The sequence below is a fragment of the Panthera leo genome, chromosome B3 (assembly GCF_018350215.1).
Source record: "Panthera leo isolate Ple1 chromosome B3, P.leo_Ple1_pat1.1, whole genome shotgun sequence".
NCBI lineage: Eukaryota > Metazoa > Chordata > Mammalia > Carnivora > Felidae > Panthera > Panthera leo.
In genome coordinates this window covers 98,114,138-98,253,090 of record NC_056684.1, presented here as the reverse complement: position 1 = coordinate 98,253,090, position 138,953 = coordinate 98,114,138, and the positions used below count along the sequence as shown (strand labels likewise).

Genomic DNA, 138,953 nt, shown 5'->3' with positions numbered 1-138,953 from the left:
TACCATACTGTCTTGATGATTACCGCTTTGTAAATACAGCTTGAAGTTCATAATTGTATGCCTCCAGCTTTGGTTTTCTTTTTCAACATTACCCTGGCTATTCAGGTCTTTTCTAGTTTCATACAAATTTTAGAATTGTTTAATCTAGCTCTGTGAAAGATGTTGGTGTTATTTTGGTAGGGATTGCATTGAATGTGTAGATTGCTTTGGGTAGTATAGACATTTTGACAATATTCTTCCAATCCATGAACATGGAATATTTTTCCACTTATTTGTGTCCTCTTCAATTTCTTTCACATGTTTTCTATAGTTTTCAGAATACAGATCTTTTACCTCTTTGGTTAGGTTTATTCCTAGGTATTCCTAAGTATCTTTTGGTACAATTGTAAATGGAATCGATTCCTTGATTTCTCTTTCTGCTGCTGCATTATTGGTGTATAGAAATGCAACCGATCTCTCTATGTTGATTTTATATTCTGCAACTTTGCTGAATTCATGTATCAGTTCTAGCTGTTTTTTGGTAGAATCTTTCAGGTTTTCCATGTAGGTTATCATGTTGTCTACGAAGAATGAAAGTTTGACTTCTTCCTTGCCTGTTCTGATTCCTTTTATTTCTTTTTGTTGTCTGATTGCTGAGGCTAGGATTTCTGGTACTATGTTGAATGACTGGTGAGAGTGGACATCCCTGTCAAGTTCCTGACCTTAGAGGGAAAGTTCTCAGTTTTTCCACATTTAGGATATTAGCTGTGGGTCTTTCATATATGGCTTTTAAGATGTTGAGGAATGTTCCTTCTATCCATACTTTATTGAGGGTTTTCATCAAGAAAAGATGCTGTGTTTTGTCAAATGTTTTTTCTGCATCTATTGACAGGATCATGTGGTTCTTACCCTTTTTTTTTTAATTAATGTGATGTATCACATTGATTGATTTGCAGATATTGAACCATCCCCACAGCCCAGGAATAAATCCCACTTGATTGTAGTAAATAATTATTTTAATGTATTGTTGGATTCGATTTGCTAGTACTTCATTTAGAATTTTTGCAGAGTCAAGATTACAATTCAAACAGCCTGACTCCAGGGCCTGTGCTCTTAACCACTTGGTTGATTATAGGACACTGTGATTGCTCTGCCTAGGGTGCACCACATACAACACACTCATTCATTCAATAAATATTTAATGAGGATCTATTAAGCACTAAACACTGTTAAATACTAGGTATACCAGTGAACAAAATAGACAAAGTCTCCATATTCTTAGACCCAATATTCTAATTGGGAAATGCAAATAATAAATAAGTAAATAAATAAATCTCAAGATAATTTTATTTTTTTTAACATTTATTTATTTTTGAGAGACAGATCATGAGCGGGGGAGAGGTGGAGAGAGAGGGAGACACAGAATCCAAAGCAGGCTCCAGGCCTTGAGCTGTCAGCACAGAGCCCGAGGTGGGGCTCGAACTCAAGAATCACGAGATCATGACCTAGGCCGAAGTCAGACGCTTAACTGACTGAGCCAGCCAGGTGCCCAAGCTCGAGATAATTTTAAATACTAAGACCAGAAATTGAACCGGCTCATGAGATAGAAAGTTTTGGAGTGGTCAGTACTTGTCTGAGGAGATGGTATTTGGGCTGCAGAGCCATGGGCAATGGCAGAGGGCCTTGGGTCTAAGGAGCTAGAAAGCAATGCAGTACAGCTGACCTGCAGTGAGATGGAAAGCAGCGCCAGGTGAGGCCAGGAGGTGGGCAGGGCCAAACCAGGGAGGCTCCCGCAGGCCAGAAACAGCAGGTAAGAGTCTGGTTACAAAAACTGGAACTTGGGCTGACCTAAAGGCACGGACAGAAGATATTACAATGGTAGCTCCGAAAGATGGGAACCAGAGCAGCTCTAAATATCGAGCAGAAACTGATGAGCCATTGGCCTTCTCCAGGCCCCACAAATGCTGCTCAAACGCTCCTGCTCTTTCCCATCTTTTTCTCTCTGCTCAAGATTTGATTCCAAAAAGATAGTGTGATTTTGCTTGGGTCCTGTGTCTGACGCTTGGCTGAGGGATGGCAGGACATCATGACTTAGAACTCAAACCACGGCATTCAATCTGAGTGCTGTTTCTAGAAAAGTGGGGATGGGTGCTAGCAGCAAAAAGAGCAAATGAAAGTGACAGGTTATATCTATGCAGTGATTTGAGTGAATGAATGTTGTTTACGTCTGTGCCTTTAAATACTGCAGTGGTTTTTTTGTTGTTTGTTTGTTTACAAAAACAAATGTTTTAGAAATGACAGGAAGCAAGGTGGCTCAATTTCAATCTCTGCAGAGAATAAACAGGGAAGGGGGACATTCTCTTCAGTATTGATGTTATGTCTCAGAATACTAAATGCTCAACTGATTTAGCTCAAAAAACAACAGAGCTTCCACAACTCGGCTGAATCTGGGGCCAGAGCCAATTTTACCTTCTACATCTTTTCTGAGCAATGAACACAAGAAGTCCCTGCCTCTAAGTTACTCAAAACTGAACTGGGAATTTTTTCTCACGACATAAAGATCCACATAGTTGATAAAAAAAATTTTTTTAATCATTCTTTGGGTCTTGCTGATCTGAAAATCTGTCTCAACAGAGTCATGAGTCACAAAAATCAGGTTCCCAGCACACATCAACCTCTTTATCACATATGAACTTAGACAAGGTAATTAACCTCAGTAAGCCTTAGTTTGTCATAAACCGGAGATAATACCTACACGAAAGGGTGCTTGTAAGGATTAAGTGAAAAAATAATATATATGGCCTAATGTAACACTTCCTTGGAATTCCTCTTGGTTAAGCTCTTGTCCACCCTGGCAATGCAGAATGGTCAGTATATAATTAAATATGCATTGCTCTTAGGTTTATAACGTGGATAGGGAAGGGGAAAAAAATTTGCAAGGGATTTTGGCCTTGAATAACTTCACAAGATTTTCATTCTTTGAGTATCGTTCACACCCATGTGTCTTAGGGCAAGTAACAATAGTCATTGTTACTGTGCTCACAGGGTACTGAGCACTATTCTAAACACTTGACAGCTACTAGCTCACTTAATCTATAGAACAAACCTATGAGGTTGGCATTACTGTTAATCCCCATTTTAAAAATGAGGAAACCTGGGGTGCCTGGGTGGCTCAGTTGGTTAAGCATCTGACTTCAGCTCAGGTCATGATCTCACGGTTTGTGAGTTCGAGCCCCCCATCAGGCTCTGTGCTGACAGCTCGGAGCCTGGAGCCTGCTTCGAATTCTGTGTCTCCCTCTTCCTTTGCCCCTCCCATGCTCATGCTCTGTCTCTCAATAATAAATACATGTTTAAAAAAATTTTTAAATAAAAGTGAGGAAATTAAAGCAAATACAGTTTGTGTAATTTGCCCAAGGTCACGCAGCTGGTAAGTGATAGAGCTGGGCTTGGAAGGAAACCCCCACATGTCAGTTCTGGGGCCTTCACTCCTAACCATCTGTTCCATTTTCTGAATAGGAAAGAAGCACTAATCTATATGTACCCCCAGTGGGATGCCCAGCTTCCTCCCTTGCATACAGTTGTTCTGCTCAGGGTGTGGCCTAACAAATTACAACTCCAGTTTTAAAATTACATGTGTTTTGTGGATCCTCAAAAGTAGATTTTAAAGAGTTATCAAGTTTTTAGTTTGTTGGAAAAATACTTTATGTGAATGAATTCTTTGAGGACAGGGACCGTGCCTTCTTTAGCATCCTTCCAGTAGGAAACAACTGAATATGCTATTCTTTACCTGCGTGAATCAGCCACAACAACCTATGGACACTCCTTTAATGCTTGATCTTGGTCAAGCTTCTCAGCTCCCTCCATTCATGAGAATGGCACACAAGACGTGGAGGAAGTGTTGGCAATTGGAATCAGACACTGGTGGAGGATTAGAGGGACTTAGGTCTTCTTTTCCTGGAATAGATTAAAGCGGTTTCTGTCCAAATATTTCATTATTTTAGATACTGATGTAAGTGAACCATGTAGCGTTGTCTCTTCTGAGACTGGCATATTTCATTCAGCATAATGTACCCAAAGTTCATCCGTGTTGCCTCACATTACAAAATGTGCTTCTTTTGGGGCGCCTGGGTGGCTCAGTCGGTTGAGCGTCTGACTTTGGCTCAGGTCATGATCTCACAGTCTGTGGGTTCGAGCCCCGCGTTGGGCTCTGTGCTGACAGCTCAGTGCCTGGAGCCTGTTTCCAATCCTGTGTCTCCCTCTCTCTCTTTCCCTCCCCCAGTCTCACTTTGTCTCGTTCTGTCTCTCAAAAATAAATAAATATAAAAAAATTCAAAATGTGCTTCTTTTAAGGTCGAACAATATTCCATTGTGTGTGTACGCCATATTTTCTTTATCCATTCATCAGCAAATGGACATTTAGGTTGTTTCCATATCTTAGCTATTATGAATAATGCTGCAATGAATATGGGGATGCAAAAATACAGAGTCAAGGAGCAGAATGGCGGTTGCCAGAGGCCAGGGGATAGGGGAATGGGGAGCTGCAAATCAGTGGACATTAAGTCTCAGTTAAGAGACATGAATGAATTCTAGAGATCTGCTACGTAACACTGTACTTATAGTTAACAATACTGTGTTATACACTTAATTTGTCAACAGAATAGATCTCACACTAAATGTCCTTACCACAATAAAACAAAATTTAATTTTAAAAAGGTTTATGTCCAGGACCTGGAGAAATTCTGATAGAAATCTGGTCTCCCTAGACCCTGGCCCTTGGCCTTGGCCCTCTCAGAGGATCACCAAGCTGGTGTAAAAAGGTTCTCTTCTTTAGACTTTATTTCCCATCTAGTATCCACAAGGATTGAGACCAAAGCCAACACCAGGCAAAATTCCAAAGCAAACAAGGTATCGCTCTGGTAACCTCTCACTTTCCTCTCCTGTTCGGCCCTCCTCACCAGGAATACAGGACCCAAAGTAGGACAGCTTCCAACAACTGCAACTTACCCCATCACTGCCTCAGGGGCCGTACTCAGCTCAATGTCTCCTCCACTTCCCTCGTTAATCAAATCTCCCAACCTACAATTTCCAGGTTACTGCTGCATCAGGGTAATAATCTCCAATAGTTTCTTACAACTTCCCACTAAGATATCCATATAAGCTTCTTAAAATACAAAAGTTTCAACAGCATTAGAAACCCTGTCAACCAGTGGCTCAGTCGGTCAAGCGTCCAACTTCAGCCCAGGTCATGATCTCACAGTCCGTGAGTTCGAGTCCCGCATCAGCTCTGTGCTGACAGCTCAGAGCCTGGAGCCTGCTTCGGATTCTGCGTCTCCCTCTCTCTCTCTGCCCCTCCCCTGCTCATGTTCTGTCTCTCCCTGTCTCAAAAATAAATAAAAACATTTTTTAAAAAATTAAAAAATAAAAAAAAGAAACCCTGTCAACCATTTGACAGGACCCAAAAGGAATCTAGACCCATATGCCAGCACAAAGGATACTGGCCTGTGAAACATAATTGTGGCCAAGACACAAAGAGAATGCAGTGAACTAAACAGGCTCCAGCCCTTAAGACAGAGCCACATGGGCGCTTGGGAAGAACAGAAAAGGAGCACGAGTCATCCCACTATCAGCACCCAGCTCAGAAATGCAGGTCCTGCACAAAATAATACCCAGGAGCTATGCCCTGTTGCTCTCGATGGGGCCCCACCTCCTCTTTTTGCATCCATTCAGGACTGTACCTCTCAGAACACCCAGAGCTGGAGGCAGAGGGCGTCCCTGCCCTGGAGGTGATGCTGGCACGTAAGGGCTGAGGCAGGAAAATCTTCAGAGGCCAGCCACATTGAGGGTATTTGACTAATATTCTCGACAACAAAAATTCTCTTTCCTCGTGAAGCAGAACAAAAGGGAGGAAGTTAGGACTAGAATTTTTTAAGCTGCAGCCACCGTTGCATTGAGGACACTGGAGACAACTGCCTTGGGGGAAAACTGCTTTTTTTTCCCCATTTTTTTTGTGAAAATGCTTTAAGGGAGGCGTACCTGGGTGGCCCAGTCAGTTAAGCGTCCAACTCTTGGTTTCGGCTCAGGTCTTGATCTCACGGTTTCATGAGTTCGAGCCCCACATAGGGCACTGTACATCAATGCAGAGCCTGCTTGCGATTCTCTCTCTCTCTCTCTCTCTCTCTCTCTCTCTCCCTCTCCCTCTCCCTCGCTCTCTGCCCCTCCCCCACTTGTGCTGCCTCTGTCTCTCTCAAAATAAATAAATAAACTTAAAAATAAATAAATAAAATACTTTAAAGGAAACTCTGATTATGTAAAAGGAAATCTCTGGCCCAGCCCAGCCCAGAAAGGATGACTGAGAGGATATGGAACTAAGCTGTTCTGTGCACTAATGTGAGTCCTCATCTTTGTGCAGGTAGGTTTGGGTTTGCTTCTTGGTCTGTTGCATGTTAAGGGACTTGTTTTTTCCTGCTGGCATCCCAGAGATTGTAGTCAGGGGTCTCAAGGGAAAGAGGAGCTAGAAAAAGCCACTCTGATCTCTAAGGATGATGTCTAAGAGCATGGAAGCAGAATAGGACCCAAGGAAAGAAGCAGCCAGAAAGCAACTCCCTCTGACCGTCTCTGAGGGTCTGTGGGCACAATGATGTCTGACAACTGATTTCGAGATATTTCCTGTGTTGTGACATAATTCTCTTCTATTACCACCCTCTGTGCCAAGTCTTTAAAGACACTTCTTAGCTTCCATAAACTAGTGCCAGTTTTAAGTGAGAAGCGTCTCAGCACTTGAGACCAAGTGATTTGGGGATTGGAGAGTAAAGCAAAATCCCCAGGATTTATTGAGAATAATCCAGCAGCCAAGCAACACATTGCTTCTATCATGTACAGGGCTCTCAGTAAGGAGAACTGTATAAATAAAAATTTCTCAATTTTCTTATGTATTTGTACTTATTTTTAAGATTTCCTCTGCTTCCTGTATTAACTCTTTCTCTTTTGTGAGTCGGTTCCTCCTATTGAATCCATGCCTATCATACTATTGGTTTTCCTTAAATGTTTGGACATTATATTGGGCTGAGGGTATATTGAACTATGCTGATAGTTGCGATTTTTTTTTTTTTTTTTTAACCAGTGAGACTGTTCTCCAGCAAGAGGATTGTTCAGGGCAGAGGAGGATGTGGATTGAACAGATAGATAGTCCTCAGGTTCAGTCTCTCCAACCCTCCTGTAGCTATAAGTTACCTAGGACATTAAGCCGTTTATCTTGCCCAAATCTCTACCCCTGGAGCATGGCTTTTGAGGAGACCCACTCAAGGACTTATATCCTCAGCTTTATCCTAAGGTTCACCATGAAAGGAGAGGTAATGACTCATCTGGTAACTTAAGTTCCCAGTGGGTCACCGTATCAGGGGTCCCCCAAGACCAACTTTATGTTCAGTGATTTGCTACAAGGACTCACAGAATGTAGTTATACTCACAGGTACAGTTTATGGCAACAAAAGGATACAAAGCCAAATCAGCAAAGGAAAAAGATGCCTGGGGCAAAGTCCCAAAGAACCTAGAATCAGCTTCCAGATAACTCTCCAAGTGGAGTCATAGGATGTACTTAATTCTTCCAACAACCACATGTAGCAACCTATGCAAAGTGTTGTCTACCAGGGAACCTCACTAGACCCAGTATCCAAAGTTTTTATTGGAGGCTTCCCATGTAGGAACCTACCACGTGTCAAAATTCCAGACTCTCAGAAGAACAGGTGTTCACCAGAAACATATGTTTGCACAAACAGTCTAGGCTGGGTACAGTAAACCATCCTTATCAGTTAGAGAATGGTAAGAAAACTCCTGAAATCTAAGTTTCCATTGCTGGGCAAGGGCCAAACTTGCCAGTAAGTCATTCTTTTTTTTTTTAAGTTTATTTATTTATTTTGAGAGAGAAAGAGCGTGTGCAAGCAGAGGAGGGGCAGTGAGAGAGGGAGAGAGAGAATCTCAAGCAGGCTCCATGCTGTCAGCACAGAGCCTGACACAGGGCTCAATCCAACAAACCGTGAGATCATGACCTGAGCCAAAACCAAGAGTTGGACACTTAACTTACTGAGCCACCCAGGTGCCCCACCAGCAAACCTTTCTAAGGACAGCTGTCTCAGGCTGCTATGTTCACTTTCCTGCACCATTTCCTGGAGGTCATTCTTTCCAGCCCCATCATCTCTGGTCTTGGAGTTGTTCTGAATCCTGTTGGGTAAGCTCAAGTCTTGGAGAACCTATAAGAGGTTGCAGGACACCCGGTTCTATTCAGTTGTACCATCAGTACATAGGAAAATTTCAAAAACACGCACTGAATAAAATAACTATGGGAAAAAAATGGGGAACTTAAAAACTGAAAGCAAATATTCCAAAATATTAACAAAAGATGATGCTATTACATGAGATTTTTATGTGTTATATTTTTACACACCATCCAATTTTTCTAGAATAAACACATGCTAGTTTTATATTTAAAAAGTGAGTAGAAACAATATTAGTTTTCAACAAATCCAAGTGACAGTCTTAGAGACTAGATGCAGAATTTTCAGTGTTGGACCAAGAGCTACTGGGTAATTTTAACCCCAGGGATATTTTTCGCCACAGAGATTCTGAGTGAGGCTTACAGCACAAAACATTTGTCTCCTGGGACCCAAACTTAGTGCTATTTCCTTCCATCCAGTCTTCATAGCTTAAATTCATGAAACACAAAGGTCAACACGCAAAACAGATTAACTAAAAATAAAACAATTAGAAGATCCACTGATGTTTCTCAGCCTACAGGGGTAAATGCCACAATCCGTGCTGCCACCAACTTCTAGCCATCTCCACTGATGGACAGAAATGTTTTTTCGTAATTTTAATTAGTTTTCTAAGCTTATCTTCCTAAGGCTAATATGAAAAATGAGCTTCCAGGAGGAGATATTTTAGGTAGCAGTGGAAAGCTACCCAAATTGCTTTTTGTTTATTTTTTTGTTTAGAGAGACACAGAGAGAGAGTGGGGGAGAGGGGCAGAGGGAGAGAGAGAGAGAATCACAAGCAGACTCCAGTGCAGAGTCCGATGTAGGGCTCCATCCCACGACCCTGGGATCACGACCTGAGCTGAAACCAGGAGTTGGATGCTCAACTGACTGAGCCACCCAGGCACCCCTATCTTAATTATTTTTAAATTTGTCATGAGCAATGACATAGTTCACATTGTTGCTACTTTAACTTATGATAGCAAATGAGTATTCAAAAGTATCAGTACCCAGCTAGTCTAAGTAATGCCAGTGCTTTCTTCCTAGCCTTCTCTTCAAATTACTTTCATCTTTACTTCAATCCCTTTACTTCAGGAGAACTGCACATTTTCTACATCAGGAAATTACGTTTTCTACATCAGGAAGGAAAAAAATGCCATTAAAAATTATATATCAGATCCGGACAAATGAGGGCATGTGTGCAGGAAAAACAGGTTCTGATATCTCTATGGCAGCATTGTTCATAATATCCAAAAACTGGACACGACCCAAATGTCCACCAACAGTAAAATGGATAAATACAATTGTGCTACATTCATATAATGGAATATTGTACAGCAATGAAAACATGAAGTTTGGCAAGAACATAAATGAAACTTGCAGGCATAGTATTGAGTAAAACAGGTCAAACACAATATCGATGTTCTGTATGGTTCCGTTTATACAAAGTTTAAGAGAGGCCAAGAGGAGGGGTGCCTGGGTGGTTCAGTCAGTAAAGTGTCTGACTTTGGCTCAGGTCGTGATCTCACAGTCTGTGAGTTCGAGCCCCCCATCAGGCTCTCTGCTGTCAGCACAGAGTCCCCGTGGGATCCTCTGTCCCCCTCTCTCTCTGCCCCTCCCCACTTGTGCACTCTCTCCCAAAAATAAATAAACATTAAAAAAAAAAAAAAAAAGAGGCAAGAGTAATTTGCAATATTGGAAATCAGGGTGGTGATTACCCTTAGGGAGGGAGAGTGGAAGTATGCCCAGGGGGCACTTCTAAGCTGTTCATAATGTTCTGTAAATCAGTCTAGGTGGGTGTGCACACGTTTTTCATTTGTAAAATTTGTTGTGATATAAACTTAAGATTTATCCACCAGCATATGTTTTACTGCTATAAAAATATTACCCAAGGGGCGCCTGGGTGGCTCGGTCGGTTAAGCGTCCGACTTCAGCTCAGGTCATGATCTCACAGTCCGTGAGTTGGAGCCCTGCACCGGGCTCTGTGCTGACAGCTCAGAGCCCGGAGCCTGTTTCAGATTCTGTGTCTCCCTCTTTCTATCTCCTCCCCCACTCATGCTCTGTCTCTCTCTTCTCAAAAATAAACGTTAAAGAAAAAATTTAAAAATATTGCCCAAGAAATGGGGTTTTACAAAAAAAGCTTATACATCAAGAGAGACACAGTTATGAAGATTCTTTTAGTAGATGTTTTATCATTCTAAGAACTTGGCTAATAGTATATCTGTAATGCCTATTTCTCCAGTTTTTAACAAGCCTCTGAGTCAGAGGACATCCCATTAACTCCAACACAAATGTCCCTGGTTCTTGCTACCAAACCTCCAGCCCCTATATAACACGTCCTGTATTTCTGGAAGTCTCCAGAAGGTGTCTCCATGTGCTCCCAATTCTGCTGGCAACCGCCTCTGCCCCTTGAGCAAGCAGTTTTTCCAGACCCTCCTCCAAGCTGTGCAGGAGTGAAATGCAAGAAAATGACTCACCTGTTCAAGTTGGAAGGGAAAACAGTGTTTCTGGGATCTGAGTATTTTGTATAAAGCTTAATGCAAAAATTCATTCCGTTTTTACCATAGTCCTCTATGTCCCAATGAAGCACATGCTTCTCAGTAGCTAGACTACAGAATACAATCAAGAGATTGCTACAATGTCCCAGTCAGACACACTGCTCCCCTCTGACAACTAAGGTTTCCTCCTGGCTCAAGCTTATCACCAGATTCCTTTTGCCCTTAGGGTGAGTTCTCACCCAGGAAGCTCCTCAGACCTTACCAGCAACAGCTTGCCAGACATGCTCATATACACCTGAACCCCACAGTGGGCATGACTTGACTTCCTCCCAGATGACTTCAACCTCCCCTGGGCACTTGACTTCACTCAGGCCTGTTTTATCAGTTCAGACATGCCCAGATAGCCTTGAAAACCTCTCTAGTGGAGACCCCTCTGCTCTGCCATTCTAATCCTGTAAACTCGTAGTTGACTGGGAAGCCTACTAGCACACCCAACTTAGGTGTGTCTTAAATCTAGCATAAGAATGTTAAGATCCTGGGGCACCTGGGTGGCTCAGTCAGTTAAGCATCTGACTTCAGCTCAGGTCATGATCTCGTGGTTCGTGGGCTCGAGCCCTGCATGGGGCACTGTGCTGACAGCTCAGAGCCTGGAGCCTGCTTCAGATTCTGTGTCTCCCTGTCTCTCTGCCCCTCCCCTGCTTGCACTCTGTCTCTCTCTCTTTCTCAAAAGTAAACATAAAAATTAAAAAAAAAAAAAAAAAAAGAATGTTAAGATCCCATGCTTTCTTTTTTAATTTTAAGACTTTTCCAATATTCTGTCTCAGAATAAATTGTTTCTTTAGATTTCAATATTTTACATCTCCGATTTTGAAAGGGACAAACTTTATGCTCTGGCCCCAGTGACGAAAATAATCAATTTTGATTTATCTTCTTCAGAATATGGGTATTTTTTTCAGGGTACTTTGGTGCAGAAATATCTGGAACAAAGAAAGAGAACTAAGGCAGTAATTAAAATTGCAATCTCAACCTTTCCAGAACCACTGGGTAACCTGAGAGGTCAAGTTCAAACGGCACATTCCTCCACCTGCTGGTGTGAGCCTGTCTCTGCAGTTCTCGCACTAAATCTTATCCTCAAAAACGTGAAAGATGGTTTGTCATGAAAATTATGAGTGAGGTGAAACTTCATGTTTTCATCTTAAACTGGGAGTGTATTATGATTCCATGACTAAGATACTATCATTCAAGAGGGTGGAAGAGGAGATAGAACTTCCAGGAAGAAAGATAAAGAGCTGCTGTCATTTGACCTCAAGACAAAGACAAGTTGCTCTTTCCTTCCTGTGAACTTAGATAGCACTTAAGGTCCTGGCTATTTTTTTTTTCCTTTAGCATTGTTCCGCCTTGTATTTTCATGTGACTGTGGTAACTTAACATAGTTTAAAGTTCTTGGTAAGGCAGAGACTGTGGCCTCGATTTTTTGTACCATTAGCCGTGAACACCGTACCTTGTATACAGTGGGTGCTCATTCAATGATTACTTTGTTGACTTTCCAAGTTGGCCAATACTTGCAGGTCCTTCTTCACCTGGTACATGACCATAAGGGAGTCCTGTAGTCATGGTTGTACAACCTGGATCCAGTTGTACAATGACCACTCCCACAATAAGTATACAGACTTATTCTTAAATATAAAGGAGTGAGAAGGAGATCAAGAGAGGAAGGTAGTTCCCAGAAAACAGACTACCAGGGAAACAATGCATCTGGCTACTCTATAGTCAGTAGATGTATCTCAAGTGCCCAGCCCAGTGCTGGATACACAGTAGGCACTTAAATATTTTTCTAATAAAACAATAAATTAGAAATATTGAATTTGAAAAACAGAGATAGATTATGCTATGCAAAACTATGCTTTGTGAACTACAATCCGTAGAAGACAAGAAATGCAGAAAGAAAAGCCGTGCATTTGTGTATGAGAACAGCTTTCAATATAGCATCCCAACTCCCAGAACTCATCCTTGAAAATATCAAGTGAAAAGGAAACTATTTTTCTCTGTGTTACATGTTTTAAGCCCTCAGTATCTAAACACCTTACTGAGATTTAAAGGTTGGTAATTACACAGCTCAGAAATTGTTAAAGTATCTGGCATTTGAGAACCTGGTGTTGGTGATTCTCAGGTCAACCTCTAAAGAAACAAAATTCTAAAACCCAATAATATTTGTACAGGAGAACCAAGAGGTTTTCAGGGAACCACAGTTTCTTACGGTCTATGTTTTATTTGGTTAATGCTTACAATTAATCAATCACACACAAAGGGTAAGTCAAAATGTGAGCTCACCTAGGTGTGCACATGACAAAGGGCCTGAGCCAAGGTTACTGGGATGCTGTCCCCAGGGCATGCTGCATCATGATTATCTGCTGAAACCCTGTGCTTAGCCCATTTCTCACTTCCCTTCACTTGTCAGGATTTGTTCATATCTCTTTGCAAAATTTTCTCAGAATTAATCTTCTCATTCATTCCCATTACAAGGTAAAGCTTTCTCTGAAACATGCATTGTTGCATTAGGAATAATACCAGAGGCTAAAGCAAACACAGCAGTATATAAACTCAGTTAAATGAGAAATGCAGCTTTATTTTTCATCTATCAGCTTAATCTCTAATTTGAGCCCTCATTTCTCCTGGAAGGGGGAAAATGTGATCGCGGTCAATTGGTCCATTCATTTGGAGACCAAGGCACCAGTGGAAGGGGTGGGGGATGGAAGCCTCAGGCTTTGACATCCCCCTGCCCCCCTCCACTCCCCCTGCCCCCCCCCCCCCCCCCCCCCCCGCCCCGTATTCTCTGAGTCAGCTTCGCACAGGTCTCCAGCCTGGCTCCTGGTGGGTGGAGAGTCTTTGTGAACACATCTAAGCCTGGACCACTGAAAGCCTCCGAGCAGCCACATCCTCCCTGGGGCCCTGCTACCTCCCTGGATCTTCCAAGAAAGCAGAGCAACATCCCAGGCTGCTTTCACAGACTCAGACTACCTGGGTTTTCTGCTGTCTCCCCAGAAAAGCAGGCTCCAGGCTCCTTGCTGCAAGATCAGTTACGTCTCTACTCCCCCATACCCGATATGTCATCTTTTCACTCCTGCCCCAGTCTCCTCAGCCCTTAGCCCTTCCTCTTCATGCATCCCCCAAACCAGGAAGGCTCACGTCTTTCCTCAGAGCTTATAAGTACAGGTGCTAGAGCAGCTCCTCAAGGGAGATGGGGGAAAGGCAAACTACCAGGAGAAAATTGAAATATTGACGAATGTAGGGGCTCCTGGGTGGCTCAGTCAGTTAAGCATCTGACTTCGGTTCAGGTCATGATCTCACAGTCCGTGGGTTCGAGCCCCGCGTCGGGCTCTGTGCTGACAGCTCAGAGCCTGGAGCCTGCTTTGGATTCTGTGTCTCACTCTCTCTCTGCCCCTCCCCCACTCTCACTCTGTGTGCCTCTCTCTCTCAAAAGTAAACATTAAAAATAATTTTTTTAAATATTGATGAATAGGGGCGCCTGGGTGGCTCAGTCAGTTGAGCGACCAACTTCGGCTCAGGTCATGATCTCACAGTTCGTGAGTTCAAGCCCCACGTCGGGCTCTGTGCTGACAGCATAGAGCCTGGAGCCTACTTCAATTTCTGTGTCTCCCTCTCTCTCTGCTCCTCCCCCACTCATCCTCTGTCTCTCTCTCCTTCAAAAATAAATTTTAAAAAAACATTAAAAAATATATTGATGAATATTTCCAAACATAATCCCAAGTCCAAAGTTTACATCTTAAGAATGCTTTTAACATAGCCTAGTATCTCTCCATGCATACCTTTTTTGAGCTTAGCCATTTTGTGGAGTGAACAGGACAGAGAGCTTTAGTCTTATTTGGCAGAAGTCAAAATTGAGGCACTAAGTGATTCTCCAGTCTCAGCATATTCCACACCAGGCATATTAAGACCATCAGTGATTTGATGGATGGGGAGAAGACAGATTGTTAAATATTTCTGGCTTTTTGGGAACTCCCACTGGGCCACACCTAACAAGCCAAACTACCGTATTAATGAGCAAATCAAATATGACAGGATCTGAAAGTGCCAGAAACACTCACTTGCTTCAGGATAAGCCAAATATATTCAGGTAGCAAGTGAATGGTCACAGTCACAGACAATTACAGAGATGGCAATTCGGTCAGCCGTGCTGTCTACAGATTCTAAGGGAATTCAACAGTATAATAAGTCTGAGCTCTCAGTCATCTTACTAAATATTTAAAACAGCAGAGCCTAGGTAGTAGCCTTGGTTGACAGACTCATACATTAAATATACTGAGTGGAATGTACTTAAATAAGCTCAGTGAACATGAACCTCAGCTCACCTTTATCCTGCCCATCCCCAGAGTGCAAGTGACCTGTTGCAGGGTCACTTTGGACTTCTGACATATCCCTGAATTTCAAAACTGATTAGAAGTAGGTGAAAAGGCCAGAGAACAGTACTAAGCAAACCACATGGATGGGGTAAGTAGGTCAGCTGAAGGGCAGTCAGAATTCAGGTGTATAAAATAGATCTCAAACCCTGTTTCAGAAGAGGGAAAACAACATGCAAAGACCTGAAAACCTCTTCAGCCCCTTATTCAAGTGGTCTTGAGCAAGCTGCTTACTTTCCCTAAGCCTCGGTTTCCTCATCTGTAAAATGGGAAGAAAGCTACAACTTGCCCACAGAGCAGGTGAAAGGATTAAATGAGGGAATGCACATTAAGCACCTCGCCAGAGCCCTCAGGAAACGCCGGCTGCAGTTTTGATGAATCCGAAAGTGGAATGTCAACACAATCATCTCCACTTAGAAACATACTGACTGTTAATCTATGTCTATCTAAAATCTTTCTGTGGTGGCCCCCAGAATGGGCCTCAGAGACCTCCCACTGTAGAAAACATAACTGAGCAAGGGCCCCAGACCTCCTGGACAGCCTCGCTGTGCTTGTACAGGGGCCATGCCTCCGGGCATGCTCCCACCGATGACTCAGAGAGCACAGGGCCACCTCTGACAGTTGACTTTGGCCCCAGAACAGCCCTGTGGCCTTGCTGGTTCTTCCTAGGACTTCAGGGCAGCCTGGGATGTCCTTTCTCATTCTTCCCTCCCTCTCTCCTTCAGTGGTACAGAGTGGGGGGAGGTGGTCAAACTAGCCTCACAGTCTGATACTCTCCCAGGCTAACTTGGCTCCTTCTACGTTTTCTCTCCCACAGGCATTTGCCCTGATAAAATCTTTGCACGTTTAATCATGTCTTAGCATCTGCTTCTCTGAAGACGTGGATTAACTCACTTTCCCAACGTTTGTTTCTGACAATGGGCAACTTATACTTGTCCTGTGAGGTCCGGACAGTTTGTTCAGGTATTCACAAGTGCCATTTCATCATAGCACCCGCGGGGGACCGGTAGTTGAGCAGCAGGAATAGCACAAGTCATTGCTGGCAATTCTGGCAATGGACTGTTTCTGATAGAGTCTGATAGATTAACACCACCCTTTGTTGAAGAAGCAAAAGCCTCTGATGACATCCTAAAACAGCACGTGTTTGCCTTTTCCAAGGCTTACACACACACACACACACACACACACACACACACACACACACAAATAGCACCCAAGCTGGAGGCAAACAGTGTGCAAAGATCAGCCTGTACTACAGATTAACACAGACTGCTTTGTGGGCAACTTGTTAACACGGCAACTGGCTCAGTGAGTTATCCCTTCACTTTCCACACATAGACCCTTTTCTTTTCTCCCTACTGCACCCCACCTTCCTTTAAAAGGTAATTCAGGGGTGCCTGGGTGGCTCAGTCGATTAAGCTTCCAACTTCAGCTCAGGTCACGATCTCCAGGTTCCTGAGTTTCAGCCCTGCCTCAGGCTCTGTGCTGACAGCTCAGAGCCTGGAGCCTGCTTTGGATTCTGTGTCTCTCTCTCTCTCTCTCTCTCTCTCTCTAAAATAAAAAATTAAATAAAAAATTAAAAACTAAAAGGTAATTCAAACAAGAGGCCTAACGTAAAAGCTCCTGCCGCCTCATCAGCCCAAAGGTCCAACGCAGGACTTTCTGATTCTTACTAAGTTGTCTCTACAGATGAGCAGTAGGGGGCTTTTGCCAGGGCAAACGTGGGTCTGAGGAGTCAAGAAATTCGAATCCTTGAGTCCTTTTAGCTGAAAGCAAAAGAGGCACCCTGGGATTTCCTTCTGAAGTCTGGGATCCAAGGTGGGGCAATGCCACGGACTGACAAGTGGGACGGGACTGAAGTAAAGGCGTGCTGATCCCTTCAGATGCTTATTGGTGGCACCCCTTCCAGGTGAGAAATGACGACACAGCAGGTAAACTTCTGTAAAACAAAAGTTTGCCGACAACGTGCTTTCAGACGTCCTCCTAAAGCCGAGCATCTCCAGTGGGTTGACAGGACACCTGCCTTCCTCCCGGATTCCCGCATTCGGAAACGAGCCGCCGAGTGGCTACGTGACCAGCCGGAGGTCCCGCCCTGGACCGCCCAGAGGGCTCAGCCCAGCCCCGGCCCCACCCCGCCGCGGCCCCGGGCCCGGTCCCGGCCCCGCCCCCGGCCCCCCGCCCCGGCCCCGGCCCCACCCCGCCCCAGCCCGGTAGGGCTGGTGCGCACACTCCGGCCGGCAGGGGTCCCGCGCGCGCCCCGCCCCCGACGCCCCCGACGCGGAGGCCGCGGAGTCCAGGGCGGGCCAGGTCCTCCCTCCGCCCCGCGGCCGGCGGGCCGGACCCGGGGCGGCGCCGCGCCCAGGGGCGGACCCCAAACTTTCTTCAGACTCAAAAGCGGCGGCGCGCGGCGCGGAGCCCGCTCCGCCGGTCCTGCCTCCGGCGCCAGGCCGCTAGTCCCGCTAGCTGCTCAGCCCCCGCCGCCGCCGCCATGGCCAAGCCCCTGACGGACCAGGAGAAGCGGCGGCAGATCAGCATCCGCGGCATCGTGGGCGTGGAGAACGTGGCCGAGCTGAAGAAAGGCTTCAACCGGCACCTGCACTTCACGCTGGTCAAGGACCGCAACGTGGCCACCCCCCGCGACTACTTCTTCGCGCTGGCGCACACGGTGCGCGACCACCTGGTGGGGCGCTGGATCCGCACGCAGCAGTACTACTACGAGAAGTGCCCCAAGGTACCGGCCCGGCGGGAGGAGCCCCCGGAGTGACCCTCTTCACCCCGTTCTTGCCCCCGTCCCCCGCGGGGAAGTGCCCCCAGAAGCCCGGGCTTGACGTGTTCGGGAGGCAGGGGACGGCACTGCGCCACTCCACCAGAGCCCCACCCGGGTGCGGCGGCGCCGCGCACCAGCCCCACCCGAGCCGCCGCGCCCGTGGGCTCCGGCGACCGCCCAGTGGGCGACCGCCCAGGTTACCCTCGCTGCCCGCTTATTTCACTAACTTTTTTGGAACGTCTCTGCTCATCTGCGTTTAATAGGAGGTCTCGGGCGCCTCCTGCCTGCACGCCAGGCACAGTTCTGGGCCAGGCGGCCCCGAACAAAATGAACAAAAGCGCTGCCTTGGCTAAGTTTAATGTTTAGAGAGGGGAGACAAATTGGCCGTGAAAGGGGAATGTGAACTGGGAGAGTGGGGGGGCGTGGAGAGGAGGCAGAAAAGAGGAGATGAAGGAAGGTGCCTCGCTGCCCCTAGAGGCTTTGGAGGGGCTAGATTGGGGGATGCGTGGATGACCCGGGCTTCTCATCCCGTCTGAGGTGGGGAGGGAGGGGCAAGGGTGCCGCCCCCGCAGTCAGAGCTCTGCCCGCTGGCTCCCAGCAGTTCCTACCAGTGAGTGGGGTGTGGAGCTCCTGCACTTCCTTGTTTTCCTGCGGGCTGGAGGCAGAGGGCCAGGACGTGCTCTGGCCTCTGAGACCTACCGAGGAGCTGCTGGTGTTCACAGACTACCCCTGTCCACTGCGCGGGGGCTGGAATGCAGGGGTCCTTAGGGAGGTTTCGGGCGCACAGAGGGACAACCCAGGCCAACCTGGCCAACCTAGGAAGGTGGAGTGCCAAGGTTGGAAGGAACCTGGCAGGGAGAGGTGTTGTGTTGTACATAACGAGGTGGGTGTGAGTAAGTATTGGAGAGGAAACTGGAAAGACTGGCTGGAGGCATCTTGGAAAGGGTGAAAGTGGAATATACCCAGGAGGCAGTGGGAAATGCATATAAACATTTATTAGGACTATTTTCAATATGTAAAAGCATGAAAAGAAAGAATACTCCAAAGAACCAATGAGCAAAAGAAATTCTCATAGTAAGAAACTGCAGCTGTAACAAAGCTTTCAAATGCTTCTGTGCCCCAGAAGCCTAGGCCTCTACCCAAAGGTGGCAACTGCTAAAATATAATCTTAGAAAGCACTTTGTGTATTCTATTTATTGTATCTTTTTATTTGCATAGAAGGGACTGCAGCTTGGGACTTCCCATTAAAAATACTTTTATAAGTTTTTAAGCTGGAGAGTGAGGCAATGAGCCATATTTTAGAACCTTACCCCCACCCCCCACACACCCCTCCATAGCCTTTAGCACCATAGAATACACTGACCTTGTATGTTTCTCCTTCAGTGGCCTTATCTGGTACTTTATTGTTCTTCTGTCCTCTGGCTAGTTTCTTCACTGGCCCTGAGTGCAGGTATACACTGGGTATTCTGAGAATGATACACTGGGGATACAACAGCAAACAAGATTCATTCCACACGTGTTAATAAACTGTCTCCTCAGGGGTTCCCGGGTGGCTCGGTTGAGCATCTGACTCTTGATTTTGGCTCAGGTCATGATCCCAGAGTTGTGGGATCAAGCTCCTTGTCAGGCTCCGTGCTGAGTGTGGAACCTGCTTAAGATTCATCCTCTCTCCCTGTTCCTCTCTCCCTCCCTCCCTTCCTTTGCCCTTCTACCCAATCATGCTCACGCTCTCTCTCTAAAATAAAATGAACAAAAATAATAAAGTATCTCCTTTGTGACAGTTCCCCTAAACAGGAGATCCCTGGCCTCATTAGAGCAGAGAATGGAGCCAGTAAATGTGTCCAAGCTTCCCTCCCGTCTCCCCTGCTCTCTGGGAACCATGCAGATGAATCCCAAATCTGGACCTCTAGCCTGAGTTCCTTTTCAGACTCCATTCCTACTTTCTGAGTGCTCAGTGAACATACATACTTAAATCTCTTCCTATTTCCTCAAACTCAAATCATCACCCCCCCCACCCCCACCCAATCCTGACCTATCTTCTGTTTCTAATTTAATGGCATTGCCCTCCTGGCAGTCACCCAGACACAACGCTGTAGACTCACCTTTGATCTTCTCCTAGATTCTTCATTCAACAAGTTGCCAAATTCTGCTGATTCCCGTGGGTCCTCTTGAAATTACCCACTCCCCTGCATTCTCCCTTTTCTGAGCTTGAGGCCCAGGCTCCTGGTGTATGAAGTAGACTTCTGAGCGGTTACCTTGCTTTCCACTGAGTGGTAAAGCTGGCAGTGTGTGGCTGAATGTGGCTAGACACTGTGTTTTGTTTGGCCAGCGAGACAACTGTAAGCAGTTAAATTTTCAGTGCCTTCGAGCAGGACACACACACCCCAGTTCTTGGCCCAGGAGTCCTCATTGTTTCATGTGACTTCCATTACACATTTATTTTCCCTGCCTGGCTCCTGGAGGCATCTAGGTATGCAATCCCATCTCCCTCTGGGCACTGTAGCCCAATTAAGCTTCCTAAAGGAACACATGTTGCCCTCTGTTCAGATATCATGGCCCCCACTGCCTGTCACAGTCATGCATTTAAGGTCCTTCTCAGTCCAGATGAATCTGTCCCTCCTATCCTATCTCCCATTATTCTCCTGGACCTACCTTGCTTTCCCACCAAACCAATCTTCTGTCCCTGTCCCTGCCCTGTACTCCCCACTTCTGGGCCTCTGCCCACAGTGCACCTGTCATGTGCGATTGCCCTTCCCTCCACGTGTCTCCACGCTCAACTCTTACCTGTCCTGCAAGTCAGTTGTGTTGCCACCTGTTCATATGTCTTCCCAGAAGTACCCGGGTCCTCTGATTGATGCTAGAAATAAAAATAATATTATTTTTAAAATATTAGTTCTTGTGTCTTTTTATAAGCCTTTTGAAAATGTCCACTTTATGTAATATATACATAAAATGTCAGTAACAGTAGTGCATGTACCCAGTTTTTAAGGTGTGTTGGAGATGTTCAAATATTTTACTACCAGGAGTATGTTTTAAGTGTTCAGAGACCACTGACTCAGGTTGGAGAGAGTTCAATTTTTCAAGGTCTCATATATCCCCAAATAGGAGATGAGGTTTCCTCCCTGCCGAAAGTTATTTATGAGAAAACAGGAAATCACTTTAAATTCATGTGCTTGTAAAGTCTGTCATATAATGAGGTGCTTTTTCAATTACTTTAAGCAACAACATTTTTTTAGGAAGACCTTGAAATGTCTTGAAATGTCTTAAGTCCATGCTAATTCATTAAAAGGGAAGCAAAGAAAGTGAACACATGTAGTCATCTGCAGGTGTGACCTCACAATTGCAAACAAGCTTTTTATACATCACTAAAATGTGAAAAGCAATAATACATTGTGGTTTTATTGAAATAATGAATGTACAGGGAAGAATGGGGAAAACTGCACTGACATTATGCAAATGATACGTGTGGCTTGAGGCATTCTTTCCTGTGCTATACTAGCCTCATGGACATCCGTGGGCGTGAGTGACACCATGCACCTCTTTGGTGTGTGTCTGCCTCAGGAAAGATACCTTTTCCCAACTCACACAGAGGCATCTAATAAGCTAATAACAGCTTTATAGATATTCAGACCACTGGGATAAAAATAATGATGATATACTCTGGAAGATCGCATTATACTACCCACGAAGATATGGATATTGACTATCCGTGGGAACACTTAAAAGCCAATTGTTTCATTAAATGAAAGTGGCAAAAAGTGAAATTTCTAAGTTGAAATTTTCATATAGTATTTTATTCTAAATATATGTGTGTAACTAATGAGTTAAATATTATAATAAAAATCTGTTATGTTGAAGTATATTCTTTTTATGTTTTCAGGTTGACCAAATACTTTCTTTCTGCTTCTTCCTATCTGGAAATGAAAGAATTCCTAAAATTTGCAGTGCTTTATAGTGATGCATTTATAGATGTTTGTTGTTTTGCGTTTGGCCAAAAAGAAAAGGGGAACTGATATGGAAAGTAAGGCATCGTAAAAGGGGATGATGAAGTTATTCACTGATCTTCCTCTCTTTTTTTAATTAGTAAATTGCGCTTGTACTTTGAAAGGTTTCAGGCAACTCTGACCTTTGCACCTTTCACATTCAGCTCAAATAGTATTTACCTGGCTTTCTGTCAAAGGCCAACAGTTTCTAAGTCGCTAGAGAAATTCCCCACCTCATCAAGAACAAACCCCAATAAACCTGAGGTAATCTTTTGTTATTGCCAGATCATAGCCTTTCAAGAATAATTGTATCCTAAAATAATTAATCGCAGTGTTATTTGCAGTGGTCAAAGTGGCTATAGTCTAGCCTTTGGGTGTATCTTGAAGGAGTTTACGTTTCTTGGATGAGTCGAGATGATCACAGTCAACCCCACCTGACTCTCATCCTATAAGTATTTTACAAATGATTGATGAGCTGTGGCAGTCTGACTTCTGTCCAAAACATAGCTTAATTTATGAGGTTTATGAACAGGAAGGAAACACACACACACACACACACACACACACACACAAAACACTGAATCTGATTAGTTGGATGAGTTTGCTTTTTTTCTCCCTAGGCATAGAAACTACTTTGCCAAAAATAGGGTATAAAATGGTTTTTCTCAAAGCCAGTTGTCAGTTATGCTTTTATTTAGCGCTTCATACCTCTATAAGAGTCTCATTTGAATTTGTATTAAAGTAGTCTTGTCTGTTTGTTTCTTATTGGTGACCTTTTGTGCTTTTATGTTGACAAGTAAGGTTGGCCTTCTAGCATTAACATGACCTCTCTTTGTTTTCAGAGAGTTTATTACCTCTCTTTGGAATTTTATATGGGCCGAACATTACAGAACACCATGATCAACCTTGGCCTGCAAAATGCCTGTGATGAGGCCATTTACCAGGTACATTGTCTCCATATATCTTTGCTTCTCTCCCCTTAAATTTCAAGTTCAGTTCAGGAAACTTGGGAGCATAGCACCAAAAAAAAAAAAAAAAAGTGAAAAGTTGTTTCTTTATCTGTGGCTATTACAATTAGAAATATAAACTAGTGGAGATCTCTGGTTTAAGAGAAACAAAGAGAACTGGTTTTGCCTCATGAGAATTTTCTTTTGCAATCAGTTGACACATTACAAATTACATGTTAAGAATCAGCATCTGAACAAGCCTTTTAAAAGTACCTGAGCCCCTGCTATCAGAATCACAGGTTTTACTTTGGGCTCCTATCTACTTTTTTTTTTTTAAAGAATTTATTTTTGAGTAATCTCTACACCACTGTGGGGCTCAAACACACAACCCCGAGATCAAGCGTCACACACACGCTCCACCAACTGAGCCCTTCGTGTCTACTTTTAAAAATGATCAAAGTTTGCCTATTATTCATACATCAAGGCAACATGTATAAATAATAGGTTTTTAAAATTGCATTGACATACTTGCTTTATTGCTTAATGAGATGTAAAATACACTTCCTCCTTAAATGAAGAGCTTGAGGTCTGAAACGCAATATGCTAATTTGTTTTCATGAATGTATTTAACTGTTTCTCCCCAGAGCCTCAGGGATCTCCACGCTAAAAAACAAACAGTTTTTAATCCTTTTCATGTGATTGAAAGGAGAAATGTGTATTTGCAAAGACACGTTCTAAATGAGAGATTGTTCAAACCACTCCTTTTCCTTAGCATGGGATTGTCTCATGTGGCCAGCTGCTGTCACTAAGGACTGTTTTCCTTCACGTGCGAGAGGTATTTTCTATGAAAGAATCATTGCAGCTCCCCTGTTTTCCCTTTCTTTGCGTCCCCTGATAGCAGGCGAAAATAATATACCTCCCCGCCCTCGCATAAGCAGGTGGGTAAAGTAACCCCTGTCAAGCTACTCAAGGTTTACAGCCTACTTTAGATTTACATTTTGAGAATTGAAAACATCCTGAATGTTGACGTTAGCACCGAGAAAGGTTTTTTCCAAAGTGGCCTCTCCTTTATTTCACTGTTATTTGTTCACAGCTACTCAAGTCACATATTTGTGTGGTATTACCTGAGTTGCTTAACCATTGTGTTGTTGGCTTGCACAAGGACCCCAGTAAACTCTAGTCACCAGGGAGCAAATTTGAAAACCTCTTCAACAGTAAACAGACAAAGCCATTCTTGAATTCTGAGAAGATTTAGTTATTGACACTGGTGTGAGAAAGCCACTTTTGGGATAAAGGTGGGGATCCAAGTAGGTGGCTCCATGAAAACCTGGGCATCAACTTCATGCTTTTAATTTTTATGGATGTTTGTAAATATGTTTAATTATGTTTCCATTTTAAATAATTCTGGATTTTGTGGATTGCATCACTTTTAGCTAAGAATACAGTCCTTTTCACAACAAACCAGTATTAGCCAAGCATGGGCTAGGTTACTATCTAGTCAACATAGAAGAGGTCATTTAATTTATCTGTCAGTTTCCTCGTTGCAAGATAAACGGTCCAGAGTCATCTCCAGGGCTGCACAATTCTGACACGAGTCCATGCTGATGACAGTGGCCTCTGGCTGTGCACACCAAATGCTCTGGGTCAGGGAGCTGGTTGGGAACCAGTTCCATCTATCACCAGCGTCACAGAGGCTCATTGGCCTCCCATAGTCCCTTATGCACCACAGAAAGAAGTAGAGGATTTTGGCCCTTACCAGTTGGCCCACAGGGCTGTTTCCCTGACTGCTATCTGACCCCAGGTCTCCTGAGCAGTGACTCAGTAACTGGTTTTGGGTTAACAACCATTGACCCTACTGAGTAAATATATTCTGGTCACGAAAAGATGAACTTTAGTTCATCCCAGAAGGTCTGACCTCATACTTTTTGATAGTTTTCAAAGTCCTTCAGCCTAGTTAGTATCAGAGTGGCACTGGACCATTCCTGAGGTTTTACCTCTTAGCACACACAAAAAAATAATTTTAAAAATGAGGGGTAGCTAATATTTATTGAGAAATATCTGTTCAAGGTAATTCTAAATGCTTTGTATACTCCCATTTAATTCATGGCAGCCCTAAATGAGGCAGATACTATTATCCTCATTTTTTATTTTTTAAAATGTTTATTTATTTATTGCGTGAGAGAGAGAGGATGCATCCGCATGAGGGGCGAGGGGCAGAGAGAGAGGGAGAGAGAGAATCCCAAGCAGGCCCCACACTCAGTGCAGAGCCCAACGTGGAGCTCGATCTCACGCACCACAAGATGGTGACCTGAGCCAAAATCAAGAGTCAGACGCTTAACTGGCTGAGCCACCCGGGGGCCCTGTCCTCGTTTTTGAAATAAGAGAAGTATAAGGAGAGTTACTTTGCCCAGAGTCAGGTAGCTAAGAAGTAACAGAGCCAGAAATGGACATTTGGATCCTCCCCTCCTCCCCGAGCTGTTGCTGTGCCATCTTGTGTGGTATGCATCTGCGGTCGCCACCATCTGCAGCGGGCATCTGATGCCAGAATACTCTGTGAGGGTGCCCACAGAATGGAGTACACAGATGACCCAGGTGCCTGACCCAGAGCTTTAGGAAATGACTATGCTTTCTGAAATGGCCTGCATTTGTATCTGCATCCAGTGTGTTTTCCTTTCATCACTAGCTTGGATTGGATATGGAGGAGCTAGAAGAAATTGAAGAAGATGCCGGGCTTGGCAATGGTGGTCTTGGGAGGCTTGCTGGTAAGTGACGTGGTGAGTGTGTTCTGTTGTCTGGACAGTCAGTGGCTTCTCAGATGCTGCGTACCTTAGACCATGCTTACAGGAACCAGAAAGGCTCTGTAGGAGGAGTGCAAGGTGTGAGCTGGTTATAGATGGATTTGTTTTTGAGTTTGCACTATGGTTTGATCAGTTCTACACAAATAGTAGAGAAGGGAACTTGAACAAAAGAGACATTGCTTAAACCCCTTGGAGACATTGCTTAAAACCCCAAAGTTAACCAGCTCCTTCCTGTGCGCTGAAGGGTTTCCAAAGCGGACCCTTTACTTCACAGTTATTTGTCCATAGCTGCTCGAATCCCATACTTGGGAGGTATGACCTCAGTTGTTTAACCATCGTGGTGTTGTCTTATGCACCTGACAGTTCGCTTTTTGACTGACTAGTAGGCAGTGATACACTTGTTATATTTTTGGTATGATTTAGTTCATTAATATCTTTTTTTGTTGTTTGGACGCAATTTGAGTGCTTTATCTAGGAAATGCTTTTTCAACGAATGTAAAAGAAAACATTTAAAAAAATACTAACTCCATTAAATTAAAGATATGCTTCCCTATGACCAAGCAATTCAACTTCCTGATATTTACTCTAAAGATATGCTCAAACAGGTACACAAGGAGGCATGTGAAAAAATTATTACGGTATTGTTTATTAAGGCAAAATATTAGAAATAACCTAATGTCCATTGATATAAGAGTAAGTATTAGAACATGTACATTGCAGTAAAAAAAAAAAAACACACACACAGTAAAAATATTACAGTAAAAAATAAAAACAGTAAAATTGATCTGTATATACTTCTCTGGGTAGACCTCTCAGGGGGAAGGAAAAAAACCCCAAGTGACATTAAAAGTAACACAGTATGATACTATTTATGTTTTTTAAAAATTAAATATTTTCTGGGGCACCTGGGTGGCTTAGTTGGTTAAGCTCCTGACTCTTGATTTCAGCTCAGGTCATCTGATCTTAATGGTTCTTGAGTTCAAGCCCCTTATCTGGCTCTGTGTTGACAGTACAGAGACTGCTTGGGATTCTCTCTCTCTCTCTCTCTTTCTCAAAAATAAATAAACACTAAAAAAATAAATATTTTCTGTAAGTATATGTATAAATTCATAGGGAAAAAAGTCTGGAGTTTGAAATATTCCCTCTGATCTTTCCTAGAGAAGAGTGCAAAATAGAGGGTACTGATGCCATCTGTAATGTTTCAATGTTTTTTTACAATGAGGTTGTATTGTGAAATTTATTTTTTTATTTTTTTAATGTTTATTTATATTTGCAAGAGAAAGAGAGTCGAGGAGGGGCAGAGAGAGAGGGAGAGAGAGAATCCCAAACAGGCTCTACGCTGTCAGCGCAGAGCCTGACGCAGGGCTTGATCTCATGAACCATGTGATCATGACCTGAGCCAAAAACGAGAGTCGGATGCTTAACTGACTGAGCCACCCAGTCACTGCTTATTTTTTTATTTTAATTCTAGTATAATTAACATACAATGTACATGTGAAATTTAAATTGAGTAATAGAAATGTACCATCATACATGTATGTATCAGATTGTGCTCTATGAAAAATAATCCATTTCTTCTTTTTCGAAATGATTTTACTCTTAATTTTACACACACTTTCAAATTATGGGAAATCCATTTGTGTGTATTTTGCAGCATTTAATCCTTACTACATTAGTTGCAGTGTTCGTTAATACTGCTATTAGTATTAGAGATACTTACTACCTTATAAAGTCAACCATTGGACAATTTAGTAGGCTTTCCATGGGGCTATAGGAAGACCAGCAGAACCAGTGGCATATTCATCTAAGAATGACAACCAGCCTGCCTTTCATGTAAAGCCCCAGGCCTATTTGTTGGCTGAGTTAACCCCACTCTGTGCCTGACATTAATGACCTAGCTCCTGATAAGGATGTAAGGTCAAAGAATGAAGTGGTGAATGAGGCTTGAGTAATTCTCATTAGATAGCCTCATTTTTACCTGACTGAAAAGGTTGGGACCCCATTCTGGTCAAGCTCTAAGAATAATTTGAGAGTGACCCAGGAAAAGACAAGTGGCCACAGCTCTGAGAGAGCAGAAACTGGGGGAGAGTCAGGCTACATGAACATAGGGACTAGAAGACCACTGTGATGTTACAGTAACTTGAAGGCGTTGGCTGTTGGCTTTTGTGGATTCTCCATTTTAGGGCCCCACCATGACCCTAACTCAGTCCATTTCTGTTTGATCTACAAATGTTCTTTTCAAAAGGTTTTAGAGCCTATTGTACATTTCCTCATTCTCTGTATATTTCTCAGTTCAAATTCCTGAGAGGGACAATCAGATTAGTGTAACCCCCCAGGTTGCTCCTGGCCACAACATAGATCCCTACTCAGTCTTTTGATTGGCTGCTTTGGATCGGAGGTTCTGTCATTAATGTTCTTAGCCACAAGTAACAGAAAATCTAGCAAAAATTTGTTCAACCAACAAGGACATGTGTTGTCAGTAAACAAGGACTCCAGGAGTTGGGCCGTCCCAAGATTAGTTCAACAGCATGATTCTGTCAGATCTTTGTGGTTCTTTTGGCTTTCCTCTCATGGAAAAAAAAATAAAAAAAAAAAATGGCAGGGGCAAAGAAATCTTTCACTGCATCTTGCAGATTTCCTAGCACCTCTCCTTAGATTGTAGGTCATTGTGTGCCCATGATTGGCTTAGAAGCTTAGACCAAAGCAAGATTCATTTCCTGGCCCAGCCTCCCTGAAGCATATGGCCACCTGATATCTGAACAACATTGGAATTCCAGTAGCCAGAAAGAGAGGCTACCACAGATGTCCAGCTAGTTGTTTAGATGGTAACATGTAAATTATACTCTCCTAGGGCCGTCTTTTCAAGTAGGGGCCATAGAGACAGCTTCCCTTAGAAAGGGTAGTGTGAGTGACAGACACAATAATGGATATATCTAAGGCAGGCCATCTTCTTTATCTGTTCTAAAAAAAAATGCCAACAATTTTAAAATGTTATTTTTAAAAAATTGAATACCCACTCCACAGCTGTCTCTGTGCTTTTAAATACAAATGTGTTTTAGAGAAAATGTCTTTTGGCTGCCGTGTTTTTTAAAGAAAGATGAAATTTGGACTAACCTTGATGACTCTGTTTTTTGCCTGTGTTCTCTTTAATTTAGCCTGCTTCTTGGATTCCATGGCAACCTTGGGACTTGCAGCCTATGGATATGGCATCCGATACGAATATGGAATCTTTAATCAGAAGATCCGAGATGGATGGCAGGTATGTGAGCCATCTTTCAAAATTTTGTTATTAAAAATACTTCTCCTTCATAGTATTCTGGGTGATTTATAATGTACAGTTAATATAAAGCTTTACTAATTTCTCTGGCATTTAATTGACATCACTGAAAACTATCAGTCTTCCCCCTTTGGGATGTGAGTTCCCTAAGAGCAGAGAGCCTACCAATATCATTCAGCACCAGATCCATAAGCACCTCACATAGTACCTGACTCATGAGAATACTCTGAAAATATTTATCATTGACACCTGAGTGTGGACCACCTACAACGTACGATGTCTATTCTCTGCAGCATGCAAGATGGAGGAATACATTTTTTGACTTATGATCTTCCCCTATAATTCTTGATGGTAGGAAGCATGTTCCCATTTTATAGGTGAGGAAACAGACTTTTTTTTTTTTAATGTTTATTGATTTTGAGAGAGAGCGAGGTGGGGGGGGAGCAGAGGGGAGGGGCAGGGTGGGAGCAGAGAGAGAGAGAGAATCCCAAGCAGGCTCCTCATTGTCAGCACAGAGCCCCACACAGGATTCCAACTCACAAACCATGAGATCATGACCTGAGCCAAAATCAAGAGTCAGGTGCTTAACCGACTCAGCCACCCAGTTGCCCCGAGAAAACTGAGACTCTTAAGTAGCATTACCTCAGATCACACTGCTGGCAAACATGGGTCTGTATCCCCAGATTTTCTCTACACTCAGTCTTGCCCTCCTTAATATGTTTATCATATAAGATAGATGAGTTCATTGTTCTAATTTTTTATAAGATGCAAGCAGGCAATTTTATAACTATTAAATCAAATAAATCTGGCACATATTTAATACATATAATTATAGTGCTCCACAGATATTTGCACAAATAGTCCATACAAATGACTCTCATTTGATTTTTATATAACTAAACTGGATTCTTGGGTGCTAGTTTCTTTTATCTTTGGTAATTCTTTGAGCCTACAATCAGCCCTGGTGTGGACGGTCTTTCTGATGCCTAGTGTGATTTAGGCTTTCTCTCTCCCTATCTTTCCCCCCTACACGCACATCATTGACAAAATTCAAAAAGCCCACATTCTTGGAGCCCCTCCCACACTTCCATGAGTCAGTCTGAGGACGGAGTGCTCAGAGTTGGATGGGGGGACCTCAGCTGGAGCTAATCCCAGGGGAGAGGAAGGATGAGAATAAGCTTAGTGTCAGCACCATTCTCTCTCCCTCCCTCAGTATTTTGACACTCTGAGCCAAGGAAGAAGGAACTAAAAGGTTTGCATGTGAGGAGAGAATGCACCAAGGAAAAAGTCTCAGAAGGAGACTATTGGGAACATATTGAAAGACACACTTCCAAATTTTGTTAAGGACCAGTATATCTTAGCTGTCCCTAAATAATTTTTTCTAATGTTTTATTTATTTTCAAGAGAGAGAGAGACGGAGCACAAGCAGGATACACAGAATCTGAAGCAAGCTCCAGGCTCTGAGCTGTCAGTACAGAGCCCAATGAGGGGCTCAAACTCAAAAACCGTGAGATCACGACCTGAGCCAAGTCGGTCACTCAACCTACTGAGCTACCCAGGCGCCCCTTAGCTATCCCTAAAGGAATTAGGAGGCAGCATTGTGTAGAAAAAAACCATTAAGGCCATAACTGAGATCTAATTTCTAATCTGAGCCTAATTGCTACTCATTACACTTATGAGTTGTGTTGCTTTGATTAGGTTCCCTGACCTCTCTGATCCTCAGTTTTCTCACCTATAAAATGGAGATACCAGCTTCATGAAACTATTATGAAGATATCTACAATGTCTGGCACACAAATAGGCACTCAAAAAAGTGATAATTTTGCCTAAGAAAAAGAGGATAATTTAACAAATTGTGGTATTGTATAATATTAATATAGTTATTAATATATTTTGATTAATTTTAATAAAATGGGAGATTATTTATGTTAGTTGAAAAAAGGAGGTGTGGAATCATGGATTTTCAAAAGAAGCCAAAAAGATAAAGAAAAAATACTAGGAAAAAATACATCAAAGCTTCAACAGTGATTATCTCTGGGAGATACGATTACAGGTCACTTTTAGTATCCTACATTCGCTCTTCAATATGACTCATATTTCACAAGACGTGTGTATTTTATAATCATAAAAGTTAGAAAACAAAATAATAGGCTCCCTTCCACAGTGAAGTAATCTAGAGTTACACTGTGAGAAGCCTAGTTTAACAGGCATTTCTAGCGTGACCAACATTTTGATACAACCCCACCAAACAATACATAGTATCCAGTCTCAGTCTTTGAAAGTATGTGTGGCATGCATTATACCTCAGAATAAGGATTTCCTTTCTTACCTCTTTACTGTTCTGTGAACAATTTAAGAGAAACTCAGCACATCAGTCTCAATTTTTCTTCAAGTGCCTTTTCCCCAGGATTTTATGTAAGTTCACTGTTTTAAAACCATACCTACTACCTTTGCTACTTTTTTTTTAAAGTTTTTATTAGGTGTTCTTTTTTTTTTTTATTATATGAAATTTATTGTCAAATTAGTTTCCATACAACACCCAGTGCTCATCCCAAAAGATGCCCTTTTCAATGTACCTTTGCTACTTTTAAATGGCCTTTATTCTAGGACACGTTCCCTTTCTCTCCTGTCAGATCCAGGAAGCTTATATTTCTAGTGTTCATGAGAAAGAGACACTACATGACTTTTGCAAGTCTCCAAAGCTGACCTTGCTAGCCATCATCACTACTCTCACTATGACTTGAATCTGAGTCAGAAAAACTCATATTTACCATATCCATTGTTTACTGTGATGGGATTTTAAAGGGCAAACATAAAATACATCGTACCATTAAAAAAGAAGCTATTTCTATTAAAAAAAAAAGTATCTTCCAGGAAAGCCTATCTTTTGAAGGTATGGGCATGCCCCCACACACATCAGCTACATCATTGCTCCTGCAGTGGAGAAGGCTGAAGAAAATGGCACACACTGGGAAGATTTTTAAAGGTTAATGAACTTCTAGTTTTTGAAGTCTCTTCAAGGAACATTTGCAGTACTAAAGTGTTCATTGTGAATACCCTAAAGAAAATAATTTGATTTATTGATTTATTTTTATTTTAGAAAGAGAAAGAAAGTACAAGAGCAGGGGAGAGGAGCTGAGGGAGAGAGAGAGACAGACAGAGAAAGAAATCTTCAGCAGGCTCCATGCTCAGTGTGGAGACCCTAGAGGGACTGTCCCACAACCCTGGGATCATGACCTGAGCCAAAATCAAGAGTCAGACACGCTCAACCACCCAAGCCACCCAGAAACCCCAGGAAAGTAATTTTATTGCCAAAATTCTTGACTTACCTTAGACTCTAATGGGGATCATTGAAACTTTATCAGTAATAGTCTTGAATGAAAATAATTGGCCCCTGGGAGGAAGGAGGGAAAGACAATTGGAACAGCCTCACATTAAAGTTTAACAGTCCCATACCAAAGCTCAGAGTAGAAAGGTGCTCACAGTAGGTATCTCAGAGTTGAATCAACCCTTCTCTCTCTCGCACAATTCACATTGCCCAGCAAGATTCTAGTTACCACTGTTGAATTTGTGGTGCCCCCATAAACAGTTTTCAATTTGTTGTACCATCAGAAAACAAAGTTTGTTGGCTCACTAGTTCTTCATGTCCCATGTGTCCCAGTCGACCGGGAAAGCCTTTCTTACAGTTCAGTCACTAACAGAGCTCCCTGAGCTGACCTCTGCTCCCATGCTGGCTGGAACACAGAAGCCATTGCGCCATTCCTCTAGGAAGATGCCAAGTCGAGGCTGTGCCCCCTCCTCACCACCCCACCCCCTGACAGGAGCACCGCTCCTTCCTCCACAGACCCACACTTTCTTTGTCTCCGCTCTCTTTGATCCCACGTGTTCGGATCCAGCAGCCCACTTGGATGTAAATGAAAGCTCTTCTATCTTGCCCCTGCCCTTCACATGACTCAGCATGTCGGTGCATTCAGGGGTCACTGGCTACATGGAAGTCTAAATTTACAGACCAGTTTGTTGATTCATTGGAAGAAAGCAAGGTAGAGAAGAGGTTTATCACCATTCTGCAGCTTCTGAGGGTTTAGTGGGGGTGGTGGCCGCAGTTCCCCTTTTCTCCTCTGATCTGTTCAGACCAGCCTGTGCTTATGAAATGTTGGCCAATTTACCCTAAAAACAAGATTTGTGAAATTGAGGGAATAATTAACCGGTTCCTTACCAAATCAGGAAGAGGTTCGAGACAAAGAACAGCAAGCTAGGAGTTCTGTCTTCTTACATAACTTGTTAACCCAGTGGAGTTGAAATCAGCCATTATTCAGGGAAAAATTAAAAAGACCGACATTTGATGGCATTACGAGTAATCTGCTGACTGGTGCCTTGTCACCTCATATTCTCTCAAAAGAGCAAATGCAGCCTCTGACTTTCTCAGCAGTGGGCCAGTGGTGACGAGCCCAGAGTTCATCTGTTCCGAGAGCATTTCACGCTGCTTGAGGGCAAAACGATATGATCCTGCTGCATTTCTCAGCAGAAGATACATTGTCACCTCTCCTATACACAGATTTTTGAGGAAAGCTGTTTCTGCCTCATTGTCCCATTTTGTTTAATGCCTTCAGGTGGGTTTTACAACCGTCTCCAGTGCTGAAATGAGGTTTCTTCCTGTTACAGGAAGCAGTGTTCACACTGACCAGTGTTTGAAAACCCCCAGCCTGCCCTTGCCTAAATGCAGCATAAAGTGTTTTGTAAGTCAGGATGTTTTGATCCTTTGTGGATATGTTCATTTATTTGTGTAGCGTTTCTAGCTGTCAACACAAGCTAATGGACTCTAACTTAACCAGCTTATCAGCTGCTAAAATTCAGCTGTTTCCTTGTTAAATTTTTACTTCATTTTTTGATATTCTCTTCTGACTAGAATAAGCGGAAGTCTAAATTCTGAGTTGCAGTTACTGACTTTGTATCACCACATAGCTCCTGGTTGCACCATGGATGGAGCCCCAGGACACATGTTAAAAATGCAGAATTTCAGGGGCGCCTGGGTGGCTCATTCGGTTGAGTGTCCGACATCAGCTCAGGTCATGACCTCGAGGTCCGTGAGTTCGAGCCCGGGGGAGCTGACAGCTCAGAGCCTGGAGCCTGCTTCAGATTCTGTTCTCCCTCTCTCTCTGCCCCTCCCCCACTCATGCTCTGTTTCCCTCTCTGTCAAAAATAAATAAACATTAAAAACATTTTTTTTTAATGTAGAACTTCAGGGGCATCTGGGTGGCTCAGCCAGTTGAGCATCTGACTTTGGCTCAGGTCATGATCACAGTTCGTGGGTTCAAGCCCTGCATCGGGCTGTGTGCTGACAGCTCAGAGCCTGGACCCTGCTTCGGATTCTGTGTCTCTCTCTCTCTGCCCCTCCCCTGCTTGTGCTCTGTTTCTCTCTCTCTCTCTCTCTCTCTCTCTCTCTCTCTCTCTCTCTTTCTCTGTGCTCTGTTTCTCTCTCTCTCTCTCTCTCTCTCTTTCTCTCTCTCTCTCTCTCTCTCTCAAATATAAATGTTAAAAGTTTTAAAAAAAATTTAAGTGCAGAGTTTTATTTATCTTTTTTTAATTTTTTTAAACGTTTATTTTTGAGACAGAGAAAGACAGAGCATGAACGGGAGAGGGTCAGAGAGAGAGGGAGACACAGAATGTGAAGCAGGCTCCAGGCTCTGAGCTGTCAGCACAGAGCTTGACGCGGGGCTCGAACTCACGAACTATGAGATCATGACCCGAGCCGAAGTTGGATGCTTAACCGACTGAGCCACCCAGGTGCCCCCTAAGTGCAGAATTTTAGACCTCCTCCCAGACTGACTGAGAATTTGCATTTTAACAAGGTTTGATCAGCTGATTAGCTCAAACCCAGCTCCAGCCTTCTCTAGGCTTCACCCTACCTGTGGTGCATCTTGCCTCTAGCGTCTGTCTCACGCCCAGATCTACTACCTGCAGATGTTGTTTCTCTGAGTCCCCTTTTGATTCACCATTATGCATGTACTTAGTATTAATGGGTAGCTTACTGGCTTTCTTGATATAAAGTCATAGTCAATGTTTGAATAAATGAATGTGTATTTTCTCGTCTATCTGTTGACATCAGTGTTTTGTCTAATACCTGAAAGATACTGTATTTCTTTTTCTCTACAGTATGCCTGGGGTAGGCATTGAACTTGTATTTAGGTGAGAGTCATGAAACATCCAGCAGTCTGTCATAATTCATAAGCAAAATCTTCTTAAAATAAAGCTATATATTCTAAGAGGGGAAGGTGAGGAATCAAATAGGTAAAATATCAATATTTGGGGTAATCTCTTTGATGAGTACTTTACACTAAAATCCCTTACCCCTTCCTTTCTTGTGAAAACACAACTAAATTTTTTGATATATATATAGTATTTTAAAGGTTTCACTAATGATATCTTTACTTTAAAAATACATCCCCCCCTCTCCAATGTGTTTTTTCTTGTTTGGGCATGTGTGTTGCAAACCAAAATTAATTTGATGTGCATACATACATGTCCATACATGATTTAAAATCATACAAATTATGATTTTAAAATTTTTTATAAAAAATGTGTTGTTATAAATTAACATAAACACATGGGGAAATGTTGAAATTGCCAAAAAATTCTTTATGTATTAGTAGATGTTATTTTCAAAATGAACCATAATTAATAGTTCATTATCAGATCACAATTATGAAGGATTAAATTAAAGACTACAGAATGTAATAGTGTCTTATACTTATATTGAAATAAGCTTTCTTAAGAGAATTTTCTATTAGTAGTATTGTGTTTTTTTTTTATTTTATTGTATTTATTTTTGAGATCATGAGCAAGTGGCGGGGGGGAGGGGGGCAGAGAGCGAGAAGGAATCCCAAGCAGCCTCCTCAATGTCAGTGCAGAGCCCAGTGTGAGGCGTGAACTCACGAACCGTGAGATAATGACCTGAACCTAAATCAAGAGTCAGATGATTAACCAACTGAGCCACCCAGGCTTATACTACTCTATGAGTAGTATTTCTTAACTGATTCTGGGTATTCTAGGCAAAAGAATCTTGACAGAAACCATCATCTAGGACCCATCAGGTCCAGGTATCCAGTTATAAACATTCCTGGATGGCCTCCCTCTATCCCTCAAGCTGGACAATTATATTTACAGATATTAAGACACAGGCTCTGGAACCTGCAGACCTAAGGTCAAATCTCAGCTGTACCATTTACCATCTGTGTGACAGATGTTATAATTTCCTCCTCTTTAAAAAAGGAAACATAGGGGTGCCTGGGTGGCTCGTTTGGTTGGACGTCTGACTCAGGTCATGATCTCTCTGTGGGTTTGAGTCCCGCATTTGGGCTGTGCTGACAGCTCAGAGCCTGCAGGTGCTTCAGATTCTGTGTCTCCCTCTCTCTCTGCCCCTCCCCTGCTCATGCTCTGTCTCTGTCTCTCTCTCTTAAAAATAAATAAATATAAAAATAAAAAAGGAAACATCATAGTTCCATCCTATAGAGTTATGCTATGAGGATTAAATGTTATGTATTAACAAGTATTATTGTTGTTAATTTAGGTAATACATTATTGTAATGTATTGTAATGTATTACCTAAATTAGGTAATACATTATTGTAATGTATTACCTAAATTGTTGTAATGTATTACCTAAATTATTGTAATACATTAACAAAGGTGAATTGAGTTTCACAGTTCTTTCTTACGAAAAGTATTCTTGCATTGATTTAGTCAAAGATATTTTTGATTTGATATAAATGAAGGTCCACATCTCCTGAAAAATAAATTATTTTTCAATTTTTTTTAATGTTTACTTATTAAACATTAAATAATTGCCACCCAGGCATCCCTCCTGAAAAATAAATTCTAAGCCATGTCCTTTTTGCAGGTAGAAGAGGCAGATGATTGGCTCAGGCATGGAAACCCCTGGGAGAAAGCCCGTCCTGAATTCATGCTGCCTGTGCACTTCTATGGAAAAGTAGAGCACACCAAGACTGGCACCAAATGGATCGACACCCAGGTATTCAGAGTGTCCTCATGCTGAATATTTTGTACTGTATAGCACAGTGGATACATAGCATAAAATATAATGTGTATGTGATACTGATATAGTACATTGTGTTTTGAATAATTGAAGAGTATATTTTTACAAATAAATCCATTACTTATCTTATTGAACCCACTCATTTTGGAAACAAGGGAGCTGAGACCAAGAGAGAAGTGATTTCCTCAAGATCAAGTAACTTATCAGGGTCATTTTACAATCAGCTTCATCAGATTAATTGATTCTGTAATCCTAGCATGCCTAACTCTCCAGTTTTATAAAAAGTTTTTGATGCCAAGACTAAATAAATGTAAATGTCATTCCTCACCTCACTGCCATATATTTACTTGCTACTTCACAGGGGTAAATATTTTAAAACTAAAGTATTTATTAGGGGTGCCCGGGTGTCTCAGTCGGTTAAAGCATCCGACTTCAGCTCTGGTCATGATCTCATGGTTTGTGGGTTCAAGCCCCATGTCAAGCTCTATGCTGACAGCTCAGAGCCTGGAGCCTGCTTTGAATTCTCTGTCTCTCTCTCTCTCTCTGCCCCTCCCCTGCTCACACTCTGTCTCTTTCTCTCTCTCTCAAAATTAAATAAAACATTTAAAAATAATTTTTTTAAACTAAAGTATTTAGAGGAATGCCAACATTTATATGTTAAGAAAAATAATACAAAATTTTACAAATTGTTATTTTGTGCAAAATCACTTCTAGAAAAATAATGCTGGTGTCGATCCAAGCGTACTTAATTCATGGATGGATATGGAGCATTACCATGTTGCTGACCAGTTCACTTCTCAGCACCCCCAGTGATGGTTCGTGCTTTGCTGTCTTCTTACTTCCTGATAAATAACCCCTATTACGAGACTGCATTGTCTAATCTTTGGAGGCTCCATTTGAGATATTTGCTTAATAAATATGGTCTCAGGCTGGGAACGATGTGTCACTAGCCATTCTTTAAAAGCTTAAAGGAAATGGTAAAGACCAAGTAGATATTTTTATTTAGCAAAACTGTAAATGAAGTTCAGTATTGTAATGCTAAATTCAGATGGTTTGTGGATTATTCTCCATGAATAAAAGCTTCATTTTATTTTAGAAGAACCAACACCCATTTTATAGTTGACTTTTTAAACTGATAATTTATTCTGCTAATCCATGTAGAGCTATTTGCAGTTCAGAAAAATAAGACTATTTAAAAATGATTTTTCTATCTGAGGATGAATTTCTTCAACATATGAAATAGATTAGAAACTAAAATAGGTCATTATAGTATAATGGTATAAGGGATAAACTAATACTATAATTTCAAGATAAGTTTCTCTTTTTCTAAATTTAGTTGAACAATAGAATACAATCTAAATTGCAGTTGGTTACACATGTGATCAGGAGAGCTGTAAACAAATCAATCATTAATATGCCCAAAGAATTCACACACGTATTTGGTATTAAACTAGCAAGTATTTCGTATTCAACTAGCAAGTATTTGGTATACGTTTTGGTGTCTAAAAACTTCCAGTGACTTCTGACCTGTTCAAATGTATGTAGTTAACACAATCAGTCCTGAAGCATTCTGTTTACACCAGGTCCCACTGTTGAGCTACCTTGTATTTACAGAGCACCTCTAAGCATTTTCATAATATATCCAGACATTCAATTAGAAAGAATATATTTTTCTGTGCCCACAAAGGCAAGGTTATGGGGCAGGTGTCACATAAGGTGAGTTGGCCCAAACTGTGCAGCACTTTATGGATTTATGGAAGCCATCACCCAAATCAGCCGCAGGTCTGTAGCTGGTGAGGTCAGAGAGCATGAGGACAGGCGTGGTATACACATGCTGTGGGCAGCTTCCAGGAAACTGAGCAATCCATTTCACATGTGTGTCAGCACTGGTCCTCTGGGAAGCAGACACCAGAGAGAATTAGAAGTACAAGTGACATATTGGGGCAATTGCTAATAGTGACAGAGAGGAGGGGGCAGTTGGAGGAGGTGTGGCACCTGTGAAGAGAAAAGGGAAAAGAAGGAGGATCCTCGGGAAGAGCTCAGGTGGCTGTGTATTTCAGAGCAAGCAGCCAGGTTGGTGGGGCCTGAGATTAAAGATTGCTCTTGAGCCAAGTCCTAGCTCTCAAGCTCCGTCATGATGGAAGCATCCCTAGGAAAGCATGGCCTCAGCGGCTCAAGCTCCCTGGTGGCAAATTCTGCCTAAAGTTCTCTGAAGGGATATCTGAGTGTATTTCCACAGCTGCCTCAATTACACTTCAAGGATCAGAGGACAAATCCTGTTTCAACCCAGATTCACTCCCATTCTGTAACCACCTTTTCCTGATGGATCACAATGTACTTTAAAAATCTCCAGAGATCTGTCTTTCCTGGTAAAAGGTATTTAAAGGAGGGTGATTTATTACTTCGAGATCCTGGTATTCATGGAAGCATGATTAAATATATGTGATTGATACAGACTATATGGCTTCATTCACTCATAACTCGCATTAAAAGAGCTTTGTGTTTCGGTTTCACCCCTACCATTGACTGTGACTGTGGGCAAGTCACTTCTCTCTCAGCCTCATTCCTGTCATGTCCAAAAAGAGTGGGTTGCACTAAGTGATCTCTAGCACCCTTCAGTCCAGTCAGTCTGTCATTGCCTTTTTTTTTTTTTAATAAGAAATTAATTGTCAAATTGGTTTCCATACAACACCCAGTGCTCATCCCAACAGGTGCCCTCCTCAATGGCCATCACCCACTTTTCCCTCCCTCCCACCCCCCATCAACCCTCAGTTTATTCTGTTTTTAAGAGTCTCTTATGGTTTGCCCCCCTCCCTCTCTGTCATTGCCTTTCCTTAGAGCTTGACTGATGAGTCAGAATAGAAATGAGTCTTTTCCCACATAAATTTTAATTCATGTGAAACACAGTTACCTTCTTGTACTTCTCAGTCTCAATGACTGCCACAAAGACTGAGCTACCAATTTTCCAAAGCTCACCTCTTAACACCCATCTCAGCTGATCATCAGCTGATTGGTCTCATCACCAAAATAACTCTTCTCCATGCAACTTTGAAAAATCTAGCATAGTATTTTAAACGTCATCTATAATCTAGCTGCATATGTTTCTGTTCTGTTAATTTTCACCATATTTGAAATAAGACTATTGAATTACCTACACTAAAATTGCCCTATTCCTGTTTTTAGTGAATACAGATTCACTTTGTCACTTTGCACATCATATTTTATTATTTTTAGAGCAATGGCTTATTCTGAAACATGAAAGATCTGCATCCACATCAAGGCAAGGGACACAAAGGGAAGGCACCATTGGCATGATTCCGGGGACCATCAGTCTAGATGGTTCCAGCCACCCAGATTGCTCCAGTAGGAGGAAGCTCCACATGGTCCCTAATAACTTACCCTCCAGTCCTAGGACCCTCGTCTTGGTTTAGGCCCCTCACAGTCTGAGTTGGTGATGGAGCCAGGAACAGAAACCCAGTTGCTAACTTACATCCCATTGTTCAGCCAACGTCCCTACACATGGGAAACTGAGCAGCTGCTTTGGTTTAATCCCACAGGTGGTCCTGGCCCTGCCATATGACACCCCGGTGCCCGGCTATATGAACAACACCGTCAACACCATGCGCCTCTGGTCTGCTCGGGCGCCAAATGACTTTAACCTCAGAGACTGTGAGTACAGACTGGGCTCTCGTGTCTGTGTGTGTATGTTTAATATTTTGATCACAGAAGCAACCAAATCAGCACGAACTCTAAAAGATGGCACAAAACAAAGATATTGGGGAGTGGGGCATAAATGGTTTCTGTATATGTGTGTGTATGCCTGTGTAGTCTTTCTGATTAATAGTATCAAATTGAGCTTGAGAGAACAGTCTTGAGTTTCTGATAGAACTCTTAAGTGGCTGAGCAGCCATTTTATGGAGCACATGCAAGGACATTTTTAAAGCAGTCCTTCTGTCTGGCCCTCTTAGACTCTCATGCAAATCACAGCAGGGAGATCTATGGAATTCCTTTTGAACTTTCAGGAATTGTAGAATCCCTACATCCACATGGCATGCAGCAAGCATCAGGTGAGGTCAAGGGGCTTCGATAACAGTGGCTGGCTTATCTGTTTGTTCATTTTTCTAACCTTCCCCCCAGTTAACGTTGGAGACTACATTCAGGCTGTGCTGGACCGAAATCTGGCCGAGAACATCTCCCGAGTCCTCTATCCCAATGATAATGTGAGTGGTCAAGCTTGCTTTCCTGGTAGAAACAGAAGCAGCTTATTTCAGAAGTACCCCTTTATAGCCCATAAAGCACATCTTCAATACTGATTTTTTTTCTTCAGTGCACAGTAATCTCTGTCACCTCCTGAATTACTAGATTTCCCTTCCGCTCCCCGCCAAGTAAGGAAAACAAATTTGTACATTTCATGAAATCAGAATGGGTATTTTGCCCTTGACTAGTAACCTCATGACCAGTTGGGAGGTTATGTATGTGCATTTCAAAACCAAGCCTGGATATAAAAGATGAAGGGAGCACTGGTGAAATACTGCTTCAGTTCCAAACAGAAGTTTCTTCCACAGGGTCAGGAGACCCTGGAAGTTTCCTGCCTGGCCTCTTCCCCTTGCTGACAGGCTCGTCCCAGCCTTCTGCCCTCAGGCAAGGTGGGGTCTGGACCTGGGAGCAGACCCAGAAGCAAACATTTGTTTCTTATGCCACTTATTCATCCCTTGAAACTTTTTTTAATAGGTGATTATTCCTAATCTTACACTAAAAATAGCTAAAATTTTAAAAAAAAATCTTTTTTTAAAAAACTTGGAACTGGATCACAGAAGACCACTATGGATTCTCAGTTGATTTAAATATACTTAGCTCTACCTTATATACGGGTGAAATTGTTTTCTTGAAGCTGTAATGATTACTCTTTTATAATAAGTCTCAGGAACAACCAAATTACTACTGTGCTCTGAAAAGTGGCACAAAAGAAGGTTTGGAAGACTGGGATATAAATGGTCCTTAAGACCAGGTGTCCACTTGGTGTTGAACTATAGTCTCTACAGAGGATTAAGTTTGCCGTAGTATTTTCAGAAACTTTATAGTATAGTTTTTCCTTTGAGAGAAACATTGTGACTTCAGTGCATGTCAGAAAAATCACTGACCCAAAAGCAAAAAGTGGTCTTGTTTTGTGGTCAGTTAATATAAGAATCCTTCCAAGTACTACCTAGCTAAACCCAGCCTCCCAAATTATTTAACTGGAAGGGGCTTAAAATGCATCCTCCGGCTTCAGTAGGGGCCAAACCTAACTTTACTCGGAAGTAATTATCTCTAGCAGTTCACAGAGTATACTAAGTTAGCATGGGATGCAAAGTTAACTAAATTCATTGAGTAAAAGGTAGCTCTTGGGGTCGTGCCTATTTTTAAGTACAAGTTAATAAATCATTTTTGTACTGTAATTACAAGAGCAAACTCATTCTGTCTTCCCAACTTGGCCATAGCCCTCATCCAGACATTAGTCTCTCTTCCAGGAATCTTCCAACTGTCCTCCCTCTAGCTAGATTTTTTTCCCTTGCTTAAAGCTCTTTAAAGTCTTCTAATCACCTATAAGAAAAGTACAGAATCTTAGATATGCTCCCTAAGTTCCTCAATAATACAGTCATGAGGGGCTCCTGGGTGGCTCAGTCGGTTACGTGTCTGACTCTTGATCTCAGCTCAGGTCATGATCTCCTGGTTCAGGAGATTTAGCCCCACATCAGGCTCTGAGCTGACAGTGCAGAGACTTCTTGGGATTCTTCCTCATGTTCTCTCTCTGCGCCTCTCTCTCTCTCTCAAAATAAAGAAATAACCTTTAAAAAAAAATGACACGATCTTGAGTTCTGACGCATCCTCCATGGTCTTGCCCTGGTCTGAGGTCTGACCATGCAGGACTATTTGCTCTGATCTTTCTCACCTCCAAGAGAAGGCTCTTACAGCTTCTTTCCTCGCAGAATTAATGTTGGCTGCCTGTGTTCTGAAATTTGATTGGGAGAAGAAAACTTAGAGTCTCAACAATTCAGCCCATAAATTTTCACTTAACTCCCTTTCCCCCCATTTTCAGTACAGAGTGGTAACTCTGCTTTCGACTGTACCTGCTTCCCTCCAGCACAGAGAACCCTGTGTTTCCATCTCCAGAGAATGTCAGCTTCTGTCTGAGTTGGGGAAGGAGATTGCTCAGCTGAGGGAACTGGGGATGAAGTCTGAGGCCAGCTGCTTCCTAGGCTTGCAACTAACCATTTATTTTTAAATGTTTATTTATTTATTTTTGAGAGAAGGAGAAAGAGTGGAGGGAGGGGCAGAGATAGAGGGAGAGAGAATCCCAAGCAGGCTTCATGCTGTCGTTGTGGAACCTGACGTGGGATTGGATCTCACAAACCTGTGAGACCATGATCTGAGCCTAGATCAAGAGTTGGACACTTAACCAGCTGAGCCACCCAGGCACCCCCTCGCAACTAACCTTTTACCGCATCTTCACCCCCACTTCCAAATGCACCCACTGCTGCCAAGTCCGGAGCCTTTAGAGGATTTGGCACATAAATTTAGCTGCTTTTTGGCTCTTCTCCTCTACCAGGTAAAAATTCAGCTTTCCTGGGTCTTCTGGCCCAATTAACACTCATCCATCTATTTTTCAGCTTCAAAAAGTTTGTTACTGTTGTCTCCCATTCCTTTCATCCTTTATTTGTATGCCTTCTTTAAGCCCCTTTACTGTCATTTTAATAATGCTTCAGGAAAGAACAAAGTCTAATGCTTGACATTCAACCTGCCATCTTCCACTGTATGTCCTATGAGCTTTAGTCTTAAAGTTCTCTGGGCGGGAGATCCCCGTCATATTTTGGCCACGCCCACCGGGTGAGCTACTCTCACTCAGTCTCTCTGGCTTGAAGTTTTTTGAAGGGAAGGAGCTACGATTGAAGCAGGAGTACTTTGTGGTGGCTGCTACCTTGCAAGATGTCATCCGACGTTTCAAAGCCTCCAAGTTTGGCTCCACTGACAATGCCAAGACTACATTTGATGCCTTTCCAGACCAGGCAAGTATTTGGTCTGTGAACACAGAGAGGGACAACTGAGGGCTCAGGACTTCCTATTAGATTTACAACCCTTTCTCTGCTAAAACATTTGAGTAAGTATGGTAGGCTTAAAGCACCCCACAAAAGGTGGGCATTTTGCTTGGTGCTTTGCACAGACATGCATGAGGATAAAGAAGCAGACACTAGGCCATCTGTCACCTTCACACCGATGCCTTTTTTCCCCACACAGGTTGCCATCCAGCTGAATGACACACACCCCGCACTGGCCATCCCTGAGCTGATGAGGATTTTTGTGGATATTGAAAAATTGCCCTGGTGCAAGGTCTGGATAGTTTGGCTTCCTTTTCCCTCAATTAACGAGAATATCTGTGGTTCTGAGATTTTGCCAAAAGGTCCTTTTACGGTTTTTCAAAATAAGTTACTGTTGCTAACTCCCAGTGGTTAAAAATAAGTTTGCCCTGGTGCTAACATCTCTCTCTCCTTACTGCTTTACATGGAGTAAGATTAAGAAATAAATACATTCCTAATGGGGCACAGCTCGGTAGTTCAGACTTTTGTTGTGTTTACCCTTATTTCTGCATCTAAAATGATTCTAAATTAAACTCTGCAACCTCAGAACACAGCTAATTGAAAACATTACTTGTTTGTGTTCCTCAGATTTTGCTTATTTTATAAATAAAAGGCATGTTAGGATAGTAGAGAAACCTTATCAGTATATTGTCTTCAGTTTTATCAGACAGTTTTGCAAATAACTGCTTCCCACCTACCCCCCCTTACATATTCCCAGTCTCTGGACCATTCAGGAACCTGGTAGAATTGAGCGTGTCTTACTGTGTAGATGAACTGTCCCGTTGCAGACTGGCGGGAGCTTAGGGAATGTCTGGTTTTGTGTGATGGGCCACCTTTCTTGCAGAGGAAAGCTGCTAAGCCCCTCCTTTTCCTGCAGGCATGGGAGATCACCCAGAAGACCTTCGCATACACCAACCACACGGTGCTTCCAGAGGCCCTGGAGCGCTGGCCTGTAGACCTGGTGGAAAAGTTGCTTCCTCGACATTTGCAAATCATTTATGAGATAAATCAGAAGCATTTAGATGTAAGTCATTTTTAGAGATTCATAGCCCTTTTGACAACGAGGTCTTGAGATGTTAAGGGTAGCTACAGTGTTCCCTCTTACTGAACTGGAGGCCCAAACATCTTTCCGTCATTGATACATAAAAAGTATTCAAGTCTGGTGGGGCTTTGTTAAAAGCATCTTTTTGAAAAGACTAAAATGGAGGATGGCAACTCCCTAGGGATAACCCGACCCCTGTCTGTGGGAGTGAAGTTTTGTATTTGCTCCATCAAAGATTTTGTTTGGGAAGTGAACGACATTATCTCACTGTTGCTTTAAACCTGAGTGGCCAGCAAGGCCTTTCTCTTCCTTTGGCCAGAGAATTGCGGCCTTGTTTCCTAAAGATGTCGACCGTCTGAGAAGGATGTCTCTGATTGAAGAGGAAGGAGGCAAACGGATCAACATGGCTCACCTCTGCATTGTGGGCTCCCATGCTGTGAATGGCGTGGCCAAAATTCACTCAGACATCGTGAAGACCCAAGTGTGAGTGTCCATTCCTGTGGTGCTGGGTCTGAAGTTGCTCCGTCAGTGCACTGGTGCTAGTCGATGCTGGCTTGCATTTGGGGATAACAAAAGGCCCTATCAAGATGTGCAGAAGTATTTTCTTCTACATGAAGTAACATTCACTTAAAAAAGAAAAAATGCCTTCTTCTCTCAACCATCCTAGTTCTAGATTTAGGAGAAAAAAAAAAAAACCCACACAAAATTATTCTGCTGAAAAGTCTGGTCTATATGTCAGTGCCAGCCAGGAAATCATACGGAGCTGATTCGATGTGGAGTTTTTCTTGTAATTATTTGGAATTGCAAATGGATTTCTATTTCAAATAACAGCCTTAGCTGCTGCCAGCTCCTCCTTCCATCTTTTAATCTTGCGAAGCCTACACTTGGCTTCTTGAATGTAGCAGAAACACACTCTTGCAGCCAGATTCAGTGATGTGTCTCTTCTGTCTCCAGATTCAAGGACTTCAGCGAGCTAGAACCAGACAAGTTTCAGAATAAAACCAATGGGATCACTCCAAGGCGCTGGCTCTTACTCTGCAACCCGGGGCTTGCAGAGTTAATAGCAGAGGTAACCGGGAAGGGGTGCCCTTGCACTTTGTGAACCCAGTCTGCAGCAGGCGGCTACATCAGCCACCAGCATGTGACTTGTGCTGTCCCACAGGCTCTGTGCTTGACTTAATTTTCCACTGTAACCATCTTGAAATTCTTGATTTGTAAAGGAAGGGCCTGCAAATTACATACCTGGCTGACCGTACTCCTATGACACAAAGATGAAAGATGGTAATGCTATTTAGTAAAAGAGAATAACAAGGGCCATATAAATAACTAGTAGAACCTGGGTTCCGTGTTACCCCGTTTAGGTAGGTTTCCTGTTTTTAACACTTAACGCCACTGAAACTACATTTAAGATACTAGCAAAGTGTTCTTCCCACATGGCCTTGCCAGCCTCTTCTGTGAGTGTGGCCATTCTGCGTACTATGTGGTAGGTCAGCCATCCTGCTGTAGGCGAGCACAAGCACTCACCGGACTGACAGAAACTGCTCATTTGGGCTTGACTGCCATCCTGATTAATTAAATCACATCTTTAAACTGAAAGAAAATCGGGGAAGACTACGTGAAAGACTTGAGCCAGCTGACAAAGCTACATAGCTTCGTGGGTGATGACGTCTTTCTCCGAGAACTCTCCAACGTGAAGCAGGTGAGGCTTCCCAGTGTGGATTCTTTCCACGGCATTTGTTCTGCTCCAGTTTTTATTATGGTTTATTATTGCTCCAGTTTTTAAAAACAGACAACCTGATGCTTCTAAGTCAAAAGGGCTCTGGCATCATGCACTGTCTCCACAGGAGAACAAGCTGAAGTTTTCCCAGTTCTTGGAGAAGGAGTACAAAGTGAAAATCAACCCATCCTCCATGTTTGATGTGCATGTGAAGAGGATCCACGAGTACAAGCGGCAACTCTTGAACTGCCTGCACGTGGTCACCATGTACAACCGTGAGTCAGCCCTGTGGCCACCACGCCCCCTGGAAGTGGAAGTGACACTCTTGGCTGGCGCAGGTCTCGCCTCCCTAGCCATCAACTGCCCTCCGTTCCATCCGCTTCTCATTCTCTTTCAGGTATTAAGAAAGACCCTAAGAAGTTATTCGTGCCCAGAACAGTCATAATTGGTGGCAAAGTAAGTTGATTCTATTCACTGGGGATTTGGGGGCCCTGATCTCTCACCATTTCTCCACTTGATCATGGCTGCATTCTGTCAGTGTGTTTGACATTCTTCTCCAAGGCTGCCCCAGGATATCACATGGCCAAAATGATCATAAAGCTGATCACTTCAGTGGCAGATGTGGTGAACAATGACCCTATGGTTGGAAGCAAGTTGAAAGTCATCTTCTTGGAGAACTACAGAGTATCTCTTGCTGAAAAAGGTAGTTTCTTCATCACAAATCATGCGGGGCCAGGACAAATTCTAGAGAAAGATGACATGATATGGAAAAATGAAGTAGCTGGGCACAGGAAGCCAGTAACTTAGGATAGAAGAATAAGGGCCTAGGCTAAGAGCCTTTAAGGTGATCCAACTCACAATAAGATTGCTGTCCCTAAAGTCAGTATCACTGATTACATTTGCAAGTGCATTTTCCTGCCAGCTAGTCAGAGCTGGGTGCTGGAGGAAGTGACCCTGAGGTTTTGGCAAAGTGTAGACTGTGCTCTCCAAAGTAAAGGAAAGGTCTTCCATTCCCAGCTCCAGTTTTGCAATAGAACACCAGTTCCCCAGCCCCTGATAGTCCTCTGGTCACTTCGTGGAATGAAGAAGGGCTGTCATTTGTGTACATGACAACAAGGAGTAAGGACAGACATCAGGCTGCAAAGCATGAGGCTTACCTGTGCTTAGATGGGCACTGATCACGCATGGAGTTCCCACGTGGGGAAAGTCAGGCTGGCAGAAAGCCAACATCCCTTTCTCTACCACTGGGACCTTTGCTTATTTGCATCATGTGCTCACAAAGCACCATCCACCTGCAAATGCCAACTGTGCATTCACCCAAGTCCCAAACTGAAAACAGACCTTTCTCTTTTTGAGGTATTTCTGGGTCCTCTGAAGTTGCTGTTTAACATTGTATGCATAAAGAGAAAAGAGCCAGGTTCCTAGAGATGCAAATGAAGATATAGCTAATCCACAAAGAAGCCTTCAAAGTAAAACAGAGAATTCATCCTGACCTTTGAAGTCAAAATGGTCAAAAGGGACCTTCTGGCAATACTAATTTGTGTGTAAATTAGGCTGAAAGGTCAGAGGCTTGGTGTCTAGCCCCAGGCACACCACAGGTGCTCAGGGCTGAAAGAGGGAAGGAGGAGGTGAGAAGAGGAAGGAATGCAGACAATCCAATTTCCTCAGATTATAAAGGGAGAGTCAGGAGAGGCTGAAATTTCAAGTTCAATAAAGAAAAGTTTTAATATATTTTATAAAGTTATAAAGCAGAAGAAATAAAAATAAAACCATAACAAAAACTGGGAGGAAGAGAAGAGAGAAATGTAATGTCAACTTTTATAGCAGAGAGCAGTAGATACTCTTCAGAGTTTCCAGTCCAAGAAAGAGTAGTATAAGCATATAGTTATTTAGCACTGTGGCAATAACCACCCAGATAGCACATCAAAAATGGATAAAGGCAGTTGCCTGAGTCCAGGGGAAGAGTGAGATCCATCCTTCTGTATACCATAGGAATGTTTATTTTGATGTACGTGTAGTACTTTAATGATCAAAACAGGCCAGGTAGATAAATGCTCAGATACAATACAAGCAGGTCTAGAGAGACAGAATCCACTGATTTTAATACGCCTTGCTTGCAGTCATTCCAGCTACAGATCTGTCGGAGCAGATTTCCACCGCAGGCACTGAAGCCTCAGGGACAGGCAATATGAAATTCATGCTGAATGGGGCCCTGACCATCGGGACTATGGATGGGGCCAATGTGGAAATGGCAGAAGAAGCTGGGGAAGAGAACCTGTTCATCTTTGGCATGAGAGTAGATGATGTGGCTGCTTTGGACAAGAAAGGGTAAGAGAGCAGCTCCTCCTTACTGGGTGGGTGCCCTCCACCCCCAGGAGAGTGCCTGCCCACCCAGGTATCCTGTTGATGTTGGGTCACATGAAATGTGGCCACAGAAAATCTCCCATGCATCAGAGGAGCCTCCTGGCCACAGGTTAGTTTTATTAAACGTAGCAAGTGAACATGAAAGGAGCTAAGGCACAGGTACATGAGGTCCTTGCTATTAGTTATCAGCCACTGAAGATCTGGGCTTAGTGAGCTTTCATTTCTGCATCTATGATTTTGACTTTGATCAAAAGATGAGCCAGTTCCTAAAATTTTTGCCTATAATTTAAACCACTGAGTGCTCTTTTAAGATTTCAGGGAAATGGACTAAAATGTGGTAGAGGATAGGTATGGATATACAGAAGCACCCACGAATCAATCATACTAGTTTCACGTAATATCTAGATACGTTTTTTAATCTGAATTAAAACAAATAAGGAGCTCTGCCCAAAGAAATGAATAGGGATCCAAAAATTTGGAGGGTGTTGGATATACTTCCTGGCCCTTAAAAGTGAGTTTCCGCTAAAGAACAACAAATTTGGGGGATCTGTGGGTCCAAAAAGCAACTGGTCCTCTTAATACAATACTTGCTTAGAGCTGTAAAGTCCTTTTGAAATGAATCTTACTGTATTTTACCAGATTAGATTATATTTATTATTTACTATTTTTTGGGTCTCCAGTTATAAGAAACTAATCAAATTTAGGGGGGAAATTTTCAAGATCTAGTCAAATATTATTTATACCCGTGTTCAACTCCATAATGGCTTCTATAAGTGCTAATATTTCTGAGTGCATTTTTTACAGGTAATATAGTATCTAGTGTATCTTTTTTGTTATTGTTTGTTTTTTAATTCCAGTATAGTTAAGATACAGTGATATATTAGTTTCAGGTGTACTTTTCTTTTTCAAGAATGCTTTGGCTATTCAGAGTCTTTTCTGGTTTTCTACAAATTTTAGGATTATTCTAGTTATATGAAAAATGCTGTTGATATTTTGATAAAGATTGATTAAATGTGTAGATGGCTTTGGGTAGTATGGACAGTTTAATAATATTTGTTCTACCAATCCATGCCCATGGAATATCTTTTCAATGGCTTATATCATCTTCGGTTTCTTTCATCAGTGTCTTATAGTTTTCAGAGTACAGGTCTTTCACCTCCTTGGTTAAGTTTATTCCTAGGTATTTTATTATTTTTGGTGCAATTGTAAATGGGATTGTTTTCCTTAATTTCTTGTTCTGCTGCTTCATTATTAGTATAAAAAATGCAAGATTAAGGGTGCCTGGGTGGCTCAGTTGGTTAAGTATCCGACTCTTGGTTTCAACTCAGGTCATGATCTCATGATTTGTGGGATCGAGCCCCACATTGGGCTCTGTGCTGACAGAGCCTTCTCCTTCTCCCTCTGCCCTTCCCCTGCTCACACGCACACACACACTCTCTCTCAAAATAAATAAACTTTAAAAAAATGCAAGATTTACGTATATTGATTTTTGTATCCTGTGATCTTACTGGATTTATTTATCAGTTCTAGTAGTTTTTTAGTGGAGTTTTTAGGGATTTCTATATGTAATATCATGTCATCTGAATATAGTAAAAGTTTTGCTTCTTCCTTACCAATTTGGATGGCTTTTATTTCTTTTTTGTTGTCTGCTGTGGCTAGGACTTCCAGTACTGTGTTGAAGAAAAGTGGTGAGTGTCTTGTTTCTGATCTTAGGGGAAAAGCTCTCAGTTTTTCACCACTAAGTATGATGTTAGCTGTTGGTTTTTTGTATAAGGTCTTTATTATGTTGAGGTATGTTCCCTCTAAATCTACTTTGTTGAGGGTTTTTATCACGAATGGATGGTACACTTTGTCAAATGCTTTCTCTGAATCTATTGAAATGACTCTGTGGAGTTCTTATCCTTTCTCTTGTTGATGTGATGTATCCTGTTGGTTGATTTGTGAATATTGAACCATCTTTGCATCCCAGGAATAAATCCCACTTGATCGTGGTGACTGATTTTTTTTAACATAATGTTGGATTTGTTTTGCTAATAACTTTATTGAGGATTTTTGCATCTATTATGTTCACTAGATATACTAGTTCTCCTGTAGTTCTCCTTTTTTTGTAATGTCTTCATCTGGTTTTCATATTTGGGTAATGTTGACCTCATAGAATGAATTTGGAGGCTTTCCTTCATCTTCTATTTTTTTGGAATAGTTTGAGAAGAATAGGTATTAACTCTTCATTAAATGTTTGGTACAATTCACCTGTAAAGCCATCTGGTCCTGGACTTTTGTTTGTTCGGAGTCTTTTGATTACTGAATCAATTTCATTGTGTGTAATCAGTCTGTTCAAATTTTCTATTTCTGTCTGATTCACTTTTGGGAATTTGTACGTTTCTAGGAATTTATCCATTTCTTCTAGGTTGTCCAACTTGTTGCCATATAATTTTTCATAATATTCTCTTATAATCTTTTGTATTTCTGTGGTATTGGTTGGTATTTCTCCTCTTTCATTTCATTTCTGATTTTATTTAAGTCATCTGTCTCTCTCTCTCTCTCTCTCTCTCTTTTTGATGAGTCTGGATAAAGGTTATCAATTTTGTTGATACTTTCAAAGAACGATTCCCTGGTTTCATTGATCTGTTCTGTTGGGTTATTTTAGTTTCTACATTGTTTATTTCTGCTCTGATCTTTATTATGTCCTTCCTTCTAATAGTTTTGAGCTTTGCTTGCTCTTCTTTTTCTAGCTCCTTTAGATGTAAGGTTAGGTTGATTCTTTGAAATTTTTCTTATTTTTTGATATAGGCCTGTATTGCTCTAAACTTCCCTTTTAAAATAGTTTTGCTGCATCCCAAAGATTTTGGATTACTGTATTTTCATTTTCATTTGCCTCCATGTATTTTTTATTCTCTTTGATTTCTTGGTTGACCCATTCATTGTTTAGTAGCATGTTATTTAATCTCCTTGTATTTGTGCTTTTCCAGATATTTTCTTGTGGCTCATTTCTAGTTTCAAAGCATTATGGTCAGAAAAGATGCATGGTATGACTTTAATGTTTTTAAATTTATTGAGACTTATTTTGTGGCCTAACATGTGATCTAGTCTAGAGAATGTTCCATGTGCACTTGAAAAAATGTGTATTCTGCTGTTTTAGGAGGCAATGTTCTGAATATATCTGTTAGATCCATCTAGTCCAATGTGTCATTCAAAGCCATGGTTTCCTTGTTGATTTTCTGTTTGGATGCTCTATCCAGTGATTTAAGTGTGGTTTGAGAGTCTCCTACGATTATTGGATTACTGTTGTTTACTTCCTGTGTTTCTTAATAGCGACGTTATGTATTTGGGTATTCCCATGTTGGGCGCGTAAATCTTTACAATTGTTATATCTTCTTTGGATTGTTCCCTTTATGCTTATGTAGTATTTCTCTCTTTTTACAGACTTTGTTTTAAAGTCCATTTTGTCTGCTGTCAGTATTGCACCCTGCCTTTCTTTTCATTTCCACTTGCATGATAAATGTTCTTCCATGTCTTCACTTTCAATCTACATGTGTCTTTACGTGTAAAGTATGTCTCTTGTAGTGAGCATTTAGATAGGTCTTACTTTTTTGTCCATTCCATCATCTTGTGTCTTTTGATTAGAACAGTCTATTTACATTCAAAGTAATTATTGATAGGTATGTACTTATTGCCATTTTGTTTCTTGCTTTATGGTTGTTATTGTTTTTTTCAGGTTTATTTATTTTGAGAGAGAAAGCATGAGCAGGGATAGGGCAGAAAGGGGGAGAGAGAGAGAATCCCAAGCAGACTCTGCACTGTCAGCAGGGAGCCCAACATGGGGCTTGAACCCATGAACTATGAGATCACAACATGAGCTGAAACCAAGGGTCAGATGCTTACCAACTGAACCACCCAGGCGCCCCATGGTTGTTTTTATAGTTCTTCTCTGTTACTTTCTTCTCTTGTCCTCTTCTCTTGTGGTTTGTTGGCTTTCTTTAATGATATACTTGGGTTCCTTTTTATTTTTTGCATATCTATTACTGGTTTTTGATTTGTGGTTACCATTAGGTTTGTATATAACATCTTACACGTGTAGCCATCTCTATTAAGTTCAGTCACTTAAGTTTGAACCCATTCTTTACTCTTTCCACTCCCCCCCCTCCATTTTACGTATATGGTGTCATACTTTACATCCTTTCATTTTGTGGATCTTTTGACTGATTTTCATAGATATACTTTTTTTTACTGCTTTTGTGCTTCCTGCTTTTCTTACTCCTACTTATGGTCTTTCCTTTCCGCTCAAAGAATCCTTTTTAACATTACTTGTAGGGCTGGTTTAATGGTCATAAATTCCTTTAACCCCCTTTTGTTTGGGAAACTTTATCTCTCCTTCTATAATGAATGATAAAGTATTCTTGACTGTGTGTGTGTGTGTGTGTTTTTTTTTTTTTCTTTAAGCACTTGAGTATATCATGCCACTCCCTTCTGTCCTGCAAAGTTGCTGCTGAAGAGTCAGCAGATAGCCCTATGGGGTTTCCTTTGTATGTAACTGTTTTCTTTTCTCTTGCTGCCTTTAAAATTCTCTCTTTACTACTATTTTTTTGCCATTTTAATTACTATGTTTCTTGGTGTGGACCTCATTGGATTGATTTTGTTGGGTGCTCTCTGTGAATCCTGGATCTGGATTTCTGTTTCCTTGGCCAGATTCAGGAAGTTTTCAGCTATTTCGTCTTCAAATAAATTCTCTGTCCCATTTTCTTTCTCTTCTCCTCCTGGGATCCCTATAATGTGAATGTTATTACACTTGATAGAGTCACTAAGTTCCCTAAATCTATTTTCATTTTTTTTTTCTCTCATCTGTTCTACAAGATGCTTCTCATTACTCTGTCCTCCAAGAAGTTAATCCCTTCTTCTGCTTCCTCTAGTCTACTATTTATTCTATCTAGTATGCTTTTAATTTCAGTTATTAGGTTCTTCATCTCTGGCTGTTTTTTTTATGTTTTCTCTCTGTTAATGGTATCACTGAGGTCCTGCACTCTTCTCAACTCCCATGAGTATCTTAAGACCATTACTTTAGAATCTCTGTCAGGCATATTACTTATCTCCATTTTGCCTATGTCTCTTGCTGTGATTTTGTTCTGTTCTTTCATTAGGGACATATTCCTCTGTCCTTCGTTTTGTCTAACCTTCTGTGTCTGTTTCTATGTATTAGGAAAGTCACTTACATCTCCCACTCTTGATAGTAGTGGCCTTGTGAAAAAGAGGTCCAGTAGTGCCCTATAGTGCAGTGTCCCCTGTTCACCAGAACCTGGTACTTCAGGGGTATCTCCTGTGTGTATTGCATACACCCTTATGTTGTGGCTGAGCCACATTTTCCTCCAGTTCAGGTGTCTGCAAGGCTCTTTGCCTGTTGTGGGCAGGGTTTGGTCCCTGTGTCATTAGTGGGCCAGTCTGGGGCTGCCTTGAGCTTGAGTAGAGTCAGACCAGGTATTTTCCAGAGCTGTAGTCGCAGCTGCAGTGTACTCTCCCTCTGTTGTCCCCTGAGAAGCTTTTATTGATGGGTGGGGACTGTAGTCAGACCAGCTGTCTGCCCCCAGCCCTCTTGGGCCTGCAGTTGGATTGTTGTATGTGGTTCTCTTTCCCTCTCCCTGGGGCAAAAGTCACTTTGGAGTAGTGTTGACCCCCTTGGGGGCTGCTTGCACACTGCCCTGCCTGTGGCACCACTTTGGATGGGGTCCAGCCAAGAGCATACTGTAGGGAGCAGGACCACAGGAGAACACGGGGGCAAGGTGGGCAGTGCCAGCAAGGTTTGCACAGGTCTGCTGTGGGAGGGGACCTGGAGCAGAAGACTGGCTGGTGAGATGTATCTGCAGGGGAACATGGAGGCTGGGCACACTGTTAGCAAGTTAAGGAGCAAGTGTTGGCACAGCAGTTGTTCTTGTAGGTGTCCATGTGGCTAAGCTGGGGGACAGGAAAGGGAAATAGCACCTACCAGCTCCTTTGTTCCTAGAGAAGCCTCCCAAAGACCCCTGCCCCTCTAGTACATGCTCTCAAATTAGTAAACTGACATTCCTCCAGTTTACCTCAGGTGTTTTTCAAACTTCTGCTTCCATGCTGTATCTCCATAGAGCTGTTTACTGTACTATCTCTTTAAAGTCAGGGACTTGGTTTCCTATTGCTCTCCCAGAGCCAGCCTGCTGATTTTTAAAATCCCAGGTGGTAATCCCCGCTAATTATAAGAACTCACAAAATTCAACACTTCTGGTTTTCAAAGCCAAATGTTATGGGGATTTGTCTTCCTCATGTGGGTTCTTCTGTGTGAGAGTCTGTCTCTCTACCCTCTCCATGCCCACAGCATCCCTCCCTCCTAAAGACAGTCCCATGGGTCACTTTAGTTCCCAACCATGTCTCTGTTCTTCCCACCCTCTTTGGCGTGGCCTTTTCTCTACATTTAGCTGTGGAGAGTCTGTTCTGTCAGTTTTTGGGTCATTTTCTGGGTTATTTACACTAATGTGGGTGTTACCTAGCTGTATTTGTGGGACGAGGTGAGCTTAGGGTCCTCCTGTTGCATCATCTTCCCTGGAAGTCACCTGTCTAGGGTATTGTTAATCACATATACTAACTTAACCTTTTTCTTATCATCCCCACTCCCATCTCACAGGTATGATGCAAAAGAATATTATGAGGCACTTCCAGAGCTGAAGCTTGTGATTGATCAAATTGACAATGGCTTCTTTTCTCCCAAACAGCCGGACCTCTTCAAAGACTTAATCAACATGCTATTTTATCATGACAGGTGAGTTCCCACAAGAAGATGGTATTTCAGCCATGAAAAGTGGACAAGAATATCTTAAACCAGCTGTAACACACCCATGTAATTAGAATGCTCTGTGATCTGAGAAGCTAACCTACTCTTAGAAAGAAATATTAGATATTCTCTACTAACCAAGCTAGGAAGGTTTAAGAACAAGACCCACAAATCTGGTATTCTTTTTCTCTTTCTGCTGGTATACCCAGCTTTCACAAACATCCATATGTTGACATTCTTATCTGTGGAAAGAACCATATAAAGGTTGAAGCTGGTTAAAATTCTTGTGAATTGAAATGTAAGTTTGGTGAACCAGCCATACCTGACATTAAGTAAAACAGAATTTTAAGTAAAATCTTAGCACACATATTTTAATGAAGCTTTTTGTTGGTTTGTGTTTTCCTTCCAATCACAAAAAACAGGTTTAAAGTCTTTGCAGACTATGAGGCCTATGTCAAGTGTCAAGAAAAAGTCAGCCAGCTGTACACGGTAAGTACATTGATGAGACCTATAAAAGGACCCAGTTTACTATGGTTAAAATTTTTGTTTCTTTTTATTAAATCTAAATAATAGGGCCCCATTATCAATCCAAAAAGAGAAGTGAGACAACTATCTAGGTTATTCAAATCAAAACTTGGCTTTTGTCACATTCAGGCAGAGGCTGAGATTTGACATGTAAGTAGTAATTGTGAATGTTTTAATATTCAAGTAAAAATATCACAATTCAGTATTTATTGAACACCCACCATATAGCAGGCATGGCCTGGAAGCTAAGATTATAAAGCCAAGTTAAATATGCATTTTACCAACTCGTTGATTTGACAGAGAGGCTTTGGGGACTCCTTGGTGGCAGGCACTGGACTAGAGCTCACCACCAAAAGTGTACATCACAGTCACCGGGAGCAACTTCTCCAAAACACGGCTGCCAGCCCCATTCTGAGAGGTGGTGACCCAGTAGTGGGTGGGATCACCATCAGTGTCTGAAAACTTGTTAAGATGATTCTCAGGCTGAGCCTCAGTTAATTAGGTCAAGGACTGACCCCTAGTCCAGGAAAATTGCACAATAAGTACCTCTCCTGGACTACCCATGGAGTGGGGCTATCTGTACGATACAAATATGTAGAAAGAGGGGAGGTTTCATGTTTGAATTTTAAAAAGGAAAAGAAAGGAACAAGAAAGACTGGGCTTTATTAAAAAGAAAAAAAAAAAAAAGCTAGAGCCATGTGAGTAACCCTTCACATGCAAGGTTATACATCTTCAAATAGCCTAGCCCTCTAGGAGCATTTAGTAAATGCTAATAAAAATGGAAATTTAGTAAATATAGAGAGGTTGATCATCTCTGATAAGAAAGACTTTCAGTAATTGCTGGAACTACAGAAGAGTAGATACAGGAGACTGGCTCTGTGCCAGGACTCCAGGATGGTTTTCTTGAGGTTGATGCCCTTGAGCTTTCTGGGCATGGTTTCCCTCGCTCATATAGTCTCCATTTTTGCCCTTTAATTCAAAAGCCTTTATACAGCAGAACAGCAAGTTTCCATAGAATTTTCTCCTGCCCTTTGGACACATGACTGACTACTTCCAACAAAAACATGCTTCACTAACATTTCTTTCTATTCCTTTCCCAAAACAGGTGACAGGTAGTTCCTACAGTTATCCCATGGGTCCCATTGGGGTTTTAAAATAAGATCAAAGCCCATGCTGCTTTACAGACCTTATCTTCTGGTAGAATCATATCCAGTCCCCCAAAAATGTACAGACCACAGTAAATTCCAGCTAATGGCTCTAAGCAAGGAAGGGCAGTCCTTAAGCTGAGTGGCTCACTACCTGCCTCCAAGAACTCAAAACAGACGAAAGAAAGTGGCCAACTCAAGCTCTTTCCTCTTGATCTCAACTCATGCTATGTGTAGAATGGCTACAGAGGAAAAGAAATATAAATAGAGCAAGACAGGAAAATATGAACAAGGGCAAGGACAGATGTGAATGTCAGTTTTGCACAATGGATCTCTTTGCTAATGTTCTGGCCCATATCCAAAGATGCCTATCTCAAGGCCCTGCATTTGGTTCAGTCTTTCTTGTTCGTTTGTACAAATTGCAGTTTTTACTCTTAACAATAATCATATTGTTAGGCTTAGAAACATGTTGGGAAGTCTATTCATTATAAATTTAAATAGTTTAAAAAAGTGAAAAAAGGTTTTTATTTTCCTCTTATTTTAGTAAGTTTTCAAAGCCTGAATAAACTGATTTTAGACTCTGTTTTGCAGTACTTGTGGAATAATGGAAGTTTTAGTTTTTCTTCTAAATGCTTATGATACATTGCTAATGGCTTTGAATCATGCTCTGGTCATTTTTAATGAACTTTCAGAGTTCTTTACAATATCATGAGAGTGTAAAATAAATAGCTTCTTGTATTCTTTTGTATAAAAATTATAAAATTTGGATATTATATATTTTATTAAGGGTAAGGCCTTAACTGATCCTGTTTTGAAATCCCAATGGAACATTTGGGATTCAGTATAAATCTACTGGAGCATCTTCTTTCAGAAAGAACAAAAAAAGAGAAGTAGGTCAATACATTCTCCCATTAGATTATTTGCTGCATGATAGCTGTCATTCTAGAGTTTTTCAAACTATGATGTCAGCCACAGGTTAAATCTCTTGACATGGCATCTAGCAAACAATGAATGTTCTGTCTAAAGGGAGGTAAAATAAAAAATAAAAGCATGGGAAATATGGCTTGCATGCCAGAACACTATAACCATAGCAACAATTACCAATTAGGGAATTTATATCCATGATTTCTCTTAAAATGAAAAATACTTTTTTTTCACTCTTAAATACATTCTAAATAGGAGAAAAGCACAATCTGCCCTATCTAGCTCTCAGCCATGAAAGAAATATATTTATGATTCACTACAACTTACTCTTGTCATTTTCTCCATGAAATGTGCTTGGGTATACTTGGCCTAGCGTTTGTCATAAAGTTTGATGGGCACTCAGGCTGTGGGCCATATATATGTATGTGTTGTTTACAGAATCCAAAGGCCTGGAACACAATGGTACTCAAAAACATAGCTGCTGCAGGGAAATTCTCTAGTGACCGAACAATTAAGGAATATGCCAGGGACATTTGGAACATGGAGCCTTCAGATCTCAAGATTTCCCTATCCAGTGAATCTAGCAATGGGGTAAACAAAGCCAATGGAAAGTAAGTTGTAAAATGTCTCTAGAAAAAAAATAGCTTCTTACTGGATTTAAACACTTTTACAACATTCTTTGATTTTGTTTTGTTTTGTTAGCAAATAATCTAAGAATTTCTGGGCATTGGGAAGAAAGTATAAGACTGTATTAGGGCTAAAAATAAAGTGTCAATTTACAAGAGCTGCATGAGTGCCAAAACTTGTTATTTGATGGCAGATTGAGTAGCATGCTAGAACTTTTCCCAGTGCTATTCAAAAAGCTAGGAAATACTTGAAATGTTTTAATTCCATTTAAATTTACTAAACTAAAACAAGGTATTTAACTACATCGGAGCACCTTTCCTACACTTTTAAGTCCCAACCACAGACCACCTTATTCATAAATATCCCCAGGATGTTTAATAACTGCACATTTTTAGATGGGATCCAAATTTTACCAAATTCTGATTCTCTACAGTGAGGTTTCAGTTTGTTCCACAAAGTAAACTGAGATAAGGTAAATGAGAACTTTCAATAACACCTAGCATCCATGCTTTCCCTCCTTACTAAAATGGCAGGTGACTTGTAGAAATGTCAGTGACTTCAGCTCATCCAAGCAGCCCGGTGCAGTTTCCCATAAAAAATATATATCATCGGTGGTGTTCAGACCAAGTCTTCACTGTAGATTTCCATCCCTCTCAGCCCTCATGCCCACTGCTTGCTCAGGAAATCTCTGCAAAAAAAAAAAGGACCTAGGTCAGCTCACATGCCTTCTCTACTTCCTTGTCTAAGTAAGCCAGAGCAGCCCTAATTGCCTTGAAGGGAAAAATAATCACATTTAGTAAAGCAACTCTTACCTCACAGTTTTTAACAGCATGGGGCTTTTACAGAGCAAGTTGTGTTGGAAACCAGGAGGAAAGATCACCATCTTGACCCTCTCTTTGTTCCTGTATGCATTATGTGCAATTTCATAGAGCTGCACGGGACAGAAAGACCGAGACTCAAAGGCTGACAATCAAAGGTGGTGTTTTTCTAGTTTAATTTTCCTAAGAGGGTACAGAAGCAGCCATCTTGGGGAGGTAGTCCCATTAAGTCAGAGACGAGGGAGTCTCCACTCCCTCCCCCCAGCTGGTTGCCTCTACAACTGAGGAACTGAAAGCTGCACAGCTCACGCGAAACACTGACGGGTCGTCATCCTTCTCCGCCAACACCCTCCCTGCATGGGGACAGGAACTGCAACAGACCATCTCTGTTTATTGACATCCCATTTTTAGAGCTGCTGTGGGAGAGACTACATGGAGGTTCCCATAGCGGCCTGGGATCTTTCTATACCTGCAGATGCATGGATGAGGAACCAGGGTCCACCACAAACACACCTTCAGCTAAGTAGCACAGCACACTAATGCTTCTTGTATACGCCAGGCAGCATGGCTATTTAGGGGTGGAGAGAGTCCCTCATAATGTCAGAGACCCTCCTGTGGGCTCTAATCAGACTGTGGCTCGATGAGAGAATAGTGAAATAAGCATGGCATGTTTCAGTCAGCACTGGGCTTAGTTTACCTTTTTTCCAAACTCCAAAGGCACCGTGTTGTCATCCTCACCATGTATGATGAGAAGGGGAGAAGACAGGGATTTAACACTAGGGACAAGTAGAAGAAGAACAGTCTTGAGGTTTGCCTTAAAATACAGGATCTCTCTTTCCTTCTCTCCCAGGAACCACAACTTTGTACATAATAAACTTCATATAGTAACTGTTTCTTTCCAGGCAAGATTATCTCTCTTCTGTTTACTCAGACAATTTAATTAAGTATTTAATTAATTTAACTTATTTCTATGTGATTTTTTAAAATAATGAAGAAGAAAAATACTAAAAACACTGAATTTTTATACTTAAAAGGACCTAATCTTTTTCTTTATTCTACCTTATTTCATAATTTCTGGAATATTTTAATTAAAAGACCATATAAAAGAAAATAAAACAACTCAAAACCCAAAAATAACAAGAACCACCACAGGACTAAAGAGAACTCTTTGTAGCAATGTTTTACTTTCCCCCATAAATGTACAGATGGACACATGATCAACAAGTTTAATCAGCTTCCTGGTCAACCTCCTGATTTAGTAATTCAGAAAGGCTACAGCAGGAAGAAGACTTGTTCCTCACTCTAGCAACTTTCTCAAACAGTACTCCCCAAATTCTGATACTCATCTACCCCATCCCAGTGACTCACTGTTACTCCTGGGAAGGTTAGATCCCTCAGTTGTGCTGACATAGAGAAAGGACTGATAACAACGGCCCATTTGGAGGCACTCTTACCTTCTCCAGCTGCAAGAGCTAACCTGCCAAATTTTGGTCATTAGACCAAGTAATGTTAGGCTAGACCCCAGAGCTCCTTTTAAAAGGTCCTGATTTCTTTTTTTTTTTTTTTTTTTTTTTGGGGGGACAGAGAGAGACAGAGCATGAACGGGGGAGGGGCAGAGAGAGAGGGAGACATAGAATCGGAAACAGGCTCCAGGCTCCGAGCCATCAGCCCAGAGCCTGACGCGGGGCTCGAACTCACGGACCGCGAGATCGTGACCTGGCTGAAGTCGGACGCTTAACCGACTGCGCCACCCAGGCGCCCCTAAAAGGTCCTGATTTCTGATAGACCCTAAATCTACAACTCCCTTTACGACTTCAGAGAAAGTACTGAATTGGTGAAGTTATAAAATCAGACATGAGGAAAAATATCAAATACTAAATATTTGTGGACACGTTAGCCCATCTAAAAATTCTCATCTACCCATTCAGTAAGTCACATGATAGTTAACCCCCTCCCAGAATCCCACAGATATAGTAATGACATATTTTCATCATTAGCTTACTTTTCATCATTAGGGAAGACTATTTTGTCTTTTCTCAGGGCATCCATAAGCATGCGTAAAAATCCTGGAAGTTTCCGGTAAATCTATTTTTTTAAAGGAAAAAAAATTAAAACATGGCCTATATTTGTGTCATTTGTTAGTTTCCTACATGAATTTTAGTAATGTAGACAATAGCAACTTACTACATATAATAAACTTTAAAAAAAAAAAAAAACCTCATGAATTTAAAAGTAACTCGTGTCATTGTAGGAAAATTGGAATATACCAAAAGGAAGAAAGGAGAAACAAATCACACATAATCCCCACCATCCACAGATAATCACTGTTAACGTTTTGTTGTTTTTGCTTCCTATCTTTCTTTAAAATACAAATAGCACCCCTAACTCTTTTTCTTCACACTTGTAAAGAAGCAGTGATATGCATAATCTAAAAATTGCCTCTATGGTGAACATAATTTACTGGTTTAGGTGTGAAACAGAATATTCTGATTAGTCAAAAATTCTGATGAAAGTATACAATACATAGATAATTTTTTAAAGGATTTAAACATTAGAAACTGTTGAATAAAATTTAATGTTGCAGTGCTTTAAAAGGGCAATTTAGGTTTTAACAATGACCACAGGACTCCAAATATAAAAATTATCATTCTAAACATACTGAATTTCCTCTTCAGTGGCAAATTATAGTAAATAGAAGGCTAGCCTAATTAGCTTTTACCACATTGTTATTAAATCAATAAGTAAATTCGTTTACATGTCCTAAAAAACATCCATCTCAACTGAATATGAGGAAAAGACAGGAACCCTGAGCAATATTGTACCTTTGTCACAAAATTCTAACCCTACCCCCAAACTGTATCCCCAATGCATTCATTTCTCTCCATTCCCACTGTCACCCAGCATAATCTACCCTCCTCTTGTTTGGATTGTGCCAGCAGTCTGTTGTGGCTCCCTGCTTCTAGCCTCAGGCTGCTATAATCCACTTCCCATGGGGAAGCCAAGGTGGTAGTTTTGATGTGCAGTTTGTGTCATATCACTCTTTTGTTTCACATTTTCGAAAGGCACTACCTTGGCCTTCGAGGCTTTACAGAATGTGGCTGCTGTGTCTCTGCCCTCTCACTAAGCCCACTCCTGTCCACCCTCAGGCCCTGCTGCCTTCCGTTCCTGGAATATATCAGGCTTGAGCCCATCTCAGGACCCCTGCCTATCTTTTCCCTCAACTCAAGACCTCCAGATTTTCCCATGACAGCCCCTTATCATGCAAGTCTCACGTCAGATGACAGTTAAGAGAGGTTTTCCCTACCCCCCGCTTCCCCACCACCCAGTCACTCCCTGTCACAGCACTACTCACTCCTGAGAATCAGCTTATTGTGTACTTGCCTTCTCTCTGTCTCTCCAGCAAGTATATATACTTCCTAGGAGGTCAGGCCACCATTTTCTTCCAACCGGTGCTATTCCCAGAACCTAGAAAAGTTCCCGGTACCTAGCAGACGCTCGGTACCTACTTGCTAAAGATGGAATGAATCTACTGTGCAAATATCCCTGGCGTAAACGGTAAGCTATTATCTGTCATTTTCATCTTAGTGTGACTTGAATTTCGTTCAGATTTTATTCCTTGGAATAGATTTGCTAAGAGAAAAGGCCAGAAAAGTATCACATGTATTCCTCCATTGTGCCTACGAGGGGAGTGGGGAGGAAAGAGCAATGTAATAAATGGGGCATTGCCAAAGGAAGGAGATGAGTACAGCATAGGGAGGCTGGGGCCAGGAAAGACAAACAACTGCTTCACAGTTTAAAAAAGAAAAGAAGGATATTCACTGTAGAAGCAATTTTTAGGTTATGCATATCACTGCCCCTTTATGGTATGGAGAAATTAGAGTTGCCAGCTAGCATAAATCATTTACTGTAGTCTCTTGCTATGAACTGTAGTGATAGAGAACAGCATCTTTCTAAATATAATGAACTTAAAAAAAATGTGGTTTCCTGATTTTAAAAAATAATTCCCGTCACTATAGAGAAAGTGGTACAGAAAAGGTACGCTGGGTCCAGTACAGACAAACGTCTGCTTCACAATTTTGGTGTAGGCCTGCTGTTTTCAGGAAACTTCCATGTTTTCATGGGATTTGTTTGGCTTGCATTTCTTGCATGGTCTCATGGCAAGTGATTTGCATTCAGGTGCAACCTGGAGATCCTAATACACCCTCTCATGTCCCTTCTTCCTTTTCCCTCCTCTTACCCATAACTAAGGGCAAGATTTCTTGTTTTGTTTTCTTTTCTTTTGTGTTTGTCGTCTGATTCTGCCACCCCTGGGATCAGGACTCCTCTGAGGGAAATTCAGTAAGAGAAGCCCTTCAGCAGTTCATCTCAAAGTCCAAAGGCATAAAAAGAAAGCAGGCCCAAGTCAATCTACTCCCACTATTCCTTACCAGCCAGAGGTAAGGAGACTTAGACTCTTGAGACTCAGCGGTCACACCATCCCCTCTAGCCCAGACTACAGTGATGGGCTCCTAATTGGTCTTCCTGCCTCCTGTCTTCTGGAATGCCACCAAATAAATATCCTTAAAAGACCAGTTATGCAAAACGTACTGTCACAAAGCTTTGGCATTACCACACAAGCTACTTAAAACAAGGAACTTCTATCTTGACTGCAAGCTCATCCACATCTGGCCACAATCTTTCATTCCAAAGGCTGCACAATTCCAGTCTGTCTGCCTAGAGTTAGAAGATGTAGGATTGAGTCCCATTTCCTCTTCTTATAGGGTGTGTGACAGCTGGGGAAGCCTCTGAGCCGCCATTTCACTCAGCTCCTAAGTAGAGGCAGTGATGCCAAACTCAGAGAGTTGCTATGAGGATTTAAAAGGATGACAAGTATGCAAGATATTTCATGGAAGCCTTATATGACTCTCAGGTATTTTATAACACACAGTTGCCCCATTCCACAACGTGCTTTGGTTCACATTCTCCCCTCTCCTCTGTGTTTGCTAACTGTTCTCCCTTACCTTCAAGAAAGGAACTTAGATCCTATCTTATGGCCTTCACTGACCATACCTGCACACGAAACCCTTCTCTTCCCTGAATTCTTCCTTCCCTGAAATTATTGTTCTGGATCCCACACTAGCACTTACCTTAATCTACTTTGCAATAGAAAACATGGGAAGGGGGGAACACACATTGGTTGAGTGCCCACCAGCAGCTGGGTACTTTGCAATGATTATCTTACTTAATTTAATCTTCTAAACAAGTATAGGCAGTATCAACCCCATTATATAAAAATGGGAAAACTCAGAGCAGGGAAATAACTTACCAAGGTCATAATTGGTTAGTGGCAGAAGCCAAATTTCAACCCAAATCTGTCTGGCTCCATAGCCCATGCTGTTTTTTCCACCGTGTCACGCTGCCTTCCTATTTTGAGTAATGAAATTGATTCCAAAGTGACATATGGAAATCCCTGTCATTGTTTTATACCCACTATTAATTTCCTGTCTCCCCAACTAGACAGGAAGTTCTTGCGAGTGAGGACCCATGCCTTTCACTCTATTTGTATGTCTCACGCCACCTACATGTTCTTATTTAACAGTCATATTCAGAGTAAAGGCACTCCACTGATACAAAAATAGTTAATGGTCACTCAGTGCTTACTTTGTCCTGGGAACTATTATATTATAGATGCTTTTCATATGTTAATTTATCTAGTTATCACAGTAATCTGGAATAGGTTATTATTACCCCCATTTTATAGATAAAGTGTTTAGTCCTTAAAAGCAATTAGTCCAAGATTATACAGCTGTTACACGACAGCCCTGGAAATCAAGCCAGCAAGTCTGACGCCAGAGCTGTGGTTCTTAAAGACAACGTGATACTACAGAACTCCTACATTTCTAAACCATAAATGTACCTATTAAACTAAGGTTATATGACATTTTTAATTAAATTCCAAACTTAAAAATATTAGGAGATTCCCCATTTCTAATAACAGAATTGTTACAAACCAAGCCTTTTGCCCAAGACAGCTAGAAAAGCTGGAAAAAAAATATTTTAAAAACCTTTCTGTGAAGATGTCAGAGACCTACCAAGGCAGTGAGGTCTTGAGTGGTCTAGATCCCAGAGAGGAGGGAATCTCAGAGAGGTGAAACTGACATTCAACACCACTTTTCCCCTGGAGACACAGCAGGCAAGTCAGGGAAAGCAAAACAGTAGAGACAAAAGAACACAAATAGAAACAGATGACACAAATAGAAAAGAACATAGTAAGAAAGTAGATTTAAACCTAAATATATCATAACCACATTAAGTTAACTAGACTACTACAATTAACAGACAAGGGTTGTGGTACTGGAAAAGAAATCAAAACCCCACTACATGCTGCTAATGAGATATATGTTAAATACAAGAATTCAGAAACGTTGAAGGTCAAGGAATAGAAAATGATACATCATGCAAACACTATTCAAAACAAAGGTGTATTAATATCGGACATGGACAAAATTGACTTTAAGTCAAGAAGCATTATTAATCAACAAAAGGGATATTTCATGATAAAAAAAAGGATCGATTTCACATGGAAGATATAAAATTAAATTATTACTAGATGTATGTTCCTAATAACATACCCTTAAAAAAGCTAAAGCAAAGATTGACAGAACTAGAATAGAAATAACTCCACAATGATGATGATGAGACATTGTAATACTCTTCCCTGGGTAACCAATAAAACAACCAGTGAGAAAAATCAGTGAGAATATAGAAGAATTGAGTAGCATGAGTAATCTTGACCTAATTGACATAAATAGAACACTATGCCAAAAACGGAACATATTCTTTACAAGCATATGGAACATATACCAAAATTGGCCATATGTTGGGACATAAAGCAAGTCTGAATAAATTTCAAAAACTGAAATCGTACAGAGAGAAACCTCAGATCATGATAGAATTAAGCTAGATATCAATGCCAAACATAACCAAATCCCCAAATGTATCAAAATTACAAAATATACTTGTGAATAACCCATAGGTCAAGAAAGTCACAATTTTTTTTTTTTTTTTTTTTTTTTTGAGACAGAGAGACAGAGCATGAGCAGGGGAGGGGCAGAGAAAGAGGGAGACAGAATCGGAAGCAGGCCCCAGGCTCTGAGCCATCAGCCCAGAGCCCGACACGGGGCTCGAACTCACCGACCGTGAGATCGTGACCTGAGCTGAAGTCGGACGCTTAACCGACTGAGCTACCCAGGCGCCCCAAAAGTCACAATATTATAAAATATTTTGAACTGAATAATAATTAAAATACATTTGAAAATGTGGGATGCAGCTGAAGGGTGGCTTCAGTGGAGTATGCCTTCATGAATAAATTAGAAAAGAGGAAATACTGAAATAAATTATTCAAGTACCATCTTAGAAACTTTTTAAATTTTGTTTAAAGTTTATTTGTTTTGAGTCTCTGCACTGGGTGGGCCTAACACAGGGCTTGATCCCATGACCATGAGATCATGAATGAGCAAAAATCAAAAGTTGTGTGCTTAAAACCGACTGAGCCACCCAGGCATCCCTAGAAACTTTTAAAATAATAAATTGAATCTAAAGAAAACAGAAGAAAGGGAATAATTCAGGTAAAACCAGAAATTAATAAAATAGAAAACATTCAGCATAGGTAATCAACAAAGTCTGAGTTGGTTCTTTGAAAAGACTAAAAAATAATTCTTGCTATAAACACTGGCTGTCTCCCTTCTCCTTAGCCTTGGATAACCAAAGCCATCACCCCTAGAAGGTTATGTCACCTTCCTCCAACCTATCCTCTGACCCTGGGGATAACAGAAACAACCACCCCTGTTAATTCGCAGCTTAGAGTCCCATGTGGATTAGACCAAAGCTACACTTTACCTGAAGTTACATCTTGTTCTGCTCTTTCCCCTTCCCTATCCTACAACCCTCATTCAAATGACCTTGCAGGCTTCTCCTTTATGGTACTCTCTCAATAAATCGTGACATCAAATCTCTGCCATAGGTTCTGCTTCTAGGAGAACCTGACCTAAAACTAAAATTAAGAAAACCTCAATCAGTCAACATAAATTTATAAATACCATGTTCATAAATTGGAAGATTCAATATTAGAAAAGTATCAATTCACCCATGTTATAGACCTAATGCAATTCCAGTCAAAATCCTGGGATGTTTTTTATAGAAATTGGTAAGCATATACCAAAATGTATGTCAAAATACAAAGGATCAAGAATAGTCAAGACAAATATTCAATAAGAAGGAAAAAGCTGAAGCAGTTACAAAAACCTATATTATACAGCCATAGTACATAAGAGATTGCAGTATTCATATAAGAATGGACAGATAGACAAGGGAGAAAAATGAGAATCTACCAACAGATCCATATATATTAAGCCCTGATATATGCAAACATTGGCTCTGTAGAGTTGGTAGGGAAGGTTTGTTTAGTAAATGATATGAAACCAAAACTGGATATCCACATGGACTGCCTCGTACATATACAAAACCAACCTGTAAATTATAGCTGTAAATGTAAAAGGTAAAACAGAATTTCTGTAAGATAGCATAGAAGAATATCTTCATAATCTTTGGTAACCAGAGTTTTATTAGGCAGGACACTTTTCTTAAAAATATTAACCGTAAAAAATAGTTGATAAACTGGTCTACATTAAATTTAGGAACATCTCTTCATCATAAGATATCATTCAGGGAGTAAAAAAGGCAAAATAAGCAAATATACTTGCAGTACAAATAATTTTCTAATGAGTTATCCTATAAAAAAAACTTATCTTACAAATAAAAAAAGACAATTTAAAAAGGAGCAAAGACATAAACAAGTATCTTACAAGAGATGATATCTAAATGACTAATAAACTTCAAAAAATGCCCACCTTCGTTAGTCATAAGGGAAATACAATGAGATATGCATACAAGGGCAAGGATATGAAGCAACTGGAATGCTCACACACAACAGGTGGGAGAGTAAAGTAGTAAAGTCACCTTAGAAAACTGTTTAGCACTGTAATTACTAAAGCTGAACATATGCATATCTTACTATCCAACAATTCTACTCCTAGGGTATATACTTCAGTGAAGCATATACACGTTTGCAGAATACATGTTCAAGAACATTCATAACAACTTTATTAATTACCCCAAAGAGAAAGCAACTCAAATGTCCATAAACAACAGGTCAATGAAGTATAGTATATTTATACGATGATATACTATTTGGTATTATGTTCAATGTTATACAAATTATATATTTATATAATATATAAGTTATAAATTAAATTATATAAAATTATATGGCTCAGAGAGGCACACATAGGCAATAACACTATAAAGAGAAGCTTGGATATGATGACCATAAAATTCAGTGTAAGGACTGTATATCTAAGGTGAGCCTTATTGGATTGGGAAATGTCATACAGGAGACTTCTGGGGTACTAGTGATACTAATTTCTAGACTTAAGTGTTAGTTACATGGATGTTCTGTTCATAATTATTTGTTAAATTGTGTGTTTCCCTATTAGATTTCAAAATTAGAATTTCAATAAAGAAACAAAAGTACATGGAAAGATTGTACCTGAATTATACTTGCAAGTTAGTGAATTTATTAGTAATTAGAGTAATATAATAAATGCTCATTAGTGGTTACCTTAAGATGAATATTTAATTGTCTAAAACCAATTGGAAGTGTTTTATTGTATCTTAAATTATTCAGCATTCAGTATCATCTATTAATGGGAAGATTCCTATATTGAGATGGAGTTTATAATACAGTTATTCTCAAGATTATGTGGTTCTGTGAACTAGCTGTCCCAGGAAGTAATGAGCTACCTTCTCCAGAAATAGTTAAGCAAATTCAGAAAGTTCTATGGTGATTTATTGTAAAAAAAAAAAAAAAAAAAAAAAAAAAAAAAATCCAAAAGTAGGCAGTTGAATTAAAGTACCCTTAAAATGCCTTCTGACATTAACCAACAATCTAAAAATTTGGATCATGTTGTCATGTATCCCCTCTGAGAATCCTACCACTCTCTTTCTCTGTCTCATTTACTAACATTTATATGGAGGCATGACTCTAAGCAATTGAACATTAGGCATGGAATTATGAAATTAATAATGAAAATATTAAATTAGGATAATCTACATGACAGGTTTAAAAATGACACTTTGTTGCCCAATTCTTTAAACTTTATCTTCTTGGGAAGTTTGTCTTCTCTACTTGGGATAGAAGTCTATCTTCTTGGGAAGTTTGTCTTCTCTACTTGGGATAAAACCATTTGGTAGTTTCCTTGAATTCTCTAAAGGCTTTTTTTTTTAATCATAAAATAATGAAAAATATATGGCTGACAATAATAGGGCTAAAAATGATGTATGAGAGGCATGTTATCACCTTAAAAAGAAAGTGTAATAAACTAACCTAAGTCAAGTCTATTTAAAAAACTACATGATAAAAGATACAGTTAGTGGAAGAGGAGGAAAAAAACTTTGGCCCTTAATAAGCCACTATCTCAATTTATTAGAAGAAAAGAAAAGAACTAGAAAATCCAAAAGCATTGTGCCCTCCTTCAATAGCAACTGGCTAATAACTTGTCTTAGGTTAGAATAACTTAGAAACATATAATACCAGAAAATGGTTAATAAGCATAAGTGTGTGGAAATAGCTTTGGAAACACTTTAACATCTTGTGAAGATGAATCAGAGACTCACCTTTAACAAGGGATAATTGATAGTTGCAACCCATATGTTGGTAAATGGAGCCTCCAGGATAATAGCATCAACTGGGAATCCTTGAAAATAATAAAAAAGAAGTAACTCCTCTATCATATATAAATACTACCTTTCTTAAATAAGGAGTTCTAAGGTCTTGTACATGAATTGCCTATGCCAAAATTATTTGTGAAGCTTATTAATAATGCAGATTCCTGGACTCCACACTAGACTTGAGTCAGTCAAAATCTCGAAGGAGAGGGGTGGAGAATGCACACTTTTTTAAGTAGGCTTCATACCCAGCATGGAGCCCAGGGCAGGGTTTGAACTCACAACCCTGAGATCAAGACCTGAGCTGAGATCAAGAGTTGGATGCTTAACTGACTGAGTCACCCAGGTGCCCCAAGAGTGCTCATTTATTTTTTATTGTTTATTCTTATTTTTATTTATTAATTTATTTTTTTTTTTTGAGAGAGAGAGGCAGAATGTGAGCTGGAAAGGGTCAGAGAGAGAGGAAGACACAGAATCTGAAGCAGGCTCCAGGCTTTGAGCTGTCAGAACAGAGCCCGATGCAGGGCTCAAACTCACAAACCATGAGATCATGACCTGAGCAGAAGTCAGGTGCCCAACCAACTGAGCCACCCAGGCACCCCCAAGAATGCTCATTTTTAACAAGCACCCCCACCCCAAGAGATTTCTATGCACATGATAATTGAAAACCATTACCTTCTTCTAAAACATAAAACCACATTTTCATGACTTAGATAATTTAAGAAAGCAAAGTACTATAGGAAGGGAGATTGTTCTGCAGCTCATTGTTTAGAAAGTACTAGATGCTTACTAGGTTGTTTTAGCCAACACTCCCTCTAAGAACAATGAGAAAATGTGTGTTAGACGGGGATATGAATTTGTATATGTACACAGTAGTCCCCCTTTATCCACAATTTCACTTTCTGCAGTTTCAGTTACCTGCAGTCAAGTATGGTCCAGAAGGAGATAATCCTGTTTCAGTCATATTATCAGAAGGTCAGTAGTAGCCTAACACTACACAATGCCTACATCATTTGCCTCACTTCATCGTGTAGGCATTTTATCACCTCACATCATCACAGGAACTGAATACAGTACAATGTTTTAAGAAAGACCATAGTCATATAACTTTTATTATAGTATACTGTTATATATGTTAGTGTGTTATTATTAATCTCTTACTGTGCCTAATTTATATTTTGAGAGAGAGAGAGTGCAAGTAGGATAGGGGCAGAGAATCCCATGTGGGGCTTAATCCCATGAACGAGGAGATCGTAACCTGAGCCAAAATCAAGACTCAGAAGTTCAACCAACTGGGGCACCCAGGTGTCCTGTGCCTAATTTATAAATTAAACTTTATCAGGGGCACCTGGGTGGCTCAGTCGGTTAAGCATCCAACTTTGGCTCAGGTCATGCTCTCACGGATCGTGGGTTCGAGCCCTGCCTCGGGCTCTGTGCTGACAGCTCAGACCCTGGAGCCTGCTTCGGATTCTGTGTCTCCATCTCTCTGCCCCTCCCCCATGTCCCACATACTCTGTGTGTCTCTCAAAAATAAACATTAAAAAAATTTTTTCAAAAAAGCTTATCATAAGTATATATATATACGAAAAACATAGTATATATAGGGTTTGGTATTATCTGTGGTTTCAGGCATCCATTGTAGGTCTTGGAACATACTCCCCATGGATAAGGGAGGGCTACTATATGTATATGTGTATGTTTGAAGGCATCTCAGAGCTACTAAATCAATGAGATTTTGAGAGCCAATAACAAAAGAAAAACAGCCACAAGATTTTGAGCTGCTTTTCCCCTCAAAGCAGTTGAAACTTTGAAAGCAACAGTGGTGGCTGCTCATAGAGGCTTAGATCTAGAGAGAACTTTCAGCATTCCCACAGGATCAAAAGGACAAAAATTAGAGTTCAGAATCTGACAAGAAGGAGGGCTCAAGAAATTTCTCAGACTTTTGTTGGGACTTCAAAGGACTACACCCTGGGAGTAATGGTGAACTAGAAACAGACCAGCTGTCATAAAGACTGAAGCCCAGCTTCAAATCAGCTCAATTTCTGATTGAATTAAGGTGATCTCCCCTCTATTTTAACTGCCTTTCAGAAGAAAAGTAACTTTGTCTGGAATATTATCCCTAGTCCCTCAAATCACCTTTACAATTTCCATAAACAATGTCTACATTTAATCAAAAATAATTAGGCATACAACAAATAAAAACAAAAACATAAAGAGACCAAAAATACAAAACAACAACAACAGATAACAGAAACAGATCAACAAAGGAACTAGATATTGGCATTATGATATATGGACTTTAAAATAACTTGTAAATAAACTGTAATATAGTAAAATATTTATTAAAATTTTAATATTTAATAAAATTTGGTATTACATAGTAAACAGTGTACTATGTCAAAAGAAAATATTTAAACTGGAGCACAGGAGCACCTAGGTGTCTCAGTCAGTTGTGTCTGACTTTGGCTCACGTCATGATCTTGAGGTTTGTGAGTTTGAGGCCCGCATCAGGGTCTGTGCTGAAAGCTCACAGCCTAAAGCCTGCTTCAGATTCTGTGTCTCCCTCTCTCTCTCTGCTCTTCCCCCACTCATACTCTGTCTCTCTGTGTCTCTCAAAAATGAATAAACATTTTTAAAAAATTAAAAAAATAAAAATAAACTAGAGCACAAATAGAAAAATGTCTGGAAAACCCAGAAAAGAATATTGGAAACATACAGGACATGGGAACAGATCTAAAAAAATACATATAATTATAGTCCCGGGGGGAGAGAAGATGAAAAATGAGGTAGGCACAATATTTGAAGATATAATGACCAATTTTCCAAAATGGATGAACATCAAGCCAGAGTTCAGAGGTATTATGAACCCCAAGCAGGATAAGTACTAGGAAACCCACACCTAGGAAAATCACAGTAAAAATGCTGAAAACCAAAGACAAAAAGAATCTCAAAATAACCAGAAGAAAAAGTAAACATTATCTTCAAATTAAGGAGCAGCAGTAAGACTGGAAGCTGACTTCCCAATGGAATAGTGAAAGCCAGAACAAAATGGATGATGTCTTCAAAGTATTGAAATAAAATAACTACCAACCAAGCATGCCCAATGGAAATATCCTTCAAAAATGAAGATAAAATAAAGATATTTTCAGGCCCAAACTGAGAGAATTCTTCACCACAGACAGGCAGAACAAAAATCCCAAATGAAAGCACAGAAATGCTATAAGTAGTAAAAAGCAAAGAAAAGGGTAAATCTAAATACTGACTTCATACTATAAGAATAGTAATGTTTTATGGAGCGAGTAATAAAGAGGAAATTAAAATACATGATAGCAAGAGTTCATAAGTCAGGAATGTAAATGGAATTAAAGTGTTCTAAGGTCATTGCTTATCTAAGAAGTGAAGTACTCATTTGTGTGAGAATTTAGGTCAGATAAATACAGCATCATCAACACTGTGCAGGAAGTGTGTGCAGGGAGCTATGAGAACTTAGAGGAGCAGGAAATAATATCTGCTTTATTTCCATAACTAAGACTGCGTATAGCAGGTGACTTGCTTTCAAATGTTATGTAACTCAACCTGACCTGTATTGACAAGTTAGGTTTAAGATATAACGCAAGAGATTACGTGCTTTTAACGTACATCAAAATCCCCTTGTCCTATTCACAGAGATTCTAATTCATGAAAACAGCTAGGATCCAGGAACTGTGTGCTTATAACAAGCACCTCTGGGGATTCTGATACAGGCAGCTGTCAGAACACTTTGGGAAACACTGACATTAACGTGATGGAAGAAGGGCTGCAGCAAGCAAGTCCTGCTTGTTATTTCATAAATGTATTTTTTCCTCCCCTATAATCCAAATTACTCCATAGTAACATTTACTTCACAGTGAGGGCTTTTTCAAAGGTAATTTTAACTGTTCCTCAGCATTTACTTTTAATTTCATGATCTTGAAGAGCAACTGTTATTTTGTATTAAATAGAAAAAAAAAGCTTATTACACTATCAGAAACTGTCTCAGGTTGGGGTGCTTGAGGTATCTCTGTGTTCTGAGCGTGCACAGTGTTTACTTTCCCACCCCCAGCTAAGAAATAACGTGTGAGCATTTTATGGTACCTTTCTCTTCCAGTACTTTTGCGGCATTGGTTGCAACTCTGTAAAGCAATGAAAATTAGTACATTTGTGAAGCAGTAACTTAACAGTCAAGTAAACAGTACAGACATCCAATATGAGCATCTGATGAAAGCTCTGGACCCTCCGCTAGAACACAGACACAAAATTTCGCATAGGATTTCAAGGAGTTCCAGTGGCCCTAAATTAAGAATCCTTTTCTTTAAAACTCTCAAGGAGAGTTCTGGAATGGGTTTCAGTGTCACAGATGACCATAGAGCTACACCCTCCCGTGCATTACAAACTAGCATCTGCGATGGCAATTGTCTCTAGCCACATGTGGGATGTGAGAGAAACCAGAGCCCCCTCTCCTGGCTCAGTGCTCCTTCTTCTGTTCACTGCTGCCTTTGATATGACACCAAAGTCCTAAGGACCCACCTAAAGCCATCTTCAGACCCCACTTACCCTGTACCCAGAGAGTGGCCCCAGAGACACACAGGGGTGGTACCACTTCTTGCCTTGGTCCACTCATAGACACAAATAGCATCTGCAGTCAGCCCCTCCTCTGTGGGCTTCCCTGTGGAGTCCCCGAACCCTGGAAGTAAGGAAAGACAAGCACAGAATCACTACCTCCAAAACCGGGGCCATCAAAAGCCCTCCTGCTTATTGAAAAGTCTTTATATACTGTTCTTAACACATACCTCTGTAGTCCACAGACAGGACATGAAAGCCACCGTCACTCAGCACCTAGATGACAAAGGAGCTGTTACCATTTTAATTAGGGGGTGTAAACAGAAAAGGTGGTATAACCTCCTCAACACTTCCATAAAACTAGTTGTGATGGTTTCATAGGCAGGGAATAGATGAAATCTGCTGCCTGGCTTCAAATGTGAGAAGGTCAGCCTCAAAAGGAAAGGAGCGAGGCGGGGGCAGAGCAGGGTCAGACAGCCTGCTCACACCCCGGCTGTGCCCCTTACTGGCTGTGTGACCTTGAGCAAGCCACTAAACATCCGAATATGTAAATATTATTCTGAAAAGTGAAAAACACTAGTGGCTATCTTCAGGATCGTTGGAAGAATACGTGAAATGACATATTAAAGTATCTTGGTACATAGTAAATGTCTGTTTCAAGAATTCCCTTGAGAACAGAAGGTCTACACAGAGTTGTAGCAGAGGAGTCAAATAATGGGAAGATATTTATATTAAATATGAACAAAGAGTTAATACCAATCAAAAATAAACAGATTGCCTGATTCTGTGAAACCATTGCCAAGCCCCAAGTGGATGTATGAGGAAGGAATACGAAAATATAATTTCAAATGAAATGAATTGCAATGATAGGCAAAGAGAAAAGGGGGACAAAAATGGAAAATGTTCTTTAATCCTCACAATAGTCCCTAAAAGGTAGGTGTTATCCCCATTTTATAGATAAAGAAATTGAGTCTGAGGGTTTAGGTAACTAGTTCTTGGTCACCCAAATGGCTAGAGGCAGAACCAGGATTCACACCTGGGACTGCTTATGTCCAAACACTGCACTTCCCCTGCCATTGCATAGAGGTAGGTAGCCGAATCTCACTAGGAATCTTTAAATATAAATCCAACTGATAATGAGAAACGAAGTGAAACTTTGTAATATCTCCAAAATAGTTATCCAAGACACAGAGCAGTTAGGCATCCGGGGAAATTGGAGTATTCACGTGATCACTATACAATGAAAGACCACTTGATGAAACAACTCAAGAACAGTAACAGATCTTACTCCTAAGAATTGATCTCTAGGAGAAAATTCCAAAAGAAGAATAAACTAAAGGCTTAAAGTTTTCTCTATCAATATTGTTTAAATGATTTTAGCAGGGGGACTATTGACTTTATAATTAGATAATGTTGTATCTAAGAACAGTGGAATAGTTAAGTAAATAAACAATTGTCAATAAATATAATGGAGAATGATCACCTTTTAAATTAGTGACTGTGATAACTATGGGAAAACATGGAACAATGTTTATAAGGTAGTATTAAGTAAGAGCACAACATAAAATTACATGCAGATGCAATCACAGTTATATAAAAACTTTATATAAAGAGATAAAGACGGTAAGGTGGATTACAAATTAATGAAAACAGCCATGTTGAATGACTGAAGCTATGAATGAATGGATGAATGAATGAGACAATGAGAAGGAGGGAAGGAAGGAAGGCAAGAAGAAAGAGAGGAACGACAACAATAGTAAAGATCTAATTTTTTTAAGTTTATGTATTTTGAGAGAGCGAGAGAGGGCACATATGTGAATGGGGAAGGGCAGAGAGGAGAGAGAGAGAGAATCCCAAGCAGGCTCCACACTGTCAACGCAAAGCCTGACACAGGGCTCGAACTCACGAACTGTGAGATCATGACTGGGCACAAATCAAGAGTCGGACACTTAACCGACTGAGCCATCCAGGTACCCCAAGATTTAATTTTTAAAGGAAATCATCCATTCAAAGAAGAGAATGAAGGGCTAAGATGTTTGGTCAGGCTGGGAAATGATGACCATGGCACAAGGTATCCAGGGTCGGCCTGGGGGAAGAAGTCTTATCATACCTTCCCCTCCCACCCCAACTATCACAAGCATGACCTGGCTACTTTTCACACCTACACCTACGACTCTTTTCCTTTCTGTGCACACAGGGGATATACAATTCAGCTTTGCCAAGAGTGGGAGAGGGAAAAACACATGTTCTCATGGACATCAGCTTCACCACCATCTGGCCTAGGAAGTGTGGAGAGTGAGGTGCAGGGTAGAAAGCAAACCTAAAAATTAATAGACATGATCATCCCAGGCAGAACTGCATCCAGACCACCACTCCTCCGCAAGAGTCAGTCTGAGAAGGCAGTGAAGACAGGGAGGAGTAGACAAGAGAGGAGTTTCTTGTCTGAATAAGGGAGGGAGGATGAAGGGGGCACTTGGCCATGCTGGGCCTGGCAGGATTCCCATTAACGCTGTCACGCCAGGAAAGGGCTCTGAGGTGGGAGGGCATGTGGGAGGAGAGATCAGGTCCTGCGGTCAATAACTGGACAAGCAGCCTGGTCACCTGAGGGAGAGGTGACCCAATCAGGGTGTGGGAGAAGATGAACAGGTAGCTGCCCTACCAGCCATGAGTCAGATATGGCTGAGTGGAAAGCCTGCTCCCTCACACTTGGAAATGCAGGGGCCGCGCCCCACAAACTGTAGTCAGGTAGCAGGCTAGCGAGAAGAGCAGTGTGGCCACCATTTCACTTGCAAAACCCTTCATGGGACGGAAGCCAGAGCCTGAATGACTTTTTTTTTTTTTAATGTTTATTTATATTTGAGAGAGAGACAGAGCACGAAAGACAGAGTGAAAGAGAGAGGGAGACACAGGATCTGAAGTAGGCTCCAGGCTCTGAGCTGTCAGCACAGAGCCTGACACAGGGCTGGAACCCTCAAACCATGAGATCATGACCTGAGCTGAAGTTGGACACTTAACCAAGTCACCCAGGTGCCCCCTGAATGACTTTTAAAAGCAGACATTCTATGTCTTTATCCTCTTCCACTAAAAGAAAAAAAGGGGGGGGGGGGGGCTGTTTCCCATAGGAGTAACTTTCACATTTAATATACTCTCTCAACCCTCCTCCCAGCCCTCAGAAAAATCAAATAGGTCTTCAACTCCATCTGGTGATGAAGGTAATATATTTATGAAAGTGTTTTGGTTCTCAGAGATGTTCACTTCTGTTTTCATCCCCCGTGGTGACTGCAGGAAGAGAAACCCATGTGAGGGACTTTGAGCACTAGACACCAAACCCACTCTCAGGAGCTCTCAGTAGATATCCGTGCTGAGGGCTGAGAAAGATCTGTGGCTGTGGCCCAAAAGAGAATAAATAAAGACATAGAATTGGTACCTTGAGGCCCCTTCAGACATACCTTTACGAGCTTAAGTCTGTGAGGAGCTGCCCTGTAAAGGAGGTAAAAAAAAAAAAAAAAAAAAAAAAAAACAATTAAAAAAAAAAAGCAAGAATTAGGAATTACCATGACAAATCCAATAAAAATCACTATCATGGTTCTGGCATCTGACCTCATGCCTTTCTTTTTCAGGTTAGGAAAGTAAATAACTAGGAGGAAGGGAAATGGTTTTTGGTGTCATAGCCCGCTTGGATGTGTCAGGGTGAATGATGGATGGCTCCCCACCGCTGCTGTGTGCGTCTGTATGGGTGCCGGATGCCCAGGTGGCCAGTGCTTCTCAAAAGAGGCATGTGATTAACTACTGGTAATCCACTTCCTTTCACTGCTACACAGCAAAACTTATTTCTAAGAATACTTTTAGAAGCTAAAGGAAAATCAGTTCCGGAAAGTGGCTTTTCAGAACAAAGGATGACACAGCCATGTTCACTAAACTAAGATGTGCCTGTACCCTGTTCACCCTGCCATTAAGTGCAAGATGAAGTGAAGGAGACAGACTCACAGTCCCGAAGGTACAAGAAACCCTTTTTCCCCCAAATAACCATATCATCTACTCTCTATTAATAAAAGGGAGACAAAGATGATTCAAAAGGCAGAGGATTCTTTTAAAAACCATTTGAATTTTTGTTTTAGAGCCAAATGTCTTCAACTTCCGTGGATCATGGAGCCCTTAAAACATGTAATTAAAGCTATGGGCCCATTTCCCAGAAAAAGCTTAACATTTGACATTTTCTGTACAATTTTGTGGAAGAGGTTCAGGGACCCTCCGGGGTTTTTCTCTGGGTCCCAAGTCTAGAACCACTATTTTCACCAAGGTCCTGGTGACCTCCCATTTGGCCTCCTTTTGGCTCAGTACTGCTGGTAGCAAGCTGAGACTTCTGGCAGGAAACAGGAAGAAGCTGGGGCTCACCCCAGAGCCAGTAAATCTGGGGTAACAGCAGATTCACACAGAGGGGCAGAAATGAACGTGTGGGCCAAATACATACACTGTAGCACCGTGCCCAAGTTTGCCCAATCAGAACAATGTTAAACAGTGTTGAAAGATGTTGAATTTCATGGAAAGCCTCTGTAAATATCTCTCTAAAATGGACATCTCCTGAAAGCCCTTGGTGCAAAGTCAAGTCTTGAGAAAGCCATCAAGACAGAAAAAGAGAGTGAAAAAAAGACACAGGCAACAGAGCCTAGGGGCAGATTCCAGAGCTTGTCACTTAGTGTGCAATGTCCCTTCAGAGACAGAGCTGGGTCTGTAGGTCTCTGAGGCACGTCACCCCTCCCCCAACCCAAAGCGATGCAGTCACAGCTGATAATCATCACCGATGACAGGCCCACTGGAGGCTCTGGCAGCACATCAAAAGGGAGCAGGACTTCAGGGAGGCGTTCTTTGTTACAAAGCAAGGATGGAACAACAGAGAGTGGGCTGAGGCATCAGTATGCTAGACTAGAACCAGTCAGATGGTCCCCAGTACCAGTGGTCAGAATTCCAGATGATGTCTCATAGGGAGTCCATGCATTTGATTAATAGGATGCATGGTAATTAAGGAATCTCCATGTACTTCTGTGAGAAGACCAGTGATATGGAAATTGCTCTCCTTTTCCCCATATCTCATGCCTGTTCCCTTTCCAGTTATCCGTGGGCTCAGTTCATCATTTCAGACACTCTTTGGAGTAAAGGAACCACTGCCTTCCTTGAAATTGGGATCCAAATTTTAGAAGTTAGTCTTTCAGTTAAAGATCTACTTTATTCTACATATGGAATATGTAGGGTTTTTTTTTTTAAGAGAAGCCTATTGCCAGAACGCCCTCAAATTTCCACAAAGGAGAAAAGACTATATGGAGGCATGCTTACAGAATTGAAAACTGAGCTCTGCCTTTTATTCCCCTATGGGGCTGAAATGCTACTTCTCTCTTTAAAAAACAAAAAACTCCAAGCAAAGGCACTGACCTATGTTCCGCGCTGCCATGAAGATAAACAATGATCGGATTGCCATCATGAAGGGCTGCTTCGTACCAGCAACGGTCCTTTCCCTTCGCATCCTCACCCCGGCAGCTGGGAACCGTGTGCCTGAAGAGCAAGGAAAGGTTTTAACAAACAGAGGTAATTGGCTTTCCTAGCCAAAGTCTGAAGCCCTCCTTACGTCAATCATATAGATTTATATGTTTATATATGTAAAAATATATACTACATATTTATGTATAGAAATTTCTGAGTATTATATGCACCTGGTAAAAATTAAAATATAATACCACAAACATCTTACAGCAGAAAGCACTACTCTACCCCACCTCCCTCATGCACAGAAACAATCCCTTTTAACCATGTGCTGTTTTAGTTCTTCTGATGCCTAAACCTATTAATCTTCCCAGACTGCGAATCTTAGGTGCTGTCCATTGAAATGAAGTCCATTGGGTGGAAACAAGTAAAAGACAATAGGTATTTGTCACCTGCTATTTGTTTCGCTGAAAAAAACAAGTTGAAAGAATTTAAAGGGAAACCAGTTTAGGTAGGAGAAAAGAACTTTAGTGTGAAATGAAGCTGTTCTCCAGAAAGCTGTGACCTTGTGATTTTAAACACCTGCCTAAACGCCAGTTCCTCCACCCTGTTAAATCAGTGAACGAATCCTGAGGACGCAAATCCTGCCATATGACATGTCACAAAGGGACTTGGAGAATTGGCTACGTAATGATAAATCTTCAGTCCTCTCAACCGTTTAGGGGCACAAAGTCTGACATCAAACCCATCAGCACCGAGAGGACAGGCATCACTGCCAGCTGGATAAGCCAGGGCAGGAGCAAAGAATAAAAAGATTTTCAAATGCCAGCACAATTAGCTGAACCACACGGTGCACATTAGGAAGAAGTTATGTGAACCCATGTTGGTTTCCACACATTCTAGGAACACACGTTTGAACTCAGGAAGAGGAAGCATAAAACAGGACACTGGAAAAATGGCAGCCAAGAACAAGTAGTAGAACCAAACAGAAAAAAATACTGACATTAGCATAGCAAAACAAACAACAGAACGCTCATGATTTTGACAGTTGAGTGTCTTCTCTGTGCCAAGCACTGTGCTAAGCAGTGAAAACCCACCAACAAAGTCACCTACAAAAGTTACAGTCTTGTAAAGAAGACTGGCATTAACCAAATAATCGCACAAGCACTGATTGAATTACCGTGGGAATAAATGCTGTACAGGACAAGCACAGGTGGCCTAAAATGGGAGATGAGGCAGGGCTTCATTGAAAATTACCAAATTACCATTGAAATGGAGACCCTGAAGATGAGTAGGCAGTTAGCTGGCCGAAAGGAGGGAGCAAAGTGTTGCACTCAGAGCATATCCTGTGAGAGTGTGGCTTGGTGTGCAAGGAGGCCAGCAGGTCTGCAATAGTGTAGGAAGGCTGGTGTGGAATAAGGCAGAAGAGTGAGGCAGGGCAGGTCCTTCAGACCCGGTGAAAGAGCCAATGCACAGAGCAACACCCAAAAGACTTTGCACTCCAAGGTAAAATTAGTGAGAAGCAAATTCAGGTAGGTCAGATATCCGTACAAAGGGAAGGTATATGGAACAGCAAGAAACACCAACCTCTCCACAGGTGACTCACACCGTGCTGCTCACCCGTGCCCTTGTAACATGAAAACCACATCCGTGAAGCGGCCCAGTGTCCCTCAGTGCACTCACCAGATTCCCAGAATCACCCCAGGTTCGACTCTGATATAGAAGTTCACTGTGTGAGCAATCTTTAACTCCGGTCTCTTTAAATCCACAAGAAAGGGTGCTTTGACTAGAAAGCAGAAGTCATTATCAACACCCCAAATCAAATTCCGTGTCTTTTAATCACTATCGAAAAAAGCAGTTAGTCTCATGGTTAACATGGTTTCTAAGTTGCAAGCTACCACACGAAATTCTTAGCGAAGTATTTTACTTTATAAACTAGGAGTAGCCCACAGGAGAGGTGCCAAAACAAAACAAGAAAACAAGAAAACAAAAAACCCTAAAGCAAGATTTTAAAATAGCACCAGTGTGGGGCGCCTGGGTGGCGCAGTCGGTTAAGCGTCCGACTTCAGCCAGGTCACGATCTCGCGGTCCGTGAGTTCGAGCCCCGCGTCAGGCTCTGGGCTGATGGCTTGGAGCCTGGAGCCTGTTTCCGATTCTGTGTCTGCCTCTCTCTCTGCCCCTCCCCCGTTCATGCTTTGTCTCTCTCTGTCCCAAAAATAAATAAAAAACGTTGAAAAAAAAAAAAAATTAAAATAGCACCAGTGTGATAGACCATAATAGAGTTTATTCAATCCTTAGCCTAGTCTTAAGCTAAAAACAAAGGAGACTATCCCCCTAAAAAGTTAAGAGGGTCTAGAAGAAAGGAATGAGGATTCTTCCTATGTCAAGCGTTACTGTTTCCACTAAATAAAATCTAATCATTAGCCACAAACCATGAGATGGCCAGAATCAACATACCTGTGGGACCAGGCAGTGAGAGCATTGGCTGTGCGCTGGAAGGACTGTGTTGTTACAATGTACACTGTTACATTAATTAACAGCACTCAGTAGAAAAAACATGGGAAAACAGATTACTCACATCAGTGTCTCCCCACCCCAGCTCTCTGCTTTCTCTCTCTTTCAAGGGGTACAGGTAAAATGAAGAAGCAAGAAAGTAGAGAATACACCAAGCAGTAAGGTATCCATATTACCAGCTAATATGAAGACTGAGCTCCTGAAGTTAAACCCCACCCACAAGGCCATGTTTTTCTATCCATCTCCCCCCAACAGTTTGCAAGGATTCATGCTAGACCCCAAAGCCAGTGTTAAACAGGTTTCAGATCATTGAAATCTAGCCACAATTTTATTTTATTTTTTTTAATTTTTGAGAGAGAGAGAAAGTGCGAGTGAGGGAGGAGCAGAGAGAGTGGGAAAGAGAGAATCCCAAGCAGACTCCACACTGTCAGTGTGGAGCCTGACACAGGGCTCAAACCCATGAACTGTGAGATCACAACCTGAGCTGAAATCAGATGCTAAACTGACTGAGCCACCCAGACGCTCCTCTAGCTACAATTTTATAGCTGACATGCCTTTTTCATTGTCACAACTTAAAAGGCAGTGAGGTCTTTATTTGGGAAAAAATATATAGGCAAATTAATGAAAGATATATACTTACAAAAATTAAAAAATATTAGCATGTTCATCAAAGGAGGAAAAATGTGTTCTTTTAATGGTTTACTAGTAAAGCTGTTGTACAGAGCCGCAATTTTTCTTCCTAGTGTTGAACAGGAACGTGGAATGGATCTGAAAGATATTGTGAAACAAAAACAAGGTGTTCAAAATTAGTCCAAGTTTTGTCTTGGTGTGGTTTTTCTCTTAACAACCAAATAGAATTTCAGAGACTAACACTGGGAATTACAGGTGACTTGGCATTAAAGCAAAATGTTTTACAGAATTGTAGGTAATTAGGACAGATCAGGACTGGGCACTAAGGAGAATAGGAAAGGAAGGCAATAAATCAAGGCCCCAACCAGCTGCTGAAAAAGCCCAGGTTTCACAGAACAGAAGTGGGAGGGGGCATGAATGCACCAGGGTCAGGCCCGTTCCCCCAGTGCATCCCCAAAGAAGACCAAGGCTGGACCCCAAAGTCATCAGGAAATAGGATGCAGACTACTAACAGGTGCCACAGTCTTTGATCACATCATGATTTAGTGCTGTATATGTTAACTATTATTAGTCTAAAGCAGTGCATGAAAAATCATCAGATTCCCCAGTCTTCTGGCTGGGTCTTAAGAAGAAATGAGCCAATGAAAGAAAAATCCCCACTTCTGACGTGACATCCCAGGTAAGAGTGGCTGTGAGGAGCAGGGTGGGGAGCAGGGGAGTACCTGGAGGTTGTTGCTGCATCAGGGCGGGGGCCTGGTCAGGAAATGGGACACAGCAGGCCATACACATTTTGTTTATTCTACTGTTTGTTCCCATGACACAAACCACCCAAACCAGGAGCCATCAGCAGACAAGTTAGTTAGGACTTGTCCATGAGGGGTCACTAATGCCACCTCCGTCTCAAGCCACATCTCTTATCAGAGTTGAATGCCTCCTACCTTTGAGAAACGAGGGACACAGGAAGTCAGTGTCACCACTTCCTGCTTCCAGTTTTTATCCACATCATCCATTAAAGAAATCCCTTTCCCTCTTTCACTCTGTCAATGTAAAAGACTGCTCAGTGTATCAAATCATGAGGTTGTGGGACTGGAAAGCACTTTGGATGCACTGTTTCCCCCCCCCCCCCCAACCCTGATTTCTCTGCTAGACCAGAGCATTTTAAAATATAGCTGTTGTTACCTGCAACTTGCAAATGAGGAGACTGAAAAGTTTAAGTAAGTTCCCCAATGCCACAGAGCCAATGAATGGCCGAGTCACGTGTACACAGGTCGGTGTGACCCCAGAGTTCTATGAAGATGTCCATTGAGCTGTCACAGTCCCGGTGAATGCTGCTTGCCATCCACACAGGCACAAATGAACCTCAAGAACAAGACTGGCTTCTGGCAACAAAATTCAGTCCTTAGAGGAAGTTGTTTCAGGACCACCCCCACTCTTGCCTTCTCCCCTTCTGCACCCTTGGCCTTTCTTAGGGTCCATTCTTCCTCCCACACTCTTCTCCTTTCCTGTTCCTGTGTTCTCAAGGAGCCTTCTGACTCCAAAGTCATTAAAGAAAGACCTCTAAAAAGAAATTCTCCCTCGTGTTAATACTAAAAATTCAGAGTGCTTATATGTCTGGAAGAGGCATGAAGGGAGAAGATCATGCATCGCCAATGAATTTCCAGCAATTCTGCAGGCTGTGGAAAAGAGACGTGGGCTAAGTGTAATGGGTAGCCCTCCAAGTAGCAGGCATAGGCAACTGCCTACGCCTAAAATCAGCAAGGAGAAAATGAAAATGATTGTTTCATAATACTTTAAAATAGCCTCCATGAAGGAGGTGGGAAGGAGAGGACATTGTTGTTCTGATTTTAGAGATAAGAAACCAACACCCCAGAGAAGCCACTTTGAGCCCCAGATCAAGTCCAGACGGGCAGAACGGAACACAGGTTGAATTCTTATGCTTCCTTCCAGTTGGCTGGCTCAGGCTTTCTTTCTCCTGATTCTGAACTCACGCTACCCTGCCTGTTAGTCTCCCGCTAAGTTATCTTTTGAAGGTAGCAGGGTGCTTGGGAAGCAGAAGCAGTAGAGGGAAATATGTTTCTGTTTTTAAAGAATAATTCATACAGGACCCTTCTCTCAAATAGCTCAAGGCACTTCTGTGAGAAGCACTGCGGGAAGAGAACAGAGTGACCAGATCCCTCGGAGCATCAATAATGCACAGCAACTTCTTTTAACTAGGGGTTGTCAATTTGACTTCCCCTAGATCAGCGGGGGATCAAAAGTCACCAGTGGCTAACAGACCTTATTTGAGTGGAGGATGCGATTTCAGCCCAATCCCCGCTAACGGCCAGCCACATCAAACAGCCACCTTGATGCTTTGGTGTTCTTTCGCCTGCCCTTTGATCAGCTGTGGCTGTAACTGCACAGCATCCCACAGGGGCCACAGAACCTAACTGGATCATTCTTACCTTGGAACCTGAGTTGCTGCGGGGCGAATCATTCATGTTCACGCTCAGAGGCACCAGCTTTAGGAAGCCCAACTCTAACCCCATTTGGCAAGACAGCTATTCCAAATAGTAAGACAATGCCACACAGGCGTCCCATGTACCCATTCATTCAGCCAACATGAATTGATCACCGAGCACCTAAGTTATATCTGTGTTCTCCTCCCTTCTTTCCTCCCGACCAAATCCTCCCCTTCCGTCAATCCACTCAAGGGTTTCTTCTTTGTTGAAGCCTCTCTCTGAGATAGACCTTCCACGGTGACCTTCCCTCTCTTTTCACCCCTCCCACTAATTATAATTGGGCCTCAGTTTGACCTGTAATTGTTCTCCAGTTGTTTTCCCACTATCAGTCCTGCGTTCCCACTGACGAGAACCACATGGCATATAGTGCTGTTTTTACGGTGCTCCCTGTCTAGCTCGGGTCCGAGAACTGTCCTGCAAGTGGATCTCTCTCCTACGGGAGAAGGAAGCAATGCGTATTAGTAGCTTCAGGGTAGAGAAGAAAGGCTTCATTCTCTTTTCTGAATTACAATTGAAAATCAATGGGAGAGACACCTGGGTGGCTTAGTCGGTTGAGCGTCCAACTTCGGCTCAGATCATGATCTCACAGTTCATGAGTTTGGGCCCCGCATCGGGCTCTGTGCTGACAGCTCGGAGCCTGGAGCCTGCTTCGGATTCTGTGTCTCCCTCTCTCTCTGCCCCTGCCCCGCTCATGCTCTGTCTCTCCCTCTCTCTCTCTCTCACTCTCAAAAATAAATAATAAAACATTTAAAATTTTTTAAAGAAAAAAAGAAAAGAAAATTAATCAATGTGAGCTTCACAAGAGCAGGGATTTGTGCCAGTTTTATTTACTTCTTTGTGCTCAAGCCTAAACTAGTGCCCAACGGGGAGGCGACAGCCAGTGCTGTGGAAAGAATGAATCCGTCTACCAGCCTGCTCATGGGGGGCGGGGGGTATTCTTAAATTATCCAGAAATGCAAAGACTCAGGGTGAATGGGGAGCAACGAAGAGGGAAATAGCCCACTGGCTTCCCTCAGCTTCTTTCCTGAGCACATTTCCCATTTTTCTAGTTTGAAGAAAACCAATTGCAAGTGAAGATTTACTCTCCTGGACCCGTCTATCTTAAGTAGCAACTACACCTTATGAAATATTTGCAAAATAAACAGATCCCCAAGGCATTAAAAAATAATCACTGAAAACACCTTTTCATTAAATGTTTTCCTTGAGTCACACAACACATCACAATACATCCTGTGCGACTAGCGGTTCCAGACACAGGGCCAGCCCTCCGTGAATGCTTGCGGATCTAAACTAACTTGGCTCCAAGAAACAAAAGGATCCAGGATGCTGGATATCGGTCTGTGCTTCAGCCTCAGCAGGTCTTAAATTAGAGCAGTAGAGATGACGAAATGTGCTTGTATCTTATTCTTTCAGGAAGCATCTCCTGAGACTTCTTTTTTAGTAATTAGTAAAGCAAGTAAGAGAGGGTCCCCAATTCCCCATGTCCCATTCCATTATCAACAAAGTGGATTGTTCTCTAAAAGCATGAACTGCAGCTTTGATTCTCTGCCAAATAAATGTTAAATAATCAGCCGTCAACTCTAGAGAGAGCATGAAAGATAAAGCAGAAAATGCCAGCTTTTTCAGAACAACCATGTCAAGGAGGTAAGGCCCAGGAATGTGAAGTTGAAAAGTGTAATCGGTCAGGATATTCTGACTAATGGTCAGTGTGGGTCTACACTGCTGGCCCAGGGGAGAGCTGCTCTCTGCTCCAGAAGGAATAGAAGAGACAAGATCGGTTTTAGTCTTCATCACTCACACATTTCAAAGTGAAGTCCCTGGTGTCTGGATGTGACTCTTGGATATTTTGTAATCAGCAATAAACAAAACATAGGAATATAAAGGAAGGTGAACAGAAATGCCAATACCTTCCCACCCCAACAAAACAAATCAAGATACTGAGTCTCCTGAGTCCAGGGTCTCTAACCAACACCTGGATTCAATGCAAATGAGACTGGCAATATATTGCTGGTCGATTCAGGGTAGTTTAACATTACTGTTAAAGCCACGGATTTAAAATAGGAGAAAGAAGAAGTTTAAACCCACTTGATACAGACATTTCAGAGTTAAAAGGATGTAAGAACTTGGCACAGGTATGGTTTCAATGCACTATACATTTTTAGCATTATGGAGGGATGTTCTTTAAATATATCCAAGAGAGTTCCCCCTGGGGGAGCTGGCCTTCCGCCCACACAGACAGGCCTTTGACCTAAGTGGATGCCATCTAAGAGTCATGGTAGATTCGTATTGTCACTATTACTGGTCTTTTTAAAAATCCGCCCGGAATTTTAGCACAATGGTCAAAGCAGGTAAGAGACCGGTAGAGGAACCTGAGCCATCTTTCTGGAAATCTCTATTTCAGAACCCCCAAGGGGATGTAAGCTCCTGAAAAAGCAAACCCTAGAGGCTCGCGGGTGGGAACAGGCGCCGAGGCGAAGGATCACGCGGCCCAAAGGGCGCCGGGGGGCTCGCAGGTCTCTGGGGGCCCTCGAACCCTGCGGGGAGGCCCAGGGCCAGGTCCGCCCGCCGCCTGGGGCCCGATGCGCCCTGCCCATCCCCGGGGCTCAGGGCGGGGGGACGACGGGGCGCCGGGCCCTGCGCGCGGCCAGCACTCACCGCAGGTTCCGCGCCACCATTTCCCACCAGGCGGCCGCGCAGTCCCGCGCGTCCATCTCGGCGCCGCGCCGTGTGCCCAGCCGCCACCGCGGAGCCCCGGCCGGGAGCCCGAGCCACCCCGCGGGCGCCCGGCCCGCCCTCCTCCCCCGCGCGGGGGCCCTGTCGGCTGCCGGCCTGGGGCGGGCCTCGGGGTTCCGGCTGCTGGCGGCGTGACCCCGGCCCCCCGGCTGTGCTGGAGAAGCCAGTCACCCACGCCTGGGGCTAGCTGTGCACGATTTTACTTTCCAGTGTATTCCATACATCTGTGGATGTGTGTGCGCGCCCCGCGCGACGAAATAAAATAGACTTCTTATCATGGTGGTAATAGCGCAAAAATCTGATGGTCACAGTTTTAGATCTGCATGAAGAGTATAAGCTTTCCTCTACTTTGACCCCTCTTCTTTTTTTTTTTTCTTTGTCTTTATTGTTTTTACCTTTTTCTGAAGCTTACCCATCTCCAGCATCCCTGCTCCCCTCCCCCGCACCTCCAGCCCCCTTCCCTTGAGTAATGGTTTATCGGTCCACAGGGTTATGAACTACACAATCAACACTAAAATTAACACCTTTTTGCCATTTGGTTTATTTAGCAACATCTCTCAGAACCTTGCCCTGTATCCAGGGGTTCACGCCTTGACAGGTTTGGCCTACATAATGCATTGCCACGCAGGGAAGTCGCCTAGCAAAGTGTGGAGGCAAAGGAGGAAGGAAGGGAATGCGGTCTCTATCAGATGCAATTTGATGCCAGTATGAAGATTTCATCTTGGAGGCAAGGAGCAACCTCCCCAGGAGGGAGCATGTGTTTATGTGTTTTTGTTTGTTTGTTTGTTGTGGTACCTGTGCTATGGGGCAAAGGGCATAAGGGAGGACTGCCAAACCCCAGAAAGTGCACAGGGACCCCCCCTGCTTGGGTCCAGTAGGACAGTCTGGAGAAAAGCACCCATACCTTTCAAGAAAGGGCCGTTCTCTTCAAGGACTAGGCCATTTCCTATAACTAGCCAGCCAAGGAGGAATTTTGTTCACTGCCTCTTGTAATTGCTCTGGGGATGTCAATTTTCTGGGTCCTATCAAGACAGAAGAGGAATCAGATCAGGAAGGATGGAAGGGATCTGGGCCTGACTGATGAGCCACCTGCAGGTGAGTTTTCTCAGGGCCACCCACACCCTGCATGGTAAGGGAGGTTACGTTCCCACTCAAGCAGATGTCCTTCACAAAATGGGTCTGGAATCCCATAGAACCTGTTTAGGGAAGCTCTGGAGGAGACCCTAGGCCTTGCCATGTGGAGGTGGAGCGATCAGAGACAGGGAGCACTGGGGGAGGACTATGCAGCAGCTGCATTTGGTCCCAGATTGCATTTCCATCTGTTTATTCAAGTTGAGAGGATAGAGGTCCACAAGCTGGTTCAGCCAAAAAGTTGTAGGCCCCAAGTCTAGCAAAATGTTTGAAATGCTCTGCCAAATCCCTGAAGTTGGAAATCACTATGGCCCCTTTTTTAAAAAGACTGTAAAGATGAGGGGTGCCTGGGTGGCTCAGTCGGTTAAGCGCCCAACTCCGGCTCAGGTTACAATCTCACAGTTCATGAGTTCGAGCCCCACGTCAGGCTCTGTGCTGACAAGCTCAGAGCCTGGAGCCTGCTTCAGATTCTGTGTCTCCCTCTCTCTCTGCCCTTCCCCCATTCACTCTCTGTCTCTCAAAAATGAATAAACTTAAAAAAAAAAAATGTGCTTAAAAAAGACTGTAAAAATTAAAACTCTAGGTGAAAGCTTTCCCTGACATTAATAGCCCCTTTTCAAATGGCATGTCCTGGAAATCAGAGAGCAGAGTCTCTGATTGGATTTGGCAGAATCTAAAACACAAGTGATTCACTCATTTATTCAGCATTATTCGCTAGGCAACTTTTAAGTGCCAGGTACCACGTTGGGATACAAAGCAGCACCCTGCTCGGTAGAGAGATTTATCTCGGAGGAAATCACAAGAACACAGGATAGGAATTGAAGAGTGCACTAAGGGCACTCAGGTCAGGGGGGCACAGGGCCTGGATGTGGGGAGAGGAGGTTGAGTCCAAAGGGATATGAGGGAACGTTCTAGGGTGATGGAAAAAGTATACATCTCCAGTGTGGTGGTGGTTTTATGACTGTAAGCTTTCACCAAAATTCATAGAATTGGAAACCTTTCAAGGGTGAATTTGACCGAATATAAATTGTACCTCAACAAACCTGACTTGTGGAAAGAAATCTAAGAAATGTATGGACAAATTATATAAGTAAACATGTCTTATGTGATTTTGTAGAAATGACAAGACACCCCTGGTACACATATTTCAGAAACCAATGGGTGGTTGTTATTTACGCTTCTAGTAGAAAAAGAAATCTCAGTTAGAGATAGATTAATTTTACCACCAAGAATTGTTCTGGAGGAGCGCCTGGCTGGCTCAGTCAGAAGAAGGTACAACTCTTGATCTCGGGGTTCATGAGTTCAAGCCCCACATGGGGTGCAGAGATTACCTAAATAAATAAAAACGAAAAAAGAAAGAGGTATTCTGGCAAAAAGGAATCGGAGATAACACTGTCTCTCAGTTGCCACGCAGCTGTGAAAACAAACTGCTGGTGACAAAACACTTGAGGAACAAAGAAGTAGCAAACAACAACTCGCTAATTTTATATTATTTAGAGAAATTTTATCTTGAAAGTGAAGTATTCATCCCCCTTGCATTTTCTTCTTTTTATTTTATTTTTTTTAATGTTTTTATTTATTTTTGAGACTGAGAGAGACAGAGCATGAGCAGGGGAGGGGCAGAGAGAGGGGGAGACACAGAATCTGAAGCAGGCTCCAGGCTCTGAGCTGTCAACACAGAACCTGATGCGGGGCTCGAACTCACGAGCTGTGAGATCAGGACCTGAGCTCAAATCGGATGCTCAACCGAGTGAGCCACTCAAGTGCCTCCCCATTATTTAATTTTAGAATATTTCATCACTCCAAAAGGAAACCCCATGCCCTTTGCTGGGTCATATGGTAATGTTGTGTTTAATTTTTTGAGGGACTTCTAAACTCTCTTCCAAAGTGGCTACCCCACTGTTCAATCCCACCAGCATGAGCACCCCGTGCACCCCCTTGCTCGACGTCTTCACCTTGCCTCAGTTTCCCATATGCCAATAGGCAATTACCAAAAGAAACAAACTGATGCTGTTGATGCTGAAATGAAACATTAAAGGGAAGTCTGAGGACAGTCCCAGATGATAGTGAGTGAGTGAGGTGACTCACTCAGAACATTCATTTTTCTATGCTTTTAAAGTTTTGTATTGTCTTTGCCTACATCAGGTCTAATTTAAAGCCTGATTTATTACAGTTACAAGAGTGGATGGTTACTCTTGGTTTGAACTCCAGAGTGTTCCTCTGAGCTTCCTTTTAGTGGAAGGGGTGATTTCTTTGAGAAGAGAGAGTGATGGGAGAGTTGAACCTGGGAGCGAAGTGCTCAAGTGCCTTCTATCTTCCCAAGAACCACGCACGGTCCAGGACATGGCCCAAGGGCTCCCTTGTCGCTCCGTTGGCAAGAGGTGGGTCTCTGCCTTTTCCCTGTACCTATGGAAGCACTGGGCCCAGATGAAGGCCCAGCAGTTAAAACTCCTCGTCCCTCTCTGGATGCTCTTCTTCAAATGCCCCTGGCCATTCCTTAAAGGTGACTTGGTCTGCAGGCTTCCTTCCTAGCCCTGCTTCTCTTCGCAGGTTATACCAGTGTTTTCAGTTAGGGGCGCCTGGGTGGCCCAGTCGGTTAAGCATCTGACTTCAGCTCAGGTCATGATCTCAAAATTCATGGGTTCAAGCCCCGAGTTGGGGTCAGTGCTGACAGCTCAGAGCCTGGAGCCTGCTTCGGATTCTGTGTCTCCCTCTCTCTCTGCCCCTCCCCACCTCCCAAAAGTAAACAAACACGAAAACACACACACACACACACACACACACACACACACATTCAGTTATTTGGGAAGCTTTGGGCTGAACACAAAGTATGTTCCTTTGGCCAGGACCTCATGTCTCAAAATAATTACCTGGCCTGGCCAATGCTCTCTGAGAATCTCAAGAAGGATGTATAGAATGCAGCTCTTCTCTAAATTCATCTCCTCTCCTCCCTGCCCCAAACCTGCATGTTTGCAGGACTCCCTGTCTTGAAGAGCAGCCTCATCACACACCATGTTTCCCAAACCGCAAATCGGGGCTTCACCCTTGATTTCTTCTGCCTCCCTTAAGCCCAGAATTCCCTGTAGACAGAAGGAAGATTATTCCTTGTTGTAATATTTATTTATTTAACAAATACTTACTGAGCACATTCTGGATAGTATCTGGCTTGGGAAGCTTACACTCTAATCTCAAGGACAGGACCCACACAGCCGGAAAGCTAAATAACAACCTGAGATGTATCACTAGGTAATAAATAAATACGCATTACAGACACTATCATGCTGTAGGCTCGGTGAGAAACATGTTTGTGGGCTGAGAGGTCAGGCAAGGAGTCAGGAAGTACTGTTCTGTTGCTTGGAAACAGCTTTCGTGTTGGGAGGTAATTTTAAATGGCTGTCCAAAAGGCCTCATGGAATGTTAAAACTGGAAGAAATATAAGCAGTCATTTGCCAGTACTCTCATTTTACATAGAGGACACTCAGACCCCCAGAGACCAAATGATGATGTTAAGCTGCATTCACTCAGGATGGATTGAGTGCCCACTGCGCACAAAGGCTACACTCATTCAAAACAGCAGGCGAGGGGCATCTGACTCTTGGTTTCTGCTCAGGTCATGGTCTCGTGGTTCGTGGGTTCAAGTCCCGCATCAGAGTCTGTGCTGACACGCGAAACCTGCTTGGGATTCCCTCTCTGCCTCTCTGCCCCCCCCCCCCGCCCCGCTCTCCCTCTCTCTCAAAATAAATAAAAACATTTAAGAAAAAAATTTTTAAGAACACTAAAAAAAAACAGCAGCAGGCAAAGTGAGACTAATTCTCAAAGGGCACCTGGTATCTGGTAAGAAACCAACCTGTGTCAAAGCAGCCCAAGGGGCAGGGCAGTGACGGCAAAGTAGGTGGGACCAACTGGTAGTTGTAACCTGGGTTACTAGTCCTTCCACTTACCCTTGAAAATGCAAGAATTAAAATAGCCAATCACAAGTTAGTTCTTTCTTCATGAGTAATCAGGGTGGAAGAATTCACCACCCACAGTATCTGGTCAGATACCCAGGTAGGAAATTCTGAAGCAACCTTTACAGTGTCCACTCCAGGGAAGGTGATACAGCCTGAATTTTTGTGAAGTGTAAACACTGCAGGTTGGTATTAGGACCGTACAGATAGGGATGGGGGAGAGCCTCACTCTCAGGGTGGTTTTGTTTTTTGTGGTTTTTTTTTTTGTTTTTTACTTTTATTTGAGTTATTTAAAAAAAATTTTTTTTTAATGTTTACTTATTTTTTGAGAGAGAGAGAACAAGTGGGGGACAAGAAGAGAGAGAGAGGGGACAGAGGATCCAAAGCAGGCTTCTGCGCTGACAGCAGCAAGACCGATGAGGGGCTTGAACCCACGAACAGTGAGGTCATGGCCTGAGCCCAAGTTGGACACTCAACCGACCGAGTCACCCAGGCGCCCTTGAGTTATTTTTTAAATGTCCGAGCAATTTCAGAGAAGGGCATTTCCATAACCACAGCCCAGCCTTAGGAAAACAATGACATGGTGTTTTTACTCCAAAGGAAGTCTAACAGAAAAACCTTAAAAGGTTAGGTGAAAATATGTTAAAAAAAAAAAAAAAAAAAAAAAAAAAAAAAAAACCTTCCTGAAAATGAAGGCACGCTCTTGGAGAAATTGGGGAAGACAGGGAAAAAGTCACAGCTGTAGATAGAGTAAACAGGAACTGGCTTTTCAGTCCCAGGAAACTAGAGGTTTCCAATTCTGGGCTTTCTGGATGCCTGACGTGAGTTTGAAGTTGTCTGTTTCTCATTGTTTGCAGAAGCTCCAAAGTCGGTCCTGAAAGTAGCCTCACTTCCTTAGTTCCCTGTTCCTGCCCCGAGTGTGTGTGTGCTCCCAGCACCACTTGAAACGAGTGTACTTTTTCATGTTTGCCTTTAGTTTTCAAACAAGCCAAGAGAGACCCCACGAGACTGGAGGGCACCGAGTGCTGGGCTGCCCTGCGGAGTGATGTCGGGTAGCCTGAGGCGGGTCTTCATTATCCTCACCCTGCCCGGCTTTACATGCGTGGAACAACCTGTCCCTAGAGAGGAGTTTTTAAATAATAATATGTAGTGTGAGATGAGACCATAGATATGAAAGCTCTTCTTTGAAGTTAAAAACATCTCAGCCTGCAGATGCACAGTATTGATATTATTTATTAATGAGTATATTTGATACTGTCTTTGTCCGGCTCCTAGGCACATTTGCATGCATTCATTTAGAAATACAGTCATCAGCATTGTGGCTCATAGACTGACATAGAAGTTTAATTAGTAATAAATACGAATAGGTACACAGATGTACAGAGGAGGCCATGCGGCCGATCTCATCAATTTCATCACCCACCAAAAGGAATTAAAAATTGATATCGCAGGAGACTCTCTTCCTTCCCTACGGTGTGAGACAAAGGAATGCTTGAGGGTGGGGGTAAGGGACACTCTTCCCTCTCCTGACTGCTAAGTGTCAAAAGGGATAGGAACTCCCAAAGGAGACCTCCCAACCAGGCAGTCACAAACTGCTTAGCAACTCCACCAGCACATGATGGAGAGGCGAGTGTTGAATTGCATCGTGACGTGACCTGCTAAGCAGTTTTTAAGCAGAAGGGCTATAGGGTTTAACACACAACCCTATCACCTTGGACTGTATGAATTGGGAATCCTTGTTATGTTTGACATTACTTGTCAAGTTTGGAACAGCACGGGTATCCCCAGTACCTAGCATAACACCTGGAACAAAGCAGGTGTTCAATAAGTATTTTTTTCTTAGTCTTTTTTTTTTTCATTTACATCCAAATTAGTTAGCATATAGTGCAACAATGATTTCAGGAGTAGATTCCTTAGTGCCCCTTACCCATTTAGCCCACCCCCCCTTCCCCACCCCCTCCAGTAACCCTCTGTTTGTTTTCCATATTTATGAGTCTCATGCTTTGTCTCCTCCCTGTTTTTATATTATTTGTGTTTCTCTTCCCTTATGTTCATCTGTTTTGTCTCCTAAAGTCCTCAGATGAGTGAAGTCATATGATTTTTGTCTTTCTCTGACTGACTATTTTCACTTGGCATAATACCCTCCAGTTCCATTCCATCCATGTAGTTGCAAATGGCAAGATTTCATTCTTTTTGATTGCCGAGTAATACTCCATTGTGTATATATACCACATCTTCTTTATCCATTCATCTATCGATGGACATTTGGGCTCTTTCCATACTTTGGCTATTGTTGATAGTGCTGCCATAAACATGGGGGGGGGCATGTGTCCCTTCGAAGCAGCACACCTGTATCCCATGGATAAATGCCTAGTAGTGCAATTGCTGGGTCCTGGGGTAGTTCTAGTTTTAGTTTTTTGAGGAACCTCCATACTGTTTTCCAGAGTGGCTGCACCAGCTTGCATTCCCATCAGTAAGTATTTTGTAAGATGAATGAAAAATTGAAGAACTGGAATCATTCAGCAACCTGACCAGTGCCACAAGATCCCAATCTCCCCATCACATACATTCTCTTTGGCCCCTCTGGCACTCTCTGATTCACATCTATACAATTTTGAACTGCATGATCATGGAAAAGTAGAACTCAAGACAAGAGAAAGTTTAGAGGTCTCTTGCGGGTCCACCGCCTTATTCTCCTTTTCCCCACACCCAAGAGCCACATTCCCAGCTTAGTATGCCCATCGTGCCCTCTGCAAAGGTGGCGTCCTGCCCCACTCTGCCTTTGACCCACCTAAGGATTCCACACATATTCCTTCTCCTGTGCAATCCCACTCAACAAGCACTTATTAAAAACCATCTGTACAACTTATACCATGCCAGGCTCTAAGGAGAAGAGCAGAAATTATAAGATATGGCCCCTGATCTCAAGAACTAAGTTATAGTTAGGGAAATTCTGCATTGTTCTTTATTTATTCTACAAGCATTTATTTAGCATATGTGCTAAGTACTGTTCTAAGTGCTGTGGATTCAATGTTAACCAAAGCAAATAACTTCACTGCTCTTATGATGCTGACGTTCTAGAGGGGGAAGACAAAAAAATAATCATACAAACAAATACACGATACAAATTCAGATAAATGCTATTAAAATGAAATCAGGTCATAGAAAAACTATTTTATTTGAGATCTTTTAAAAAAATTTTAATGTTTATTATTTTTAAGAGAGACAGAGACAAAAAGCAAACAGGGAAGTGGCAGAGAGAGAGGGAAACAGAATTGGAAGCCGGTTCCAGGCTCTGAGCTGTCAGCACAGAGCCTGACGCCAGGCTCAGACTCACATACTTCGAGATCATGACCTGAGCTGAAGTTGGCCGCTTAACCAACTGAGCCACCCAGGCACCCCTTTTTGAGATCTTAATGGCAAGACTTGAGAACAGAGTTCTAACCAGAGGGAAGAGCAAGTTCAAAGTCACCCAGGTGGGAACACAAACTTGAAGTGTTCAGTAATACTGGCTGCCCGTTCACACCGTGCCCTTCACATCTTCCCTTTGGGAGCAGATATGGGGTTGGGTGTAAGACAATCTGCCTTAGGGGAGCTACAGCATCCTATGTGGGCACTGAATTTCACTAGATTTGTTTAATTACTTTGGAGGAGGTAAAGCCCATGTCTTCTCCTGCAGAGCTATTTTCATATTGAGCAGTGAAAGACCGGTAAGATCGAAAGACAAGCACTCAGGAGCCACCGAAGTTGCTTCAGCAGGTGTCTTTGAGAGACGACACTAAGGCCGCCGCTGCAGCATAGAAAGAATCTGGAGTGACCGTTAGGAGCAAGTGGTAATTTCCTCCATGCAGGTGATGCTTCTGCAAAAGGGAGCAGCCCCTTCCTTGATCTACTCAGGATGGAAGGCATTTTCCAAAATCCATCTGGGACAACATGATATTCGGTGTGGCTCCCAGTTTCTATGAAGCAAGAAGCATCTCAAACTACATGGATGAGCAAGAAACGGGAAGAACTGGTGCTTAATACAAACCCACAGAGGGAGCTAGTTCACATCAAGGTGGGCATCTGATCTGTTCACTAAAGACAAAGGTACCAGGTGAGCACAAGGAGGTTGCATTTTGATGTGTATTTGTTTGAGCCATTTTTCAGAATTTATCTCACATCAGAGACTCTTTGTGCAAACTTGTAATCATCCTGGATGTAGGATTTTTATTGAACGGTATCAAATAACATATAATGTACATCACTGGATATGGATAAGTTATGTGATGTCTCTGGAAGGGGGTATCATTAGTAAGACTTACATTGATAATATAATCATAACCAATCTCTCTAAGGATTAAATTTGTCCTTCCAGCAAAGGCCCAATGAATTGGAAAGGAAGGAAGGAAGGAAGGAAGGAAGGAAGGAAGAAAGGAAGGAAGGAAGGAAGGAAGGAAGGAAGGAAGGAAGGAAGGAAGGAAGAGGGAAGGAGGAAGGAAGAAAGGAAGGAGGAAGGAAGGAAGGAAGGAAGGAAGGAAGGAAGGAAGGAAGAAGGAAGGAAGGAAGGAAGAAGGAAGGAAGGGAAGGAGGAAGGAAGGAAAGAAGGAAGGAAGGAAGGAAGGAAGGAAGGAAGAAGGAAGGAGGAAGGAAGGAAGGAAGGAAGGACGGAAAAAAGGAAGGAGGAAGGAAGGAGGAAGGAAGGAAGGGAAGGAGGAAGGAAGGAAAGAAGGAAGGAAGGAAGGAGGAAGGAAGGAAGGAAGGAAGGAAGGAAGGAAGGAAGGAGAAAGGAAGGAGGAAGGAAGGAAGGAAGGAAGGAAGAAGGAAGGAAGAAGGAAGGAAGGAAGGAGGAAGGAAGGAGGAAGGAAGGTAGGTGGTATGTACAGCTCACGCTAACAAACTTAAGTATCCCTTTAATCCTGTGTAATTTATTGTCATGGAAGCTAATAGACTGGTGGGGAGGGGGGTTCTACCCTGTATTTGTGAAGCCGAACACGGTGTTGTGATTTTTAGATCAGACACAGGGAGGCAGCAGTGAGCCAATGAGGAGCAGGAACAATGGGAACAGCTTTGAGCCAGAAAGTTTGACTCTAGACCAGGAGAAGCCAGCTAGCTGTTTAAAATCATTGAAACCAAACAGAAACACATTATTCTAAAAACTTTAAAATCAAACATTAGCAGAATTTACCGTTCTAGCATATGTTTTCTGCTCCCTGTTAGCGCTTAATTTCATTCACTTCCCAAATGTTTTGCTTTGCTTACTCACAATTTTCTTTTTTTTTTTTAAGATTTTTTATTTTTCAGTAATCCCTGCACCCAACGTGGGGCTCGAACTTACAACCCCGAGATCAAAAGTTGCATTCTGTACAGAGACAGCCAGGCACCCCGACAATATTATTATTATTTTTTTTTAAGCTTAACTAATAAAAATTTATTGAGAATTCCTGGGATGGTGGTTATTGCCTCCCAACCTGGAGGGAGGAACCAACACTGTAGGAAATCACGCAGAAATATTATTTTTTAATCCATTTAGGAGTATGAGCATTTTAAAGCTGACAAGCATCTTCCTGACTGGTTCAAGTTGAAGCCCCAGGAGTGGATCAAGATATTCCTACCCCAGGAGGGCACAGAAGGCAAGCCCGGAGCGGTGCAGAAGGTAACAAGGACCGCCTTAGTGGAGAACCCACGGTGGACTGGAGCTGACAACATCGTTAGAGCAAATTGGTTTCCAAGGGCTCCTTTTTAAATGAGGGAACGCAGCCGCACTACCTCTGCCTCCCCAAAGAGGATTCATCTCATCCCTGCCTGTCTGAAACCTGGATGCTGCAGACTGGGGATTTCGTAAACAAAGGTACCACAGCCACCCACCTTTACCCCCCAAGCCAGGGTGCAAGTGAGAGAGGCCTGGAAGCAAAGGGGGGGGAGGGGGGTGTTTACTGAGGGCAGGCTGGTCCACAGTAAAAGGCAGGTTGGTCCCTTGGGGAGTTGGGGAATGACACCCCGGAAGGGAGGGTCTGGGCTCCCTCTCCATGTGGCCCCAGAACTGCCCGCATGGAGCACCCAGCACGGTCCCCTCGGTGAGCCTCACCCCAGGCCTTTGTTAGGCCGGCAGGTTTAGACTCGCCAGCGCTGCCCTCCCCACCCCGTCTCCCCTTCCCTTCGCACAACTGTTGCTTCCGCTCGCCGGAGCGCGGCCCTCCGGGTGCTGAGCTTCCCTTCTTCCCACAATGTCAAGTCGCTAGAGCGCTGGTAGCCGCATAGAGGGGGCTGGGGAAGGTCGCACCGGGGCTGAGGCCCCGCCTCTGCCCCCAGGCCCCAGCGCCCAGCCCTGCCCCGAAGCTGCGGGCCCTCTCTCAACCCACCTCGGACCCCCGGCCCCCGGGGGGCATTTCTAAATGGGACCGTCCCCGGCCGCCCGCCAGAAATGCTAGGCCCTCCTCCTGCTGAGTGGGGGCCATTTCTCCTGCGGGAGCCGCGAGGAAGAGCACAGGTTCGAGGCCAACCCCAAAGCCTGCTCTCCATTCTGCGCCTCTATACCCCAGGCCATCTCTGATAGAAAGGGTTCCTTTACATGTTATATTTTAAATCGTTTCTTTGTCCGCTGTTAAAAAAAAAAAAAAAAAAAAGTGTGGTAACATGTCCATCCGGTTTGTCTCTCTGGACAAATCCAGGCGTGATTTCACTTTCTGATGTTTTGAGCATGCTTGCAAGTGTCAGCCTCCCTGGGGGTGCGAATCTGCACAGAGGCAGAGGGTGCCTCTGGGGAATAGGAAGTTTGGGGTTTGGGGTTTTTTTGTTTTTTTGTTTGTTTTGGTTTTGGGGGCTTTGGGGTTTTTTTTTGTTTTTTTGTTTTTTACTTTCCCCCTTCTGCACTGTTTCATCTTTTCCCAAGACATGAATTATTTTGTACTGTTTGAAAAGGAAAGAATGGGGACAACTCTAACTAAAGTCAGGGCCATCGCCATGTTGGACGTGCCCTCAGCCAGGGCCCCACACAGCAGGTTTTTCTCTTCCATTCTTAAAAATATGCTTAAATTCTTGCTCCTACTGTTGTAGTCTCCTTTGCTAAAAGAGTATTAAGTGCATATCCTGTCCTTGGATGCCTGTTTCCTGAGGGTTTCCTTGTCAGTGGCTGGTGGTGGAGAGTCCTGCCCACTCCCCGCCCCCCCCCCCCCCACCACACCTCCCAGACCCTATGTTACATTTTCTCTTTTTCAGAAGCTTCATGCTATCGAGCCCCAGAACTGGCCAGGGAGGGATTCACTGCAGACAGGACCATGCAGAAAAACAGTACAATAAGTCCATGTTGTATATAATACTTTGAAAAGCAAATTGTCAGGAGAGTAGGAGAGAACTGGCTTCTCTTTATTTAACACTTTGTCCTTTGATTTGAATTCTCTCTTTAATCCATTCAGCCTCTACACACTTGCTGAACACCCACCCGCCCTGTGCCTGGCTCTCGCAGTTCCTGGGTTACAAACGGAGGGAGCCACCTCCCACACCTAGAGAGCCACACATTCTCCTGTGGGATGCAGCTAAGTGATGGCTGGGTAGGGGCCATGGAGCCCAGAACCCTGCCTGCCCCCCCCCCCAGGCCCCCAGCCCATGTTCCAGAAGGTTCTCAGGAGGAGGAGGTGCCTGAGCTGAGTCCTAAAGGACCAGTTGGCCAAGCAGAAAACATGAGAGAGGTCATTCCCCACAAGGGAAATGTGAAATAATACCAGGGTCCCTCTCTTTCTCTGCTTCTCTATATGCTATGGCCCCATTCTGAACACTTCAAACGTGTCATCTCACTTCGTTCTCAGAACTCTGTGAGGCAAGCACTCTTACGGCTCCATATTAAAGCTAAGGTCCCTGAGGCCCAAAGGATGGAGTGATTCTTCAAGGTCACGTCCTTCGTGAGCGGTGCAGCCAGCATTTGAACTGAGGTATTCTGGCTCCAGAGCCCTTGCTCTGACCCTCAATTATCTTCCAGTTTGGCTAACTCTAGAAGTGAGAGCTGGCTGGAACAGAGTTGCAGGAGCGGGGTGGAAAGGTGGGCAGAAGCCATGGGAGGCTAAGGAGCCCAAATTGTATAGTGAAGACGGGAGAGGATTGGAAGCAACAGGGTGTCATTATCTGATTTGGGTTTTAGAGAGATTTGTGCTTCCAGAAGGATTGGTGAGGCAAAGCCAGGGTAGCAGGGAGGTGGCCGTGAGCAATCAAATGGACCAATGAGATGGTCAAGCTGGGTGGAGAAGATAGACGTGTCTGAGCTCTACTGAGGAGACAAAGCCTGATACTCGGCACCCAGTTTAGGTGACAGGATGGAGGGGGGCTCTTCTCAGGCATGCTGGGAACACTGCAATAACAAGATTGGGCTTTGAAGAAAGGGGAGGAGCCAATCAAGCACCTGTGGAGATTCCATGTGGAAGGAAGGACCCTAATTAGGTCAGTGGCAGGAGCAATGGAAGTAGGAAAGTTCCTCAGATCATTTTTTTAAATTTTTTATTATTTATTTTATTATTGAGAGAGAGAGACAGAGCATGAGTGGGGGCGGGGGGGGGGGTGGTGCAGAGAGAGAGGGAGACACAGAATCTGAAGCAGGCTCCAGACTATCAGCACAGAGCTGGATACAGGGCTGAAACTCACAAACCATGAGATCATGACCTGAGCCAAAGTCAGATGCTTAACCAACTGAGCCACTCAGGTGCCCCTCTGAGATCATTTTAAAGCAGGTCTTCTTAGTCTGGATAGAACTCAAGGGGTTTGTAAACCTGTATGGGAGAAACACTATATCTTTATTTTTACTTTTCTCTTACTAAAATTTATCATATTCTTTGATGATTAATATAAGAAAATTACATTAGCAGTATGTATGGCTTTGTCATCAAAAGAAATCACAGATTTTTCACATCGCATTTCTCCAAGAATCCCCGAGTATCATTTGTGGTTCTCATTACTTTAAAATGATGGTAATTAGGGGTGCCTGGGTGGCTCAGTTGGTTTAGTGTCCGACTTCAGCTCAGGTCATGATCTCATGGCCCATGAGTTTGAGCCCTGCATCAGGCTCTGTGCTGACAGCTCAGAGCTTGGAGCCTGCTTCGGATTCTGTGTCTCCCTCTCTCCCTGCCCCCTCACCCCCCCCCCCATGCCACCCATGCTTCTGTCTCTCTCTCAAAAAAGTAAATAAACATTAAAAAAATAAAATGATGGTAATTACACCTGACATTGGATCCAAGTATTTAATACTGTTAGTGTATTATTACATGTATTACCATATCAAAACTTTTTATAATTTCAGAAGCCGTATTTCAAAAAGTTATTTCCTTTTTGATCCTTTGATTTTGTTTTATTCTCTAAAAAGCATTATTCTAGAAGCAATCCAAAGTCTTCACCATACTGCTGAGAGGTCTAGTGATTCAATAAAAAAAAGAACATCTGGCTTAAAGATAAAATAAATAATGCTTGTTAATGATTGGAGATGGGGAGTGGGGGGGGGGAGGAGGAAAAGAAGGAGGCTCTAAGAACACCTGGGTGATTGATGGTGACACCTTTCACCATGGACAACACGAAGGGAGGAGAGGTTTGGAGAGGAGGAGGAGGAGGAAGAGGAGGAGGAGGGTCTTCATTTATGAAGATGTTGCATGTGAGAAGCAGATGGATCTTTCCAGCAGAAAGTTGGAAATGTGGCTACAAAGTTCAGGAGCAACCATGGGAATAGAAATCTCGCTGCAGAGTCAAGAGCAGAGACTTGTTACCGAATGAACAGGCATATCCAGGAATAGCATGGAGATGGGGACACAAGTGGTCTGAGCCAGAGCCTGGGGGACACTGGTAGGTACTTAAGGGAACCCGGGGAGGAGAGGGGGCCGCCAAAGAGACCAAGATCAAGTGGAGTGGTCAGAGGGGAAGGAGGTGAACCAGAAGGACTGGCCCTGGGGAGGGGCGGGGGGCACGACAGAGAGGATGCAGGGCAGAGTGGTGTCGACATTTGCAGAGGCACTGGAGAGGCCCCATAGGAGGCGAACCAATCAGAGGCCAGAGTCTGGCAGTGGTGACTCCAGGGGACAGTTCCCTAAACCTGCAAGAAACCAGATCTCAATGTAGTGAGGAATGAGGAAGCCAAGGCCATATATATCAGCTTCTCTTTCAAAACACTGAAAGAGAGTGAAGAGAGAGGGAAGGAGTCAGGAAACTTCTAAAACAGAGGTGGGCAGGAAGTGGGTGGCCAGAATCAACGACACTTGTGAGCACGCTTGTGGTGTGACAGGGAAGAGCCAGTGGAGAGCAAGGACATGGCCATCCAAGGGTGGGGACATCAGTGGAGGTAAAGAGCTACCGGAAGAGGTGGGTGAGTAGGGTAGGAGGCCAGGGGCCATCAGGCTGTAAGCGGAGGGAATGAGTAGGGCCATGTGTTCCTCTTGTAGGACAGAAGACATGAAGTATAACAGAATGTACAGCTCAGTCTGGATGAGGTGGGAAAAAAAGCCAAGGCATTCCCTCCTTCCTCTTTCCTCCTGGTAGAAGTGGATCAGGGCTTATGGGCCTGAAATACATGTAGTTTGGGAGGAGGGCCTATTTAATAAAAAGAACACAAAATTTATAAAACCAAAATTAGGGACAAAGTGGATATTATTTAGAATGAGAAAAGAAGTCACACACATTATAAATTTTTAAACCCAGATACATGCCACAAATACTATAAAATTCAGAAAATAGTATGATCTATATTCATTGACCGGCATGCCTCTATAATATTATATTTGGCTATATATATATATTATAATATTGTATTTTGCTATATATATAATATTTGGCTATATATATATATAATATTTGGCTATAAACTCTGATCGATCTCTAAAATGAAAATAATTTTGTAATATTTTCTAAAGGAAAATATTAGAAAATACTAGAGGAAGAACTCAGCATTTCTTCTGATGTGGTTCGTGGCTATTTGTTTTTTTAACGTTGATGGATGGGATGCGTAAAGCTTGCGACTTTACACACAGACCACTTGCTGTTTGTAGTTCTGCCGAGGGCTTCTGTTCTGCAAATGCAGGAATTATACTTCTCTCTGATGTGATTCCAATTAAAAAAAGAAAAGAAAGTGTAATGTATGTCTTAGCTTGGGCTGCTAGAACAAAATACCATAGACTGGGTGCCTTAAACAACAGACATTTTACATTTTATGTCTCACAGTTTTAGAGCCGGGAAACCTGAAGTCAGGTGCCGGTATGGTCGGGCTCTAGTGAGAGCCCTCGTCCTGTCTTTCAGATGGCCACCTTCTCTCTCTGTGCTCACATGGCAAAGAGAGAAAGAGCAAGTTCTCTGGTCTCTTCTTCTTTTTTTTTTTTTTTTTTTAACATTTATTCATTTTTGAGAGACAGAGAGACAGAGCATGAGGGGGGAAGGGGCAGAGAGAGAAGCAGACAGAATCCGAAGCAGGCTCCAGGCTCTGAGCTGTCAGCACAGAGTCCGACGTGGGGCTCGAACTCACAAATCGCGAGATCATGACCTGAGCCGAAGTCGGACGCTCAACCGACTGAGCCACGCAGGCGCCCCTCTGGTCTCTTCTTTTAAGGCCACTAACTCCATCGTAAGGACCCCATCCTCACGACCTCATCTAACCTGGATTACCTCCCCCAAGTCCCATCTCCAGTTACTATCACAGTGGGTGTTAGGGCTTCAGTGTATAAGTGGTGGGGGCACCAACATTCAGTCCATCAAAATGCGCTGGTAATTATTAATGTTGCCTTATCTAGTGTGTGCCTGACAGGAAAGGACTTCTGTTTTGACTGTGTCCTGAGCAGCGGATTCTCTACTTACGGTTTTATATATCAGAGGATTACACCAACTTCCACAGACCAACTTCTGGCTCTATACATTTTGCACCCTGTTTCCCCCTCTCCCCCCCCCCCCCCCACCTCCTTTGTCAGCCTGCACGGGACACATTCCCTCTACCATGTCCTGCCTCGCACCTATGGCACAGTGGGTGGAAGGAAGCCTGGGAGCTGCCTCCACACCAGGACGATAAGCTCTCACTGAAACTGATGTAGAAGTGACCAAAACACATAGATGTTTCCCCACTAAACTCAGACCAAATGTGTCTCCCACCTAACTTCCTCTTAGCTGAATCCCCAAGTGCCCACAGCCCCCTCGATGCTACCTAACACAGCGGCATCTTAAACAGTGCAATTAAGATGTCTTACTTTCAAAATATATGTATCTTACTTTTGCAAGCACATTGCTGAGGCCTCTCCCAGGGCCCCAGAAGCGAGTGACTTCTGCAAGCAAGGAGCTTTCCCTTCAGGGTGATTCTGTCCCTGCCTAGAGGGCACAGGCCATGAAGGTGAGGGGTTGTAGCAATGGTTGAGACAGCTACAAAGTTGACGATCGTGTAGTGCCTACCAGGGGAAATGTTACTTGTGTCTTCAGTCATTTAATCCTCTTAACGACCCTAAGATGTTGGTACTAAGAAAATCTTCATTTTTACAGATAGGGAAACTGAGTCATAGAGAGGCTAGGCCACTTGCCCGGGGTCACGCAGGTAGTTAGCGCGGGACGGGGGATTGGAACCCAGGCAGTCTGGCTCACCCTCGCACCTAGTACAGGAAGTAGTCTCTCCACAGCGTAGCCCACAGTTTCCACTGCCTCCCCAGGACGCTGCCGTCCCACCTGTAACTTTCTGACAGTATATATTTTACTTATTTGTCTATTTTCTGTCCCTTGCTACTAAAATACAGACTCTCTGAGAGCAAAGCTGTTTATTTGGCTCACCGCTGTATCCCTGTACCTGGAGCAGAGCTCAGCATGCAATAGCTATGTAGTAAATATCTTCTGTTTATCTTAAATTCTTTAATATTCTTCTAAACTCTTTAATAAATAATCTATTGGAAAACTGCAAAAGAAAGTGAAAATAAGAGGAAATACACACCCCCAAAATGGGGAAAGTTTGGCCCATATGAAATCCAGGGGAGAAAATGAACTTTATTATATATTTTGAGTATATATTATTATATGTATTATATATATGTATATGTATACACATATGTATGTATACACATATATCTATTATATATATATGTATAACACATACATATTATTATATGTATTATTATATGTATTATTCAATACAGCTCTGTTCTAAGTATCTGTGGTTTGTGTTATCCAGGTCAGTTTGATTTTACGGGGAACCATATAATTGGTCTTGAATTTTAGATGGTCTTGAATGCCTAGTTGAGGTTTGAAATTCAGAATGTGTATTAGCGTGGTATGTGATTTTCTCCGGCAATACTCATGGGCCGAAGAAAACAGATGAATGGATCCAAAGTTGAGGATTTGTTGACTGGCTGTGCCATTAAGTCAAAGGAGTAAGGAGATTGTGTCAGATGAGGAGAATGTCCTTAAGACCAAGAGGGCTGGGGGCCATTTTCTGGGGAGAGTGAAGGCCAGACACCTTGGTAAGACTGAAGATGGGTGGGATGGGGGTGTAAGAGAGGAAGGATATAGGGTTGAGGTCAGTGGAATTTCAAAGTTCAAGATGTCAGAAGTGAAGAAGTTCTAGGTGATGACAAGGTCTTGTAACAAGAGAGGGGATCTTGATGACAAGTGAACAGAGCTCTCAGATGAGTCATAGGATATGAGAAAATTTGATATTATGTGCATTAGGCACTAATGTATACATTTATCAGCGTGAGCCATGATTTATAAACTGTAAAGCCAGCTTTAAATATCACATGGTATTTTTGTGCTAGATATGTAATGTCATTTATTATGTTCTCAGAGTTCTAACTGCAAAATATTGAAATACCACACGATATTTAAATATCACCATCTCCAAGAGTCCATGTTTGATTTAATAGACTTTATTTATAATAATGCTAAAACCATGATCCTCCCCAAATTAACAAACTAGGACACTGACACCATCTCAATTCAGTAGGCTCATAAAGTTGGGGCTGTTTTGTTTGTCAAATGTTTGATTCTGTTCATTTGCAGATAAACACACACCAAGGAAATGTTACTTCATAGCTCCAGATTAAAGTCCCTTTTAAGATGATCCTGAAGAATCCATATTTTATTCAGTGCTACACACATCATAAAAGAGCTGTAGTCTCCAGAAATTCACTCTCTGAGGCTCCAAGACCCTCAGTAAATGCATAAAAATAATGCTAAACAATGGTAGGGTGGAATGAAAGCACTTATATCTCCCAGACACCCTGTCCATGAAGTGCTCCAATTACAAACATAACCAGCTGATTTTCAGAGAAAACAAAAAACGTTACGAGGTATTCTGCAGTGGCTTTCAAAAAAGATAATAGAAGCTTGAAATTGGATGTAATGTCCAGCGAGGAGTAAGATTTCAACTTCTTTCACTGTCAGGTGCAGCTGGGGATAGGCAAAGAAATGTTTTGTTTGGTTTTTCAGATTTGTTTTTCATCCAGTACTTAGCCTGAACCATTAAAAAATAGATACCAGAAATCCCAGATCAACTGTAGCCAGCAAGGAAGCGGATTTTACTTTAAGGATATTCATAATAAAAGAACCAATCTGTGTGTTAATTAAATTCACCTGAAATGATAAAGTCTTGCAGAAATCTTTCAAGGTGAAGCCTTTCTCAAAGGCTTTCTACCTTGCACACTTTCCAACAAGGGAGTAACTAAACAATTTCTCCTCTTCCTGCTTTGCAGGGAAGACTACCCCTGGGCAGTGTAGAAGTTAGAAGTGAAGGAATCCAGGCACCAGATCTTACATGTGAAGTAATTTTTAGATATTTTATGGAGCTAGGGAAACAATTTTGCCCTTTCCATTTTTTCCCGACTGAGTTTCCCATATCTCCAAGACAGATGGAACACATGTAACAAAACCAACCAAATGCAGAGAATGCAATCTGGGGTATTAAAAATAAAATCTTTTCCAAATCTTCACAGGCTCCTTTAAAAACACTTCTACTCGAGTGTTAAAGCAGCTAACAGAGGTGTCTAAAAATGGAAAGAAGAAGAGGTGCCCCAAGGGTTCTTTTTTCAAAACCAGTCAGCATTAATATTTACTTCTCAGAAAGGGCTGTCTATACAATCAGCAAATATGACCAAATTTAGTCATATGGGGATTGAAGGTGATTATAGACCAGAGAGCTTTCCTTTCAGAATCCTTAAATATAAAAATGCTGAATCTAATCCCGAAATAAGGCAAAGAGGCAAATGTAATTAATACCCAGACAGGGATAATGTTAATATTTCAACGGACTCCAAATAAACATACAGTGCCATTATATTATTCAGAGAAATTAGTAAAGAACATGTGGCTAGCTGGATTTTGACATTGTATCGCTTGCCCTTACTAACTATAAGCTCTTTATTATGGAAACATTGTAGCTTGTATTTTATAGTTTCATAGTATTTAAATTTTATATTTTCATGATATTTAAATGTAGGAACCTATCAGTCCTGGCTCTTGGGTTTTTAATTTCCTACGTAAAACTAATTTATCCTGAACTGTATGTAATTTCAGATTTTCTAGGAGTAGATTAACCTCACAAAATTGTGTTCAAATATCACTATTTCATTGCCATCATCCAAAGAATACATCAATATTCAATTAAATGTAAATAAAATTAATTTTTTCTCCTTTTTTCCACCGGGGCATATAAGTAAATTGTTTGAAATGTATTACTGATGGAAATTAAATGTAAATTACTTATTTCTTAGTTTGCATAGCCTCTGTGCACTGGGAACTTATCTGGGCACTGGGGATATAGCCACAACCGAGGTGAAGAAGGCCCAGTCAGGCTAAAAGGGGATTCTAGCAAGAGCCCTGTAAATAAGCAAATGGATGAACAAGGCCATTTCACATAGCAGTGAGTGCCGTGAAGGAAGGAAGTCTGCTAATGGTGTAGAGGGTGCCCAGAGAGGGTGAGGGGCAGGGAACAGGGCCGAGAATTTGGAGACAGTGATGTTTGGATCACTGGAGGGGAAGGAGTCAGCTATGCGGACAGTTGGGGGCGGAAAATGCAGGAAGGAGTTGGGTGTGTTCATATAACAGAAGTGTGGCCAGGGGGGCTGGACTGGGGGGAGGATGGGGGGGGTGGCAGCGGAGAGTGGTGAGAGATGAGAGCCAGGTGTTAGGCAGAGACAGCTTTCATAGTAAAGGTTTGGAGTTTATTCTAAGAGTGAGAAGCAGCCATAGGCACTGCCTGCCTTCTTTTAAAGATCTTTTAAAGATCACTCTGTCTCCTGCGAGGCAGGCTGATGGGACAGGGGCAAGAATGGAGGCAGGGAGACCAGCCGGACTGATGCAGAAGTCTAGGAGAGTCACAGCGGTGGCCCCAAGTAGGGCGCTGGCAGTGGCCATAATGGGGATGGTGACACGTGTTCAAATTCGAAACAGATTTTAGAGATACCAACCTAAAGGACTTGCTGTTAGTTAACTGCATTTTCCCAAACTAAGTTCTCCCTCTTGAGCTACATCTCCAAAGCTTTTCTGAAACAATTTTAGGGCCAAGCTCCTGGCCCCCAGCTCCTCACCCATATGCATATTCATGCATACCTTGCAGGCCTCATGAAAATACATCTCAACCCTCTTAAATCAGCCAGTCCGAAAGGCTTATCTAGCCTTCCTTCCAATGAGCCAAGTTCACTTCAGCTGCTTTTCTGTCTGTAGATTCCCAGAAAATGACTCTCCAGACAGCCTTTCCTAGGCCCTTCCACCCCAGACATCTAGAGAAATCCCCGAACGGTCATTTCATATTTGTGCAGGACTTTTCCTGTGCCCCAGACTTCTGCCCCTGTGGGGCCTGTCCTACAAGCCACAGCAGCCGCTATAACATTACCAAGGCCCGGCTCAATGTTGGGGTCTTCACTGGGCCTCGCTTCCTTCACACAGGGTGCAACCCTAAGCATTGCTGTGTTACAGTTGGGAAAACCAGGACCTGGATGTGCTTTGCAAATTGTGAGACATCACCCAGCTGGGTTTTCAGTCAGGCGAAGCCCACCTGGACTTCTTAACCTCTTGTTTCTCCAAGAACGGCCGTGCCGAGGGCTTGGTTAAGCATCACAGAATACAACTCGAGCCAGATTGCCTGAAATTGAATCTGAGTGTCACCACGTTTTAGTTGTGTGACTTTGGACAGGACGCTTAACCTCTCTCTCTCTCCCTCTGGGCCTCTGATTCTTCATCTGTAAAGAAGAGATGGTAAGAATACTGCCTCGTAAGGTGAGGATTAAGGGAGTTACTAAATTGAGCTTAGAATGGTACCTGGTGTAGAACCGGTGCTAGTTAAGTGTTAGCTGTCACCCTCATCATCCTCCGGTCCCGCCCACAGAGGCGTCACCCTCGTTCCGTATTTGTGCATCGAAAATTCAGCTATGTGATTGTTGAGCCACTACCAAGCCCCCTGGGAAGGCGTGAAGGTGGATGTGGTCAGGAGAGTGCATGGTGAGGTCATTCCAGGAAAGCTTGGTGGGGGGGCAAAGTGATGAGGTGAACTCAGAGCTACAGAAGAGACACTTAATAAGTTGTGATTCATTTACTCTGAATAATGCATTTGAAGTGAAGACATTTTTCAAGCATTCTCTGGATTAAATTACTTACTGTTCTGAGGCTCATCTCTCTGAACAGGAAGGGTGTACGGTCGACAGAGGGGAGCCTGTGTTTTGCAGGAACTCCTCACGTTGAGGTTCTGCCTTTACTTTGGCATTTCCCTACAGCTTGTAGGATGCTTCCCAGGTGAAATAAACTAGAGTCGCCTGTGGTAACAACAAATTTCAGCAGCTTCATATGAAGGTTACTTCTTGTTCATGCTACAGTCCCCCATAGAAGGGGTAAGGTCTAACTTGTTGCAGTGATTGAGGAACCAGATTGGCAGGGGCTACATCTTAACATGCCTCCCCGATCATAGGAGCAAGAGAGAAGGGGCGTGACAAAATTTATGTTGGCTCTTGAAGCTTCTACCTGGAAATGATCCATCATTTCTTCTTTAACTCATCTAACTATTATCTCATATTCCTTTTGTCAAGGCAAGTCATATGCCTGGGCTTAAAAGGGAGGACGTGTATAATTTTCCCACAGGGAAGTGCCCCCAAATACTTGGGGACAAGTTACCACAAGGAGTTAACTGAAAGTTAACAGAAAACCCATGTAAAAGCAGCTTAAATAATTAAGGGGTTATTTTCTCACACAACAAGACATTTGGAGATGGATCAAGGCTCACGTTGGTAAATCCAGCAGCTCAAGGATGTCTTCAGGGACCCACTTCATCACCATCTTTTTACTTTTCCATCCTTAGGGTACCAGCAGTATCTGTCTTCATGGTCACAAGATGGCTACAGCAGCATCAGCCATCACATGCAGACAAACAACATCCAGGGAAGAATAGTAGTGTCTGCTTTCATTAGTCTCATAGAATTGAGAGTATCTTTCCCAGAACCTCCAACTTACCTCGGGTCCTATTGGCCAGAATTGAATCACATGAAAATGACTTAGCCAGTCATGGGCAAGAGGGATAAGACTGCTTCCTGGGATAAGACAAGACCAATTTTCCCTTTGCAAAAACAACTCTGATTTCTCTAAGAAATATGCCACTGAACACAAGAAATCAGGAGAGTGTAACCCAGTTTTACCAATTCTGGGAAGCTCCTTTATTCAGAGTGTAAATAAAGAGGGACCACAATTCCCTTCATGGAAAGCCTGCATTTGTACTCACATAATTATTCACAGTTGAATAACTATGGGCAAATAAAGCAAGCAAAACAGGCATCTAATAGGGAAGGATCATTTACCTAAGGGTCAGGGAAATAAGAAACTACTTTGGATTGATATTACATCCATCTGAAAAGAGTTGACCAAAAGAATTCACCACTCTCTTTCTTTGTGACCAACTGCAGCCTAAACACTCTTCCTTCATTGTTCACCCACCACACTTTATTGCCTTTATCTGTGTACCTGTCTGTCTCCAACGGCAAGACTATAAGCTCTTTAAAAGATGTGACCTGTTTCATCTATTTATTCCTGTGCAGGCTAAAAATAATAATGGATAACATCAATTGATTGTCCACTGCCCATTCTAAGTTCTAAATGAATTGATCTCCTTGTAATACAACTGTCCCAAGAGGCATGTGCTATTGTGCTGTTATCTACGCTTAATACATGAAGAGTTGAAGGGTCAAAAGGTTAAGTCATTTGACCAAATGTACGCAACTGTTAAATGAGAGAGTTGAATTCCAAATGAAGGTAGCCTAGTTGGGTTATGGGTAGCACATCTAACCCCAAAATGGGTGAACCTAATATGCTTTAATATACAATATGAAGGTGAGAGAGAACAGGAGTGAAGGACAGGAGATACCATCTTTTATTTACATGCAGAATCTGAAATCAAGTAGGATAGACTTAAAATCCCCAAAGGTAGAGATCATGTATGTCTCCCTTGCTCAGTATGGTGTCTCTAACTCCTAGTACACTTCCTGACACATAGTAGGTCCTCACGTGTTTCTGGAAGTGGGGGAGGGAGGACTGGAGAAACCAAGGGAGGAAGGAAAAGAGGGAAGGAGGGAGGAAGAGAGAATGAATGAATAAATACAATTAATGTCCTCTTTCTCTTGTTCTTTGGATTTTCTACCTTCTCTTTCTGTATCATTTCTATGGGTAACTTGGTTTCTAAAATCTTTAACATCTTACCTAAGATAGAAGGATGTGTTAGTTTCTCTAAGTATCAAGGGTTCTCAAAGAGAAGACTCTAAATGTAACATTGTTACAGAGTCAGGAAGCCTCTATGTTGCCCTATAATTCATTTGGCTTTTGAAACAACTTTATACTCATATAGATTGTTCCTCAAACTGAAACACTTTTTAAGAATTTGGACTTGTGCTTTTTCTTCTAATTGTGCTGCTTGCAATGTCAATACAATTCACGGACATATTGATTTATTTCTTTTTAAATCAGCTCAAGCCCATAAACAAACGAACAGCAATAATTAAGGAAATAGCCACTATCAGTTGATGGAACTGTTTCTTAAGGAGTCCCTCCTCCAGCAACATGTTGTGGTAGACAGATAATAGGTCACAAACCCTGAAAGCGGTATTTTTCTGCTTGTATTTCAGTGCCAGCATCGTAGGGCTCTGCTTTCATAGATTGCTCCGAACAGTCACACAGATGTAATACATCAGATCTAATCTTTAAGCCATATCCACCCCACTCTAGTTTTAATCAGCAAAATAAAATCCTGGCGAAACTGAGTCATTACACTGTTGTGACCAGTGAATGTTAAGTGTTCTTATTCTTAAAAGGTGTCCAGGTTTCTATGGTTGATTTTGTTGTTTTGATTCCTATCCAGAGAGCTAATATTAAAAAGTGTTTCTTTGGTCTAACCTTGAACTGGAACTTCATGAGTCTCTGAATATTCCAGTTGTTTCTAATATCCCTTTTTTTCTTTGTTCTTTATTCCCAGATGAATTTTCATATTTCATTCAAATTTCTTTGAGTTATTAGGGATTATTTTTTTCAGATGTCTCATCCAATTTCAACATATCTAAAAATGAACTCACTGATTTCTCTCCCCCATCTGTCTTTCTCTCCTCCTAGGTTCTGTCTCTTGGTTGATGGCGCCATCATTCACTCTTTGATCGAAACCAATATTTAGTCACTTTTGATGACTGTTTTCCCACTTACATCCAGATAGTTGATAAGTCCATTCATTCAACCTCTAGATCCATCCTTCCCTTTTCATTCTCATGCCCTAAGTCAGTCCCTCATCATCCTCACCCAGAATATTGCTGTGACAATCACCCCTCCCAACTGGCTTCCATTGTTTATCTCTTACCCCACCAACCCATTCTTTATATTTCCATCCAATTTTTTTCTTTAAAATTTTTTAATTTTTAAAGGTTTATTTATCCATCTTTGTCTGGGAGGGGGGTAGGATCAGAGAAAAAGGGAGAGAGAAAATTCCAAGAAAGACCCACACTCAGGGTGGAGCCCAACATGGGGCTCCATCCCATGCCTGTGAAATCATGACCTGAGCTGAAATCAAGAATCAGATGCTTAACCGACTGAGCCACCCACACGCCCCTCCATTCAATTATTTTCTGAAAGGATGTATCATGTTTCTTCTCTGCTCATAAACCTACAATCACTCACTATGGCCAATTTTTTTAAAGTCCAAACTCCTTAATAACATTCAAGACCCATCTTCACTTAACTCCTTAGCAGTCCCATGTCCTATCAGTCTCCACCATTCCCTTCCTTAGTGCTGCACATATATGTACTTTCCTCAGGTTTATTGTGACACTTCTCAGTTCTGTCTGCCTGGCAAAATCCAAATTACCCTTCAAGTCCTGGCTCAAATACCCTCCTTTTATGGAAAGGTCCTTGATCTCCAGGCAGAATTAGTCGGTCCTTCTTTGCTGTCTTAGCATTTTGTTTCTGTTCTTATGGAGTGCCTGTCTTACTTAGGTCAGGCTCCCGGAAGCAGATCCTGAGAGGAGGATTTGCAGTGAAGTGTTTTATTAAGGAAATGTTCCCTGAAAAGATTGGCAAATGAAGGAGAGAAGGAGACGGACAAGAGAAAGGGACTGAGCAAGAGTGGCTTTAGACAGAGTCCCAGAGGGAGTTCTCCACCTCATTCGGTAGGGAAAGCCTGGACATTAGTTTGTGTCCTGCTGTAAGGCCAGGCGCCTGAGCCTTTTTATCCCTACACCGAACAGTCACTGGTAAGCAACTCAGCTCCCAAGCACATCCCACTCTCTGACTATGTACACAGTACTCAAGGGCAGCCACTCCAGGAGAGCCATAGGTGCAAGCCATTGGAAGCAAAAGTATGTCAGAGCTGATGGAGGAGAACAGGAATGGTAAAAAGGGGTCCCCAGGCATTTGAGAAGAGGCAGACCACGTCAGCTATCCTTCTCACTATCGTCTATCTTGTTTCTACCCATGCATCTCCAGCCCCAAGATAGTGAATTCCTTGGGAGAAGAGACTCCTTCTTAGTTGTCCTATTTCCCTACAGCAGAGAGGATGTTACCTCCCACCTGGAAAGTCTTAAATAGCATTTATTGCTTCAAATTGAATACTCCTTTTGTAGGTCTTGTGCAACATTTGTGCTGCTACTGATCATATTGCTGAGATTTTTTTTTTCCACCTGAGCTGGTTTTAGCTCAATAATAAAAGATAGAGAGGGCTTCTGGGGTTTCACAACCTAAGGCTCAACTTTTCACCTTGCGCTTTTCTTCCCAGGGCCACGATTTGCTCAGCATATCTCTTCCTAAATTCCAAGACAGGCTTCTTGCTCTGTTCAGTCAAGACTGCCAACCCAGGAAACATTTTCGAAAGATCACAGTCAACGTCATTGCCAAAAGAAGAAGTTCTTGGCACGCAAAGAACCGGGTTCAATATGAGATGCCAGATGGTGATTTCAACTTCAGCTGAATTCCTGCTGGAAAAAACTGTTTGAACTGCAGATGAGAAAAGATGCTATGACAAATTTCCAAGTGTTAGGAACTTCAGAGGGAAATGGCAAGTGTTGATACACCCCCCCCCCCCATCCCTCCAGCCACACGCACACATACCATAGAACTACTTACTACCTGCATCTGGTAGTTACGATTCCCACAAAGATGCCTCTGATTTTTAAGAAGATTAAGCCGTGTCTTGATTTTTACTAATATTAAAGTATATTAACTGAGTCCATTGAAAGCAAATGATTCCACGTGGTGTTTTTCAAAGGATGTGTCCCCTTAGCATCTGCGGTGAGCTTTTTTGGTATCTGGAGGTGGTTCTCATTCCTCTCTACTAATAACTCCATTATTAAACCAATTAATAATCAGCATGTCTCCCCTCCCTATTTTCAAATTACAGGGAATATATATGAACTATAAATTGATGGTGCTCTGCCTGGATGCTCTTGGGTCCCTGACTTACTGGTGCAGGAGATCGAAAGCCTAGCTCCCCTGAGTCAAGTCAGGGCACATTCTGGAATGTGGTTTATGCTCCAGAGCTCCTCTCCAGATCCGGATGAGGTTGGGGCTTTGCCTGAAAGTGAACCCTCGGCTGGGTCCTTCTCTTCTGCTTTCCCTGTCTTGCTCCTCCCTCCCCTCCTTCTTCTCTTCTCCACCACGCTCCCTTACAGAATGAAGGAGTATCTCTTTAACAACATTCTTGCACACAAATCCTCATCCCAGGGTCTGCTTCTGGGGAAATGACTTAAAATTCTGTGCAGTGGAAAATTTCATTTCATGCTGATATAAAAAAAAAAAAAAGTTATTTCGTGCTGATAGATAGAAGAGTCACTGTTTCTGGAGCAAGGAATGTATGCATATCTATTTTATCAATCAAAAGCTCAGAAGGAAATAGTGGATGAACTCAAATTAGGTATTTGGAGAATAGTTAATAAGGAGACTAATTACAAAGGGGTGGGCTGGGTGCAGAGAAACAAGGATAGGGCCTGCCTGGAAACTGGTAACAGGGGGTGCTGTTACCAAGCCCCACTGATATCTGGAGAACTGGTGACAAGAGTTGTGTGGAGAGGGCTGTGTCAGAAGCTGTGGTCTTAAGGGATGCAACCAGCCTATAGAGACCCTATAGGGGGCAAGCTGGCCAAATAAATACCCCAATCTCATGCCCCTTCATTCCTCCAATCTTTTGCCAGTGACCCCATGAGCTGAACCTAATGGGAAGCCAGGTGCAAAAGGGCCCCTTCATGCAGTACATCTAAGCTGACCTCTTAGGTCATGGGGCAGGTGGAGAAGGGCAGAGAGGGCATCCAGAGGGACAAACAGAAGCTCTCCAGCACACCCACCTACCTATTCCCCCCCGCCTCTCTCTCTCTCTCTCTCTCTCTCTCTCTCTCTCTCACACACACACACACACACACACACACACACACACACACACACAGAATTTGCCTGTTCTTGACTTCGACCTCTGAACAGACACACATAAAATAGGCCCTAATTTTTCTCTCTGCTGATCTTGTTTTCTTTTATCTTATTTATAGTTTAGGGACCCAGAGATAGGCCGATGATGTTGCTCATCACACAGCCTACCAATAATCAAGAATCAGAAAAAATATATTTTTATTTTTTATTAAAGTCTGGGTGTGGTATCTGGGCATCTCCACAGTAGCCCCCAAAACCCCAGCCTCTAAGATGGCATTTTTTTTTTTTGTAGATTGAAATATGACTCACAGAGCTCACTACCATAAAATCTATCATCACTTACACCTCCATACTTTGGTGGAAAGAGCTCTAATTTACATCCCATACCCATTTTCTCCCAATTGAAAACAAAATACAAATCAAAGATTTATGTGGGTTTTTTTTTTTTTGGTAATAGCATATTTAATTTCTTTCTCATCAATCCAAAAATGCCCTCATTATTCAGTTTACTCCCAAATGTCCTCATTATTGGAAGCCATGCTCTCTTACTATTGGTCTCATTTTCTGTTTCTGAAATGGTCATTTTCCTCCCAAGCAGCTTTGGCCTGGTTCAGAATAGAAAGCACTGCAAAATGTGCAGATTGAAGACAAACGGTCACTCAGTTACTTCAAGGTCTTTGAGATTAATCATGGAAAGCAACATCCTGGTCTTTGGGATGCTGGCAGGAGCTGATGCGGGTGAGATGAAGGATAGATGATGGAGAAGAACCACTTGCACAATCCCCAGAGGACAGGCCTTCTGGGCCCCTAGCCCTCTCTCTGCTGGGTGTCCTGCAGACCCAGATACAGCCGAGCACAAAACAGGTAGGCTGTGGGAGCACGCATTAACAAACGGCCTGCAGGGCTGTCGTTGCTATGTATTAAAATCGTATATTTTAGACTATTGTCTTCTGAAATTTTATTTTTAAGATACTATTGGGGGGGGGGGTGTCCCAAGGTTTTGGAGGGTGGTGATTTTTAAAAATATCTTGAGGGGCGCCTGGGTGGCTTGGTCGGTTAAGCGTCCGACTTCGGCTCAGGTCACGATCTCGCGGTCCGTGAGTTCGAGCCCCGCGTCGGGCTCTGGACTGATGGCTCGGAGCCTGGAGCCTGCTTCCGATTCTGTGTCTCCCTCTCTCTCTGCCCCTCCCCCATTCATGCTCTGTCTCTCTCTGTCTCAAAAATAAATAAACATTAAAAAAAATTAAAAAAAAATAAAATATAGGTTTCTGGATTCCAATGTCTTCTGGATGCACATCAAAGTCTAGAAAACTTAAAGGAGTCTTGCTTGGGAAAAAATATTACATCATTTTCCACTCAAAAGTCTTTTTTTTTAAAAGGTAAAAATGTCGTGTCATGTTGGCTAAGTGTTCACGAGATTGTGAGGGGAAAGAACACCAATATTTCTTAAACTAGAATTTCATTTTCTTTTACTTTGAGTGAAGCTGGAGTGTCAATCTTCGGGCACTTATAGTTTTTAGAACAGTAGAACATTTCCAGATTCCAGATAATGAAAATCGATCCTTGCCAAAGTGAAGAGCAGACCTCCTCCCCTGCCACGCACACAGGCAACATCTCTTCTCCATGTGAGCACCAACCAAGTGTTTGGAAAGTACCTAAATGCTCAATTCATGAGCTCCAGAAAGCACATGTCCAATAATCACTTCCTGCTGTGCATTACCCATTGGGTCAACTAGAAGACAGTAGACAGAGACAGGGTATCAAATATTCCTTAGGACTGATGAGCTGGGCAGAAAGAGCAGCACAGAGGAGATTCACAGGGGAGCACCTAAGAGTTGAGTAGAAGGAGGGTAGGTTGTCTGGAGACACTGAGCATCCATTCATCTGCAGGGATCAAGTGGATGCTTGCCTACCAGGAAGGATATCTAGGACCCGACACGGAAGCCCATGGGCTGAATGACCTGACAGAAGCCATGTTTTAGGGGACTCATCCCTCTCTTCCCTGTCATGCTATATATGCATATCCTCCCAATTGGATTAGATTAGAATCCTGTGCTACCTCACATTATTCCCTTACTCTCTCCTGTGCATGTTTTTACTTCCCCGAAGGAGAATAATACATTCAAGGGCAAGAGCCAAAGTTGATGGTTCTTTTGAATATCTCATGATTTCCAGGACAGTAGTAGGCACAGACTATGTACCTAGTGCTTACTTTAATAATAATAATTCTAATAATAATAATAATAAATTGTGCTGAATCCATGTATCCTCTTCTTTCATATATTTCATGAAGGAAAATGGAGAATCATAATTCCAAGTGAGGGTTCTTCAGGGGCAAGAGTGTAAATCAGTTTGCCTTCTGTCTACTTCCTTGGCATCTTCCTGGGTTCTTAACCACCACCATTTTGCCACTGACACTTTCTCCTAGCCTTTGACTTACATATCTGGATGGAACCCAAATTGCCCCTTTCCTCCTTTCACCACCCATTTCCTTGGGTTCTTGGGCGACAATATGATGTCCCTTTCATCCAGACAGTCCCTGGCTTGGACTATAACTGATAATCTGCTTTAACCATTGAGCCCCACCTGAGGCAGCTTTGCAACTTACCTGAAGTTTGTTCTGATTAGTTCACATGGTCAGAGAAATAAGAAAAACATTTATTAAACAAGTGTAGAAGCAGCTGGGAGTTCTACAGCATGACAGAAGAGGTGTTTTGTTTTTGTTGTTGTTGTTTATTTACTGTGCTGTAAGAAATAACTTACATCCAACTGTGACTTTGGGTTAGGGTAGAATGAGTTTGGTTACAACTATCTGCTTTCCTTGCCCAGGAAAAAAAAAAAGATAACTCTGTAGATCCTGGGAAATTTACAAAGCCTGAATTTTCTTTCTCCTTTAAAAAAAAAATCATTTTTGTTGTTCTCACTCTAAACTATTCATTACAAAGTTACTTCAAGAAGAAACCAGAATAAATTTCTCTTCCCTAGATTATTCCTTGGTTAACTTTTTAGAGCTTTCAGCCGCTTGAGAAAGCCAGTCCAATACTGAAAAACATTGCAGAAAAGCCACTCGAAAACATCATCTACAAATACTTTAAGGATCCTGAGTCCCTGAACAAGGCTCTTTGTGGGAGTTAATATCAGAGGCAAATAAATTACAACAGATAAAAGTGAAATGTGGTCTGTAAAGGCTGGGTAAATGTTTATGCTTCTTTTCATTTTTCCTCCTATTGTATATAATGTAGCTACCATTTCTGCTGTTATCTTCATTTTTTTTTAACAGAGAAAAGCTTAAGTGATAGGTTCTAAGGTAAGTCCTTGCTTTTTTGCAGTGACTCTAGACATACCAAGATTAACCTTCCACCCTGTGTAGCCTAAATTTCAGGCACATGGTATTAAATTATCTGCCTTGGTAGGATTGTCCTTGCAAAGCTACACCACCAAGTCCTCATGCCTCACACTCTCCCCTCCTTTGTAGCAAGGCTGGGGGTTGAATGTGATTTCAAGTTTCTAGACCCAGCATTAACTCCGCCCCATTCACTCCTCTTAAGAAAGAGTATCTTGTGTTTCTCAAATCACACAACCCCCACCAATTCTGACCTTTCTCTGTAGGGAATGAATGCCACCTCCCACAACCCGTGGCTCCCAAGAACAATCCACACCTTAAGGATTCTTGCAGGTAAAAGGGATGCTTGGAGAGAGAACCAGTAGGATGAGGCTCCCATGGCAGAGATTAGGTGAAACAAAGATACATCTCTTCATTCTTACCTTCTAAGACTGTTGGCTGTTTTCCTCCCCGATGAACATTCTTCTCTTATTTATGAGATGACATCTATGTAAGTATTCTGGCAACAAGTTAGTTATTCACTTAACAGTGTGTGTTGTATAATTATTACTGGATAGAACAACTGTGCACAAAGTACATGAGTGTGTGTGTGTGTGTGTGTGTGTGTGTGTGTGTGTGTGTGCGCGCGCATGCACAGGAGTATTAAAAAAGGGTGGGGGGAGGAGTATGTATTGAAAGAAGAGAGTTTGGTTCTAAAATAAGGCAGAACTGTTTTAATTTTTTTTATGTTTATCTTTGAGAGAGACAGAGCACGAGCAGGGGAAGGGCAGAGAGAGAGGGAGACGCAGAATCGGAAGCAGGCTCCAGACTCTGAGCTGTCACAGAGCTTGATGTGGGGCTCAAACCCACGAACCGAACCGTGAGATCATGACCTGAGGTGAAGTGACTGAGCCACCCAGGCACCCCAAGACAGATGTTTTAAATAACAAACTTTTAGTTAGGGCACAACTATAGATTCACATTAAGTTTTAAGAAATAGTACAGAGTAATCCCTTATAGACCTTCTACCTAATGGTAATATTTTGAATAACTGTAGCACAATGGCACAACCAGGAAACTGACATTAATACGATCCTAGGGCCTTATTCAAACGTCACAAATTTTACATATATTCATTTGTGTATTTAGTTTGGTGCAATTTTGTCACATGTGTAATCTGCTTTTGAAGCTCGGCTGTGTTAAGTACTAGCTGCAAGATCCTGAGCAAGCTCCCTAATTTTTCTGAGGCCCAGTTTCCCCATCTGCAAAATGGGCATCATAAGGTCTGTCTCCTAAAGGTGGTGCGAGGATTAGGTAAGATCACTTCTGCTAAGTTTCCAGCACACTGGGTTCTCATTGAATGATAGGTTCCTTCCTGTCTACCCCTCGTTCTTTCAGTAGCAAGGGAACAGTCTCCAGTTTCTTGCTGAAATAACCAGACTTGTGGGTTATAATAAATCAGGCGGCTTCTTCTTCCAGGCCAACACATTGAACTCTGCTGTTGGAAGAGAGAGCACAGTGGATGTCACCTGCCCTCAGCTGCTGCTTCTTGGCTTGGGTTTAAGATCCTGTTTGCATCCAGATCAGAAGTGTAGAGATGGGGGCGGGAGGAGTGAAAAAGGAGAGCATTTGGGGGAGCTGTGGAGTAGGGGTAGGAGGTGGTAAACAGTGAACAATCGCTGGCTGGAGAACAACCAACTCCAAGGAATCTCCGTCCTGTGTGGCTAGTGACTGAGGGCTGGATGTACCCGCGGAAGGCCTGATGCGGGTGGGAGCCTCTGAGAACATGGTGGGCAGGTGCGGAAGCCGACTAGACCTGGTACGACGATCACACTTGTTCCAGAGTTCGGAGTGAAGTCTTAGAGCTCTTCGCTCTCCCTGGAGCCCTCTTCCACAAAGGCAGAGAAATCCAGGACCGCCTGGGGGCAAGAGAGGCACCTGAATCTCCACCTTAAGGTCCCGCCGCTGTCTGGAGGCGGAGGCCTTTCCTCCATGCGCAGAGGTGGCTGGCTGGGTGTCTCAGGCGGAGCGGGGTGTGAGCGGCGCGCTCGCAAGGAGAGGCTAGAGGGCAGGGGATGGAGGGGTGGACGCACTAGCCCCTGCTTGACGGCGACCTGAGAACGCCGATCCACCTGCGCCCCTAGAACCCTGCGTTTTCCAAGTTCAAATCTCCGAAGCGACCTCCCAGCGTCACACAGCAGCCAACCCTGGACCGGGCTCCCCCCGTGTTTCCGCTACCTGAGCAATCCCCGGAACCCGTGGCCCCGTACCCGTCCGGGTGGGGGCCGGGGGCGGACCCCGCGGGGGCCGGGACACCGCGTGGCGCTCCTCCCTCGGCTGCCCGGGCGCCGCGGGCCGCGGAGGAGGAGCCGCGCCCCGGCCGGCGTAGCCCTGGCTCCTCCTCCCCGCGCGGGCCCGGCCCTTCCTCCCCCGCGTCCGAAGCTCCGGGTGGCCGCGGCCGAGCCGGGAGCCGAGCGCGCTGGGCGCGGCCGTCCCGCCGCCGCCGCCGCCGCCGCCGCCGCCGCCGCCGCCTCCGAGCCCCGAGTGCGCCCGCGGCCATGGTCGCCGCGGCGGCGCCGGGCGCCTGAGCCCCGGGACGCGGTGAGCGAGGAGCCGGTTGCCGGGGCCCCCCCGCTCCGCGGCCTGGCGGGGGGGGCGGTGCGCGGAGGCCTCGCATTGCCCCCCGCGCCGTCGGCGAGGCCCTGAGCGCCCAGGGCGGACACCGCACGGGGACCGGCTGGGGCTTCCCCTCGGGAGTGCGAGGTCGGGGCGCGCGGGGCGCTCCCGGGGTGGGGGGGAACGCGGCGGAGAGGGGGCGCCTTCGCGGGCGGGAGGAGGGGCGGGCCCGGGCGGCGCGGGCTGCGCTGCCGGGGGGCGGGCCGGCGGGCGGGGAGGATGCGCGCCGCGGCCCCGGAGAGCCGCGCTTTTGTACGAGCCGGCTCCTTACATATGGAAATGACGCTCGCGCGGCTCCCCGGCCGCGTCCTTTTGAAGGACGCCCGCCCGGAACCGCGGCGCCGGCTGCGAAGTATTGTCCCGCTTCTTGAGCCCTAACAAAGCGTCCCCCTTCGCTTTGCAGAGCGCTGGAGGCGGGCGGCCGGCGGTGCGGGCGCGACGGAGAGGCCGCCAGAAGGTAGGCGAGGGCGGCGGGGGCCGAGAGAGCGCGCTGCCTGGTGACACAATGGGGGTGTCCGCCGGTTCCGGGGGCGCGCCGGGCGGGCGGCTCCGAGAAGCATCTGCAGCACCGCTTTGGCAGGGACCGCGGCGGCGCGCCCGCCCTCGGGCCGCTCATTCGAGGCTGGGATCCCCCGCCACCCCCGTGGTCCCAGCCCGCAGCCGCGAGCTGAAAGCGGCTACTGTGTGTGGACCCAGGAGCGGACTGGAGTCCCGGAGCGCGCCGAAAGGGTGGCTGTTCGGTTGCCTGAACCACCCGGGCAGCCTTGTGATTGAGAAGCTGAAGTGAACCTGTCTGGGGGAAACCCGAGGTGATGAGCTTGGGTGCTCGGAGCTGCGGAGTGCCGTTGGGGGCCCCGAATGGGGGAATTTTAGAAGGTGCGCGGGAGAAAGGCACATAGAAAGACTTTCCCGGTGCAGTTGCTAAAAACGAAGGGGAGAGAACAAAATGACACTGGGTTATTGCCTGAAAGCCTTGATCGCCAGACCAGCGGAATGGAAGTGTGGAGTGCAGCGTTCCAGGGTTCCAAGGGCTGGGCTTCTTCGGCTACCAGACCGGTCCCTGACAAAAGGACAAGGCTGATGGAAACACTTTCCTGCCGAAAGCTCTTTCTGTGAAGTTGAAAGCGAGATAGGAAGAGACGTTTTCCTAGCCTCTGCCCTGACAAACCCAGGTTAAGGTGCACGTGAAACAGGAGCTGGAAAGCTACCCTACCACGTACCTTGTTTTGACAACTTAGCTATAATGGGATCTTATGCCTTCTTAGCAGGGGCAGGGGAATTCCTGAGATGGACTTGCCATATAACTTCAGAGTTTTTGAAATCAAAACAGATTGCGTAGTTGTCTTTTGTGACTGACATGGTAGCTTTTTTGGATTAGAATCCTGATAAAGTCCATCATGGTGCGTGGGCTAAGTTCCTGAGGCCATGGACGATTTCTCGGTTGGGCTGCCTTAAATATGTTAACATAAATTCATCCTGCTGCTTTGCAGAGGCTTGACAGTCTACAAGGAAATGTATTTTTTCTGTGTCAGCTTAATTTTATCTTGAGTCTTCTCTAGTGGCTAGCGTAGGGGTGGATGACCTGAAATATTGGCAGGTCTTGCCCTGGAGTTGGGGGCGGGGGCGTGTGTTTGTGATAATTTCCAGACTGTGTGTAAAAGTAACATTACAGGCTGGCTGAAAAACCAGTTTGTTGTAGTCTCTTCAGCTGTTGTCATTGTTTCTTAGGGAGGAAGAGTGACCTCCCGGGGGGAGTTTATTTGCAGGTTTGTTTATTTCCACCTGTTCTCTGGTGATTCCTTAGGGGAAAGCCTTCTGAACCGCCATATAGGTAAAGGGTAGGACTTACAGATGTTCCAAATGTGTTGGACATCAACAGAGATATTGCCACGGCAGGAGAAAGCTTTAGAGGGCAATGGAATGGAAGCCATCAGGGGTACAGTCTTCGCATTAAAATGTCACGGATCAGTCATTTTAATAGGCACTTGCTCAGAATAGCCCGGTGTCTTTCTTCTTGTCCTTTTTCCATTTTAGATATGTGATGACCCTTAGTATCAAAAGATGTTAACTGTCACAGAGGGGGAGAACAGGGCACCAGTGAATTCTGAACAGCCAACTTTAATTTAATAGGCAATATTCTTATCGCAAGTCAAATGTTGTTAAAATAAATTGTTTTAAATGTCACTGCAAATGACTTTCTAAACTAACATTTCACCAATCTTGATGCTTCCATTTTGTGTTGGTAACGAAAATGCATTTTATCAGTCTTACCTTGAAAAAGGGTTGGCAAGTTTAACCAGAGTATTCAAGTGGGATTCAAGCTGCCTAAAGCCTTTTCTCGGGGCGGGGGGTTGTTTTTATAGATGCCAGTTCATCTGTAAGCCAATAAATTATGTGGTTTGAATTCTGGCTATTGAGCTTGCATCTGTTGGGCAGAGGCTTGTGGAGAGACTGAGGCTTACAAAAAGATGTTCTTATTTACGAATAAAATAGAACTTGAAAAAGATTATGGGAATGTAGAAGCAAGCAACTTTTTTTTTTTTGAAATTAGGACACTTCTTTGTTGCAATGTATATCAGCAGTTAATAATTTATTCAAACTTTTGGGTGGAAAAATTACGAAGTGTTTGTGTTCTAATGTCCACATAAAAAACAAAGGTGGGAAAACCTGGTTTATAGATGAGGGAAGGGAAGCTCTTCCTCCGGGAACTGGAGTCATAGCCGCAGGCATTCTGAATTAATTCAGGTACATGCGGCTTGAGAAGTGAACGTTGTTATAGGCAGTCTCTTTTCAGAAAGTACCAGGGGTGCCTGGGTGGCTCAGTCGGTGAAGCGTTGGACTCTTGGTCTCGGCTCAGGTCATGATCTCATGGTTTGTGAGATGACAGTGGAGAGCCTGCTTGGGATTCTCTCTCAGCCTCTTCCCCTCTCTCTCTCTGCCTTTCCCCTGATCCCTCTCTCTCTCTCTCTCTCTCTCTCAAAATAAATAAATAAACAAACCTGTAGCTCTGTTTTCTGCTTCTGTAATTTTACTTACTAGCGGATTACAGGTTACCGAAGCTGCAAGGTGCTAGCCTAATGATTTGATTCCTCCAGCTGCCCTGAGTTAACCACCTGATTGGTAATCCACATAGCCATTAGGTTTAACAAAAGCTTGGGTTTGGTACACATCAATATACTAAATATTAAAATCCTAAAACCTTTTTTAATGTTTAATGTAGAATAAATGCTAGTAGGACGTCCTTAGTTAAATTCAGTTTTATAGTGTAGATTAACAGAGGTTGTTGTTTTCTTTCATATTTATTTAATGTGACTTTTTTTTTTTTTTTTTTTCTGTGCAGTGGCATTTAAACTTTGGTGTTCTCTCTTTATGCCGTGATTTTGTTCTGGGTGATATTCTTGTGCTTGCAGTATCCAGCTAGAAGTGAGATACTCTCTGAACTGAGAGGAGGCTACCTGACAGGAGTCATTTTGATGAGTAGCCATAGTTTTTGGCAGAAATATTTTATACAAATGTAATGTAAATACAGATACAGAGATATGTAGATGAAAAAAGACTGTTGCTTTTTCTATTAAGCTTTTCCTGCACTTGAATTTATTCTTGTCACTATTTCATTTTATACTGAAATGAGTCCAAAATGTTAAGGCTGGAGATCTTTGCAATTAAAGTGTTTGCAGAAAAGAGGGAAGAAGAAACATTTTAATTTGATCATTGGCATTATGAGACTCTGACTTGCCAAATGGTGAAAGCTTAAAGGCATGAATGAAAAGCTTTCTCTAAGCAGGATTTGTCCATGTTCACCATTTTGGTTATAAAGTAACTAAATAAGTCACTTGGTGGCCACTGCCTGGTCTGCGGACCCCCAACAGCTATGTCTGAACACAAATCTGAAAGCATCTATTATGATACCTAAGGAAAGCGGCCGAGCCAGGAGGGGCCTCCAGACATTCCACATAGCTGTTCAGCTGCTGGACCATCTGGAGGGAAATAAAAGGCCTGGGCGAGGGGCTCTGGCATTGTGCTCATTTATTATTTGGTTTTCCCTTGCCAGACTTTGTCCCTTTTTCACTCCCTCTGGCCCAGAACAGACGTCCCCTTTGGCTGGGGTGCCATTCTTACAAGCTCCTTTCTGTGTACCTTGGATGCTGGAAAGTTCATAAGTTCATGTATCCACTTCATGTTGGCCTTATGTTGGGGACTTCATTATTCCAGCTGGACCTCCACCTGTGTCTTTTCCAGGCCCAGTTGGCCCTGATTTCATCAGCCGGGGTTGCCAAGTGGAGCGCAAGGACACAGATCGGTAATGGCCATACCCGTCAGGGTCTGCACATTTTGGCAGCCTTGTTTGGAGTTATTTGGAAGGAAACTGTTCCAAATAGTTCTCATTATGGGTGGTTATTGGGTGGTAAATGTTGTGATTAATGGCTCGGTGCATTTGCCTCTTATTTAACCATCCTTAGTTAAAACTCCAAAATATTGCTTGCACCGACCGTTCTTTTCCAAAGGAATTGTAAAGGCTTCTGTCAATTTGATTGGGAAAGTAGATGGCGAAGAGAGGCCACGACCTGTGGGAGGCTTTATGAAACTGGAGTTATTCTTGGCAATTTGAAAGAGGGTTTATTACTCAAAGCCCAGCTTTCCTCATCTCTGAGTAAGATTTCTGTCACTGGTGGGTATCAGGTAGACTTTAACTATGGAAAGCATTGATTGCACAGACCAGACATACTTAAGCATTTTGAGGAAGTAATTTAACAATTATCAATTTCTGTACTGTGCCCACTGCTGAAGATATGGAACTCTCCATGGTCATTTTTATACAAAATTTTATTTCTTCTTTGCCCCAAATCCCAAAACTGCTTTGGAAAAAAGAGAATGCTCATTCCATACCTCTCTAGTGCCTTGTAATTATTCAATAAGTGGATTAAGAGAGGTAGGGAGGAAGAAACCCCATCCTTCCCCACTCCAATTTGGAGGGGTTTGTGGCCATCAGGTTTTTGCAGTGGTTTCTGGGACTTTAGTGGTTAGCTGATTAACACAGAAAGGTGGAGATAAGTGATTTGCCAGTGATGTCCTATTCATGTGTTCTGTGTGCATCCACAGGACTGAGAGATAGTACAATTTAGAGTCAGACCAGAGTTCTGATCTCCACTTCATCCCCATATTAGCACCGTATCCTTGGAGAAGTTGCTTAATTTTGCCAAGCCCCAATTTCTGCATCTTAAATGGGAATATGGTGTCTACTTTAAAGAATTAGAAGGATTAAATGAGATCATTTATGTAAAGTACTCAACATAGGCCAGACTTATGGTAGATGTTCAGGAGTTAAAAAAAAATAAAAGTTTCTTCTTAACTCCCAACAATATTTCAGACTTTCCGCTTTTGATTGATGTTAAATTTATCAATAATCTGCCTTTAAAAATGGAAGAAGCCCTGAGCCTTACCTGCCACCATTGACCATTTAGTGATAGAACAGTGTTTGTATACATAATACCTGGCCTGTGCTTTCTTGCTCTCCCAATGGCATTCCGCAGCTCCCGCTTTGCTTCTCTGAAAGCAGATCTAGGGCTGGTTGACTTCAGTTCACCCCGCCTTTGTCAGTCACAAGTATCTTCTTGGTGGTTTTCTCAATTCCCCTCTTGTATCAACTTTCTCTGGGGTCATCCTCTCACTTGCTTGCCATCTTCAACCCTCAGGACAGCCCTTCCAGATGGGTATTATTATTCCCATTCTATAAACAAGGGGACTTGGGACAGTGGTTTAGTACAGATTCTCTTCCGAAGTCACATCCTATAACCGCCCCTCTCAAAAAAAAAAAAAAAAAAAAAAATTACAGCCGAAGTTTATGAATCCATGTTTAATTACTAACTCCTTAATCAAACTCCGGACAGTTCTAGATGCTACAGGTTGGCAGTGGGTTCTGGCTTTCTGCTTCTGCTTAGTGATATCCAAGACGGAAAATGCCTTTGACAAAAGGGGTCAGATGGGGGAAGGAGAGGTGTGCTTGTGGAAGAAATGGGCATTTCAGAATCTTCATAGGCTCATTTCATCACTCATTCAGGGTAAGGTTCCACTCATGGAATCTCCCTACACTGAGTCAGTGTCTGGTGTGAGGAACAGACTGTGCTATGCATTTGGGGGAGGATATAAAAGAAATAAGTTGTGGACCTTGTCCTTACGGAAATTTCTGCCAAGCAGGGAGAAAAAAAAAATTCTTGCACATGAAATTACTCACGAACATTTGAGGAATAATATCAACCAGAAAAAAAAAATGCGTTCTGTGCCAAACGAGGACTGACAACTTGTCACCATATGTAACATCTTCTGGATGTTTCCGTATGCTCATTTGTTCCACAGGGTTGAGGCTGTTTTCCCCCTCCAGTCAAAAGAATGTTCTCCAAAGCATAGCGTCTTGGGAAGGAGGGAGATGAAAAAAAAGAGATAAATAAGGAAAGCTGCTGTGAAATGAAAGAGATTTGATTTAGTGAAAAATCCAATGACTTCCCAAAGAGCAGGGCATGATAGCTTATTGAATCCAAAGCCATGGATGAGATCAGGACTTCTCAGTACATTATGAGTTTTATGGTCCCCTTTCATTGGTCTCAGTGAACCAATCCCCATGCCTTAAAAATAAAAAGGGGAAATTTTTGAATTCTTTCACTTTTGAGGGTTTTTTTAAATATGCAAAATCAAGTAAAAGTGGAATTGTCTGCCTTTTATGAAGTTGGTCAGATTATGTATAGCCCAGGGGACTGTAAAATTCAGAGTGAGTCTGAGAGTCACTGCAACCTTGAAAATCCCAGGGCCCCTGGGGATTCTCAGATCCTAGGCGACAACAAACTGACAGACTCTAACGGAGTCTCATTAGCCAGGCATTGGTCTTGTCTAAATCCCTAACTTTTGTGGCTTCGCTTAACACCTTGGTGTTTCTTTTCTGATGCTCTGATGTTTATATCGCACTCTCAACTTATTTTGAAAACATTTGCATGGTGATTAGTTAACCCAACAGACCAATCCTGGGAAGGCAGCCAGAACCGACAGCACCTTAGTAATAGAAAAGCTGAGAAAGAAGACCCCGAGACCAGGAGCCTGGACCTAAATGGTGCTGCTTTGCCTTAATGAGCGGCCCCAGTACGAATTGAGTAGTGGCCTTGAGTAATGGCCGAGCTGTTTGAAAACACCTTGAGTCTACCTCATTGTGCTGAAACTCCAGGTGGTCATGGTTGCATTTTAGCTTGTAATGTTTTGGATGGCTGCCTGTGGGAAGAAAACAGCACAGCCTAGAGCAGCACTGATGTGTTATGGAAGCCTCTCTCATTTACAGTTCTGGCCACGTTCAACACCTGAACTTGTGTGTCGCCCGTGTTGTCCATCTGCTATATGCACATCGCCCTTGAGTTAGAGAGTTTTCTTACTCAGGGCTTTTGTTAGTTAAAGGTGCTGCTTTGAAAACTGGGATGATGCTTGCCGGGGGCTGGGGCAGGGGGCAATGGGAAGTTGTTCTACAGTGGGTACAAAGTCACGCAGGATGAAAACATTCTAGAGATCCGCTGTACAACAGTGCACGTTTAGCGAAGAAAACGGTTGTGCGCGCTTAAAATTTTGTTAATAAATTTTTGTTAGGTTAGATTTCACGTTATGTATTTTTTATCACAGTAAAAAAAATATATGGGCAAGATAAATATATTTTTTGAAAGTGCTGCTTTTTATAGTCAAGGGGCTGGTGCTGAGAGCCTGGTTTAGATGGCTGAGGTCATTGTCTCAGGGGTCTAGGTTGTGTTTGGCTTCCGTTGCGTCATGGTGAAGGTAGCTTCAGACATGTGCATTTCAGGCTCTCGTCGGAAGACCCAACACATTAAAAATGAATTCTTGCACAACCAAAGAAACCCCCATATTTCACTCTTAAAATATGAGGTACCTAGAACTTTATGATGTCTGTTTTTAGCAGAAGTGATTCTGAGTTAATCATGAGCCTGTGTTTTTATTGATCCCATGGAAGGTGGGGAAATGGGAAGCCTGGGGTTGGGGGTTGAAAAGAAGGAAGACAGACAGACATGAGGTGGTCTGGATAATGGAGGTTCCCTGAGACTCTGTATGATTCATATGGTCTGTGGCTCCTCTGAAGCTCATAGTCTGAAAGGTTGGAATAGTGTTTTCCCCTTTCTCTAGGCAATTAGGCATTGCCTAAAACCCCCAGGGACTAAAGCCAGCTTCAGGGAATACCCTTCCTGTCACACCTCACGTAATTGCACCAGTGAAGTTAATTGCACTGCTTTTGGGGGAACTTGTGTAAAAGGCATTGTGTCTCATGTAAACAGGGAGGTGGTTTTGTGTTGTATCGGACATATTCATCCAGTGCCTCTTGCTGCAAGCCTCCATGCTAACTGTGATGGGGGGGCATCTAGGCTGAGCCAAGTGGAACTAGATAGCGTGGCCGCAGCGGTGGCTTGCGACATCTGGGCAGGTGGTCTGGAGCTCGCCGACTTGCCTCACAGCTCGGGCCCTGCAGCCTATATTGGTGCTAACAGTTAGTTTGAAAGGACGGAGTGTCAGAAGTGGCCTTTCACCTTCTGTACGTCCAGGGGCTCGTGAGCTGATAGAGAAGCGCTTTCAGTCTTGAGTTTGAGACTGGCCGCCTGCCCAAGGACCAGGCAGGAGAGGAGACTCCCTCATTCTGGTAACGTTACCCTGAGTGACCTGTGTAGCTGTGGCCCTGGTGTGAGTGCCTGTGTGGGCGCCTGGCCGGCCAGGGCTGGCTCCTGGAGAGACCTGAGGTCTTGCTGGGGGTGGGGTGAGGGGTGAGGGTGCAGCATCGCCTCTCCTGCCTGCCTCCACCGAGGTCCTCATGGACCAGCATCAGGGACCAAGGACGTACAGAACCTTCCCAAGGGGCTGGCGAGGGCAGGGGTAGGACTCCCGGGCTGCCACCACCCGCCCTTGTCTCTGTCGCACACAGGTGAGCGCCGTGGGCTATGGGATGGATGAGGTGGAGCAGGACCAGCATGAGGCCCGACTCAAGGAGCTGTTTGACAGTTTTGACACGACAGGCACCGGGTCCCTGGGACAGGAGGAACTCACCGACCTTTGCCACATGTTGAGCTTGGAGGAGGTGGCCCCAGTGCTCCAGGAGACGCTGCTTCAGGACAACCTCTTGGGCAGGGTAAGGTCTGGGGGAGAAGGCAGACAGCGGGAAGTGGGTGCAGCTTCTGTCCGGGGTGGGGGTGGGGTGCAGAGCACGCATGTTGCAACTTGCTTCTAACATCCTGGCTGTGTGTGCCCCTAGCTGTTAACCTGATAAACAGAAAAAATGTAATGGGTGGGACCCAGCAGTGTGGTTTGCTCGGGTGGCAAGGGCCCGCTTGAATTTGTGCTCTGGAATAAAGGTGTGCCCTGAGCTTCCCAGATGAAGAGAGAGGAAAAAGAAGCAATAAGAGCATGTTTTCCAACTCTTGTTCGTTGTGGATCATTTTGGGGACTCTATATTCATCGTTAGGGCAGAGGGAGGGGACTGAGATTTCCCTCGAAGAGAAAGAAAACGTAGCAAGAAAATTGCCGCTCACAGGATGAATAGATTGCTGTTATGACTTTTACTCCCAATAAAGCTATTTCTTGTGTTTCTGGGGTGAAGTATTAATTAAACCTTTCACCTAGGAAATAAGACAGGAGGATAAGTAAATACAGTGCAGGTTCATTTAAAACCCAGCAGGACTTGCTTCCAGCAGGGATATGCATGTGTGCCGATGTTAACTTCTGCATTTGACAACAAATAGTCATGTTGTCCCCACAGATCAAGTGACAGAAATGAGTAGGAAGTGAGAAGGGGCCTTTTTTTTTTTTTTTATATACCTCCTGCTGTTAGTGGAAAGGGTGTTTGATCTGTCTTGACCTCATATTGCCTTCAATTTTTGTAATTATAATTAAGAGCATCATTTGTATGGCTTTGAGTTGAGTCTTGCTGCTGATTTTTGGAATGGATGAGAGGAAGAAATGGGCATTGCTTTTTGAGCTCTGTTGTCATTGATGATGCTTTGTAGACAGTGGTTTTTATCATGTGTAAATTGAGGAAGGAGTCATGAAGCTCAACTTTATTCCGGTGACTGAATTTCTTTTTCTTCATTTCATTTTCGCTGTCTCTTAGATGACAAGTTGGATAAGTGACCTCAGATACAGTAGGATGTATTGACTGTCTGTGACAGGAGACAGATGGGAGTAGTGATCACCCTGAAATTAATGTACAAAGGATGCTATTCCCAGGGGCTTGGCACTATGAACATCATGTTTATCAGGGTTCACACTTAAAGAAAAAAAATGTGAGGTTGTTGTTTGTTTTACGAAAGTGAAACCCATTCTTGGCCACTCTTGGGGGAGGGATTAGCTGCCTGTGAAAACATGTGGTCCCTAAAAAATGCTAAAAATCTTGCTGCAAAAGTCATAGAATTGGGAAGTTTGAGGATGAAATCATTTGTTCCTCATTCATGTAACGCGCTCAAATGTGTTTTCATTCTGTCTCCATCTCGGACACCTTGGAGAGCTAAGGGAGTAGCGTTTCCCACTACTGTGGTCCTTGGGGATCTCAGCCCTTTTGTTGTATAAGGAATAGCACCGAGAGTGGATCTGTTTCAGTGCTTATTAAAGCCTGAGAAGAACAGATACAACCTAAGGGTTCCTGGAGAGGTTGTCTCCGCATCAGCATAAATACAGATCCCTCTGCTGTGCACAGATTGTACCTTAGCACTTACACAGTTTGCTCCAGATGTTGTACATCTTTGCCCTCGTTCAGCAAACTAGAACAGGGGAGCAGTTATCGATTGATTTGTTAACAACTTGACACTATCAGCCTGCTTTTTACGTTTGCTATTTGCCTGTGAATAATGAATACCTAAGTGGTCTGTAGCCTGATATTTACTTAGTGAGCCAGTGATAAAAGTTAAATAGATGTATGCATATTGATTTCACGTGGGAGGTCTCTGGTGACTGTCTTGAGAGCAGGGTTGGCATGAATTAATGCACTACCGTTCGATTTGCATTTTTTATGAAACTGAATTATTCTCCTCAGATGATCACATAAACTTGGCCATATGCTGTTGAGATATTCTATATAGTCTATAGTTATAAGGAAAAAATTCCTTAGAATTTGCTGAAGAATTCTAAGGGCTAACACCTTCTTGAGACGTTGAGTACGGATTGTAAGTTGTAAAATTGTAAGTTGTTTTCAATGCCAATCATCTTTCTTCTCTTTAGATGGTAATTGTAGAAAAATGTACAAGGCTTAGGAATTTGGTTTAACAAGGAGAAAGAAATAGTAGCATGACAAATCTAAATATAGTCATTAATTCAACAAATATATATTGTGTGTGTCCTATATGTTAGGCATTCTGCTAGTCTGTGCAACTTATTTATGTTTATCATAGACTAAGGTTTTCCATTAAATTGGTTTTTGGATACAGTAGTATCCAACAGTTTCCTGCATGCCTAGGGTTCAAATGTATCTTTAAATGTTAATGAGTGTAATTTTTAAATGAAACAAAACTTCCAAGTTTACCTTTATTGGAATTGGGCTGAATTGGTCATTTTTTTTCTTGAAAAAGGAATAAGCTAAAATGCATTGTTTTCCTCAATATGAATATTTTCTGTTTATTTTTATTTTAAAATCCATCTGTAATGAATTCTTGGCTTTTCTTTTTTAAGCCTAATGTTTCTTTTGACAGTGGTTAAGGAAAGTAACTGAAATTGACTTGCCATTTTCACGCCATTTTGCTACTAGGCCATTCAACCCTTTCAATTCATCTATCTGATCTTGCTTTATAACTTGAAGCCATATTCCCCTGAGCATAGTGCTTACTATGTAAGTGTTTGCAATGCCTGAGGATTGTGGATCACTGATTTGAAAGAAGGCAGGACACTGCTGGTAAGGTGTTTCCTGCTACATAATCAGAAGAGCTCCATCCATAGCTTTGTCATCAGTGAAGCACCTGTCAGGTGGGTAGGAGCCCAAGACAAGGGACTCCTGAAGACACTGAAGAACTTACAGTCTGGTCGGGTAATGTGCCTGGCAGGTGAACAGTCCTGGGAGCAAATACATACTACAAACATAGAAGAAAACAGAGCAGCATTAGCTCTTAAATTGAACCAAGTTTTCATCCTAGCAATTGATATTGGTCACAGGTGCTTCCTGGTCTTTTTGTTTCTTAGAAATGAAATGTTCTCATATGCCTTTCTCCTTTATTAGTAATCAGGACAGAAGTATACTTTACCTTGGTTTTATTGAAGGTGTTATTTATATAGTTTTAAAAATGCATTTTCCTTTACTTATGGAATATAACAACTTTGAGACAAAATAGCCCCCTGAGGTTCTGAGGCGTTTCCTTCTATACTTGCTAATATTAACCTGGATGCTGAAGTGTTCTATGTCTTTGGCACTCTTTAGAATCAAAACAGGCCACCTGGTAGCAGAACTTACCAGTGGCTTCCAAAGAGTCCCATAGGTGTGTGGACTTTGTTCATCAAAGGTGCTTTGAAATTTTTAGTTTTAAGATCTAATAGCTTTACAAATATATAATTAAACTCAGATTTCCCATCTTTCATTTTAAAGTGCTTGGGGGAGTCTTTTATAAATATCATGATTAATTTCATATGGTAGACTTGTTTGTTTCCAGTTCATTAAAAGCTTTTTAAAATTTCCTTCTCTTATACATATTTTAACCATTTGAAAAGTAAATCAGAAATACAGAAGTACTTTCTGGCAGTGATTATTTGGACTTGTTCTCTGTGTGCAAAATTACACTTGATCATCAAATAGTGTCTATTTATAACTACCTGGTGTTCATCCTCCTGTTTCATATTGATCTGAGGCTTTTTGAATGCATTGGAGGAAATGGTGGAAACATTTCTCATTGCGTCTCTTATTAAATGTCTGGACTTTTGCTGTATCTTACTGTTTAGCCACCATAGTTTAACCTGAAATGGTGAGGGATATTTTCTGATTCCCATTTTGTCTTATGACCCTGTGTAGACCATCACTCCCTTCTTTTACAACCATCTCTGTTAAGGTTGACTTGAACTCCTAGGGGTCTGTGGTTCCCATTTTTGGACAAGAAGAGAATCTGATTAAGAGGCTGCAAGATTTACTTCTGTATTAATACTTGGTTGTCAGACTTATTGCAAAATTAACTTTGGTTTTACATGCTGTGAACCTTGAGCCTCTCAGAGGTATTTAGTCTGATGGGAAGATCTTTGGCTCCCAACGAGAGGTGGGGAAAAAGTGCTGAAAGACTGTTCTCTTCTACCTGCTTTATTTCAGTAATGACTGTCTCTTTCTCTGGAGAAAGTATGGTCCAGAAGGCTGATCCGATTTCTGCAGTATTCCACTGATACTCTTATGAGTAACGTCTTTTCTGGACAGAGGGGACTTACCGTTCTTTTGTGTCCATCACAGATTTTAGACTTCGGTGTTGACCTGTATGACAAAGAAACCTTAGAGAACTTGGAAAAGTACATTGACCCATCCAAGGTCAGGCAACTCAGTGGAAGCAGCAGCAGGATAGGAACCCAGATTTCCCCATCCCTGAATTTGAACACACGTTTTCACAGCCTCCTTGGATTCCAGATATGCAAGAATGAATCTCATTCTCCACGCCCCTCTCATCACCACTACTACCACATCAAGACAGTATAATATTAGAGCACAGTCTTTGAAGTCAGACCTGGATTCAAGTACTGATTCTTGCCCCTTTCTAGCCCTATATGGCTAGGAGTGGAGAATGGATTTGCTAGAAACTTCTTTTGTGTGGCAGTGGTTGCATCCATCTCCATCTGTAGGTGGGGCCCCTTGGGTCAGTCTTGGAGTATGACTTCATACAGTTGCTTTAGGTTTGGACTTGTCTTTTTTTTTTTTTATTAAAAAAAAATTTAAGTTTATTTGAGAGAGAGAGAGAGAGTGAGTGGGGAAGGTGCAGAGAGAAAGACAGAATCCCAAGCCCCAGATGTGGGGCTCAAACCCACAAACTGCAAGATGATGACCTGAGCCAATATCAAGAGTTGGACGCTTACCCAACTAAGCCACCCAGATGTCCCGTGGACTTGCCTTTTACGATGGGCAATGGGCTTGCCCTTCTCCACATTGCCCCTGTCCACATTATCTATAGTAAATGACCAAAATCATCTGAATGCTTTACTAGAATAAAACATTTCACAACTATTTCTTTCTTAATGAAACAACATCTCTTTGTATCATTTCTCTTTTGCATAGTGCTGTAAACATCATTTTCCTGCACTGTGTCCTTCTGAAGAGTCCATATTTCTCTACCCGATTCAGCTAGCATTTAATGTTTTGAGTGTTCTTTCATCAGTTTCCCTGTGTATTGCTAGATATGAACCTCCTCTGTGTGATGATAGTTACACGGGCCTTTGTCTCGTTTAATAAGATCACTTGGTTCAACACTTGGCTTGAGTTTCTCATCCTGGATCTGTTTGTACTGCATACATGTGAAAACTGTATGTATTTGATCTCCATGATTGTGTAAGATGATTTTATGCAACGTTAGGTTCCTTATTCTACTTCCTGTTGCCGTTTTTTTGTGTGTGCGGTTTGAAGTAACGTTTTTTTCTTATGTGATACTTACTTTATTTTTGTCGGAAAGGCAAATTATGTTTCTAAAAAAGCATTCGTATGAAATTTGGAGAGGAAAAATGATGAGGTGAATTTCTATTATGTGCTGGTGACACATGACAAAAAAAATCAGATTTGACTAGTCTTCCCATTAGTTTAGTGTAAATGTCATGTGTGTTTTTAGTCTGTCATGTAATTTTCCCATTGCTGCAAACTGTCCTT

At 42.8% G+C, this 138,953-nt stretch overlaps 3 protein-coding genes and 1 long non-coding RNA gene across 17 annotated transcripts in view; 3 read left to right on the top strand and 1 right to left on the bottom strand.

Moving 5' to 3' along the window:
- The first annotated feature begins 17,430 nt into the window (after positions 1–17,430).
- PYGL (glycogen phosphorylase L) lies at positions 17,431–87,070 on the top strand. 5 transcript variants are annotated; one of them, XM_042943198.1, is made up of 21 exons: positions 17,431–17,872; positions 22,734–22,835; positions 25,522–25,600; positions 28,792–28,895; positions 36,810–36,941; positions 40,523–40,634; positions 41,103–41,185; positions 43,865–44,008; positions 44,238–44,330; positions 44,955–45,101; positions 45,439–45,602; positions 46,074–46,188; positions 46,717–46,818; positions 46,964–47,111; positions 47,234–47,292; positions 47,398–47,539; positions 48,957–49,164; positions 55,844–55,978; positions 56,413–56,479; positions 59,023–59,195; positions 71,702–71,964. In XM_042943198.1, exons 1-21 carry the CDS (start codon positions 17,630–17,632, stop codon positions 71,859–71,861), a joined length of 2,712 nt encoding a protein of 903 aa, XP_042799132.1. In that variant the 5' UTR covers positions 17,431–17,629; the 3' UTR covers positions 71,862–71,964. The 5 variants fall into 5 exon arrangements, with proteins under 5 accessions (XP_042799132.1, XP_042799129.1, XP_042799130.1 ...); XM_042943195.1 differs by lacking the exon at positions 71,702–71,964 and adding an exon at positions 86,111–87,070 and having other exon boundaries at positions 17,542–17,872; XM_042943196.1 differs by lacking the exon at positions 71,702–71,964 and adding an exon at positions 64,790–67,066 and having other exon boundaries at positions 17,542–17,872.
- ABHD12B (abhydrolase domain containing 12B) lies at positions 59,278–71,058 on the bottom strand. The gene is made up of 5 exons (XM_042943199.1): positions 70,743–71,058; positions 62,032–62,114; positions 60,727–60,805; positions 60,024–60,142; positions 59,278–59,899 (listed from the first exon to the last, which is right to left on the bottom strand). The coding sequence occupies exons 1-5, from the start codon at positions 70,857–70,859 to the stop codon at positions 59,872–59,874; spliced, it is 426 nt and encodes a 141-aa protein (XP_042799133.1). The 5' UTR covers positions 70,860–71,058; the 3' UTR covers positions 59,278–59,871.
- Positions 87,071–97,906: 10,836 nt separating the features above from the next.
- Positions 97,907–116,935, top strand: LOC122221326. The gene is made up of 3 exons (XR_006203158.1): positions 97,907–98,398; positions 99,815–100,132; positions 116,489–116,935. It is a non-coding gene; the product is annotated as an uncharacterized LOC122221326 (long non-coding RNA).
- Positions 116,936–124,025: 7,090 nt separating this feature from the next.
- Positions 124,026–138,953, top strand: part of NIN (ninein) — a 95,591-nt gene continuing 80,663 nt past the window's right edge. For 2 of the 10 annotated variants that reach the window (XM_042943179.1, XM_042943178.1), the window contains exons 1-3: positions 124,066–124,213; positions 124,530–124,583; positions 133,080–133,283. In XM_042943179.1, coding sequence (XP_042799113.1) covers positions 133,101–133,283 — 183 coding nt within the window. In that variant the 5' untranslated portion in view covers positions 124,066–124,213; positions 124,530–124,583; positions 133,080–133,100. The other 8 variants (XM_042943176.1, XM_042943170.1, XM_042943173.1 and 5 more) reach the window with 7 other exon arrangements.

Bases quoted from the DNA above. Each gene is read 5' to 3' on its own strand.
- PYGL (XM_042943198.1), top strand. From the start codon at position 17,630: ATGGCCAAGCCCCTGACGGACCAGGAGAAGCGGCGGCAGATCAGCATC. The intron at 28,896-36,809 runs GTATGTGAGCCA...TCCTTTTTGCAG, and splicing joins AGATCCGAGATGGATGGCAG to GTAGAAGAGGCAGATGATTG. The intron at 40,635-41,102 runs GTGAGTACAGAC...CCTTCCCCCCAG, and splicing joins TGACTTTAACCTCAGAGACT to TTAACGTTGGAGACTACATT.
- ABHD12B (XM_042943199.1), bottom strand. From the start codon at position 70,859: ATGATAGAGGAGTTACTTCTTTTTTATTATTTTCAAGGATTCCCAGTT. The intron at 60,143-60,726 runs GTAAACTAAGCC...TGTCCCGTGCAG, and splicing joins CTTTGGAGTTTGGAAAAAAG to CTCTATGAAATTGCACATAA. The intron at 59,900-60,023 runs GTAAGAGTTGCT...TTTTTTTTGCAG, and splicing joins ATGCTGTTAAAAACTGTGAG to AGATTTCCTGAGCAAGCAGT.